Source organism: Marmota monax, unplaced genomic scaffold (assembly GCF_021218885.2).
Source record: "Marmota monax isolate L192 unplaced genomic scaffold, Marmota_monax_Labrador192_F-V1.1 WCK01_AAM20220418_F8-fsc00314, whole genome shotgun sequence".
Lineage (NCBI taxonomy): Eukaryota > Metazoa > Chordata > Mammalia > Rodentia > Sciuridae > Marmota > Marmota monax.
The window spans coordinates 46,160-190,338 of NW_026692675.1; the positions used below are offsets into that span (position 1 = coordinate 46,160).

At 34.6% G+C, this 144,179-nt stretch overlaps 6 protein-coding genes across 12 annotated transcripts; 3 read left to right on the forward strand and 3 right to left on the reverse strand.

The window, feature by feature from the left end:
• Positions 1–16,032: 16,032 nt before the first annotated feature.
• Positions 16,033–22,156, forward strand: Clec1b (C-type lectin domain family 1 member B). The gene is made up of 6 exons (XM_046446456.2): positions 16,033–16,291; positions 16,891–16,989; positions 17,987–18,112; positions 18,272–18,423; positions 19,949–20,055; positions 21,945–22,156. The coding sequence occupies exons 1-6, from the start codon at positions 16,228–16,230 to the stop codon at positions 22,087–22,089; spliced, it is 693 nt and encodes a 230-aa protein (XP_046302412.1). The 5' UTR covers positions 16,033–16,227; the 3' UTR covers positions 22,090–22,156.
• Positions 22,157–26,505: 4,349 nt separating this feature from the next.
• Positions 26,506–41,905, forward strand: Clec9a (C-type lectin domain containing 9A). Of its 2 annotated transcripts, none has more exons than XM_046446453.2 (7): positions 26,506–26,604; positions 26,715–27,275; positions 28,679–28,759; positions 37,773–37,919; positions 38,891–39,042; positions 40,290–40,425; positions 41,078–41,905. In XM_046446453.2, exons 2-7 carry the CDS (start codon positions 27,017–27,019, stop codon positions 41,194–41,196), a joined length of 894 nt encoding a protein of 297 aa, XP_046302409.1. In that variant the 5' UTR covers positions 26,506–26,604; positions 26,715–27,016; the 3' UTR covers positions 41,197–41,905. The 2 variants fall into 2 exon arrangements, with proteins under 2 accessions (XP_046302409.1, XP_046302408.1); XM_046446452.2 differs by having other exon boundaries at positions 40,304–40,425.
• A 4,098-nt stretch (positions 41,906–46,003) lies between these two features.
• Positions 46,004–67,850, reverse strand: Clec1a (C-type lectin domain family 1 member A). The gene is made up of 6 exons (XM_046446455.2): positions 67,606–67,850; positions 58,202–58,300; positions 54,450–54,626; positions 50,381–50,532; positions 48,067–48,185; positions 46,004–47,029 (listed from the first exon to the last, which is right to left on the reverse strand). Exons 1-6 carry the CDS (start codon positions 67,718–67,720, stop codon positions 46,879–46,881), a joined length of 813 nt encoding a protein of 270 aa, XP_046302411.1. The 5' UTR covers positions 67,721–67,850; the 3' UTR covers positions 46,004–46,878.
• Positions 67,851–78,451: 10,601 nt separating this feature from the next.
• On the reverse strand, positions 78,452–90,172 carry Clec7a (C-type lectin domain containing 7A). 5 transcript variants are annotated; one of them, XM_046446480.2, is made up of 6 exons: positions 89,974–90,163; positions 88,410–88,508; positions 87,221–87,358; positions 85,998–86,149; positions 80,131–80,249; positions 78,452–79,853 (listed from the first exon to the last, which is right to left on the reverse strand). In XM_046446480.2, the coding sequence occupies exons 1-6, from the start codon at positions 90,065–90,067 to the stop codon at positions 79,721–79,723; spliced, it is 735 nt and encodes a 244-aa protein (XP_046302436.1). In that variant the 5' UTR covers positions 90,068–90,163; the 3' UTR covers positions 78,452–79,720. The 5 variants fall into 5 exon arrangements, with proteins under 5 accessions (XP_046302436.1, XP_046302439.1, XP_046302437.1 ...); XM_046446483.2 differs by lacking the exon at positions 80,131–80,249 and having other exon boundaries at positions 89,974–90,168; XM_046446481.2 differs by lacking the exon at positions 87,221–87,358.
• Positions 90,173–102,019: 11,847 nt separating this feature from the next.
• Positions 102,020–117,378, reverse strand: Olr1 (oxidized low density lipoprotein receptor 1). Of its 2 annotated transcripts, none has more exons than XM_046446467.2 (6): positions 117,216–117,377; positions 112,372–112,473; positions 110,524–110,769; positions 104,746–104,885; positions 104,482–104,597; positions 102,020–104,183 (listed from the first exon to the last, which is right to left on the reverse strand). In XM_046446467.2, exons 1-6 carry the CDS (start codon positions 117,301–117,303, stop codon positions 104,039–104,041), a joined length of 837 nt encoding a protein of 278 aa, XP_046302423.1. In that variant the 5' UTR covers positions 117,304–117,377; the 3' UTR covers positions 102,020–104,038. The 2 variants fall into 2 exon arrangements, with proteins under 2 accessions (XP_046302423.1, XP_046302424.1); XM_046446468.2 differs by having other exon boundaries at positions 104,044–104,183; positions 104,482–104,565; positions 117,216–117,378.
• Positions 117,379–123,634: 6,256 nt separating this feature from the next.
• On the forward strand, positions 123,635–131,122 carry Tmem52b (transmembrane protein 52B). The gene is made up of 5 exons (XM_046446486.2): positions 123,635–124,203; positions 125,996–126,039; positions 127,672–127,710; positions 128,381–128,547; positions 129,508–131,122. The coding sequence occupies exons 1-5, from the start codon at positions 124,120–124,122 to the stop codon at positions 129,750–129,752; spliced, it is 579 nt and encodes a 192-aa protein (XP_046302442.1). The 5' UTR covers positions 123,635–124,119; the 3' UTR covers positions 129,753–131,122.
• Positions 131,123–144,179: the final 13,057 nt, after the last annotated feature.

Here is a 144,179-nt window from a genome sequence, read left to right on the forward strand (position 1 = left end):
GACTATACCTGTCTAGCAGTTAGGTATTTCCTCCTCTGGGTACCTGTAGCTGATTTAATGGTAACTATGCAATATATTGCATCACAATGTCCAAATGTCAAAAACAAGATTTAACTACTACTGAATATTCAAAAAAATATTTCCTAATGAATGAATACTCTCTATAGTTTATATCTGTTTGTACTAATTAGATTACTTTTCTAATTACTAGAATGAATACTAGTAATTAGAAAAGTAATCAATCAGGCCTTGTAAACCTAGAATAAAATGAGATAATAACATACACAATATAGTAAATTAAAATATAGAATATGTACAGTATACATGCTATGTTTGTGTTTAATTTTTTTAGTTATAGATGAACACAATACTTTTATTTTTATTTATTTTTATGTGGTGCTGAAGAGTGAACTCAGTGTCTTTCATGTGCCAGACATGCACTTTATCACTGAGCTACAATCTCAACCCTAGCTATGTTTATTTTTGTATGATTTATTTTAAAAACTTTTCAGACAGCCACTAAAAAATTTGAAAACAACTATATTCTTTATTTCAGGATATTTAGAAAAAGTTGATTGTGGGGTCATATATTTCAAATGAACTGGAACTATTTAAACTATAAAACAAAATTAATAATAAATAATAAGAATAATGAATAATATGAAAATAATAAAGTTTATAACCCCCAACCACAAGGAAGATTATAGTTTAAATAACTTCTAAGTATACTGTAGCTACATAAAGTGGAGACAGCAGAGTAATTCTTTTCTTCTCAAATTAGAGACTGTTCTCTTTCCACCAAGAGCTAGAGAATCTTATATAAGCCCTCCCACAACAGCAGGCATTTAGATTCATAAGTTCCTTGGTATTTACGAGCAGCTGTAGTTAGCAGAACTGAAGGAGAGTTCTACCTCCTGGAGTTCTAGAATTTGCACAGATCTGTGCATAACAAATAGGAACAGAAATAACTGGAGCTATGAAATGCACTTGATGAAGAAAGTTCTTAAAATTGGTACTTGAATCATTTTCATAATACATGAAATAGGTAATTCGTAGAAGGATGATGAAGACACTGTCTGACACATAGTAAATCCTATGTCATATATTATCATTATTTGAATTGTGAAAATTACCAAAATATGAATACTGGTATGATAAATTTATATAGGCAAAAATAAATAAGAGTCAGAAAATTATATGTGGCATGTTACTGTTTTATATAATATCCAAAAAAATAATGCTAAGCTAGATATGGTTCAGTCAATAATCTGATTCAACTACAAAAATTAAAGTAAGTGAAAAAAGAACATAATCAATTTTGGATTGTGCTTATGTGTGGAGAGATGGGGGACAGAATACCACAAAAGGAGAAGAAACAATGTGTCCAAGATTGCCAATATTTTAGTCTTTGGAGGAGAGGACTAAACTGTTGGCAGTAATTGTGATTCATTCTATTCTGTTTATCTGAGTTCCATGGAAGCTACAAAAGAAATATGATTAAATCACTACGAGGGAAAAGAATATGAAAGCAATTGGAAGGGGAATAAACATTTTTTAAAAAAATATGTTTCACAAAGGGATGAATTTAATATTATATCCAAGTTATAGTTACTAATAAAGTCTCTTCAAAAGTCCAAAGTAAGCTGGGCGTAGTGGCACATGCCTGTAATCTCAGCGTCCTGAGAGAATTGAGACAAGAGGATTGTGAGTTCAAAGCCAGTCTCAGCAAAAGTGAGGTGCTAGGCAACTCAGTGACACCCTGTCTCTAAATAAAATACAAAATATGGCTCAGTGCCCCTGAGTTCCATCCCCAGTAGCAAAAAAAAAAAAAAAGAAAGAAAGAAAAATCACAGTAAGACTTTTGCAGCTGATCACAAATAAGTAAGAAAAATATGACAAATTATCAGCACATTCAGAATCTGACCTAGTCCAAATTAATGATACTTTTGGAATTTAAAAACCTAAGTCTAAAAAGGTTAAAAGAAACACAATGCTTGACTGAAGATATTTTGTCATGAAGTAATTCTTATCTCAGCAATTGTGATTCACTACTTTAAAACAGTTCTTACCTGACAAATCATAGAAATGACTCAGGTCAAAATGGAATTCCTTCTAAGAACAATATGATTTTGCTGAACTTCTTTATTATAATCTGTGCTATTCTTTCTAAGCTATTTGAATTTAGGACACTACAGCATTGCAAACAGATAATTTGCAGTCCAGTGAATTCTTCATTTATTGTTAAATGGCTTATATTTTAAAAAGTAGATAATTGCAAACATTATTTTTGAACTATTCTATTTTTAGGTGCTTATTTTACAGGGCTTTTCAACCTTGGCACCACTGACATTTTGGACCATAAATTCTTTGTCGAGGAAGGCCAGCTCATGCATTAGAGGATGTTTAGCAATATCCCTGACCCCAATCCATTAAATGATAGCACTCACAGCACATATGACAATCAAAAATGCCTCTAGTGTCTCTACTGGGGCAAAACTGCCTTTATTCCCATTAAGGACCACTACTATAGTTATTAGACTCTCAGCTAAACTTGTTCAACTCTAGAGGGAAAAAAAGAGCTAAATGTCAATGGAGTTTCAAATTGCAGAAAAATAGGAAATATAGGGTTGAAGGAGCAATGTTACAGATTTTTTTGTTCTAAACTTCTGTAATCTAAGCTTCTAACTCTAAGAATGAACTAAAAAATGAAATGTGATGGAGAAAAGAATTGAAATGGTAACCGATTTTAGATAATCTATAAACTTGAAGGCATTAATTTGAAGCAATCAAAACTCACTCTGGGTAGTCTACTAAAAAACATAAAAGAAAAAGGAGGAGAAGATGTAAGAAAAGTCTAACATCAGAACCTTTATTTATCACAAAGATAATATTAAGTGCCTTCAAATAGGCTAGGAACAGAACTATTTGTGGACATATGGAAAAGAACATAAGTAGATTTTTTTTATTTGTTCTTTTCCATATGTCCACAAACAGTTCTGTTCCTGGCCTATTTGAAGATACTTAATCTTATTTCTGCCAGGCACAGTGGTACATGCCTGTAATCTCAGAGGCTTGGGAGGCTGAAACAGGAGGAATGGCAGTTCAAAGCCAGCCTCAGCAAAAGTGAAGCACTAAACAACTCAGTGAGACCCTGTTTCTACATAAAAATACAAAATAGGACTGGGATGTGGCTCAGTGGCCTAGTGCCCCTGAGTTCAATCCCTGGTACCTCCCTCCCCTCCCAAAGTTTCTTTAGAAACTGACAAAATAAGTAGCTAATTAATATAGTATATGAGAAGGTAATAATTACTATGCAGAGATACAAAGCAAAGGATAAGAAGAGCTAGGCTAAGGACACCGTAATTTTAAACAGCATTTTATATAATTACTCACTAAAGAGAAAGTATTACACAAAGACTAGAAGAAAGTGAATGCTGTAGTTTGAAGCAACAGCAAGGGCAGAAGTATAATGTAGGACTATGCCTGGAGAAGCCAGAGAAAAGCAAGGAAGGCAGATTTGCAAGAATGGATCGCATATGGTAAGCACAGTAGATTAGGTTACAGAGGTAGCTCTGGTGTTAGCATTCTTGTTATAAGGATAGTGTTACCATGAATGAGATGGAGAGGAAATGGAAGGTCCTGAGCAAAGGTTGGGGATGATCTGTTTATAATTTATAGGTTCATCCCAACTGCTGCTCTGTTGATAAAATATGAGGTCATAGGATCAAGGTCAGAAACAGGACAACCCCCAAAGAAGTCTCAAAATAATCATGTGAAGCATCAAGAAGGCTTAACTCCGAGTTATTGCAGGAGAGGCAATTTTAAAAATCTCGAATTCTGAATAGTTTGAAAGTCAAACCATTTTATTTTCTGATGGACTAAATAGGGGAGATAAGAGAATGAGTTGACAAGAATGACTTTATTGGCCTTGGTAACTCGCAGGTAGAGTAGACTTTGTGGCAGTGTGGAAGATCACAGGGAGCATATGAGAAGATGAGGTGTCCTGCCATGGATATATGTTATAGTTAAACTTGCAAGTGGAGTTTTCATGGAGTGTTTTCAACAGAAGTCTGGATGTCAGCATATAAACTGCACTTAAAGACATGGTCTAGAAGGTATAATCAGTAGACAGGAGAATGCACAGATGGAGAAAATGCTCAGGTGTCGAGCATTAGGAAACTCTACTATTAAACAGAGAATAGCAAGAAGAAGAGCCATAGCATACCATAACAGAAATCAATTGCAGGAAGTGTTTCCGTGACAATAGAATAAAACATGGTTTCAAATGTTGGTGATAGTTCAAATAAAATAAGGAATGGGATTTAGCATTCTGAAGTCTTTGTTGAGTACAACATCAGCAGATTCTGTTTCAATACTAGTGAATGCCTGATCAAAGTAGGCTTATTGTAAGAGAAAAAGAGGAGATCATTTCTGTATAAAGATTGTAGGCAATTAATTTCAGTGTTTCATTGTAAAGGGAAACAGAAAGGGAGTAGATGCTGAAGGGCAAACAGACTGATGGGACAGATTATTCAAGACAAAAGATAAAAGATGGAAACTGATGGAAATTACCTAGTAGACAGAAAGATAGATTATGCAGGATTTAGAGTTCTGGAATAATTAACATAAATAAGTAGGTAGAAGAAATATGATCTGGCTCATAATTGGAGGGGTTTGAGTGGTCTCTTGAGCAAGAACCACACATTCTTAGAGAATAAAGGGAACTGAACAGAAGGGTTAAAGAGTGGATTTAATTCAGTAGATATGATGAGGATGAGTGGGGATATTCTCTTCTGATTTTTTCTCTTTTCTTGCTGAAAAAAAATGAAGCAAGATTACTAATATAGAAGGAGAACAGGAGAGGTGTTGGTAGCCTGAGGAGAGAGTAAGTCTGAATTAATCATCTAGAAAGGCAGAAATGACTGAGTAGAGAAATGTATGTGCCAGGCAGTGATAAGTCTTATGGATGCTGCAGATGCAGTTCTCTGTTCTTCTCTAGCCACATTCAGTTTCATGGAAACACATTTGGAGTAAGTGACAATTTGCATTCCATCGAGCTTTGTTTTAAGCTCTCTTAAGAGTTTTTTTGACCCAGCAGGGGTGAGGGGGCAGAGGAGTAAGGAAATGTGCAAGGGACACTTATGATAAATTTTCAAATGAGGGAAGAAGTGAGAATATGAGGCTTTCCCATGTCTGTAACATTATATTCAGGGAACATCTCAATTTTATTTTCTACTGTCTGTATTTAATTGACTATGATTAGATTTTCTTTGTTATGTATGTATTTTTCTTGAACACTGAACAGTGTAGAGGCTCTGGATTCTATAAACTTTCTTGGAGCATATTTTTATCTTATTTAAGTGACATTTCATTTATTGACTGATTATTTTAAATTTGTGTAAGCATAGCTTTAGAGTTTCTTAGTGTGAATCTATGCAAAGCCCAAGACATCATGAAAGGTAGTCAGGATAATTTTGTTCCCCCATAAAAATCTTGGTGAAGCCTCATTTTAAGCTTACACAGGGTGGATCTAGTGTAGGTTACATGCTAGAAAATTCTTACCTCTATAGAAAGGATTTTCTCTTGTCCTAGTTTTCAGGGGTACTACAGAGGTACTAATATTATTTCTCCAAACTGGTAGGACCAAAATTTAAGTGGCCAGAGACTGCTTTTCCCTCTAGTGATCAAAAGTAAATTCTTGTCATATAGGTAAAATATTTGTATTTCAATGTGGTTTTAGTTAACAATTTCTTAGTTACTGGTACAACTTAATCAATTTTGGGGGGGATATTTTTACTTATTAAAATTGATTTCTAGGCCAGAAATATTTTAAATTCCATGATGGGTGCCCAGTTTTCCTTATCTGCTCATATTAAAATACATGAATAAAATTTTGTGAGAATTAATTTTAATTAATAAATAAGAGAAATGCTTTCATAAAAATAATTCAGGGCAGCCAACAGTCATCTGCTTACAGTTTTATTTTATATACACATACTTTTCCTAGTAAGATGTTGATGAATAATTTATAGCTTAACAATCTGTCTTTGAACTGTACTTACTTCCAGGAAATGTATTATTAATTCAGGAGAAAATTTTAATAATGAATATAGAAGGCATTCACAGATCTTAAGGTTTTATTTAAATGCTATAAAAGTTTACAAATCCAATTCACATTTTACAGTTTTAACCTATGGAAAAATATGAATGGACTTTGTTCATCAAGTGCAAATTTTGAGAATGTGACCTTGACTGAAAATCTGTTTTTTATGTTAATTTCTCTGTCAAATAAAAAATGAGGTAGAATATTGTCCTAAAGTAATCATAATCATAAATCTGAATGGTTTGCTCAGGTTTTACCTTCTCCAGACAATTTTATAATTATTAAATAAAATATGAACATATCTTATAAACAGGGTGTGAAATTATCCCAAAATGAATGTTGTAAAATATAATTTTATTCTAGGTGTTTATATGGATATTATTAATAATAACCACAGTTTTCTGAAATTAGTAACCAATAACTAATTTCCCTTCTGAACAATCATAAAAAAATGAAAATATAATCTCTAGACTTAGAAAAACAATTTTTTTCTAGATTATTTTTTTCTGATTATACCATATCCATCCAATAAATAAGAGAAATGCTTTCATAAAAGGTATCACAAAGCAACATCTCTCTTGAGAGAATTCTGAGCCATTGAATCTTGGACATGAGAAGACTTGGGTTTCCATATCAACTGTACTCTGTTAGAATTGTTTTTAACAATCTTTGCTTTTCTGACTAGTTAAAACAATATTAAGCAAGTCAGTCACCATATGGTATTTGTTTTCTTCTTTCTCCTCTCCTTCCTTTTCTTTCTCTTTCTCTGATCTTATTCCTGTTTTTCCCCTCTTTTCTTTCTTCTTTCTCTTTTTCATTGTACTCCATCTCCTTCAAAGAAGCTTACTTTTACTTTGCAGGGAAAACAAAGCTCTCCTGTATTCATCTGAGTTCTTATTAAACAAACAAACAAATCTAGATTTTCTAAGACTCTTGACTTATCAGAAGAATTAGATCTAGAGCCATTTGTCTAGCTAATTGCTCTGATAAGTTATAACAGAACTTGTCTCTTCCCAACAAGGTAAATGGTTACAGCCTGGACTGTAACAGGTTCATTGGTAAAACCCACAATGTGTCCAGAGAACTAGAAGAGCTTATGGCTTGGGGTTTACCTTTCAAAGAGGATGAGTCACCTGTATCCTAAAAAACCAGACTCTTCTGGCTATAGGGCTATAGGACTCCTGAAAAAATTTCATTTCATATAAAAGTGCTAATCAAGGAAGAGATTCTTTCAGGGAAAGGAAGGGGAAGACCTTCTCCTTTATGTTTATAAACAGGAAAAAAAGATGGAGTATTTTTTCATTAATGCTCATCTGCAGGAAATCCATCTACTTAGTTAGACAAGACAATTAACTTGGCTTTCATCGTACTGGTTATTGGTAAAGTCCAAGGGAAATGGAAATCAAGATATCTATTTACTCTAAAGTATTTAATTAGAAATATTATTCAGAACATCTCATGTGCACATCAAGATAAAAGTACTTAAAACTGAACACATAAATACAAACAGAAAGTTCTTGATGAACTAAATCTTTATTTCCTTTTATCTCACTTTTAACAGATCCAATTAGGAGGTTGTTTTTGGAAAGAGCTCTGAATCTAGAGTCACATGATAAAATCTAGGTCTGGTTCTAATGTTCTAGTGAGTTGACTTTGGCTAAACATTCAGCAAATCTTTACTGTTCACTACTTACTAAACAGCATGATAAATTCTGAGCTTATAATAAAAATGGCATTGTTATCAACCTTAAGAGTTCTGTGATCATTTAGGTGGGACAGAAACTAAATAGACATCATGCAAAATGATAAAGGTTATGATAATGACCTTGTGGAGAAACAAGATGTTTCATTACAGAGTTATTATGGATTAGTGAGGAACATTGACTTTAACAGAGGGTATTTAAAATATCTTCATCAAATGTGGGTCTTTTAATCCTCATCTGGCTCCAAGGAAACTTCTTTCTGGATTCTGTAGTTCAACATATTTCCCCATTTTGTTGTATTGAGAGTCAGAGTAGCAATCATAAATATTTTCACTGAAATAAGATATATATTGGAAAGTTACAAAGATTTTAGATTCATTATTAACTGCAGACAGAGCAGTCTCTGCTCCATCATGTCCCAAGATGTCCCAGGTCTATATCTGTGTGATGTGGTCCACACAGGGTTCCTATCTGCGTGAAGATGATCTCAAAAGATCTCCAGAATGAGGAGCAACCACTACCAATGTGGGAAAGAGATACAGGAACATTCTTCAAGTACATTTGCACATGCTCTCCAATGGTATTGATGTACTTACATATCTTGCTCATGTTCATTTTTTTTAACCGATGGAGTGTTGAATCAAAAGGTGTTTGGAGGCTCTATGTTATACGTTAACTGAACTTTGCTGTCAAAATATATGGAAATGAATAATAAATCTATCCTCTTATTTACCATTCTAGGTAAATTAAATAATGACAGAGAAAATTAACATGAGAAACAGTTAAACCAAGTAGGTGATTATAAAAATAAGAAATGAAAGTTGTTCATCTGTCTCTGCTCTGCGCCTCCATTTTCACCAAATTTTGCAAACTATTTTATTCTCATTTTATCTGATTTTTCATGTACCTTAAATTTCCCTGAGAATGTATGCAACCTCTTTCTATGGTACAGAAAATGATGCTTGGATGAAAGAGTGATATATAATCACACCTGACTCCTAATTATTTCTAAAAGGAAAAAAAATTAGTCATACCTCTACATACTTTCTACTATTGTGGTACTAAAAGGATAAATAATCTATTATTATTTTATGATTTTATTATTTTGGAAATCACTGTATGTTTTTAAAGCATCTCTATAGCTCATTTCATCAGTTATATTCTCAAAAAAAAAAAAACACCTCGATACAATCATCTATCAAATGCTCAGACAATCTTCCTTATCCCCTTATTTTTTTTCCAACCATCTTAAATCTCCTGCTCACCTCTATTGCTCTCATTATCTTAGTAATTTTAATATCCATGTAGATGATAATTCAATACCATGGGTTCTTAGTTCTTGTACTTACCTCCAATAACCTCATCCATACCCACAAATCAACCACCCACAGTTGATTACACTTTAGAGCTACACTGTCCAATAGGCACAGATGACTATTTAAATTTAAATTTATCAAAATTTTTAAAACTTAAAATTATTTTTCCTAGTCACATTAGTCATATCTTGAGTGCTCAGTAGCTACAGATGCTATTTATTATGAAATTATACAGCACAGATATATAATGTCTCCATCATTAAGAAGGTCCTATGGGATAGGGCTGCACTGACTCTAGAAAATTTCATTTCCCACAAGAACCCCTTCTTCATTATCTCAGTTTTAGGTATTCAACTCTCTGACCCCCAACTCCTGTCTTTCCAACCCACTCCTTCTAGACAGTCCATACTCCTTTAATACCCTCTGGGATGTCAAATCCACTGATGTACATATATACATCATTGTTGTACATATATAACCTTTTCAGTGTCATCAATCCCTCATAACTTATTGACTATTTAACCTGACTTAGACCACATAAGGATCAATTATAATAATCATTTCCTTACATACAGCTACCACTTGTTGCTTATCTCTTCATTCATCACAAGCATCTAGAAATTGCAGCCTGGTTTAGTCTACGCCTATGTGCACCACACTTTTTTGAAAGTGGTGATTGTGACCACAGTAACTGGTCTAATCTCCAGGAAGATTATTCACAAATTCTCTTCCTTTCTCAACTTTCTTTTCTCTTTCCTCAAATTCAACTGATGACCTGTTGTAATATTATCTTGGGGGAAAAATAATTAGAAGAGTTTCCTCTACTCTGCCAACCAAATACACAAAAACTGTCTTATGTCTGTGTGTAAGGCATTATCCTTTTCAACAATGGTTAAGTTGAACCATCTCTTATTTACCATCTGTCTTCAGCTGTATTTTAAAATTCATCCTATCTGCCTATTTAAAATTTTTGAATTTATAATTCTCTTTCTTTCTCTCTCTGGAATCATTGATTTTTCCATTTCTACTGGTTCACTTATTTTAATGTACATATATAATAAAATATCTCCCATTTTAAAAACAAAAAGCCAACAAATTAAAAAAAAACCCTCATGTATATCCTCCCTCAACACACACTACCACCCCATTTTTCTAATGCTTTTAACAACAAAAGGGTTCTAGCCCTGCTTTCTCTTCCTACTTTACTGCTTTCTCTTCCTATTTTTCCTGAACCATTTCTTTTTTTTTTTAATCCCTTAAAATATTTTTTTGTTTTAATTAGTTACACATGACAGTACAATGATCTTGACATATCATACATTTGAATCAGATGGGATATAATTTCTCATTTTTCTGAGTGTACAGGTTGCAAAATTACATTGGTCATGCAGTTACATATATACCCACAGCAATAATAATGTCTATTTTATTCTGCTGTCCTGAACCCTTTCTAATCAGGATTTCCCCCTCACTATTTCTGTAAAACTGTCCTGTTAAAGTCAGGATTAACCTCCCTGTTAATATCCAATGGGTATTTCTTGGCAGTTATCTTACCCACCCTGTAAGCAGTATTTGACATAACAATTTTATTAAATTTTCTTAAAACACTGTCTTCTCTAAACCATTTTATACCCCAGGACACCATTTTCTTATCTTCCTCTTTAGATTCACTGACTCCTCCTTAACTGATTTCAAAATATTTTGTCCCAACACTTGGTTACACTCACCTAAATGAGCCCATCTAGGGGCATGGCTTGATGAAAGAGCCATATCTTGATGATATCTAAATGTTTATCCCCAAGTCTGTGCTTGATCTTTAGGACCCCATATCTCCCTGTATTTTTTGCATATCTGCTTAGATATTTTTATAGAATTTTAAGTTTAGCACATCAAAAAGTGAATGATCCCTCTCAATATATTTAGTCTCAGTAAATGAGAACTTCATGCTTGTGGTCCCTCACCCAAAAGCTTGGAATCACCTTTGACTTTTTTGATTGTCTCATTTGAATTAAATCCATCAGAATACTGTTCACTGAAGAACAGAACACAGATATGAAATATAGAAGTATTGATGATTCAGAATACATTAAAAATACTGAGTTTATACCATGGGAAGTTGTATCCTCACTCTGTTCTGTAACAGTCTCCCATTCCCACGTGTTATGCCTGTTTCAGAGAAAACTTTTAAAAAGAATGGCCTACATTGATCAGTACCCAGAGAATAGCTAGAATTGGAATTAATTCATAAGTATTGAAAAAAAGGATTGGGAGAAATGAAAGGCAGAGATGTTAAAACCCAAAGAAAACAAAAGATAAATTAAAAGCAGAAAGAAAAAAAGTGGCCACAAGGAGGAGACAGAGGATGAACACAAGATGGAATTTTTTTGGAAATGTGTCTTTACCAAATAGGAAAAGATGTCCTGATTCAAATAAAGGTCTATAAAAATGCACTGATTGATTCAAATCATAATCAACACTTGCTCTGTGACTAAAGGAAAATTACTAATCCTCTGTGTTTATTTTTCTTATTAGTGAAATTTATATAAATACCTGCAAAGGTAATTGTTTAATATGCATACTTTGCTTCTAGAAGTATCTATCTAATTATTATAGCAGAAGCAAATCTGGTTTATTCTGTAAGACTTTTAAAATGGAAGAAACCTGTGTAATTTCCCAAATGAACCCTCCAAGTAAGCCCAACCAGGGTCTTCCTGCAGCCTTACCAGTCAAGCTCTATTAGATCAATTGTTTTTCCTTCAAAGCATAGCACTTAGCATGATGTCACATTATCTTGCTCTTTGCTTTCTTTACTTTTTTACTGTCTGTACTCATTACCCTCTAAGAAGAGCACAAATCATGTATCAGTGACCACTTGATCCGCTGAAAACAGCAGTGCCTGAGACATTCACAGTGATGAAAAAATTTATGTTCAAATAATTGACCAATTATCCCTGCCACTTAAGTTTTATGGCAATTTTGATAGAAAAGTGCAATGTTTTATATCTCAATATACTGGGATATGAACCCTCAGTTCAGATATGCTTTTCATCAATTACACCATGTTTACTCAAATTTCCCAGCTTTTTTACTCAGCTATTTTCCTTGCTTGATAAACATTCCCCTCTCCTTTTTATTTGTATTCAAATCTTTACCTTTCCTTATATACACTTTATTCCATTTGATTGTCATTTAACTTTTTACTTATGTGTGTTTTCTATGCATATGCATCACAATTTTAGTGATATGGATGCAGTCTAATACATTTTTTCTTCATTTTCTCAACTATGTCTAACAAAACACTCTGCCATAGTTGTCTATTAGTTACTATTCAATTCAATAATTTTTAATGAAGCTCATTCTATTTTTTTAGGAGGATCACAAGTTCAAGGCTACTTGAGCAATTTAGCCAAATTCTTTCTCAGAATAAACAGGACTGGGGATGTAGCTCAGTGATAGAGCACCCTTAGGTTCAATTCCCAGTACCCACACACACAAAGAAAAACAAATGTAATGCAGAGGGCTGAGAGAGGAAATAGGATATCACTGATAAAAGGACCCCAAACTCAGCTTAAAAGGGGTATACACGAAAAAGTCTATATAGAGAGAGAACCAATTGTAAAATGTTCCTTTTATTTTTCAGTTTAGAGACAATAAACAATTCTTATAGTAATCAACATCATTTTCTTGACTGTCTCTTTTCCACATCCACTAGCCTTCCTTGAATATTGATTAGTCCTATCCACAATGCTATCCATTCAAATATTTCACTTTGTTATTACACCAATATTTCCTTGTTCTGATCCCAGTGTCTTAATAAGTATTTATTGGGTGGTAATTGAATGTCAGTTACTAGTTTAGAGCCATAGAGTATATATCATTCCAGGGATTTAAAAAAAAAAATTTAAATATGTGAGTGGGGATGTAAGTCAGTGGTAGAGTACTTTCCTAGCATGCACATACCATGAATTCAATCCAGAGCACTGCAAAAAAAGAAAAAGAATTAAATATTTAAAATTACTGTGTGTGTGTGACAGTGTTATAAAAAAGAGGTAAAAGAATATGAGCTTGTGTGTATTGGGCTGGAGGAAGATGTTCTAAATGTTAAAAAATGAAGATTACATATTTAAATTTCAAGACTGTGCTCCATGATCAATATCATGGCTTTTTTCCATGACTATTTAGCACCTGTTTCAGTGTCAGGAACCTAATCAATATTCGTTAAATATTTGATTTAAATATAAAGGATAATTCATGCTAAAGTTCCTCAATCTCTAAACTACGTAAAATAGATTAAAATACTTTCTTCCAAATTTAAGACTCATCAGGAAATTTGGAATGAAGAACACTTTTTTTAAGGTACTGTCTTCTAAACAAAGAAAATAGAAAAAAGATAAATATTCAACCCGAAATAAAATATACTAAGAAAAGACTTTGTAGGATGGTTAAGAGATATCTACCAAAGCCTCTGGACTTGTAAAAGGAAGAAGAAAAATTTATCATACCTATATCTTTTTCCTGCATGTCTCTGCTTAATTTTTGCTGAGTAACTCAGCTTCTATTAATAGGATATGTGACAGGGTAGAGAAAAATTAAGACTAAATGTTATCAGAGGCTTTTTTGACCCTGTAATTATGCTCTGTGTTTCTAACACCCAGAGTCATGATGGTGAGGGGGCAGGGATTGCAAATAAAGGCATATTTATTTTATAGAAAATTAGATCTAGATAGAAGATTTTCAGACCACAGCTGGAATTATCAAAGGCCAAAAAAAAAATGACAAATTCAATGAAAAAGAAAGAAAAAAAGGGAACAATAGGAAAATCCGGAGCAAAAAAGAAAGAAAGAAACTTTATTATAATCTGTTAACATATTTCAGATATACCTTCTTCTGATGCTAAATATATAGTTCCATACACTAATGGATCAAGAAGAAAGAAGTAAGACTGATACAGTCCTGGTGGTTTCCAAGAATAAACGAGTCACTTTCACCTTAAACCAATTGCCTAGGACTCAGCAAATAAGAAATCTCAACAAAGCAAACAATTGTTATGTTTAATTCTTTCTTAAAGTTTATATTAATGAAGAAGAAAATGTGTATGACAATCTAAAATGTTTCATAAATATCCTCTGATGCCACAGTTATACATTCAATTAAATTAAAATGATTAAATTTTCAGAAGTTACCTATTTGGTTACTAAGAGAACATGTAAAACTTTACTGAAAATGTATCCTTTGAATTATTACCTCCATCCCCATTCTATTCTCTAAGTTAGATTATTTATTCAAATGTTTTTTAATATTTCTATACATGGTTAAGAAAAAGCACTAAAGTAAGGCAATAAACGAAAGAACATAAAAGGAGGTTTATATTTTTAAAAAAGTGAAACAAAATAAAAGCAGCTTTGAGCGTTGGTGCATTAGTATATGTGGGCAGAAGAAACCAGAAGGGTCCAGCTCTTCTTAGGCTTTTCTGGGAGTCCAGCTCACCAGGCACTGTCAGGAAGAGGAGGAGCCACTTTAGGTGAAACAAAAGTCACACAAACAGAAATAGCTGTAGGTATTTGCTGAGATGACAGTCTGAATTTATCCTTCTTATGGTTGGAAATCATTGAATATTTTAACTAAGAACTCATTAACAAACACCATATTGGGGATATAAGAAATTCAATTTATAGTACTTTTATCAAATTTCACATTTAATTAAAGCAAATGAGGGTTTTTTTTTAATGAAGGATTGGTTTATGGTAAAAATATTGGATTATACCAAATTTGGTTTTCCAAAATCAGGAATGCCTTTCATATTTGTTTTGTATAGTCTTCACATCATTCTTAAAATAATTTGAGATGTATAGGGAGATAAATGAATTTAAGTGAATTGGTGAAGATTTCAAAGTGAAGTGGATACTAAGATATATTAAAGGTAACATTAGCAATGAAAATTTGACCTGCCACAAGATCCCATGTCATTGTTGCACTAAAAAATAAAGTCTAAGAGTTTATTAACTAAGGAGAAAAATAAAAATAAGATCATTTATAAGATAAATGCTACTCGTCAACTCTAAAGGAACACTTTACTAGCAGTGGAGTTAACAAAAGCATCAGTTTTTAAATTATGTAAGAGCTACCCTAATGGCAAAACAGACAACATTCTCAAGAATATTCCTGCAATATATCAGCCAATTTTGTATATTTGTTCTTATAACTACTTTCAACATAAGCTAAATAATCATTTAAAAGTCTATCTATGAAGTTAAATGTGAGGAATGAATATTATATTATGATGTAAAGGGCATTAGGAAACCATACTTTCCCAAATGTGTTTATCTAAGCACTACCATGATAGAAATGAAATGATGTCATTGAATTCAGATTATTTTTATTCCAGGAAATTCACTTTAAAGTATAAACATTAGTAAAGGGAATTATATCAAGTCACTAACTTTGTGTTATTTCACTTTGTTATTTTCCTTCAATGTCTAAATCTAAGTAATATGAGGCCTACAGAGTCCTCAAATTTTTGAAAAACCTATTTATAAAATATGCAAGAATTTAGATGAATTCTAGTCATAATTAGTCAGGCTTCCTTCCAACATAAGACTATGAACATCTAATTTAGCTCCATATAATTTCAAATAATATTAGACTTGCTTCTCACAGTGGGATAGACTATATATCTGGGGATATTTTTACCTATGAATTTTCATCAAAAATTGGTTCATTTAAGCAATATGATTTAAGGTTTCATAGGGTTAAGATGAAACATAAACTTTTGTTCTTTGAAAGGATACACATGAGGGAATCTCTCTTCATTCAGGATTGAAGATAAGGAAACAGGAAACAAATACTACATCTACTCCTTTACCACAGTTGTTATTATTTTTTGTGTTTTTATGTTCAAGGTCCATGTATCTCAGAACAGCCATGAAAGGGCTTCCTGGAAAACAAACCAAACCAAAACAAAAACCATGTGTCCCAACTCACATGGTTCTACCCGACCAAGGAGAGGAGGATCACAGCCTGCAGACTCTGGGATTGTAAAAAAAGGGAACGCTGCATTTCACAAAGTCATTGAAACTCTGAGCTCACTTGCAGTCCAGGGGCAACAATGCAGGATGAAGACGGCTACATCACTTTGAATATTAAATCTAGAAAGCCACCTCTCTCCTCAGGTAAGAATGTAGGCAGCCCTCCACAAGGAAATTAATTAGTGAAACAGGTCAATCCTATTTTCTCTTTGCTACCTGTGATAGTATGTATAGTTGTACTTCATCTTTTCCTGAATGATGTTCTTTCTCTGAGGTGTTTGAATAATGTCTACAAAGGCTTATATGGACATATTTAGAATATAAACAGCAAAGATACAAGCAGGGAACATTATTTTAAGGCTCTAGAATTTGGTACTGGAAGGCACAGAAACCAAGGAGATAAAGAAACGTAATGTTTGAAAATTCCATTTTCTGAATGTCAGTATGGTTGTTGCTTATTAAAGTAACTATTTATGTGGGTGGCACACAACAACAACAACAACAACAAAAAGACAAACTACATGAGATCTTAACAGCCAGATATGTTTTGGCTTAGAAAGAGAGAATCCATTGGGAATGCAGATGGATGTGTGGTGTGGAGTGGGTTGTGCTTATTATCCATGATCACGAAAGGAACAAAGGCAAGTTCTGTCTTGGCCCTTTGTGAGACTGGAAAATCCTGAGAAGGCATGTGGGGGTGGAAGGACCATCTGCTCCCTGATGTCTTTGTTGTTTGCCTACAGCTGACCCCACTTCCTCTCCTTGGTGGCGTGTGATGGCTTTGGTTCTGATGATCTTGTCCGTGGGGATGGTTGTTGGGCTGGTGGCTTTGGGGATCATGTGTAAGTATTGAATTTTGCCAAAGATCTGATCTGAGAAAGGCAATACCTAAGGGTTCTGGTTTATGCTGCTCAACTTCTTGTCACTATTGTCTATTTGTTACACTCCTATCTGCCTATACGTAGCTGCCACTATATTCCAAATGAAGGAGAACTTTGACTTTTACTTCTGATTAAAATTACTTTTTAAAATTCTTCTATTAATCATAATTACTTTCAGAATTCAAAACTGGTCCTTAAGATCTTCCTTAGTGTGGATCCAAACTATATTTTGAAACTTTCAGCTTTCCTATCATACATATCCTAAGACCCAGCCAACCCAGAATTTTCTTAATTTCATAAATAAATCTGAATTCTCCCTGTTTGAAAGTTTGTTCTATCTATTCCCCCTTCCTGAAATGTCTTCCTTGCTATTTCACTTACTGAAATAATTGGCTTTCTCTTCCTGTAAATCTAATGGCCCTACAATGTCACATTGTAGGTTGTGTAGTTATTACTTATTTGTGTATTTATTTTTATAAGTGGTTTTAAAAGTTTTCATTTATCATGTTTTATCTATGTTAATACCCACAGTTATTTTAAGCATAATAATAAATAAATATACATCCTTAAATAAGTTAATATTTTGGTATTACATGAAGAACAGAAAATAAATGGGGTCACTCACCTCTATGATGTCTGCTCTGAAATTTGTATTCAAGGAAATGTCAGACAACTGCTTTGGCTTATTATCTGATCATGGGATTTTCTTCTTTGTGACTATCTCCTTCAAATAATTAACTTATTCTTCTGGATAGCACTGACATATCTTTTGCATATTTCTTACTTTGTTCTTTATATTCTCCTTTACTCTTATCCTTTTTCATATATTCATATGTATCAAATAATCTCTTCATATACTGGTCATTCTATAGAAGTGGAAATTAATGGAAAGATCCTTGCATCACCTTTATGATCCTGACTACAAATTATAATTTTATGTAATTTTTTTTAAATCTAGCTGTCACACAGCAAAATTACCTACAAGCTGAAAAAGAAAATCTCTCTGGAACTCTACAACAATTAGCAAAGAACTTCTGTCAAAATTTAATAAAACAATTGGAACAAAAGCAAAAGGGCAGTTTCTGTAAGTATGATTTGAAAACCTCTTCCTCTCCCCAACTCCTAGAACATATCTGTGATGGTAACCAAAGGGAGTCATGAGATAGACAGTAAACAATGAACATGGGGAATATGTAAGTGACATGTAGAATGATGAGGTCCCTATACTTGGTTTCTCCTTCAGACCATAAATGCAGCCCTTGTGACACAAAATGGAGGTATTACGGAAATAGCTGCTATGGATTCTTCAGGCAAAACTTGACGTGGGAAGAGAGTAAACAGTACTGCATGGATATGAATGCAACTCTTGTGAAGATTGCCAGCCAGAACATTCTGGTAAGAAAATTCTGATGTTAAGTATGTTGGAAGCATAAAGGGGAAAAAACTGTAATATATGACCTGTTTCTTTCTTTTTAACATTTTCTCATGTTTGTAATAATCAAAGAAACTTGTCAATCTCAGTAAAAGTTACAGAGTTCAAATATTCAATTTAGTCATGTTCCTCAGAATCACTATAGTTGGTCAGTGAAATTGACTTGTACCTTCCTGAGGACTAAAGTGCACAGTGGATCTAACTAGAAGTCAGCCAGGGATGTTCCCCACCACTAGTGTTCCCTGTTACTCTAACTTGTTGCACCATCTACTTACTGTTCAGACTCACAGAGAATATAATCAACTAAATAAACTTTTACTTCCATTCAGGCAAAATAGGAGAATGCCCCCGAATCTCAACTTCTAAAGAGATTAATTGGAGATATATGTGTACTGAATCTTACTACTCTAGGGTGATGTGAGGGTGAATATTTATACCTAAAAGAAGTAATATAACTTATGAGAAAAAAGAAATACTGAATTTGAGGTAGAATTACCCATCAGGTCCTATAGTGAAGCAGCTACTGTGGATATATTTTAAAGAAAAAAAAAACAGGTATCAGCAGAAAGTTTATGGATGGCTCATACTTTCAGAAATAAACAATAAGAAGGGAAATTTACACAATATCTCCATGGAATGTCAAAATGAGTCACATATCTTTCAAGAAACTCAAATTACTTTCTTTTTTCCAAAAATGAATTCCCACCTGATATTCTGGGAGGCATGAGAGTATTCACCTTTTAATTTGGTTCAATTGATTGACTGCCCATTCATCCATTGGTTCAACAAATATATACTGGAACTGTTCCAGGACCTTGACCCATGAATTTTTTAAAAAGAGACAAAAATATCCCTAATCTCCAGGAGTATGTATTCTAGTTGGAACAATAGAAAGTGAATAAAACAAATATATTCAGTATATAGAATGATAGTAAAAATTATTGAGTAGAGAAAAGTAAATCAGGAAAGGTTTGATGCATGCAATTTATAAATCCCTTTTAGAAAGATGTCATAAACATTTGATTCTCCCAGCCAACTAAAACAAATTAAAATTCTTTATGTATGATAAGTGGTAAAACCAAAGCAGGTAGAGTTGAATTCTAGGTACTAAAAATCTCATCAACAATGCATTTATTTTTGTGTTCTTCCTCTAGCTGTTTGCCATTCTTCACATTTGAATCATATGTTCTAGTCCATTTGGAACTCCAATCTTCAATTGATGGAAAATATAACCATAGATTATAAAGACATAGGAAGACTAGAACATCACTATTCAGTGACTAGTTTTCCTATGTCCTAGAAGTTTTTTCATATTATGAAACAACTCAATTTGGTACAATTCTAAATGCTAAATAGAATCCATTCATACTAACACAGACATATAATCTAACATTTTGTGCAAGGTCTTATTATTAAGCTTTGTCTCTGTTATTATGAAGAGTTGTGGACATATTCTGAACATTTTATATTTATTTGTGTTTACAATAGGAGTACATCAAAACTAGGACCGTTTTAATTCGTTGGGTTGGATTATCCAATCAGAATTCTAACAAGGTGTGGATGTGGGAAGATGGTTCCATATTCTCCAAAAATATGTAAGTCACTAGACACTTGAACAGAAGGCACTACTAGAAACATTCATTCTGGGAAACCATTTCCTCTTGAATACAAGTTATTGAAAATTGAGATATGTCTCTATACCCTACTATGAGTTTTCTCATTCTTAGTACCTAGAATTCAGCTGAGTCATTGATAACCTACTTACTCTTAACCAAAGAACACTGATAATAAGACAATTCTATTTTTCCTTCCCTCTCATTCTATTTTTATCTAAGTCATAGTTCACCTGTATTCTCAGTATTTTCCTCATTTATTTCTGTCTGACTTTACCTTTGGAACAGTGTGTGTGTGTGTCTGTGTGTGTGTGTGTGTGTTAAGCTTGATCTGATTCTCTTCACATATTTTTAGACCCAAATAATCACCCTCATTATTTTATAGTTGACAGTTATTAACTTGATGATTCTGTTGATTTTCAGTGTCATTTCGCTTAGTCTGTATCCTAGGAGCCTCCAAGAATCAGGTACACTGTGGGTCACAAGCAATTCTCATGTTCATGTAATGAGGTGCCATCCTTCCACAGAAAATCCAGGCAAATGGCCTAATTACATTGAAAGATGAGTGAACATCTTGGTTCTCCAATGTCTAATTTCAGCACATTTTGTTCATCCTGTGTATACATATTGAAGTCTCTCTCCAATTCAAATTTAAACTGATAACAAAAGCTTTTGCAATCTGATCATTATTTAAATTATTAATCAAGTTTTTAACATATATTTATTAAGTCTTTACTTTGGGAAGGAGACCAGAACATCATAACTACAACAAGCCTCTTCAAGACCTTGGGTTTTATCTCCTGTTACTGGCTGCCTCAGTCACAATTTCATGGGCAAAGTAGCATTCTCTCTATTCTTCCAACAAGTCAAACTTGGTTTTGTTTTAGGTTTTTTTTGTTTTGTTAGTTTGATTTCTTTGAGGAAATGACTGAAGGCCATTGTATCTGCTGGTTTTTCTTCTAGAATGCTCTTCCTCCACAAGTTCAGGTTTGGGTACCCCTTTTGAGTCGACAATCAGCATAACTTGTTTGGTGAAATCAATTCTAATTACCTGAACTAATTTAGTCTCCCTCCAACCCATGTCCACACAGTCCATCATACCTTCATTGTTGTGTATCTTCATAATTCTTGTCACTGTCCAATTTTCTTGTCTACCTGTTTGTAGGCTTTTTACCAATGTTCCATTGTGTCATATAAGAGCCCAAGAGAAGAGAGGGTCTTTGTTTTTATTTACCACTCTATCCTCAGTATCTTGAACAACTTTGACACCTGACATATCCATAGATATTTGGCAAATAAACTAGTAAATATATATTCCTCATCTCCTCATAATAAGCAGTCTAGCAAGGGGTATAGACAAGTTAAAGGGCAAATACAATGCAGTGTGCTCTTGTAGATCTATTACTCAATAACTAAGTCCTCAGTTCAAAAATATTCAATCAACTTTCTTTTCCCTGAGCCTATTCCCATCTTGTGCAGCTTGTACTCTAGGATCTCCCATGTCCTCCCTGCTTATCTGAATCCTAGCCTTCCTTCAGTACTGATCTGATAGGTAAAGCCTTTGCTCATCATATCAGAACCATACCCATCGTTTCTCTGCACTGCCATTATAGTTAGTGTTCACTTCTTCTTTATCTTATGCATTATAAAATTTCTACTGGGCTTTTCAAATGTACATACCTTGTATTCTCAAGCAGAGGTGAAGTTTCTCAATGGTGATAATGTTGGGGGCTTTGTTGCTGCTGCTGCTTTTGTTTTTACATTTTTCCTGTCGTCTCCAGTTTGTGCAACAGTGTTTTGCACCCAGGGTTTGACTCTTGATTATTTATTCATTTTTCAAAGGCATGCACTCTACCCTTTTTTATTCACAGGCTTGATCTTTCTGGAGATGAAACAGAAAACATGAATTGTGCTTATTTTCACAATGGGAAAATCCGCCCTGCCTTCTGTAAGGACAGACATTATTTAATGTGTGAGAAGAAGGCTGGCTTGGCAAAGGTGGAACAACTGCTTTAATGTAAAATGATGGACAGATATCAGAGAAGTGGTGGTTGTATAATAAAAGATTTGGATGAAGAATCTATAGCCACAAAATTGCTCATTTCTCCTTTTCTTCCCCTTGGAGTCATTTTTATATTATTTTTACTTCCAACACCACTTGCCTAGTCCCTTCTTTGCATGTCCAGAAGCCAACATGTGAGTTGATCATCTGCATATCAGTTGCTCTATTTTCCACTAATTTTCTCTTCCTGTATTGCATTCTTAATTATCTGAACATACCATGACTCACTGCATCTTCAGATACACACATATTAATTGAAATTTGGACAAGAAAAATTAGCTCTTAGTTGACTTAAGCTGTACAAAATATCTAGGTTAGAAATACAGCATAAGGTATTAGAAATACTAAATGTGGAATAAGGAGAAAATTTAGATAATGTGGTCCCTTAACTAAAGTATAGCCATGAACTAGTCATGCAACCTCCTTAATTTCCATTTTTTCATATTTAAAATGGGATATTACCCAGCTAATATACCTCACCATTCTACAACCTAAGATGAGCTTAATAGTGTTAACTATATCAGAAACTCTATGAAGCAGAGACCATGACTTCCCTGTTCACTGTTCTATAATTAGTACCAAATACAGTGAACAGGGAAGTCTGGATCTCACTTAATAGAGTTCACAAGAAACTGTATGCTTTGCATTATGTGACATAGATATTCAGAAAACTCTTTAATCAGTACAACAAGTGTACAAATATCGTTACTATTTTAAGTCCACTCCTGATCAGACTCAATGCAAAAAAACAAAGTTGACACAAAATCCCCTGGTGTTCATAAATGAGGAAATGCTTCTTAACAAGGCCCAGAGATTAGAAGGCAGAAGAAACACGTGAAAGTGTTTTATCTATCCCTCCCCCCTCCATAAGAGGCCTATGTTTGGTTTTTGCTGAATAACTCAGGAAGTATTTATGGAGTATGTGGTCAGGTACCATTTAACAGGATAACAAGAAAAAATTGCCCTTCTTTCCCACAGTTTCCTTTCTCTAACTAGTGGGCATACAATTTATGAACATAATTCTCCACCTTCCAAATGAGTTTGTTAAAACATGGAGATATTACATCACAAATACTGATGGTTCTTGGTTTGAAGGCTGAGGAGACAGCCCTGTTTTAAACAAACACCTCTACATGATTCTGATATGGATAGTCTTTAATACATTCCAAAAAAACATTGCTTTAAAGCTTATGTGGCTTTGGGTAAGTAATTTAGTCTCTTTACAACTCGGTTTTCTATGAAATGGGTTCAATGTTATTTTCTTATCCAGAAGGTAATTGTGTGGATTAGTTAGTATAATGATATAAAGTAATGGTCAGAGTTTTAAGCATGCAATACTTACTTAATAAATATGGGTTATATTTATAGCTTCATGCATTAACTCCCAAGCATTCTCAAATCTTTATCTTACTGTCAATAAACAAGAATGTGTTAGGAAACTGAAGAAAAATATCACAAATTCTCCAGATTCTGTTTGTCATTCCAAATGTCTAGAGATATTGGATTTGGTAGAGTGGGGTATTATTTTCTTTCCTTTCTTCCTTATTTTACTTTAACCTGGTTTTTTTTTTCTTTGTGTGTGCATGTGTGTGTGTGTGTTTTATTATTGTTGCTTGTTTGTCTGGTTTGGTTTTTGAGTGGAGTTTGTTGAACACCTCATGTGTCTTGTTTTTAATTTTTTTCTGTTTTCTCTTTTTTTTAATTTATTCTAATTTGTTGTATATGACAGCAGAGTGCATATCAATTCATATTACACATATTTAGCAGAATTTTTTATATCTCTGGTTGTACACAATGTAGAGTCACACCATTCGTGTCTTCATATATGTAATTAGGGTAATGATATCCATCTCATTCTACTGCCTTTCCTACCCCATTCCCCCTCCCTACCTCTCCCTCCCCTTTGCCCTATCTAGAGTTCATCTATTCCTCTCATGCCCCCCCACCCCCGCCATCCCCATCATGGATCAACATCTTCATATCAGAGAAAACATTCAGCATTTGGTTTTTTGGGATTGGCTAACTTCACTTAGCATTATATTTTCCAACTCCATTATTTACCTGCAAATGCCATAATTTTATTCTCTTTTATTGCTGAGTAATAGTCCATTGTGTATATATGCCAAATTTTCTTCATCCATTCATCTACTGAAGGGCATCTAAGTTGGTTCCACAGTTTAGCTATTGTGAATTGTGCTGCTATAAACATTGATGTGGATGTGTCCCTCAGTATGCTGTTTTTAAGTCCTTTGGGTATAGACTAAGGAGAGGGATAGCTGGGTCAAATGGTGGTTCCAGTCCCAGTTTTCCAAGGAATCTCCATACTGCTTTCCATATTGGCTGCACCAATTTTCAGTCCCACCAGCAAAGTATGAGTGTGCCTTTTTCCCCACATCCTTGCCAACACTTATTGTTGTTCATATTCTTAATAGCTGCCCTTCTGACTGGAGTGAGATGACATCTTAGAGTAATTTTGATTTGTATTTCTCTAATTGCTAGAGAAGTTGAACATTTTTTATATATTTATTGATTGTATACCATCTTCTGGGAAGTGTCCATTCAGTTCCTTGGCCCATTTATTTATTTGGGTTATTTGGGGGTTTTGGTATTAATATTTTTTAGTTCTTTATATATCCTTGAGATTAGTTCTCTATCTGATGAAGATGTGGTAAATTATTTTTAATTGTTTATTTAGATAAAACAAATTGGAAATAATAATTCAGAAAATTTCTCCCAAATTAGCCATATCTCTGAACTTTACTGTTTCTTATTTCCAATATGGAAAAGCATATATTTATACACAGTTATAGCACATTCAAATTTAGAAGAATGATATCTTAGTTTATACCTAAAACACAAATAAAATATGTAAACTAATTGAATTATGCCTACAAAGATTCTATTTTTTTCTGGTACTCACAGCTAAATCATCTTATACAGCTTAACACAGACATTAATAAAACTTATGCTATGATCAGGCCACTAAATGTGAAACTTACTAAGTGAATTTCAGAAAATTTGACTTCACTGTGCTTTAATTTACAATTCAGCTACACTTTACTAATAGTAGTACCTATTTCATGGATCTATTGTAAGAATCAAAATAATTCATGTGAAAGATATTTAAAATAGTACAATACACAATGAACAGCAAATAATGGGAAATATGATTAAAATAATCAAATATAATATGAGAAGCATATTAATTTTTTACTGGAGAAAACCAATGACCCTCCCAAAGAAATTTATCAAAAAATACAGTGTATTTGATAAAATCAGGTCTTTCTGAACTCAATGCTTAGTGCTAATAAAATCTGAAGAGAAACTGGAAATGAATAATAGCTAATAGGACCTTCGTTCATGTCATTCATGTCAGTTCACATTTGGTATGATTATGGCTTCTTCCTCTTTTTCTCCTCTAAACAGAACTTGGGACATTTTAAAGGTTACATAGATTTTAGTAACCTGGTTTATTCAGATTAGCATCTCAGGTCACAAAAACATTGCATGAAATGTTTAGAGAATGTGCTGGATTTTTTTCATTTGTCCGTGGAGACCCTCTCAGCCCCATCATGTGTCTTGGGAAGCTGAACTCAAAAAATGAGCATATTACCTAGACAAGCTTGGCCTCTGGCTTCCAGTTACCCCAGCCAATGGGAGGCACTGGCAATGATCAAAAGTTGAATATTGATTCCACTGACTCTCTCCCTTCAGGGCCTTGGTTTAGCAAAGTCTGTTTGTTCTATATGAAGTGTAATTGGTAAAGAAGGAAACCACAAAGTTCCAATAAACACCCTCCATAAGCCTAGGACTGATAACAGCTTCCCAGTGTGTAACTCACCATCCTGCTTTTCTTCTCTTAACCTTTGCAAAAACTTTAGTCTTTAGTGAATTCCCTTACCTGATCCCTTACATGTGCTGTTTGTTTGCTTCTAGGAGCCTATTATGAGAGCAACAACCGATCTAGTGAGACACTGAAACAACAGTGACACAGTGAAACACTGAAGTTACTAAGGCATGACCTTTGGCCATAAGAACAAGTGGCTAAAAAATGAGTAATGATTAAAGGAATGAATTTCTCAATACTGATGCCCTAGTCACAGGATTAACACAAATGGCCATCTGTGCTCTAAATAATTTGTGCCTCCCTTCTAAAGTGAAATTACTATTGAAAGCTTGCTGTCTAGGCAAAAAAAAAAAAAAAAAAAAAAAATATATATATATATATATATATATATATATATACTTGTCAAACCTAACCTTTATATCCATATATGGATATGCCCTTGGTAGATGTGGCTGTGATACATTTTAATTCTAGGTTTTGGCTTTCAAGAAGTGTGAATCTACCACTTTCTCTTTTTCCTTTCCAGTGGATAGAAGTAGAGGATCAATGTCTCACAATGTGCCAGAAATCCAGGTCCCGTTGGGAGAAAAGCTGTCCACCATTCAAGATTACTGGAGCTAAGGTGTTTTGTGAGAAAAAAAAAAATTTATAGTGTTAACCGATATTTGAGGTTTACTTATCACAGCTGTTAGTATTACCCAAATTAACATACAGCATGTAAATTTATTTTAGGAATGAAATCCCTTCCTAACTTTCTTAAGGACACATAGTGATGATCTACATCCTGGTTTGCCCATTGTGATCTTCCTTGTATCTCCATTGTCTAAGCCATCTCTCTGCTTCATATCTTGTGCCAAATAGAAGGACATTGTTTGCACATATATCCTTTCTAAACTAACCCAGGGCCATCACCTTCTGTATTTGTGACACTTTGGAAACCAGAGCAGAACCATGTTCTACCATTGGCCATATCAAGTTCAATACGATCTCATTTCCTTCTTTACCAATTACACTTCAAAAACTTCCACTTTCAAATGAAAATGCATCAGTTCTATTCCTTAAACTCAAACATATTTTCCCACTACTGCGAAAAAAGTAGCCAGTTTCACTTCATTCACCAACTTGCTCCTAACCACAAATGGAGCTGTTTGTATCAGCCTCCTGCATGGACTGGCTGCTTTACCTATCAAAGCCTCTCAGCCATGCACGAAGAAGAAATATACACCTCTCTTCAGTGGGATAATCCAACATCAGAAACTTCTCAGAAATGTCTGACTTCCACCAAACTTTCAGGTAATGAGTTCTAATTTTTTAGGGTAAGACTTGAGTTTCTGCTTTGTTTCTTGTTCTATGATGAGTCTAAGATTTATTTTTTTCTAATCTGAGATAATCTACTTAGAATATTTTCATATGCCTGACATACTAAATGAAATGAAGTGGAGTAAATAAAGGTGAAAAAAGAAAAGAATGAGAGACTTAACAAATATGTCTCCTTTTCTCTTAAGAAAGAAAGAAAGAAAGATGCATTTCAAGATTTAGAAAATAAGTAAAATAAATTATATCATTTTAATTCTTGTATCAAACACTCTCTAAATTATTTGATAAATACTAAGAAATAAAAAATGGGAAAAGTGAAAAAATATCATCCTGGAGCTGCCTGCTATAGTAGTCAGTTATGTCTTCTTATTTAATATTTGCATTAGTGTGTTTCTGTTGATGCAACAAGTCATCATAAATTTAGCAACATAAATTTATCATTTTAAAATTTTAGAGATCAAAATTTGAAATGGATTTTACTGTGCCAAAACCAAGATGTTGGTAGGGTTATACAGGAGAATCTATCCCCTTGTCATTTCTAGTTTCTAGACTTGCATTTATTGCTTTCTTTGGCTCTAAGCTCTCTTCTTTCATCTGCAAATCCAATAGCATAACACCTTAACGTTTCTTTGCTTCTATCATTTCATCACATTTTGTGTCTCTAATCATCTGATTCTTGCTTATAAGAATCCAAATAAGCCAGTGTAAACCTCCCATTCCAAATCCTTAATTTAGTAACATCTTCAAAGTGTCTATTGCCACATAAAATACTATTTACAGGTACCAAGGATAAGGAACCCTACCACACTATCTAAAGATAAATTTTATTTATTTTTCTTTGAGTAGTGTTAATATAATAAATCACACATTCTTAAATTTTCCTTCCTAAGAATTATAAAATTATCTGGAAAAATTTATTCTTCATCCAAAATTATATAACTTATAAAGAAATATATTTTAATCAGTCATATTTAAGTGATACTTAAAAGAGGTATGGGAGATACAACTGCATTCTTGCTCTCAAAAATTCAAGGCAGCTACCTGGCTTGTGACAATTCCTAAAGACTGTTGAAAAATAAAACATGTAATTAATTAGTAAGGTTGTGATACTATGCATAAAGACCGAGAGGTGTACTATTAAATCTATTTGACATTTTCCAAATCAGATGCATTCCAAATTATCACTTTCATTTCAAAAAGTTTTTAAAAAGGCTTTCTTTTTCCTATTACACATAATTACAAATTCCAGGCCTCCATAATTTTCCAGTGAGAACGCACCAGTATAAATTCCTTCTTTTGCTCAGCCTCATCTTATCTCTGACCCATCCCTTGCTGGTACTTTCTCTAATTCAATTTCGTTGTCCCAATTTCATGTTTAGGAACATACTGTGTTGTGATGGCGATTTCATGGATTTTCTGCATAGGCTTGTTAACAACATCCATTTTCTTGGGCATCAAATGTAAGTACAAAAGAATATTTTTAAAAAATCTATTAACATATATAAGTTATAAATTACACGTTCATATAATTATATGTATGTCATTACATAAAAACTTCATGATTTCCAAGTGAATGAAAAACCAGTTAAAAACTATTTGAATGTGTCTAAATGATATAAATAAAGGTTTTCTGATTTAAATTATAGGATAATTATTTATTATGTATCTATGTGCACTTGGATATTACTGATAACATCAATGATGGCTTACATATTATTTAACTCAAATCTAATCTTATATATTTCCTTGAGAAAAAAACAATGAGAATAGTTTCTTACTCTTTGTTTCTTTCTTTTTTTCTTTCATCTTTCTTTCTTTTATTTATTTCATGGTGCAAGGGATCAAGCCCAGGGTCTTGTACATACACTAGGCACACTCTACTACTGAGCTACAATCTCCCTCTCATTACTATTATTCTGGTTCTATTTGTGAGTCACATTAGCATGCCAAAGGATTGAAAGATTTCGGATATACTCTTCTAATATACAGTTATTCCAAATGACTTTTTCAGATTATTTTAATGTGTTTCACTGCACATTAAGCAAGGTACAATTTCAAATGTTTAAAGCAAAGCTAAGAGCTATATTTGAGCCATACTTAAGCACACTGGTTTATTCCTTTTATTCATATTAGAGAAATGTTTCCATGTCTAGCACATGAAATTTTTATAAAATAGAACAATTATGGAGTTTCCAAATCCATAAAAAAAAAAACTAAGAACCTCTAATATGGCTTCTGCTAGCACTGAAAAAATACGCTTAGAAAGATAGTGATGGAGGTTATATTTGGATAATTTTTGTGATGACCTTGGCAAATCATTTCTCTATCTCAGAGGCATCTGCTGAACAGGAAGTACAATGAGCTCTGAGAAGGCTAAAGGAAAGTGTTAGATTTTCTTTGACAAGCTTGAACTTGCTCACATAGTGCTAGAAGATGAATTTTCTAATGATTCTTAGAGAACTATTTTAAAACTCAAATCATTCTTGTTACCCTGTGTATCTCCTCAGATGAAATAACACAGCCCAACACAAATGTTAGAAATTCCAGAAAGCTTCCCTTCTCCATCTACCCTCCTTCTGTTTTGTTTTCAATATTTTAAGTAAATTCTAGTCCATCTATTAAGATGCTCATATGTTAAATATCTGTTTATCAAACACACTAGAAAAATTCATTTAAATAGAACTAATGGTAAGTCAGTAAACATCTTGATATTCTTCAGTGAAAACTGAGAACCTTTTTTATTATTTTTTATTAGTTTATTATAGTTATACTTAATATTGTAGTACATTTTGACATAACCATACAAGCATAGAATATAATTTGGTCCCCTTCAAAACTTGGGATGTTTAATGAAATAGTTCCAACCTCTTTTCTAACTTTACAACACAAAAATCCATATTGAACTCATTGCAGATGTAGTTTAAATATTAATTCTATAAAATAAATTTCAATGTTTCCTTTATAAATATTAAGGGAATAAAAGAAACTTAAAAATTTAAAAAGCTGTATCTGATTAAGAACAAAATTAACTGAATAGATAACATCTTATAGCAATATTGTCAAGTGAATGGAATATAAAATTTGGTTATATATAAAAATAAAATCTAGAGTGTCCAACTACAACAATCAGATGATAAAAAAATCATATAATATGTGTCTATAAAAGTACATTGGACGTTTTAAATGTCTTTAATAATACTTGATGTCAGTATATATATATAATTTTGTCTTATTCTCTGTCTAGTGCATGAGATGTGTTTAGATAAACTATGACAATCATATTTCTAAGAATTGTTAGTTATTGTAAATGATACTAATTAATTTTGTCCTAGTAATACCACATTATAAATTTCTCTTATAGATAAACTTGTACACACAGCAGTAGGAAGTTTTTTTATAAAAACTGGAAAAATCCAAATGGTATATCAATAAGAGACCATTTAAATAACTAATATTTCATCTATACAATAGAGTACCATGAAGGGGAGGGAGAGAGAAAGAGAAGCAATCTTTTTATGCACTGCTATAGAAATATCTCCATGATACACTATTAGGTTAAAAAAAAGGGCAACATTCAAAATACTGTATATTATGCTATAATTTGATTTAAAAAGAATATTTTCTTGAATTTACACAAAATAACAATAGAGTATATAAGTATGATAGATGATGATAATGATGATGATAACAAGCTATGTCAGTTATACTTGCTTGTGTTTTTTAAAAATATTTTAATCCTATGAATGTAGGATATGCCAATTTTCCTTTATATCTTTAGACAAAAATTGTTTGAAAAAAATAAAGTTACTTTGATAAAAATAATGAGACACTAGCTAGACTCTAATATGTTTAAGACTAGCAGTAATTTCTGGAAAATTCTTACAAGTAAAAGATTTTTTGTTTTATCTTATAGCTGTAAATAAGTATTACACAGATGTAATACTTTTTCCTTTGAATTTTGTCCCAATGTAGTAGCTTTCATTTATTTTTTGTTGTTATCAACCTTATGATTTTCCTGGGTCTTCTCATATATTCTTAGCTAGATTTAATGTACATTGTACAGCACATATTTTTATTTGGGGTGTTTTAGAAGTATTTTGTTATGCTTCCCCAGGTAATTACAATGTTAACCTTACTTGTTGGAAATGAATTCCAACCTCAAATAAAAGTGAAGTATTTTGCTTCCCATTTAGGATAAAAAAGAGAAGTCTCATTTCCCTTTCTCCAGTTTTAATAGTTTTGTATAGTACAAGCTAATCAGAGAGTAATAAACAGAGCAACAATCGCTTCTAAAATACAGCTAATCTAAAAAAAAAGCATCTTATATTTCAAGTTCCTAAAAATTAAATTATTGCATTTTACTAAGTTTGCCAAATAGCTAACAAGATAAAATAAAGAACACCATTGTCCTATTCCCCCACTCTGGTTAGGCCCAAACTTTGATAAGAGAAAAAACAATCCAATCAGCTGAGCCAGAGTTTCTTGATCCACAGAGAAGCAGGGCATGAACTCCTGCTTTCTCTAGTTCCTGGTTATTGATTTCCAATATTTTCTTTTTAGCAGCAATGTTGGTGAGTAAAACAAATCAGAATGTGAAATATGTGATTTAATGTCCTATTGTGTGTCCTGCCTTGGCCAGTAAGGGGGAGATGGGCAAAGTAATGATGATGCAAATTGCTTTATTTTACAAATTATAATCTTCCCCTTCATTATAATATTCACTATTAGGAGCACAGCCAAATTGTGTCCTGTTTCCCCAAAAGGCAGAGTTAACTAGATCTTAAGTGGGCCAATCTTAATTAATATTTACTATGTTTTCATTTTTCTAATAATTCATGAACCTAAATGGCAGCTAGGAAGAGTAGAGTTTGGCCACTTCATTGATTACAAGTAAGATCATCCTATCTTTATCAGATAGTCCTTTTTTGATCTTGTTTACCTCCTTTTTCTTGTTAAAAAATAGAAATCATTTTACAGTTCTATTCATTTTCTTCCTTTTCCCCTATTTTTCTCTAGAAGATCTGAGTTTTACTCCTTTAGATTTGGCTGACATGTATCGTTTATTATTTTTAATTTACTAATGATTGCCAATTAATTAGTAATTTACCAATTAATTAACTAATTAATTTACTAAGAGATTGCCATTCTCTCTCCTATTTAACAACATAGGCACTTAATGACTGCCAGTTAATAATTATTAATATGTCATGAGCTTATTTGAAGCTAATTCTGTAGCTCTCTATTAAACTATCTCTACAGAGTAAATGGCGCTGGCACAGCTCTTCTACTCAGAACTAACAAGTTCATTTAGCAAAGTCAGAATACAAAGTAAATACACAAAAATCAATTTTATATTTATACTTTAGTAATGAACATGAACATCAAAATTAAAAATGTAGTACTAATTGTATTTACTCTAAACAATGAAATGCTTAACAAAACATGTTCAGAATGTATATGCTGAAAACTACTAGATGAAAGAAATAAAAAAACTAAGTGGAAATACAGGGCATGTTCATGAATTGTAAGACTCAACACAGGAAAAATGTCAGTTTTGCTCAAATTCATATGCAGATTACTGCTCCCCCTGGGGGAAATAACAATCACACACACAAACCAAAAAAAAAAAAAAAAAAAAAAAAAAACTTTTCAATAAATACTGATGTATAAATTGTATATCTTTAATATTCAAGTGTGACATTTTCCTGCATATTCAATAATTCTTATTTGAATGTTCACCATTACAAATTCTTTTTTATGGTTTTCTGGAGCCTCCTTCTTTTTGGGGGGGGCAGAGGGGTTGTTGTTACTGTTTTGATTTATTTGAAGTACTAGAGAGTGAATCCAGGGTGCTTAATCACTGAGCCTCATCCCCAGTCATTATTTTTTATTTTGAGACAGAATGTCACTAAGTTTGTCAGGGCTTCACTAAATTGCTGAGGCTGGCCTGAAATTTGCAACCCTCCTGCCTCAGCCTCCTGAGTTGCAGGTTTAATGCAATTCTTTTCAAGATATGAGCAAGATTTCTTGTGGATGTAGATAATGTGATTCTAAAGTTCATATGCAGCATCAAAAGAACTAGAGTAGTTAAAGCAAGAATAATGAGGGAGGAAACAATCTTCCTGATTTTAAAACATCATATAGCAGTATTAATGAGGGCTATGTGTATTACTGAACAATACAGCAACAAAATACAAGAGAACCTGGTAATAGTGTCACACAAATATGCTCGGCTGATTTTTTATATAGATACAAAATTAACTCTATGAAGCAGAATAACATTTTCAACAAATACTGATGTATAAATTGCATATCCATTGGCAAAAAAAGTCTTAAGTCTCACATCTTATAAAAATATCAAAAATCAACTCAAAATGTGTCACAGTGTCAACTATAAAGCAAACACTATAAAACTCTTAGAAAATATGGAGAATTTTTTTTCAGTATCTAAGGGTAGGCAGAGATATTGGAATTGACATCAAAAGAATAAGTAATAAAAAGAAAACACTGTTAAGCTGCATGTTCCTCAACATTAAAAATGTTTTCCTTACAAAAGACACTATTAAAAACCATTTACAGATGAACTAAATACTTGCAAACTTCACATCCAATAATGGACTAGAATATAAAAAGTATATAAAAACTTTCAAACTCAACAATGAAAGATCAAACTACTCAACTAGAAAATAAAAAAACAAATAAAAATACATCTCTTCAAAGAAGATATACAGACTTAAGCATATATACTTAAGTAAGCATAAGAAAAGATGATCAATGTGATTAACATTCACGAAAAGCAATTAAAGCCACAGTGAGATATCACTATACACCTCTCAGAGAGCTAAAAATAAAAAGTAATCACAACATCAAGTGCTCATGAGAGTAAAGAGAGCTGGCTTACTCACTTCAGTAAAATGGAACAATCACTCTGGAAAATCTCACAGTGATTTCTTTTAAAAATCTAAACTTATTACCCCAACAGAACATAGCAATTGCACTCCTGAGCATTTCCCTCAGAGAAATGAGAGCTTATATTTACTAAAAGCTGTACAGGCAGGTGTACAGCAGCTTTATTGGAAATGAGCAAAGCCAGAAAACTACACAGATCTTCTTTAATATAAAGGCAAATGGTTAAACAGATGTGGTAATCCATATCAACAATAAAAAATGAATTATCTATCTACTTATGACAACAATCCGGTGAATCACCAAGAAATTATTGTGAATGGAAAAGGCCAATTACAAAGTGTTACATACTATAAGATCCCACTTATGACATCACTGAAATGACAAAACTATAGAACTAGAACATAGATTAGTGTTGGGAGCGATGGGGCAAGAGGGTAATGGGTATGCTTACTTATAAAAGGAAATATGATGGCCATACATGGTGATGGAGAAGCTGTGCATCTTGAATATATCGATTTCAATATCCTGGTATTGTCATTGACCTATAATTTTGCAAGATGTTACTCTTTGGTTGAAAGTGGGCCAGGGGTACCTGAAATCTTTATTATTTTTTTGTAGCTGCATATGAATTCACATTGCCTCAAAATAAAATTTGAGTTATAAAGATGAAACTTTTATGTGATAGTTAAGTTCATTATTTCCATTGTAAAGATAGTCTGTTGCAGGAATATATGCATGAAAATGTATCAAATGTTCAATCATATCTTAATAATACATTAACAATTTCAACAGCAATGATCTGCTCTACCATTGGTCCCTTCCCCTGCAAAAAAAGTTTAATATATCCCCTGAGCTGAAGGGCAAATTAATAGATTAGAAAATAAAGCAGAAATAATATAGAGAATAAAAAAGGAGTTGTAAAAAAAGAGCAAAATATACAAAAGTGAGAGAGAGACACAAAACTCAAAAAACACTAGAATATGTGTTATAGTAGAGCCAAAAGTGGAAAAGGAAGTGTTGGACAAAAGTACTATTATAAGGCTTTTGAATAAAAAATTTCCAAAATTGATTAAAAACATTAAACTGCAAGTTCAAGAAATTATATTACAACCAAATAAGATAAATACTCAATGCATGTTAAGAGAAGTGTTTACTGTAATAGGAACAGGCAGCTACTTTATAAAGTGATTTTTTTAAAAGAAATGGGCTTAGTAAGCTAGTCAGAATAGTAAGGGAAAAAAACTAATACAGTATTAAAGTATCAGATACTAAAACAAATTACAAAGTTAAAGTAATTAAGGCCCTGACATGCTGAAATATGAATAAATAAATAGATGAGCTGAATATAATTAAAACAAAACTAAATCTGAGTAGTTTATTAGATATTTACAGTGATTTAAATGCAGCAACTGAAGAGTTATGGGGGTGGAAGATATTCAACAAATGACTAAGACAACTCTGTAGATACCTGGGGGAAACATTGAAGTTATACCTTACAATTTACAATCAAATAAATTCCACATACATCAAAATATAAATTAAAATATAGAAGTATAATCTCACATATAAAACTCTTTTACTAAAAATTAATCAAAAATACTGAATCTATGTGGCATAAACTACCACAAACCCAACATACAAACTAGAAACACATAATTGTAGCTCATATCATACAAAATCTGCCTCCACATCATGTTTGTGCACACAGTATCAGATAACAGGGTCGGTTGCTAAAAGAGACTCGCCTGACTCAGAATGAGAGCATTCATAAATCTAGTTTATTATAAGGTAAGGACACAACTTAACAACATCATAAAAGTAAACATATATATTAGCCAAAGTCTGTCTCATCAGAAGGATCCTGGAGAGGTAGCACCTTTTCCTGACTCTGAAAGTGTCCTGTGAGGACACAGCTTCTCTCCTGGATCTGAAATCAATGACATGTATATAGGGTATGTTGGTCCTAAGAGCTCAAAATGGAGCCTCACTTGGGGATTATTATATTTTGCTGATCACAAAGGCAAAACTTTGCTGAGGCTAAGTAACCTGGCTCAGCACCACAATTCTTTCATGGTCTCATTATAACCAAGGACAAATCACATATTATACTGTCATCAATAAACAATGCTGACAAGATAGTATAATCTGGTCCCCTAATTCCTGGACTCTTGGTTATAAAAGTACACTATTAATCAGTATGTCTCATGCCTTTTCTGAAGTTCAGTGCCATTGTGAACTTATAAAATACTGCTCAGGCTGATTTGGGGCTTGCTGGAACTATTTCTCAGAGCACAATAAAAAAATAAAAGACTAGAAACTCAACAGGGAGAAAATCACAAAGGATATAATCATACATTTCATACAAAGGAAAATACATCTGACTTTATTCATGTAAAAAGAACTTTAACTTCAAACATAAAAAGATAATTGCACATCTACATATTTCTATACTATACATCTGTAAATTCATAATATGGATGGTAGTTTGGAAATATCTAATACAATTTAAATGTCCACAAATTTTGACCTTATCTTAAAAATACACTAGCACATGTAAAGTGATGTAAGACTAAGATTCTTTATGCAATAATGCTTTTTGCCATACAAGAAAAATTACAAATCACCTAAAAGGCAATAGAAAAATATAGGACATTCACATGATGGAATCTTACAGGTATGATGAAAGAGTAACAGAAAGTTTTTGATGTGTCATTATAGAACTAGAACCAAAGTATATAAGTTCTTACCTTAGGTACATATATGAGTGCACATATAGTGCGATGCTGCTACATCGTGTACAAAGAAATGAAAAGTTGTGCTGCAATTGTGTACAATGAATCAAAATGCATTCGGTTTTCATATGTATACGTACCTAATTAAAATAAATAAATTTTAAAAATATATATTTAAAGTAATAAAAGGTACAATATCATGTAAATAGATTTTCACCCTTTGTATAAAGGGGAGAAGAGTATTTTATATTCATTGGTTTGTCAAATTAAAAATATCTTCGGAAAAATAAAGAAGAAATTGATAAACTCATCTGCTCTTAGTGAAACTGGGTAGTTTGAAAAAAAAAAAAAAAAACATGGATACCAATATGGCTTTTTGCTCTGCATCCCTTGAAACATTTGATTCTTTTTATAGTAATTACTTAATCATAGTAAGTGTAGTAATTAATGGGTTTCACTGTGGCATTTCCATGAGTACACGTATTATGCTTTGATTATATTCACCCTCCCTACTATTCTTTCTTTTCCTTCCTTCTGTTCCATTTTACCCTATTCCTCCACTTCTTCAATAATCTATCTTCTATTTTCTTGTCATTTTTTTTCATTTCTACATATGAGAGAAAACATGGTATACTTAATCTTTGTGTGTCAAGCTAATTTTAACATTTGATGCTTGAAAAATGTAAATTTTAAATTTTTCAAAAATCTAAAATAATGCATATTCAAGTCTCAAAACTTATCAGTAATTTAGAGCTTTCTTTAGTCTGTGTTGAAGGATTACTTGGTTATAAGATGTCAGTATTTTGGTAGGAATGAGTATTCTTGTCTGTAGTTTTCCAGGTATCTACCATCTCAATGCAGCAGCAAGAAAAACTCATCCACCAGGAAAGAGCATTGTTGAACTTTACGCAATGGAAGAGAAACCATGACATTCAGATGAAATATTGTCAAACCTTGATGCAAAACTCTTTCAGTTTGGGTAATTGATATAAGATCAGTTGTTTTCAGTAGAAATCCAAATGCATGCACTAACTCCTCAGAAAAAAACAATGATATATTTTATTCTCTTCAAAATTGTTCTTCAGAATTTTATAGTAGGGGGACATGATTTTGATGCTTTTTACTCTTATCTACTCCAATAGTATAGGGAAAACACTAAGTTTTTAAAAAGAAAATGCAGCTAAACAACAGTTCTGGAAGTTTAAGTATCTTTTCTCCTGTAAAACTGTGCCAGATCTCTTGGTCAAATTTTTGCTCTTTGTTCTACTTTATGCAGTTGATCTTCTTTTTGTGAATACATTCTTTCTTAAAACAAATTCCTTCAAACATTGAATACTAATGCTTACCTTTTAGTTATGTCGAAGTCCTAAAATAAGCATACTGTTCATTTACATCCTTCTTCCATTTTCTTCCCCTACATGTTTTCAAATCATTCCTGAAGTTGTACTGTTTGTTCTGTCTGCTAGACATGAAATATTTCTTGCTTAACTCTCAGAATCTGAACATGAACTCAAGGCTTACTATTCAATTCATCTAGTTATTCAGTACACTTCAGGTTAAATTTGAGCAGTAAGATTAACAGGCCTGAGATAATAAGTGAACAAGAAAAGATTGTAAATATTGTAAATTCAAAGAAAGGAAAAGATTGATAAAACTGAGAAAATCATATAAATTTTTATAGAAGAGGAAATATTTGGGTAAAAATGTCTCCGAATTACTTTTAAATAAACCAACTCTTAGAGACCTATTGTAGGTCAAAAGTATTATATAAATCTTACGGTTCTCAGTATCAGAAAAACTGGAATTGCTAAGTGCTACATATGGGAATGACTAAGTGCTGCACATGGTTATAGTGTTTAGTTTTCCTGGAGGTGACAGAGGGTTAGTCTGGGGAGATATTCTACTAATTTTTACAGTGGTGACAATAATGTGAAATGTTTCTATTCAAAGCCTGTAACTGCAGTCCTTGTTCGGACAACTGGATTCAGAATGGAAAGAGTTGTTACTATGTCTCTGATATTTGGAAAAGTTGGCTAGCCAGCAAAGAGGCTTGTTTGAAAGAGGGCTCCAGTCTTCTACAAATAGACAGCAAAGAAGAAATGGTAAATTCAGCTTTATGGTTACATGTCACTCTGAAAATACTATGTTACTTATTAAAAGAAAGAAGATTCTCCTAAGATAGAATTCTTTAATGTTTTTAATAGTTTATAAAGTTCATAAAAATAAATACTTATAAAAATAAATTTATAAAAATAATTACTTAAAAGATATAAAGTAGGAATTACTATGCTTTATTTTCCTTTTAATGGGAGAAGCAAAAATAAGGTTGCTTTTACAGAAGTCAAGGAGAGTATATTAGTTCTATGTCCTTGGTTAATGAAAAAGAAAAGGAAAAGACTAGACCACAAGAAAAACAGTCTTCCATGACATGTAGCCCACTTCAACATACACATACATGTTTATTGCATATATTTTCCAATGTATTTCTCCATGCTATAGAGAAATAGAATAATCTGGAAAACCAGAAGTATAAAAAAACTGAGGTGATGTCATGAAATGAATAGGTCTAATAAAACCAAGTATTTGGTAAATGAAATGTTAAGTTGATATTAAACATAGTTCAGTAATATTTTAACAAGTGAACAAGATATTTCTCTAAAATCATTCTACACATAAATATATATGAAACAGAATGCATAATTACAACATATCTTTTACTACATTAAAAACGTATTCTGACTATATTTAGTAATTAGTTGAAGCTCATTTCTACAAGAATAGTGAGAAAACAATGTGTTAAGGATATATGGTAAGCTAGGAAGGCTTGAACTATTATAATTATGGGTATACAAAATTATTTTCTGTGTAAATTTGATGATGAAAGTTATAAATGTTTTTTAACAAAATATATTTGCAGTTACATTGCTTCTGGAATCTCCTAAACTATTGGTAATATTGAAGTATACTAGGAAAGAGTGATCCTCGTGTCATATGATATAAAAAATCTTTTTACCTCTGCTTATGAGGGGTCAGTATAACCTACCCCCTTCCTTTTTTTTTTTTTTTTGTTGACATCTATTGTCAGACTCTGAATCCATTCATTAAAATTACTTTAATATCAAATGCCTTTTTCCCATTGTCTTTAATACTACATTGGTCATACAGAAACAGAAGAAAAATCTATAAGATGTATCCCCACTTTTTTGTTTCATTTTGTTTTTTTTAAATAACCCCCTCTCTTTTTCTTCAGCACTAAAGTTACCATTTATTTCCAGCTAGGCAAAATGTCAGAATTCATACTTCATGATAGTTTTATTCATGGTTTATTTTTTTCTTGGTTCATGTTCAGATCTTCTCTCATAGGTTTTTATCACCAAAAACTTGCAGAAGCTCAAAGCAGGCTATGCGTACTGGGTGGAAATATCTCAGGACGGACTTCAGGCACCTTTGCTTTGGCAAGATGGCTCCTCTCCTTCTCCCGACCTGTAAGTCTCAGAGGAAAATGTTGTGAGAATAACTAGAAAGATGAGGCAATTCAAAGGTTAATTTTATTGTGCACACTGGATTCCCTTCAGGAGACATATCAGCATTTCAATATCACAGGCTCCTGATTGAAATTAAAGCTAATGTTATGAAGAGGTAGTTTCACAGCTTCTAAATCTTCTTCTCAGCCCTCCAAACATTATCCTACAGAAAATAAACCAAAATATGAGTGTCTAAATGAGCAATATAACATAATTATCAAGTGCATTTTCTCTGTATCACTTAATGTTTAGAGCACTAAGGGAAACAGATTGTAATAATTATTAAGCAATTATCATATTGAACTTTTAAGATAGAACTAGAGAGACTGGTGAGCAGAATCAAGTACCCTACTACCTTGAGAATTAAGAGTCAGGAGACATATACTATCTACCACCTATCTTTGTGTATACATGGCTTCCTTTTCTTCGTACACTGTTAAAATTACATTAACATATTTTTATGGAGACAAAACTGCTGCTGCTGAAGGAGGAGGATAAAACCACCACAGGAGGGTGCCATATTAAAACAAAAAGGCCTCTCTCATGTGTTAACCTCAAAAGCATCCTTGTCACACTCCCATCTAACCTCAGATATGCTGACTTGCCTTTCCAGGTTACCAACAAAGGGACCCCAGTCAACCAACCAGCTCTGCAGATTCCTCAAAGACAATGTCCTTTTGTCAGATAACTGTAACAACTGGAAATATTTTATCTGTGAGAAGTGCTCATTAAGATGCTCTATCTGAAAGAATTTGCTCAAAAAGATCTATAACGCTGGTATTTGAAACAGGCCATTGAAAAACCTGCCACAAAAAGACTAAGAGCAAATACAGAAGTACACCAGTGTATGGGCTTTGAAACCAGCTTCCTAGAAATCAACGCTTACTTTCATATTTTCACTTGGAAATGTCTTCAACAATTTGAAGATTTCAGTTGACATTGTTCAAATTGCCAATAACTTGATTGGAATTACAGAGGACCAGACAATGATGCTCTATGAACAAACAAGAACATAATTTCCTTCCCTCCCTCCCTCTTTCTCTTTTCTTCCTTTCCCTTCCATTCCCTTCTCCTCTCTTTTCCTCTCCTCTCCTCTCCTCTCCTCTCAAGGCCATTGAGAAAATAAAATTTGTCTGTAAATTGTCAGTGACTACTTGGAGAGAATATGTTTGAAAGTCAATTAATCCTCTTCAAATAAAATTATCCTCTATATTCAATCTCCTCTCCTCTCCTCTCCTCTCCTCTCCTCTTCTCTCTCTCTTTCTCTCTCTCTCTTTCAGATAGAACTAGGAGACTCCCCCCCCCTCTCTCTCTCTTCTTTTGTCCAGAGAAAGTATAAATATCACGCAGAAATCAATATGTGATTGGAGGAGGTGGTCCAGTTATAACTGATTGATTTTTTTAAATAAATAAATAAATGTAAAGCTTGCAGCCTGCCAAATCTTCCTATGCATTTTCTAAGCTTTCAGGCATTATGTTGGATTGACAGAGTAAAAGGAAAGAGATATGGATTTCCAAATTGGAATTGAGGGGAAAAGGCTTTTCTCTGCAGTGTCACTGTTCTCTGTGTCAGGACTGCAGAGTTCCATGGAGAAGTGAACCCCTAGAACTTGCCAGCATCGGTTACCCAGTGAAGGAAAGCTGTGAGCTTCCTGACTCCCTCTGAGTACATTCTCACCACTCACAAATCGAAGGGCTCATGTCTGAACCCCCCAGATTAACATACCAGTACTTTTAACTGTATTTCTCAATGCCCCAAATTCTCCATCAAAAAATAATAATTGGATTTACTTTTAAAATTGTTGGAAGACTAAATCAAAAATATATGTAAATTGTTGCGAATGATGTCCTATAGAGTTGGATACTGTATCAGTGCTTGCTACTGTTATCTGGAGTAAGCCACCAGCCACTTCTAGATATCAACCTCTATGTGCATGCTGGGCAAAACAGTCTATTTTCCTGCTAATGTTGCAGGGCCATTGAGAAAATAAAATTTGTCTGTAAATTGTCAGTAACTACTTGGAAAGAATATCTGTTTTAAAGTCAATTAATCCTCTTCAAATAAAATTCTCCTCTATATTCAATCTGAACCCCTGTGCTAGGCACGTGGGCTCCCTGAAACAGCCGTCTTATTTTCAAGAGACTGTTGATATGTAAATACCTCATCATCTTCAGGAAGGAAATATTAATTATTTGTATATTATCTTTCTCCCACTCACCATCCCTAGAATAGCACCTTGGCACATAGGAGGTTTTCACTAAATATTTGCTAAATTCAATATAATTTCTAATCCTTCATTTTTTCATAAGAAGTAGCCAAGATACATTTAATTTTCATATTTTCTCCTTAAAATAAAGGCATTATTTAAATAAAGTAAAAATAAACCCTAATTCACTGAGGCAGTCGAAATCATTTAAATAAAAATAAAATTTCTGATACTTAAAGGTCTTTTTACAATGGGGAAAGCCTTGGAAGAATGGGAAGAACATGTCCTCATTTTTTGGTTTTGTTTTTTGTTTGTTTTATTTACCTTTGACCTGGAGCTTAATGGTAGAAGTATCAACAAAAGGAATTTTCTCTAGTTTTCTGCTGATGCCCCAAAACCATATAAGTTTTCTCCTGTGTTTGGTTATCACAACTGGCAGCTGGCCGCTAAATATAATAACCTGGAATAAAGGAGAAACAATAGCGATTTTCAGTGGTAAAGACTGTTTGTCTTAAAGAATCTTCAAAGTATTGTCACAGAGCTACGTTTAGAGAAAGGATAGGAAGCATTTACAATTCTCCTTAGAAAAAGCACAGTGAAACAAAAGGCAAACATCCTCCAGCTGATGTTATCCAGCTAGTATATGATGCTGTATTTACAAGTTAGAATTTTATCTACACTGCAGTTGACGTACACTCCTAAAAGTCTCCTCAGTAGCAACTCTGCTTCCACACAGATGGCGATGTGGAAAAGTTTTCCCTGCAGGTTGCTTTTTGCCCAGGATACCAAGGCTTTTTAAAGATGTTAGCATGGAGATAACCAGTTTTATATCCTAGTTCACCAGTGATGAATTGGGTCACTGATTCATCTCATGGAGTTTTTTTTTTTTTTTTAAAGGAAAAGAAAAAATATCTGTCCTACAAATGTGAACAGGCTTTGTCACGAGGTATTAATAAAGTGTACTAAATATATTTTTAAAAACACATTGAAATAATTAGTAGAATAATAAATAGGTGCGCCTAGAGTCTGAAAAAATCTCTTAATAAAACGAGCCTTGTACAAAAGTCATATACCATTTAAGTAAGATTTTTCTGCTTTTTGCACCTTTTGGAAACCACAAGAATCTCTCTACAGAGAAAGTAACTCCTGAATTTTAAGACTGCTCCTGAGACAACCTGCTAAACCCTTGTGCTTGGTTCACAGTCTTCTTGGATCCCCCAAATAAAATCTGCCCATCATCCTTCTTGAACTTCCTGCTATTCCAGGGCTCCTGACCTGTTTCCTGTTGATAAGTTCTAAGTACTGGTTCAATATCCTCAGGAAAAGGAATAGCTCATTGTGTACCCTGGGGAACTCAGCTCTACCAGGAAAGGCTGTGTTCTTGTTTGACTTTTCCTGCAATTTCTTCAGAATTACATACTCACAACCTAGAAGGAAAAACATCTTATGCTGAAAAACCAATTAAGATGAGGTCCCAATCTGACTATCAACTGAAAGTTGTTCTCTGCAAATCATATTTTCAAATTCATCTTGTGATTATGTGCTACTCTTAAAAAAAAATTTAAGTGTGTGGAGAAAACATTGTGCCAAAATGTTTTTGTTCTGAAATATTCATTCATAATGCAATCAATATTGTGTTTTTTGTTAGACCAGGGGATTGAGGGCAAAGATGAAGAAGAATAGTTCAGGGAAAGAAAGTATGTCTAAAGAATTCTCTTTTTCCTCCTCACTATCTACAAAGACCTCTCCTTTAGGTCCAATATTGGTAGTGAAGACACTGGTCACCTTTCACTCTTCAGGCAGCTAGACTCTTCAAAAGAATGGCAGTTAAAGAGACATTATCATTCCTCCCTGAGCACAGAATGCCAGGAGTCAATACTTAAATGAGTATTATATCCCTACTTTATAATTTAGTCCATAAATTTATTTGACTTTTTCATTTTAACTGGATTTTCTTTGCAGCTGTAAGGTTTAAATAATGGTTGCTTAACAACACACCTAATTCTCATTTCTTTTTTTAATTTTTTTTGGTAGTTGTAGATGGACACAATACCTGTATTTTATTTCTATATCTTTATGTGGTGCTGAGGATTGAACTCAGGGCCTCACACATGCTAGGGAAATGCTCTACCACTGAGCTACAACCTTAGCCCCTCATTTCTTCTTATATACATATTATATTAGCCACTTTCATTGAACATTGCACTTATCATATAAAATATTTGATAATATCCTCAAAGTAGTTATCTCTACTTTTTGTTTATGAATTTAGTTCACCAAATAAAGTTGTTTATGCATGTTTGTGCTCTCTTATGCTTAAAATGAATCACTAAATCTTTTTAAATATTTTATAAATTTTCTTTCCATTTTATATTACAATTTAGGTTGTGAAATTAATTTCGCAGTTACCTTATTTTGACAAACAGTAGCATCATGAGGAACTTATAAATATTTCTGCTTTAAACTTAATGAAATCAGCTCCATGAAGTAAAATGATTGGCCCATAAGATAATTCAGAATAATAAGTCTAAAACTCTCATTTTCTAACCACAAATGCAGTTCTCTCTGTATGACACAGGATATCAACACAAAATTTGTGCAGCACTGAAGACATTTCCTAGCTAGCTAACCAGAAGAAAATTAAAAGAAGAGTCCTCAAGGAAGAATCTGCAAGTAGTACAGATAAAGTAACAATCTTACCAAATACAGTCTTACAAAAAGGAACACTGCAAGAGTTTTTTTCATCACATGATTGCTAACTGAATGTAATTTCCCCATGAAATACATGTTTACTGAAGATAAAAGCAAAGCACCCTGGTTTTCACTGTTGAAAAATGAAGATTTATAATCTTTCGTGGATGATCCTTTCTAATATTAAACCCCTAAAACTGATGAATCTATAACCAATAAAGTCAGTAGTCATGACAGTTTTATTCACAGAGATCCCTGTTATGGTTGTGCATAACAGCCACCTTGAGAAAGACCTTATCCAGTCTAAAATTCAGCTCTGTAGTTTGTCAGTCTCTTTCACTTTCCATGACCTGACTGGAAATCATGTGGTCTATTGCAAAGCAGTTTACTCACCAGTCGTGTTGATGTCATAATTTTGCTTCAATATCTCATTTTAGGAAAATATTAAAACCTTCTCCTTGAAGATAATATGTATTTCAAAGGCTTGGATTTTTCCATAAATAATCACATAAGCAATTCGCAGAGTCCTCATAAACTCTCAGTAAGGCACAATCAAAACAATGATTATTATCATACTCTGAAAAGAATTTTCATGCTTAATTTTTCCCCAAATCACAAATCCATTCTAAAATCACACACACTTTACATTATTTATATTTATTATTATTAACTCTTCAGTACCTGAATGGTATAAAAATGGATCAAATGGGAGAAAATAAGAACTGATACCAAATTATTTCTGGTGCACATAAGAGAGGTTGTTTTCTTTTTCTTTTTCTTTTTCTTTTTCTTACTGATCTTCAATCTCTCTGAAGCGGGTATCAAGGGCAGTGATTCTATGTAAAGGGGATTTGAGAAATTCTTAGGAAAAAGAAACAACTATTGGAGTATTAATGGGTATGCAGAGGTATGTTTATAAGAAGTTAAGATTCTCATAAAAGGAGTTGTTTCAGCTGTTTCAGATGCAGTCTTGATTGACAGACTGGGAAAGGAAAAGTGTAAACTGAAGAGGAACAAAAAGAATTAGTCATGCACTTAGAAGCACAGAATGGGAAGGTCTGTTAATTTCCCCTGGACCACCTGCCTCTGGAGCAAAGGATGTGACTTCCATTTAATTCCTCTCTTTTAGTGAGTGTGTCCCTTCTCTACATATGAGGAAGACATAGAAATAGGGAGATGATGTTGGATGTTGAGAAGGAAGAAAACCAGAAGGTTATTTCTAAGTCAAGAAAGTGGATAAAAACTGTAAGGGTTTCTGGGACTGGTTGGTGGTCTACAGATGAAGACTTCTTGTGACTGGTAAATATGTGCATGACCCCCAAATTCAGAAATGCTAGTGATCCCAAACAAGAAAAATGGGAATCCTGATAGTACCAGTTGAAGATTTTGCCTTTCCTGATTATTTTCCATTTCCCAGTGTCTCAAATATGCCTTGCATTGGCCTCCCTTGGCTCAGTTCTTTTGTTGGTAGCTGAAGCAGAACGGTCAGTCCCCTTCATCTGCTGGTTCAAGTGGGCTAGTGAAGATTTTCGGGCTCCACTCTTGCTGCCATCCTCTGACATGCACATCGTCTCAGCTCTCTACAGTCCTTTGAGAAAGCCTTTCCATTGAGGATGGTCACACAGTCCCTACTTCTTAGGCTGCTAACATCTATTATGATCTCAAACCTTAAAAAAAGAAAGAAAGAGTTAATCAGTTTATTTTTCAAGTAAGATATTAAGTATCCATAAAGTCCCTAAAAGTCTTCCTCTGGTGATAAAATTATAGAATATACACCCAGAATGAGTTCACTGAGAAGATGGGGTCACCTATTTCTTTATTTTCAGACCATCAATTTGATTATTGTTCTTCAATGCAGCAGGAAACCCAGAACAACAAAAACTGTTTCTAATTTGAATTTATCATATGATTCTATTGCTACTTAAAAACTTATTTACTGTCTCTTTAATACATTTGCTTAACTGTAAAATACAAATGATCATATTAATCAATTCTGTCTCCTGAGAGAATAAATGCTTTAGAGAAGCTTTAGGGAAGAAAAGCAGATATAGCTTTAAGTGTAATATATTTTGGTATAAGGGTTGCATTTTCCTATTCAAATACTTTCATGCATTCTTCTTTCTAAATGTTTCTCATTATAAATAAAGCTGGTGTTTATAATGGTCTGTTTATATTGTCAGCAAGTCTACTCTAAGTGAGCATATTTTTTTAAAGATGTGCTCCCTATTTCACTATACTAAGACGAGAGAGAGAGAGAGAGAGAGAGAGAGAGAGAGAGAGAGAGAGAGAGAGGAAAAAGAAAAGAAATCTTAGGTTTTGTCCTTTTTTCTAGGTATGACAAGTTGTGGCCTTACACACCCACTTTTACAACCTGGACTCCTGGACTTCAGCATACACACACATAAAAGATTTTCTATTTCTTTCTCTCACATTCTAATTATCTAATTCACAGTTACTCCTAGATACCCAGTGTTGAAAACAGCCCAGGAACTGTCCCCTGATATTTTACTAGCACTATAGATGTGTCTCCCTGTTTTATAAGCCATTCAAAAGCAAGCAATTATATTCTACACATCTTTGGACATCTTGTGAACACAGCATCCAGTAGAAAACAAATGTTTGATTGATGTTTGTTGAACCAAACTGCTAACTCCATCACTCTTTCTGTTAGATGCCTTCCCTGTAATATGTTCTGAAATCTTACAGTTCAAAGGAGTAAGGTGCTCCATCCATCCACAGCCAGGCTTTGCCACTGCTGTTGCGGGAGAGCCCTATCCAATAAGAGTAGAAAAACTCAGAGTAGCTTTGAGGCATGGCAAACTCCTGTGAAAGACATACAAGAAAATCTTTAGCTTTAAAGAAGTTGTAATTTATTTTCAAATAAGTGTGGGGGCAGCCAACACTGTTCATGGGAGATCAACAAAGAATTCCTACCTCACATAGATGAGGGTGTGATTAGGAGATAAAAGTATCTGTCATGAGATCCATTAGAAATTCATCCAGGTTAAAGAACTTGTTTTGCTTTAGTTGAAGTTTGCAATTTTATATATTGATATTTTGAAACCAAACATTTTATCAGTCAAAATTTATACATAATCCATTGTTTTTAAGACACAAAATGAAACATCAAGAGTGATATAACATAGTGGGAAGAAGATTTACAAAGAGATATGGAATGACTATGGGAAATGGAAAATTTTAAAAGGAAAAGTTCAGGAATGGAAAAGAAACCTTTATAAACATCTGGGAAAAAAATAACTGGGTATGAGAAAATAAATGTGAATATACTTCAATGCACAAAGAAGTGAAAAATGGACTTGGAAGGATGACCTATGTTTCAAACTATAGGGGACAAAGAAATTTTAAATTTTACATACACACACACAGTCATGTGTATGTCCATATTTCTAATATGTATATTGAAATTTCAAAAAGTTATTTACTTTCTTTCATCTACTCTCACTCTATATTCATATATATTTAACATGGGAATTATATATAATTATTATTATTATATATAGTATAATTATTATGATCATCCATTTATGTCTTTCCTTTCCAACATATTATAAACTCTTTAGGGATAAATACTTAGTTTTAGCAATTGTTCTACTCTCAATGCCTCAGATAATTAGTGGTACATGCTGGTTCAACAAGAGATCATAGGAAATATCAGGGAAACTATTGCAAAGTGATGGTCACACAGTAGTCAGGTGAAAAGAACTGTATTTGAACATATTTTCTCCAAATTAAATGGTATCACTTTAAATTAAAACTTCTGAAAATAAATCATGTGTAAGCGATTTAAACATATACAAATTTATAAAGTGCATAAAAGAAAATAACTTTGTAACTTTCATAGCAAAATTTCCTAACATTCCATATAGTACAGTTTAATTATATAACTGAGTCTTCAGTATGGGCTGGAGGTAAAGCAAACAAATTTAATAAGAAAATGTTTTTGCCAGGACATATTATGTTAGTAAAAGAAATTGGGCCGGATGCAGAGGCACACACCTATAATCCCAGCGAGTGGTTCAGGAGGCTGAGGCAGGAGGATCACAAGTTCAAAGTCTCAGCAATTTAGTGAGGCCCTAGGCAACTTAGGGATACCCTGTCTCAAAAAAATAAAAAGGGCTGGGGGTGTGGCTTAGGGGTTAAGTGCCTCTGGGTACATTCAATTCCTAGTTACCACCCACCCCCCCAAAAAAAAAACACAGAAAGAAAGAAATTGCCTTCCTCTATGCATAAATGGAGCCATAGAGGGTAAAAGATATTAAATAAAGGTATTACAAAGGTTCATTCATACAGATTTCAGGAAGTGGACAGAAATTAATATGTGACTGGAAGGATGTTAAAACTTTGTATATAAAGCTGGACATTTAATTAAAAAGCCATATGTTGACAATCTGCTCTGCATCAAGACCACTGCTCAATTATAGAGAAAGATAAACAAGTTATCACATGATCACATTGATGAACGAGTTCAATCCAAAAGCAATAATGAATGTGGAAAGAAGTGGGGGAGGGGAATAATTACATCATTTTAAAAGTGCACTTATTCAAAATGTGTCAATTTGTAGGGTGATTTTCATATTTGTGTTGACCAATGTTCTGGAAAGCAAGATATACATTTGTGGATCATAGTAATGATTTAATTAAATATTTGCCACTCATAAATCAAGTACAGTCAGTGGTATTTTCATCTTTCTGATATTGTGTAAACACTCTTCTCTTCTTACCCAAACTAAAAGAGGTTAAAAAAAATTAAGGCATTCTCCATCTATTCCCTGGCTGAGGGGTGGTTTCTGTGGAGTAAGCATTTATGAAGAATGGAGCTCCTTTTTATGTAGTTGAGGGAATCATGCAAAGCAATAGGAATAAGACAGAGTCCTTGATCAGAATAAGTGGGAACATTTGTGAGTCAATATCATTCACTCCTCTGAATTTTCTTGGCCAGCTCTTTCAAGGCCTCTTCTTAAGAATTCTTCAAACATTGAAAAGATCCAGGGCCTTACCAGCACTTCTTGTGTGTTTATCTTCAGCATGGTGGCATTCTCACCAGTGCAGAAATATTCACAGCCCTGCCAACTTTTACTCTCTTTATAGAATTGGTAGCATTGGTCCCCATGCCACTTCCATTTTTCTGGGCATGGGTTGCACTTGTGTCCTTGAGAGAAGAAAAATATTTGTAAGTTTTCTACTCATGTTTGCTATATTTCTTCTCATGAAATTATAGAGTGTTTATGTCCCAAATAAGAATTGATTTCCCTTCTCTCATATATTTAAATTTCCCAGGCAATGATAAATACAAATCTGTATTGAGTGGCCACAATATGCCAGGAATTATAATTGGTGCTGATTATACAGTGGAAATTAAAATAGGCACTCTTAATGGAGTGTAGAATCTAGTAATGAAAACTTCCTTGTCTAGATGGAAACTTCCTTGTGTCTTGGCTATGCAAAGTAGCACATGGAGAGTAAAATCAATTCATGAAGCTGCTCATATGTTCAGAAATGCACAATGCATTATATTCAATAAACAAAGGATCATAATTTTCTTTCTCAAAATCATATTCTTATGACAAAGGGGTTTTTAAAAAATACAATGTATACCAATGTGAGATGGGCTCTTACTGTAAACACAAATAAAATTTTAGGGGAAAAAATGCTGAGACAAGCCTTGAAGTTAGAAAGGTAAATTTCCATGTATCAAAAATTAAGATTGGCATCCATGCCAAAGAAGTACGTACACAAGTTGAATGTTCTTAGATGGAACAGTAGGTACTGACGGTACATTTAAGAGTTAGGCCCTGAGAGTCACAGGCCCTAAAAGGAATGTGGTAAAGTGTAAATAGGAAAATATAGTTTCCTTAGCACAGTAGCTTATACATGCAACAGGCTGAATGGATGTTAGCTTCAAGTCTAATCATGACTGTCACTGTGACAATTTAGATTGGTAATGCCTGCTTGGAGCACTCTGTAGGAAAAGATTAGGAAGCTGCATCTGAGCTCCACACGAAGGAGAATATTGGCTCATTGTAATGTCTGCTCTAGCTTCAGTAGATATAAACTGTAACTGATACAGTTGATATACAGTTGATACAGTATATTAATATCTTACTCCCCTTTCCAGTTATAAGATTTCTTGCATACCTTTAATCTTCACATATGGTGAGTGATTTTCTCTGTACAAGTAAAGTTCCATATTTCTATGAGAATTGATAGAAAGTGTAATTTCAATGAGTGTATAGGAAAAAAGCAAGATACAATTAGATGGAAAGGAGAAAGACTCAAATATAGTGCCTTATGTGAATAAAAATACTAGGCAGCTGAAGTGATAGCAATAGATACCTCTTTACCAATATAACTTTACCTACTTTAATATTTTATTTAATATTACATTAAAAAATTAGAAAAATAGAACGAGTCAGAAGTAATTAATTTTCCCTGGACTTGCACATACATAACGCGCATGTATACATACAAACACACACATGCACGCCATGTATATGGTGTGTATATGTATATATACACACACACTAGATAGGTAGATAGATAGATAGAAAGAAAGAAAATATATTTAAGGAGAAATGCACATTTTGAGAGAGAAATTAATGTCTGTACTGAACATGGATTGTTTTCAACTATTTTATTCATGGCTGTATGACTAGGGAAATTACAAACACCATTGGATTCCTAAGATGAACATGTGTGATTTCTGTGAACTCTCCTCATCTATAAATTATGTGTGTGTGTGTGAAATAAAGTGATAAAAATTTAACATTGTTCATGATCAGTGAAGCAAGAATGTAAATATTACCAAGGCTAATATTCTTAGGAAGGACATTCAGTTTTATAAAAACCTAAAAATATATCATCAAACATAGTCTTATCAATTTTTTTCCTTATAGTCCTTTTTATTTCTGTTTCTCCTTTATTTTTCCTAGGACTTTCACCCAGGAATGCAAGTTTATATAGGTGGTTCAGACCCAAACTTTATTTTTCATATATTCAACTCTCAAGACAGCATTTTTCCTAGTTCCTAACTTTGGGATGTCAATTTTATATTTAAACTAAATGTGGTTTATTTGCCTAGCTTTTCTTTTTATTTTTTTTAATATAGCTAGATAAAAATTATAGAGAAACCTGGATTCTCTTTTTGCTGAGATAGGGCACCGAACAAAGAGAAGTATGCCCACTGGGCTGTTAGAAAAATAAGAAAGAATAACATGACCAGTGAAATCAGTATTCATGTGAATAAAAATCATTTAGAGAAGTGGAAGTATGCCTATTCATAGTATTTGTTTATGCCTATTCATATTATTGGGTGATTATATAATCAAGATGTCTGCTTAGGGTGTGAAGTAGTGTATGTCTGGAAGTCTGAGATTTTGTCCTGTTTTAGAGTTCCCAAAAGATAAATAAAAACTGAAGAATTGATAATACATATTTCTTCTTAGGTATATATGTTAAAGAGAGCAGAAGATATAGACCGAGGAGTGGGTAGCTGAGTCAAATGGTAATTCCATTCCCAGTTTTCCAAGGAATCTCCATACTGCTTTCTATATTGGCTGCACCAGTTTGCAGTTCCACCAGCAGTGTATGAGTGTGCCTTTTCCCCCACATCCTAGGTTATTTGTTCTTTTGGTGTTTCGATTTTTGAGTTCTTTATGTACCCTAGAGATTAGTGCTCTATCTGATGTACTTGTGGTAAAAATTTGCTTCCATTCTGTAGGCTCTATCTTTACCTCACTGATTGTTTCTTTTGCTGAGAAGAAGCTTTTTTAGTTTGAATCCATCCCATTTATTGATTCTTGATTTTAATTCTTGCACTATAGGAGTCTTATTAAGGAAGTCAGGGCATACTACAGGGACACAGCCACATCAATGTTTACAGCAACACAATTCACAATAGCTAAATTGTGGAACCAACCTAGATGCCCTGAAGTAGATAAATGGATTAAAAAATGTGTTATATATACACAATGGAATATTACTCATCAATAAAAGAGAATAAAATCATGGGACTTGCAGATAAATGGATGGAGTTAAAGAATATAATGTCAATTGAAGTTAGCCAATTCCAAAAAACCAATTGCTGAATGTTTTCTCTGATATAAGGAAGGTGATTCATAGTGGGTTTGGGAGGGGGAATATGGGAGGATTAGACAAACTCTAGCTAGGGCAAAGGGGTGGGACAGGAAGGAAGGGGGCATGGGGATAGAAAAGATGGTGGAATGAAATGGACATCATTACCCTAAGTACCTGTATGAAGACACAAATGGTGTGAATATACTTTGTATAAAACCAGAGATATGAAAAATTGTGCTCTACATGTATAATACAAATTGTAATGCATTCTGCTGTCATATATAACAAATTAGAATAAAAATTAAATTTAAAAATTCAAACAAAAAGAGAGCCAGAAGAGAGGACTGACTTGAATAAAATGGATAATGAAATACAAATAGGACAGGAAATAGTCTCCCTCTCTCACTCTCTCTCCCTCTCCCCCCCATCTCTCTCTCTCTCTCTCACACACACACACACCCTCACTGACTTCTCCAACACTATTTTTATTTATACAACTGTGGTACACCTATCATTGACATTGATGTCTCCTAGGGTACTTCTTAAAATGTACATTTTTTTCGGTATCAGTCAAATCATATGGAATTAAAATAACAGATTTGATTTAGGTTATCTGCCTTCTTTATCTGATCCTTCTATGATTCTTAAATTATGAGTTTATTGACTTATAATAGGGATGATTTTTCAATTATGGGACAAGGTAAATTGAAACATTTCCATTTTATTTACTTGTAATGTTACGTTAGCTATTCCAAACTAATTGCTTTGTTATTGTTTTAAGTGTTGCATTTAAAGAATTCTTTCATACACAGTAACACAAACATGTATGGACTGCATGACCCCCTAAACTTATCATGGTCTTGCAATCCAAACTCCTTATCAAGTTTTCCAGAAAACTAATTAAATAATACTGGTTCCCAGTTATGTTAATAAGAAATTCAACTTAGATTGACAGATAATATCCTGGGGGCAGAGTGATAAAGACCTGCTTACCTCCACTTTTGTTATAAAGCTCACGACAGAGTTTTTCAGCCACATGCTGCAGGGTTTCTGCAAGCTTCCTCTTCTGGGCTTGGACAGACTGCAGATGTTGAGAGAGATTCGCCAACCTTTCTTCCTTTTCAGAAATGCTGTCTTGCTGAGTACTGGATAGCTGATAGAACTGAAAAACTAACCCAAGTGGCTAGGTCAGACTGGACTGTTCATTTCTTCATTTTACTTCTAATTTCCACTTAAGATGAAGGCAACATGTATATAAGTTAAGATCTTAGGTTCTGAGATCTCACATTGCATATATCCAAGTAGAGACTCTAGTACATACATAACAAATTGTATCATACTGCACAAATTAATTTCTCTAAGTCTTTCTGAAAATGTGGAGTCATGATAACAGTTTCTAGCTTCAGAAGTAAATTCTCAAACTATTTTACTACTGAATAGATATGTTTCTGTTCATGCAAATGATTACTCAATCTAAAACCACGATTCATTTACCTATAGATCATTACATTAAATAGTGGCAATATTCCATATATTTTTGTTTGTCTGATTATTAAAATGGTCAATTATCATTTCCATATTTTTATTGATTTATGATTATTATCAATGGGATCAACAAACTTCCCTAATAAAATTTAACTATAAAATTTTAATGCAGGTTTGAACTTTGGTTTTCTAAATCTAAATAGAGAAATCCCTTATGAATCATGAGAGTTGCTTTATATTCCTAAGAGTGATGGTGATTGCAAACTAAAAGTTATATCATACAAATTTTGGATTTAGGGAGAAACAAGAATTTTTTTTTTTTACTTTTAAATTTAAGATCACATATGTGCGGATTGATTGTACATCATCTTCTGAGAAGTGTCTCTTCAGAACCCTGGCCCATTTATTGATTGGGTTATTTGTCTTTTTGGTGTTTAGCTTTTTGAGTTCTTTATATACCCTAGAGATTAGTGCTCTATCAGATGTGTGAGAGGTAAATATTTGCTCCTGAGATGTAGGCTCTGTATTCACCTCAAAGATTGTTTCTTTTGCTGATAAGAAACTTTTTAGTTTGAGTCCATCCCATTTATCGATTCTTGATTTTAATTCTTGCACCACAGGAGTCTTATTAGGGAAGCTGGGGCCTAATCCCACATGATGGAGATTAGGGCCTACTTTCTCTTCTATAGAAACAGGGTCTCTGTTGTATTCCAAGTCCTTGATCCATTTTGAGTTGAGTTTTGTGCATGGTGAGAGATAGGGGTTTAATTTTATTTTGTTGCATGTGGATTTCCAGTTTTCCCAGCATCATTTGTTGAATAGGCTATCTTTCTCCAATGCATGTTCTTCACACCTTTGTCTAATATAAGATACCAGTAGTTTTGTGGGTTAGTCTCTGTGTCCTCTGTTCTGTACCATTGGTCTACCAGTCTGCTGTGGTGCCAATACCATGCTGTTTTTGTTACCATTGCTCTGTAGTATAGTTTAAGATCTGGTATAGTGATGCCACCTGCTTCATTCTTCCTGCTAAGGATTGCTTTAGCTATTCTGGGTCTCTTATTTTTCCAGATGAATTTCATGATTGCTTTTCCTATTTCTATAAGGAATGCCATTGGTATTTTGATTGGAATTGCATTAAATCTGTATAGTGCTTTTGGTAGTATGGTCATTTTGATAATATTAATTCTGCCTATCCAAGAGCAAGGTAGATCTTTCCATCTTCTAAGGTCTTCTTTGATTTCTTTCTTTAGGGTTCTGTAATTTTCATTATAAAGATCTTTCATCTCTTTCATTAAGTTGACTCCCAAGTGTTTTTTTTTTTTGAGACTATTGAAAATGGGGTAGTTTTCCTCATTTCCCTTCTGAGGATTTGTCATTGATATACAAAAATGCCTTTGATTTATAGGTGTTGATTTTATACCTGCTACTTTGCTGAGTTCATTTACTAGTTCTAGAAATTTTCTGGTGGAACTTTTAGGCCCCAGCTTCCTTAGTAAGACTCCTGTGGTGCAAGAATTAAAATCAAGAATCAATAAATGGGATGGACTCAAACTAAAAAGTTTCTTACCAGCAAAAGAAACAGTCTGTGAGGTGAATACAGAGCCTGCATCTTGGGAGCAAATCTTTACCCCTCACACATCAGATAGAGTGCTATCTCTAGGGTATATAAAGAACTCAAAAAGCTAAACACCAAAAAAACACAAATAACCCAATCAATATGGGCCAAGGTTCTGAAAAGACAGTTCTCAGAAGATGATGTACAATCAATCAACAAATACATGAAAAAATGTTCATCATCACTAGCAATTAGAGAAATGCAAATTAAAACCATTCCAGGATTTCATCTCACTCTAGTCAGAATGGCAGCTATTATGCATACAAACAACAATAAGTGTTGGCGAGGATGTGGGGAAAAAGGTACACTTATTGCTGGTGGGACTGTAAATTGGTGCAGCCAATATGGAAAGCAGTATGGAGATTTCTTGGAAAATTGGGAATAGAACCACCATTTGACCCAGCTATTCCTCTTCTCGGTCTCTACCCAAAGGACTTAAAAACAGCATACTACAGGGACACAGCCACATCAATGTTTAAAGCAGCACAATTCACAATAGCTAAACTATGGAACCAACCTAGATACTCTTCAATAGTTGAATGGATGAAAAAAATGTGGCATATATACACAATGGAATATTATTGAGCAATAAAAGAGAATAAAATCATGGCATTTTAGGTAAATAGATGTAGTTAGAGAATATAATGCTAAGTGAAGTTAGCCAATCCCAAAAAACCAAATGATGAATGTTTTCTTTGATATAAGGAGGCTGATTCATAGTGGGATAGGGAGCGGGGGAGCATGGGAGGAATAGACAAACTCTAGATAGGGCAGAGGGGCTGGAGGGGAAGGAGGGGTCATAGGGTTATTAATGATGGTGGAAAGTGATGATCATTATTATCCCAAGTACAGGTATGAAGACATGAATTGGTGTGAATATACTGTTTATACAGCCAGAGATATGAAAAGTTGTGTTGTATATGTGTAATAAGAATTGTAATGCATTCGCTGTCATATATAAATAAAAAACATTTAAGATCATAAACAAATTTTTTAAATTTTACTATAAAAATCAACTTTTTGACACATCTGCTTGTTTTCATGACCTTTTGCTTTGAATCACCTTCAGCTGTTCAGGGAACATGACTGCAGGATCTTAACTTGATGAGGCAAATTTATCCACTTTATTTTTTAAGGAACTTGTCCTTGTTCATTTAAATGTAAAGATTTTCACACATGCATTCTTCTGTGTTTGATTTTTCACAAGTTTTTGCAAAATGTCTTCTTAATAGAAAATATAGTGATTAAGGGCCTTAACTATTTTCCTTGTATTGAGAATATAAATATAAATAAAATCTCTTTCCTTTGCTCTAGCCCACTGAGACATACACACTGAAAGCAAAAGCCACTGCCAACCCACTCTTGTGGAACAGGAGAGAGATGAAGTTATTGTTTTAAATATTGACATATAAGCATACAAAATCCTGAACTGAAACAGAATGTTTAATTCTAGTTAGCAAATGATAGTTCTATTTTAATACTTCTTCCCCCACTGATCTTTAAATGGTTGCTATTAGAAAAGGAGCATTGAATTGCCCCCTAAGATCCAGAATTAAAAGTTTAAAAATTCATAACAAGTGTTCCGTGTTTCACCTAGAGAGATCATGGAACCAGGATCCTCCCCCAAGGCAGAGCCCAGACTTACACACAAAGCCCAGGGCTGCCAGGCCTAGGAGCAGCACCAAGCACAAAGTCAGTAGTGTGAGGGCCACTGGGCGCCAAGCTGAAGTGGTAGTCCTTTGCTCTGTAGGGAACAAAAGAGAAAGAAAGGTTTAGCTTCTCCTCTTCTTCCATCTAAGTCAGCAACCAGCAAGTAGGAGGAGGTGGTTCTGGACAGGAAAAACCATGCAGGACCTGGTCATCAGGTCTAGACAACTTACCCTTTGTCCTCAGAAACATGGTCACAAGGCTCAGTTAAACCTCACTTTTCACAGCTAGAGTTGTTCACAAGTACCACCCTTTCCTATCCTCCCCCAAGTCCTACTGTGCTCCAAATCACAGTATATACAACTGTTATCTTTATGTGGTTGTTTTTATAACCTCCTGCTTGTCAAAATTTTAATGATGAAAAATTCTCCTAAAAAATGCCTGAAACAGAGTTTGAGACACCTGAAGCTACTAAAGAACAATTTTTAACATCATCAAGGTGCATATGAAACTAATTTAATTTTACTTCGGCAATATGTGACTCCCCCAACATGTCACATGTATCTTTCTTCTGAAAAGCAAAAATTACATATCAGTAATGAGAAATGACCATTTTACACTTTTTCTTTGGGGTTTCTTGGTCCTTCTTTTGCAAGGATGTTTTTTATTCATTCATTTCATTTATATTTCCTCTAAAATAGAGTATACAGAAACACAATTATCAAATTTCTCAAAGACAGATCTGAACTATCTCAAGTTTTACAGGAGGTAAGTAATAATGGAGGAGGAGGAGGAGGAGGGAGAGGAAGAAGAGGAGGAAGAGGAGAGAAAGGAAGAGGGGGAGGGGGAGAAGAGAAAATTCCCTGCTTCCATTTCTAGAAGTTTGACTTGTAATTACAGAAGTGCCAATGTAAGTCCTGAGTAGACCTATCACCTAGTGAAGTCATCTATGTGGGTCTGAATGATCACAGCTCTAACAGGGAGGACTTCAACTCAGAGGGAGTTGGCATCTGGAATTCTGAGTCAAATTAAACAAAAGGAGAAGAAAACCCTCAAACTCTGACCTTTTTGTGATCTCTGAGTTCTACTTCATTGAGAATTCAACTCAGGTTCTAAAACAGAAAGACTAAAGAAACACAAATTCATTTCCATCTAACAAGATCCTCTATATAAAACATTCTAGGCACAAAGATTTGCACTAAATATTATTTCCAAAGTGAGAAAGATAAGTGGTAAAGACTGTTTAGAAATAGGATATACAATTACTAATCTCTTAAAATCTACGAAGGAAAATATTTACATCACAGAAAAGACATGCTGTATTTTATTTTTTTTATTTTTTTTAATTTTTATTGTTGGTTGTTCAAAACATTACATAGTTCTTGATATATCATATTTCACACTTTGATTCAAGTGGGTTATGAACTCCCATTTTTACCCCGTATACAGATTGCAGAATTACATCAGTTACACATCCATTGATTTACATATTGCCATACTAGTGTCTGTTGTATTCTGCTGCCTTTCCTATCCTCTACTATCCCCCCTCCCCTCCCCTCCGCTCTTCTCTCTCTACCCCCTGTACAGTCATTCATTTCTACCCTTGTATTATTTTTTCCCTTTCCCCTCACTTCCTCTTGTATGTAATTTTGTATAACCCTGAGGGTCTCCTTCCATTTCCATGCAATTTCCCTTCTCTCTCCCTTTCCCTCCCACCTCTCATCCCTGTTTAATGTTAATCTTCTTCTCATGCTCTTCGTCCCTACTCTGTTCTTAGTTACTCTCCTTATATCAAAGAAGACATTTGGCATTTGTTTTTTAGGGATTGGCTAGCTTCACTTAGCATAATCTGCTCTAATGCCATCCATTTCCCTGAAAATTCTATGATTTTGTCATTTTTTAATGCAGAGTAATATTCCATTGTGTATAAATGCCATTTTTTTTTTTTATCCATTCGTCTATTGAAGGGCATCTAGGTTGGTTCCACAGTCTTGCTATTGTGAATTGTGCTGCTATGAACATTGATGTAGCAGTGTCCCTGTAGCATGCTCTTTTTAGGTCTTTAGGGAATAGACCGAGAAGGGGAATAGCTGGGTCAAATGGTGGTTCCATTCCCAGCTTTCCAAGAAATCTCCATACTGCTTTCCAAATTGGCTGCACCAATTTGCAGTCCCACCAGCAATGTACAAGTGTACCCTTTTCCCCACATCCTCGCCAGCACTTGTTGTTGTTTGACTTCATAATGGCTGCCAATCTTACTGGAATGAGATGGTATCTTAGGGTGGTTTTGATTTGCATTTCTCTGACTGCTAACATGCTGTATTTTAAAGCGTGAATCTTATTCTCTCTTCATATTTGTATTCTTCATAAATAGCTTGAATTATATTTTGAAAATGCAAATCACTTTTTACAGTTTGCTCTTTAAAAAAAAAATGGCAATTTTATTACAATATTTCCTGACTTAAAAACTTCTAATAGTTTTATTGCACTTGGAACAAAAATCCTACAATACAGTCTTTTCATCTAGACCCTACCTAGTTCTTTTATTCTTTTCTAAACCATTCTCCCCTTTCTCAAATGCTCTATTCCTGGTAGCCTTCTCTTCTATTCTTGGTCTGAATGAGCTTGCCCCTGTCTTTGTACCTCCTGCTACACTAGCCTCTGCCACTGCATTAGTTCTTCCTCAGATTGATTCTTGGCAGCCTATTGCTTGTTTCTCTGCTTTCAGTGTAAATGGCACATCCCTAGAAAAGGGGCTGACTCCATCTCTAGTACAGTACTCACCTTGTTGTGTGTGTGTGTGTGTGTGTGTGTGTTTAATAAAATATTAGGTAACATTTTCATGTCAGGTTGGTTTTTGTCTGTCTCCCTTTCCTCCAAATATGCATTCCATTAAAAAAAACCATCTCATCTGTCTTGTTCACTAATTATTTCCAATATTGAAACTAGAATATATCCCATAAAGGTAGTAAATATTTGGTGTTTAGATTAAAAAAAAGAATGAAATAATGAAAAAATAGCCCCTAAACTATGTAAGTATACAGAAGAAGAGAGTATTATCTAAAGTTAAATTTGACAGGTTGATTTTCAAAAAGCTATTTTTTAGCAATATTTCTGTCAGCAGAGGGCAGAGTCAGCAAAATATAAGTCCCAATCCTATAGGTTTCTATACAATGACTTGCATGAGATTCTATGTCCTGAACAAATATAAAAGATGCACTTCCTCTGGGTGCCCTTCAACCAGCTGACCTATATGGTTTATTCTACATTTTCCTAGAAAAGTATGCTTTCTTCAGGGCATTGACTTTAAGAGAATTTCAGCTCAAAGAATGGGAAAAAAAAAAAAAAAAAAAAAAACAAGATCAGAAGCAGAACATAGCTTAGGCCAAATGTCTCTAAAACCCTAAACATTTTTAAATTAAATATAGTCCAAGAAATTTTATTTTATCTCAAGTGTTCCTAATCATGCTGAAGCCTCTCTCTGGGGACCACTCCCACCCTAAAATAAATGTATGTTCCTAGCTTCCAGATGTACCAAGTGCCTCATGTTTTTTTTTCCTTCATATTTCTTATTACCTTTAAAGATATATGACTCATTTATTTCTTTTGTTTTGTATCTATCTTACCCCACTAGAAAGTAAATTCTTGGGCTAGGGTTATGGCTCTGTGGTAGAGCGCTTGCCTCACCTGCATGGGGCACTGGGTTTGATCCTCAGCACCATATAAATAAATAAAATAAAGGTAAACATTTTTTTTAAAGTAAACTCTTTCTTGGAAAAGATTAAAATTTAAATAGCCACTATTGCAGTCTGGCAACTAGACCAATAATTGAAATAGCTCAAATAATTTCAGTGAATTAATGAATGTCTATTCTGTATCTCTATAATATGCCTGGATACCCCTACTAAACCTTATTATGAATATATATCTCAAAGTCATAAAAATTAAAAATTATATCCCTTTTTATGAATAATATTTCCCAGGACAAAACTAGAAATTTAAAAAAAAAGGAAAGGAGAAGAACTATAAAAATCAACCAAATTATTTATGCTTTCCCTTGGATAATATTATGGACAAGGGAAGTGTTGATTTTCTGCCTAATGAACCAAAAAGAGTAAACTTAAATCTTTACAATAATGTCAGAGCCTTGACTTTAGATATTAGAGCATTATTTAATAATATATCCATGAAAAGAACAAATACATGATCCTTCCTGAAATTGCCTCTAGGATAGAAAAATAAAGTATAACATGTCTTCTGCTAAGAACCAGTTTTTTAAAAATCCCTTCCAAGGAATCATCTTTACCTGATCAAGTTTTGCATTTGAAATCTTTCTTTCCTCCTCAATATTCATAATACATCCCTGTTTTATCTAAAGACCCAGAGAAATCTTACCTTGGGGTATTTCTACACCAGTCATGGTCATGTCCTAGGAAACCAAGCTTCCATGATGGAAAGACCATGAACTTGAACGTTTCATTTTTCCTTCAAAGCTGTTTTCCCCTCTAATGTTTTTCTTCTAACTGTTAGTCCAATGTTCCTGAGTTTTATCTCAAGTGTTCCTAATCATGCTGAAGCCTCTCTCTAGGGACCACTCCCACCCTAAAATAAAGAGAGAGATTTTCACAAAAATAAGCCAGGAGGTGCATGAGTTTGGTTTGGCTTTAATGTGGTTTTATTTTTTGGACGAGAATCCCTACACTGTCTCCTGAGGCATGTTTAGAAAGAGGTGTGGACAGGCCAAGGAATGATATAAACATCCCTAGGAATAATAAGATATATATAGAAAAAAAACACTCCTTTCCTGTATCCTCTTACTATAACCATACTATAAAAGGCTACAGTTGTCAGGGTCAAGTTTTGAGTACAAACTCCTTTGTCATTATATGAAATTTTATGGATAAAGGGAGTTGTCATATTTGACCAGTTACCCTTTATCAGGTGACAGAGAGAGAAACCTTTACACTTCTCCAAGCCCAGGGCCTGCAAGAAATTAAGCAGACAATACACAAAATGTTCTCTTTCTCTGAACTATAAAGGGTCTTAACAGCTGGAAAACAAAGAGAATTTCAATAATTTGCAAAAAGCCACATTACAAGATTTTGTGATTCCCCCAAATTATCCTTATCTAAAATTTAATACAGAATTGGCACCTCATCGTTTCCTCTGAACTCTTGCCTCTTAATTTTATTCCTTAAAGGTTGTATCTCTGGCATGTACACCAGGCTAGTGCCTGCCTCTCTGCTGGTGGATCTTTGCACTGTGGTCCTTGCTAGGGAAAAGTGACCAAGTGCCACATTTTGCTTTGTTTAGAAAACTTGGACTGAGCCTTCCAGATTCAGAGCACCTGTCTACTTATCTAAGAAGATGCAAAACTAGACACAGTCAGTAACACATTCATTCCTATGTGGCTTCTATGCCTCTGGTATGCATTCAGTAGCTCTAAATGACATTGTATTAGAATGATTGATTCCAATTATTCCTCCCACTTTTCTAAGTGCCTCAAAACCAAGGCCTTTCCAGAGCCTACCATAATGTTTAGTATTCAGTGGATGTGCTTCAAAGATTTGTTGAATCAATGGGGTGTGATTCGTGCCACACCGCTGCATGAGGGGTTTATACTGTAGTTAAGGAAACAAAAGTAAAAAGCTGGAGGAAAATGCAATAATATTGTAATTAATATGAGTAGGAAAAAAGTCGGAATTGAATTTAATATTAAGTGTTATTTTAATTTTTTTTCCTGTTTTTGCTAGGATAACGTTTAGTTTTTAGCTAGAATCTTTGTCCATCTGTCACTTCACTCTCTCGTCAACATGTTAATGTGAAGTTAGTCTCCTATGCTTCTTTTCAATCTATGATTAAGTTAGAATCTCTCGCACCTTAAAAAGTAATTTTAAAAAGCCTTCCCTCATTCCTATAATAATTCATCAATTACTACTCAGTGTCCTTGGCTTTCCCATTACTTTTGAATTTACTATTTCCTGCCTTCCTCGATGCCTCTCTCTCCCCCGGCTCCATACTCCATCCCTCTCTACTTCTTAGTCCTAGAAGCTCCTATTGGATCCTCTTGTTCTTCCTGTCCTTCAGTTGTAGCTATTCCCCAAGCTCCTCTCCTTGTCACTATTCTTCTGTTCTGCTGTCTTTTCATTTTACATTCCCTCCCTCCCTGTGTGATCTCACTCACTCCCATAAATTTAAGTACTATTTATTTTACTTCATTGCTTAAGCACTTGTTTGTTTATTTACTATGCCGGTAATTTCTACATATACGTGTAGCTCAGAATTCTTACCACAAGCCCACATCCTTCACATACCAATGTCTTTGGACAACCACAAATGGCATATCTTGCCTCCAACCAGACTACCTTAAAGTCAGACTGAATTTGTTACTTTTTCTGTTCCTCCTAAAGTTTCTGGCCCTCTCCATAGAATATCTGACAGACTTTAGCCAACCTACGGTTGATGCAATTATAGGTCGACTTCTTACATGCAACTGAACACCAATCTTTAAGCTCTTTCTCCTCAACATCTCTCATATCCGATTCCTCTTCCTCCTTCTTACCCTACTACCTCAATTCAGGATTCTAATCTACCCAGACCAGTGAAAACACTGGGTGTCAGCTTATCCAGTTCTATATTCCTTCAGTTCGTCCTCTTCATTTTAGCCTAGAGGAACTTCTAAGAGCACATTTTATGTTTATCTCTGTTTAAATCCTTCATTGATCTCATTTTAACAATTGATGGAATTTAAACACCTTAGTAGGACCTAAAAGTCCTAACTTACCAGACTTTCCTTTCACCAGTCTCCCCCTCCAACTTTACATGTATCTTTTCCTGTAGGGTCCCCAACCCTGAACCCCCCCTCCTGATTCCTCATCACGTGGAACATCCTAATGTCAACTTGATGCAATGCTCACTCCCTCTCTCAAGTCATTCCTGATCTCCTTTATCCCTATCAGAGAGAAATCAGACAGTCATTTGTACCCAGTACATGCTTCCACCACAGCATGCCATTATAATTGTAGCTTAGCTGAGAATGGTATTAGACTAAGCTGGGATTATATCACATTTGACATTGTATCCTCAGTACTTTGCAATTGCCTGATATAACAGTACCCTAAACATATGTTTATGGAAAATGTGTGAGGGGTTTCATTTTTACTTTCTATTTTGTTGGTATTTTTAGCATAAACATGATTGAGATTTATGATTTTTAATGAGAAAATAAAAATCTGTACAATAAATATATGTGCCAATTCACAATTTTGCCACAGCATTATATTGACTTTGAATATTCTATGTTGCCAAAAAATTTTTTTCAAGAGTTATCATTGCCATTGTTTTTAACACAAAGTTATATCAGATATATTTTCTTAAGAGACTTTCATAGTGACTTTCTTCCAAATATTTGCATTATCACAAGAACATGAAAACAAGATATCATTTATGTAGGCTAAGGTAACTATTTCCAGATGTTTGCCTCCAAGATATTTCTTTGTAATCTCCGCTCCTAACTGTTCTGATTTCCATTTCTTACAAAGAGACTGCCAAATGCTGCATTTGTGTTTTATCTTGCTACACCCCTCTCTCCATCCTCCAACCTTAACAGAACTTATTTGTACACACTGTTCCTGCTTATGCTGATCACTAATCCTTGTAAGAGTTTCTGGCTCCAATCAGAGGTGAAAAATGTTGTTAAACACAAGCTGCTCAAAATCAAAGCCCTAAGAACTGATTCTTCATAACGTTTGTAGAAGAAAAGCATTTAGTATCCTATTACACACATCCTGTGGCTACAGAAACCACATCTCTCCTGTTGCCACTTAGCTTTAGGTCAAGGAGACTGGAAATCCCCCAATGTTCCCTGACAGCTTACTGAATAGTTTAGTTGAAAAACAAAAAGCCGTTATCAGTGGGACTCAGGTGGAGGGTCATTTATGCATAGAAAGTGAATGTAACGGTTTAATGTAGGGAAGGGGGGAAAAAACTAAAGAGAAAAGTAAAAAAAAAAAAAACAGTGAAAAAGGCTCTGACCTGATTTACAGATGTGAGAAAAACCTGCATATGGTCAGAAGGGAAATGACATGTTAAGATACAAGCATCAAATAAGGATCTCTCTGATGCAGACTGACACTAAAATGTTAAACAGAACACTTTAGGGATTCTCAAAGTATTAAATATCAAAAGGAAGTTCACATTTTTGAAGTGTCTGTGATATATCAAGTACTTTACATCATTTACCTCTAAGTATTCATGGCCACTTTATGGAAGGTTTTGCCACTTCTGTTTAATGTTAGTTAAATTTAACATGAACTTATATGCATAAAATACTTAAAACAATACCAGACACAGCATAAGCACTGAATACCCATCTACTATCATTGATGTTTTTTAAATAAACTTGAAGCTCAGAACACTTAAGTACTGTGTTCATGATCACAAAAATGGTAATGGCATAGCTCACAGTAGAACCAAGAACCTAGTCCTATGTACAGTACCATGTGAGCTCTTCTCTAGAATAAAGTCAGTTCTGCTTTAGATGGCTTAGTAGTCAAGGGAATAATGTACGTGAACTATGAAAATCAATGGAACTGAAAATTTTGTATTACTGTATCATAGGATGAAAGGTTATAAATAAAATGATAAGATAGAAGTCATATGCAACTAAAATGAAATATTTTCTTACTCTGATAAACCTTCTAAATAATATTCTAAGATCAATAGAGTTGAGTGAAAATAGGGATTGGAGTAATTGAAATCGGAGGCCACTATTTAAATTATCAAATCATGGAATTTAGAGCTAAGGGGATGCCTCAGAAAGCATTTGTTTTAATCATCCCTCATTTCACAGAGAGTAAAACCAAACACCTGATGTTGTCATGACTCTTCCCAAGATCTTGCAGCTTCAAAATGCAAAATTATTATTACAAAATACCAGGGTTAATTGGTTCATTTGGAAATCTTCCTTTTAAAGCCATGAGTTCAACACTAGTTTTCATTTATCTAAATTTCCAAATCAGATCACAGATGGTAAAAAATAAAAAAAGAAAAAGCAACACTTGATTTGGTCTTCATTGGAAGAAAAAGGGGAGGGGATGTTGCTTTAATATGCATACAGTTTGACCTTTGTATGCTATTCCTTCTCAGAAAATTTGACAACCCCTCAACTGCAAACCACTGTGCTAATAGGATTTCAGAAAACAAAACACCTGTGTGGAGACTAAGTTTTTTTTTCAGTTGTTTATATGTGGCACGTTCAGTTCCGGAAAGTGCAGAGTTACTTAGCACTACAAATCTTGAAAATATTTCCTCTTCCCTCCACTTTGTATATTCCTAAGAGAGGTACCTCATCAAATACGTTTTTCAAACTCTGTCTGCTTGAACTCCAGGAGACGAGAATACCTGCTTGCCTGGGCTCTAGCTGCCGGGTGATAGTTGAGGCTTGAGAATACAGGCTCATGGTGGTATCCCCATCCTCATCCAGCATGTCTCTCGAGCTGCTGTATTTGGCCTGCATCCAGATTCCTGCAGGGCTGAAGGTGAAGATGCAGTCAGATTGCCCCAAGCTGCCTGGCTACTGTGAGATAGCTCAGGAAGCCAGGCACTGAAAGGCATTCCGAATGTCCTCTCCCAGCAAGCAGCAGGGGAAGCCTCTGACTCCAGTTCCTGCCGGGAGAGGCCCAGCCCCTCCCCTATGAGCTTGTACTCTGAATGCCAAGTTGGTCAGGCTGAGGGGAAATAGCATGTGTTTTCTGTTTGGACAGTCTCAGAACAGTTATTGAAACGGTTGCCCTTCTCAAACCTCCTTTGTTTATCTGTTTGCACTTCTTATGAAACTGCAGTGTAAAGATGGTGAGACCTTACAACAATAGTACTGTGTTTTCTTCAGACCCTAAAGTCAGGAGGACACATGTTTCCCAGTTTTTCTCTCCATCATACATTCATGGAGTCATTTAAATGTTTAACTCTCTGTGCCTTTGTGGGAAGAGATGAGACTCTGGACCTAGCTTCTTCCTGTCTCCAAGGGCACAGTGTAAGGCATCATATACATGGAGTTTCAGCACAGAAGAGTCCTCTTGAGAGCATCTGATTCATTCTATTCTTTCATTTTACAGAAAAGGAAATTGAAGCCCATCTAAGTGAAGTGATTTGTTCAAAGTCACATAGCTGGTTAGTGGCAGAATTACCTTTAAAAGTGCTCTCCTGTTGTCAACTCAATGATCTTTCTTTGTATGGTATATAGACTTGATCCAACATTTTATAGCACACTTGCCACATTATCATCATGAAGAATTGCCCATTTGATGGGGAGTCAGGACTTATAGAACTATTACTAATCACAATATGATTATGGGAAGCCAATTGACAGTTTGTGTCTATATTTCTTAAACAGAGCTAGGAAATGTAAAAATTGTTTTCAATGATGTCCAATAATTCTTTCTGAACCAGCACAGTAAAATCATATTACTACTCAACCTGTTTGTGCTGCAACAACAGAATACCTGAGACTGAGTAATTTATAAGCAATAAAATTATTTCTCAGAGCTCTGAGGCTGGGAGTTCCAAGATCAAGACACTGGCAGCCTCAATTGTCAGGTGAGGGTGGCATTCGCTGGAGGGGAGGAGCACGTGGCAGAGGTGGAAGGTCATGCCATCCAAACTTACATGTTATGTGTGTGTCATATACACATGTAATATCATATAAACAATATATTCCATTATATGAAATTACTTTGTCAAGGCTTTTCTTGATGTTAGGTGACAAGTGGGCCAAGTCAAGCATGCTAACTATATAATCAAGTGTGGGAATTGCTTGAGATGGGATAGTGAGTATCTACAAGAGATCTATCAGGAAGTGTATGTTGTGAATTAACGTGTTTCAAGCTGCATGCTGTTCATCAGATTACTTAAATTTTTTTAAAAACTTAGGAGACATGTTATAGATTAGCAGCTTCTAAAAAGTAGAAAATCAAAAATTATTTATCTAGTTGTCTTAAGCTGAATGTCTGAGGTGGTATTAATAGAGAAAGCAGAAAGAATTGTGGAGGTCAAGGTAAATGAAGGATGCATGAGAACAAAATAGGAATAAATTTAGAATACTAAATATTGTAAAAGTTCAGACCAGAAAAATGCATGTAGGAGATGCCTCTAATCAGTGTTCTAACGAACAGCCATTAGAACTATTTTGTGAGCTTCAGTTGTCAAGTAGATTCTTGATAATTTTGACAAACAAACCACAACATTTATACTACCTTCCCTTAAATTCTTTTATATTTTCAACAATGACAAAAATACTTTTTGAACATCGACTGTATGACAGGTCCTATTCTCAGGTTCTTGGATACATACATAGTGTAAAGCAAAGTTCTCTGTTATTTTAGAGCCTACGTCCTATGAAGAAACACAGATGATGTAAAAAAAAATGATAAGTAAGAGTATATTAGACTATGATAAACCGTTAATATAGAGAGAGGGTAAAGGAGATTAAGACTATAGAGGAAGGAAGGTTGGTGATTTTTTTAAAAAGTAAGCACATTAAGCCTCCTTAAGAAGGTGATTCTTGTACAGAGACTTAAAGAGAGAGAAAGAAAACCCTGCTGCCATCTCAGTAAGAATCATTCAGTAAAGGAGTAGAATCACAAAGCCTCGAGGTGGAAGCATGTCTGATGTGGTTATGAAACCATAGAGAAGCCAGAGTCCTGTGTGCAATAAGTGAAGACTGGAGAAGTAGGAGACAGCACAAAGAAGTGAAGGGGGCTAGAGTGTGTGCTACTATAGGCAATTTAAAAGGCATTTTGTCCTTTTGTTTTACTTTGCTTTCCTCTGAGATATGACAAGTCCATGAGACTTTGAAGTAGAAAACACATAATCTGACTTAAATTCAATAGAGTCACTCTGCTATGACTGAAAATGAACTATAGAAGGACGAGGATAAATAGGAGACTGCTGGAGCATTGCCCATGACTGCAACCACAGTGGCTCAGGAGGCTGATGCAGGAGGATCACAAGTTCAAAGCCAACCTCAGCAACTCAGCAAGGCCCTGAGCAAATTAGTGAGACACTGCCTCAAAATAAGAAATAAAAAAGGACTGAGGGTGTGGCTCAGTGGTGGAGTAGTCCCCCTGGGGAAAAAAGAATAAGAGACTATTCAAAAATTATTTCTTTATGGGACTGGGATATAGGTCAGTGCTTGCCAAGCACGTGTGAGGCCCTGGGTTTAATCCTCAGCACTACATAAAAGAAAAAAAAAAGTATTTTTTTTTAATTATTGCTATAACCAGGCAAGAAAGATAGTGTTCATTGGTCATTGTTTTTTTTTTTTTTTTGTATATTTTATTGGTGCATTATAGTCACACACAACAGTGAGATTTGTTGTTATATATTCATACATGCACACAATACAACTCATATATTGACCAATATTATTCCCCAGTATATTCACTTTCTCTCCCCTCCTTTTTACCCCCTGGTTCTTTTCCTCTACTCTCCCTTCAATTCATGAGATCTCCCACATCTTTTTTCTTTTTCCTCTCTACCTTCCACATAGGAGATAAAACATATAACTCTTAAATTTAAAATAAGCAACTTATAAGTTGGCTTATTTTACTTAACATAATGCTCTCAAGTTCCATTCATTTTCCTGTAAATGTTATAACTTCATCTTTCTTTATGGCTGAATAAAATTCCATTGTGTATATTTACCACATTTTCTTTATCCATTTTTCTGTTGTCAGACACCTGGGCTGGTTCCATAGCTTGCCTGTTGTGAATTGTACTGTCATATACAAGGGTATGCATGTATTACTATAGTATGATGACTTTAAATCTTTAGGATAAATAACTAAAAATGGTAAAGCTGGATGATATGGTGGTTCCATTCCTAGTCTTTTGAGGAATCTTGATACTGATTTCCATAGCAGCTTTATTAACTTACAATCTGGGCAAAAGTGTAAAAGTGTTCCTTTTTATCCATATCCTCTCTAGCACTTATTATTATTTGTATTCTTGATGACTGCCTTTCTGATAGAAATGAGATGAAACCTCAGTGTAATTTTGATTTTCATTTCCCTAATTGGTAAAGATATTAAGAATCTTTCCATATAATTGTTGATCATTTGTATTTCTTCTTTTGAGAAGTATCTGTTTAATTCTTTCTCCATTAATTAACTGGGTTATTTGCTTTTTTGATATTAAATTTTTTGAGTTCTTTATATATGCTGAATATTCTCTGCCAGAAGAGTCACTAACAAAGATTTTCTCCCATTTCATAGGTTCTTTCTTCACATTCCTAATTGTTTCCTTTACTATACAGAAGCTTGTAAATTTGACTCCATCACATTTATTAACTCTTAGCATTATTTCATAAACTTTAGGGGTTCTATTGAGAAATTCATTTGCCCATGACTGTATGCTGTAGTATTGACTTTACATTTTCTTCAAGGAGTTACATAGTTTCTGGTCTAATTCCTAGGGCTTAGATCCATTTTGAGTTGATTTTTGTACATCATGATAGATAAGGATCTAGAGTCATTCTTCTATGTATTCATAAGCAGTTTTCCCACCACCATTGTTTAAAAGGTTGTCTTTTCTCCAATGCATGTTTTTGACACCTCTATCAAGGATCAGATGACTGTATCTGTGTGGGTTGGTCTCTCTGTCTTCTATTCTGTACCATTGTTCTATGTGACTGTTTTTATGCTAGCACCATGCAGATTTTGTATTATTAGGTATTATGATCCCTTCAACATTTAGTTATTCTGGGTCTTTTATTCTTCTAAATGAATTTTAGGACTGTTTTCTTGTAGTTCTGGGAAAAATGCTATTGTTATTGTGTTGGGGTTTGCATTGAATCTGTATTTTGCTTTTGGTAGTATGGCCATTTTAATAATATTAATTCTGTCTAACCATGGACATGGGAGGTCTTTCCATCTTTTTGTGTCTTCTTGAATTTATTTCTTCGATGTTCTCTGTTTTTCATTGTAAAATTTCACCTCTTGATTAGATTTATTGCTAAGTACTTTTTTAACGACTATTGTAAATGGGATTGTTTGTCCTGACTTCTTTTTCACAAATTCATTATTGCTATGCATGAAAAACAGATTTTTTTTGTATGTTGATTTTTTAACCTGCTACTTTGCTGTTGTTTTTTTAGTGTGTTTTTGTTTGTTTGTTTGTTTGTTTCTAGCTGTATTCTTGTGGATCTTTTTGGATCTTCTGGGTATAGGATCATATCATGAGCAAACAGTGATAATTTGACTTCTTCCTTTCCTATTTTATCCTTTATTCCTCTTCTCTTACCTAATTGTTTTGGCTAGAATTTCTAGTATTATTAAATAGAAGTAATAAGATTAGACATTCTTTTGTTCCAGATTTTAAAGTAAATGCTTTCAGATTTTCCCATTCATTTGGCAGGCTTTGGGTTTTTTTTCTGTTATATCCTTTATGATGTTGAAGTTGGTTTCTTATATCCCTATTTTCTTCAGTGTTTTTATGATGAATGGATGATGAATTTTATTAAAGTCTTTCTCTACATCTGTTGAGATGATCTTTGTGATTTTTGTCCTTCATTCTATTTATGTGATGAATTACATTTAATTATTTACATGTGTTAAACCATCTTTGCAACACTGCGATAAAACCAACTTGATCATGATATACTATCTCATTGCTAGTTTTTGGTCTGTTTGAGTTTTCTCTGCCCTTTTGATTCAATTTTGGAAGATCAGAGTTGACTAGAACTGTATCCATTTCCTTCTTGGTTTGCAAGTTTATTGGTATATAAGTTTTCAAAAGAATCCTTACTGGATTTCTGTGATATCTATGGTGATTTCTCTCTTTTCTATCTCTTATTAATTTAAGTCTTCTCTTTTTCCTTTGGTTAGTTTGGCTAAGGGATTACCAATACTGTTTATCTTTTCAAATAACCCACTCTTCATTTTATTGACCCTTTGTATTTTTAAGAAATTCTCAATCTCATTGATTTCAGCTCTGATCTTTATAATTTCCTTCCTTATACTGGTTTTAAAATTGGTTTGTTCCTCTTTTTCAAGACCCTTGAGATGTATCATTTGGTTGTTTATTTGGTATCTTTCTAATTGCCTCATGTAGGCACTTACAACTTTCCTCTTTAAACTACGTTCATAGCATCCTAGGAGCTCCAGTATGTTCATCACTATTTTTATCTGATTCTATGACTGCTTTAATTTTTCCCTGATTTCTTCTATCTCCCATTCTTCATTCACTATTGTTCAATCTCCATGTATTTTTATAGTTTTTATATGTTTTTTCAGTGTTGATTTATAAAATGTCATTCCATTATTATCTAAGATGCAACAAATTGTATTAATTTATTTGTATCTGCTAAGAATTGCTTTGAGGACTATAATATTGTCTATTTTGGAGAAAGTTTTGTCAGTCTCTGAGAAGACAATGTATTTAGGTGTTGTATGAAACATTCTGTAGATGTCTGTGAAGCCCAATTCATATTTATAATATTTTTCAGGTCTAAAGAGTCTTTACTGAGTTTATGTATGACATTTCTATTGGTAAGAAAGATGTGTTGAAATCACCCAGTGTTATTGTACTGGAGTCTATTTGAGGCTTTAATTTGAGAATTGTCCCCTTTATGTAATTAGGTGCACTAATATTTGAGGCATAAATATTTACTATAGTTATATATTCTTGTTGGATTGTTTCCTTTATCAGTATGAAGTGACCTTCTTTGTCTCTTCTGATTAATTTTCATATGAAATCTGCTTTGTCAAATATGGGAATACCTACTACTTCTAGTTTTGGGGCTCCAGTTGCATGATACCTTTGCAACTTCCACCTTTGCGCTTTCAGTCTGTGGCTGTCTTTGCCTGTAAGATGAGTCTCTTGCAAACAACATATAGTTGGATTTTGTTTTTTAATATTTTCTGACAGTCTATGTCTTTTAATTGGAGACTTGAGACCATTTACATTCAATGTTACCATAAAGAAATATTTATTAATTTCTGCCATTTTTATTTGTTGATAATGTTTAATGTGTTTACAGTTTTCTCATTTGCTTACTACTCTTCAAGTGGGATTTGTTCATTTGTGTGTTCTGGGGTTTACTTTTGATTTCTTCTGTGTGGAATTTTTTTTAAGTAAGTTCTGTAATTTCAACTTTGTAGTCATGAATTCTTTTTGTTTTACTTATATTGGAAGGTTTTATTTTCTTAGTTGATTTTGAAGAATAGTTCTGCTGGATATAGCAATCTTGGTTGACAGTTATTTTTTTCAGGATTTGGAATATCCTTCCAAGCCCTCCTGGCTTTTAGAGTTTGTGCTGAGAAATCACAAGTAGTTCTGGTTGGCTTGCCTCTAAATCTTACCTTATGTTTTTCTCATTGGGCTTTTAAAATTCCCTCCTTGTTCTATCAGGCATTTTAATCATAATGTGCTGTAGAGAGATTTTTTTTTTATCTTATATATTTTGGGTCTGAATGAGTTGTATATCTGAATGTCCATCTCATTCTCAAGGTTTAGAAGTTTTTCTGTGTTGTTGTTATTGTTGTTATTTCTCTGAAGAGGTTTTTCATTCGATTAGTCTGACTCTCACAGCCCTCTTCAATTCCAATGATTCCTAAATTTAGTCTCTCAATGTTGTCCCAGAGTTCTTGTATATTCAAATCATGGTTACTTATTTTTTTTAATACTCCCTGAATGTTCTAGGTTGGCCTAGTTGTCTTCCAACTCAGATTCTACCATCAGCATGGTCTACTCTATTAGAGAGACTTTTAAATGAACATTTTGTTTGATTTATTTTGTCTTTCATTTCCAAGATTTTTGTTTGGTTCTTTTACAATATCTCTATTTCCTTATTGAATTTTTCATTCATATCCTTAACTGACTTTCTTAATCTATTCAGTTGTTTTTCTGTATTCTCTTAGAATTTTATGGATCATTTTTATAATCATTCGTTTGAATTATTTGTGTGATATTTCACCCACTTAAATATCATCTAGTTTATTATGAATTATGATCTTTAGGAGGTGCCATGTTACCTTTTTTTCATATTTCTTCTATAACTGTGTTTGGTTTTAAGGCATATGTTGGGATGGATTTCTCTTCCATACTTATGGGTGAGCCTTTTTAGGGTACAATCCTATCTTCCCAAACTGTCCTTCAGTCATCTAGATTTAAACCTCCTCATAGGCATGGTATCCATAGTCTTTGCATTAATTTTGTCTCTTTTTGCTGTAGGAACAAATGTCCATGAGTGGAACCTATTTGGGGCCTGGTCATTAGTTTGGGGTTTTGTCTCTTTTATTCTTTGTATTAGAGTATACCCAAAAAGTTTAGTGTCATTAACTTGTGTGTGGAGCAAGGTACACTGTCTTTTGACTGAGATTAGTTTAGTAGCAGTGTCTACCCTGTGAACTTTATAGTGTTCCTGTAGATTCCCACCACCTTGCAGAAAAGGAGGAAGCAAACAATATCAACAACCAAAGCAAATAATGTATAATGTTAAAAAAAAGAAAAGAAAACAATGCCCACTATGACTTCTTCAACACTAATTACCATAAAAACAGAAATGGTGAGGTCAATAATTGTCAACAACAAAAACAATCCATAACTGTAAACTAGATCTGACTTATAGTGAACAGCAGGTGTCAACTATGTCATCCATAGCAGTAATAGTTGAAATAATATGAATGGTAAGGGCAGGAGTTATAGAAACCAAATTGTTTTAAAAGATGGTAAAAATATAGTTCATTGAAAAAAGCAAACATGACAGGAAGATAGAAATGAATTTTGAGTGGTCAAAATGTAAACAGACAATGCAGAAGACACATTGCAAGTGCTAGTTATAAAGAAGGAGGAGAAAAAATAGGGAAAACAACATAAAGAAAGAGAAAGAGAATAAGAGAATTTGGGTTTTAGTTGGAGAAGATATAAGAGAAAGAGAAACAAAAAAACAAAAACAAAAGCAGAAACACCTCTAACCCTCAAAAGACAAGGCAAGAAAAAGCAACTATATTTTTTAAAATGCTAAAATGAGTGAAAAAGAGAAATAAATATGTATGTATTGTTTATAGATAGATATATAGATGTAAATATATATCTCCACAAATCAAGACACACACGGGGAACAAAAAGATTCTTAATGAGAAATAAAAAATTCTCCTCCAGAGAGGTGGCCAAAACAGTCGACAATAATGGACAGTCATTGCCTATGCCCATCAGTCCTTCTTTCCATTTTTTCTTGGGCTATGTACAGAGAGACAGAGAGAAAGATCTGAGGGTTGTTAATCTTTTCCTCTTTTTGTATTGCTCACTGAGATGCCAGTGGAGTGGTTTAAGACTGAAGCTGGTTAAAAGGAATCTTAGCTTCCCTTCTCACCCGTTTAAGGTAGAATGTAATGGGAAGTCCTATAGATTGGTGTTTTTTCCAGACAGACCAGGTCAGTGCACTCCCAGGGTGGGGCTGCTACAGTTCTATGAGAGTTCCAGCAGTAGGGCTTAATCTAAACTGGCTCAGGGGCTTTGTTGAGTGATGTCTGCTCTGGAGAGATTAGATCAAAATACCCCTAGGACTCAGATTCCCATCTCAGCTGAGAGCCTGGATCTCAGGAGCCTTGCAAGAATTCTCCTCATGTGACAGGGGAGACAATCCTCTACACACTCTGCTACCCATGAACACAACTTTCCCAGGCTTAGTACCTGAGTATATTCACACCCGCTTGTTCAGATTTCCAAACCACTTAAGCTGGTGACATGAGCGGTCTGACTCAAATGGAAAGCAAGTTGCACTCCCCTTCATTTTTCTGAATTGAATCCCCCTGGGTACAATCTTATTTGTACCTGTTTGACTCTTGTTCCACTAGGTACCCCTAGGCCATGTTGGGTGCTTGCTGAGACAGGATGGCAACGTTTGCTATGATCTCACAGGCTCACACAGCAGCAAGCTACAGCACAGCCTCTTCAAGACATCTCCTACCTCAGCCCTCCATTTGCCAGTTGAGGGAAAAAGAAAAGAACCCTTTTCAAATACCAGTTTGCTACGCAGCTGCTGGATTACCTAAATTCAGGCTCATTTTCTAATCTACAGGTTTTTCTGTTGTATTTCTCTCTGACCCTCCCCTCTGCGGTGAACCAGTGCTGCACTGCTGCCACTAACGCTGTCACAACTGCTTAGCTCCAACGTTCTTTCTTGTTCTTTGATCAATGTACCTGAATTTTTGAGTCTCTAAGATACTCTGGCTGTCCAGTATTCAATTTTAGTGAAATACCTCTTTCACCTACCTTGTTGAGAAGTAGTAATCTCCATCCATGAATCCTGAATCACAGAGCAACTGGAAATGCAGCCTTCCTCTACTGCGCCACCTTGAATCTCAGATGGTGGCCTTTCAAAGGGTGTTTCCTCTAGAATAACCAATCACTGCTCAGCTTGAATTTACCCTGCAGACTTAGGTCTAGGTAGCAGTTATTTCCCCTTCTGTGTCTCATGAAAAGTGTAAATGCTTCCTGTTCATTTGGATGTGTTTTTCTAGGTAAATTGCACTATAAAATGTGTATCAACAAGTCAGGAATAGTGCACCTTGGACAACCTACAATAATCTTATTTTATGCCATCACTTTTGTCATATTTGAAGTCATGGTAATTGCCTAGCCTATCTGTTCTAGTAAGTACAGCTTGATTTTCAGCATCTGGAATTATTTCCCTTGCTTATAATGATTCCTTAAACTCATCCATCCCATCCTGGGGACCCAGGAAGATTCACTCAAACCAAAACTGAAATTAAGATATGTGACCTCTCTTCAAATCTCTTCTGTGCTTTAATTAACTGTTTAAATCAGTTAATGATGTTTCTTATACTTTCAGGCTAAATTATCTCTAGATAGCTCTATTTTTTTCCAGATAGTGATAATACAAATTTGCATAGTAAAATACAATAGTCACCTTCACAATAATCTGTCTTCTTTTAGATTTTTTAATTCTTTTTTTAATGTTTTTTTAAGTTGTTGATATTTATTTATTTATTTATTTATATGTGGTGCTGAGAATCAAACCCAGAGCCTTACGCATGGCAGGCAAGTGGGCTACCACTAAGCCACAGCCCCAGGCCCAGATTTTTAATTCTTTAAGAATCTAAACTTAGGCTTTAATACAAAAGTTTCTATTATACTAATACAAGTACCCTTTGCCTAGTATCAAATTTATCATCACTTTTAAGGAGAAGGCAATTTGTGAGAGTGATTATTACACAGAGGCATACAATTTAGAAGCCAAAGCATTTTATTTTAGTTGAGGTGAAATCTACATTACATAAAATTAACCACTGTATAATAAACAATTCAGTAAATTCGGCACAGTTTCTTTTCCCACATTAATCAACATGAGAAAGCTACAAATAATTTTGTATATCCCCAATAATACAGAAATCCCCATTGAAAATATAAATAACATCAATGAGACAATTTAAAAGAAAATAAATAAATCATCACATGATGAAATATAATTACATTCCAATAATATTTTACAGTGATCAGGAATTGGTACAAATTGCAAAACAGTATATTATAAAAATAATATAATGTACCTTTTCTCCAACGTATTAATATTTCTGCCAATAAGATTGGTTACTTTTGTATTTGTTATCAGATATTATTTATTTTTTGATTTATAATATTTGAAAAGGAGAAAGTTTTCATAAAGACCATCTTCCCTCCAATTTCACATTATACAGCTATTAGTAAAGCTACGGATGGCATACTCTCTGGGTTATTTAGTTGCAGTTGCTGGTTTTTAGTGATGATGTTCATAATTATGATCATATTAAGAAAAATAACAAGATACCTCTGATTATAGTGACGATTTTTTTCCATTTCTTTATTTAGGTAATTCAGAACTACATTTTACCTTCTACCCAAGCATGATATACTGGTAGAAGTTGAGGAACAAATTAAGGAAACACACAATGACACTCCATTGGCACTTTAAAAAGTATATATATGTGTGTGTGTGTGTGTGTGTGTGTGTGTGTATATATATATACATATATATATTTAGTTGTATTTGGACACAATACCTTTATTTAATTTATGTATTTTTATATAGTGCTGAAGATCGAACCCAGCATCTCACATATGCTAGTTGAGTGCTCTACCACTGAGCCACAACCCCAGCCCTCATTGGAACTTTTTGAGGATAAAAAAATAATAATAATAAAATTCTGGTAGAGCCAAAAATGAAGATTCCTTTGAAATCACCAAGGACTTGTGGCTTAGCAATGGTAGAACAAAAATTCAAGCTTAGCTGCCCTGACTCCATGAGTAGGACTGTGTTCACTAGCATAAGATTGGCCTCCCTATGGAGCTGACAAGTACAGAAATCACAGCCTCTATATCCTATTTCTCAGCTGAGATTTAAGTTTGCCATGCACTTTTAACATTTTCAGCATCTATTTATACCTCAAATATCACTCTTCTGTTTTTGCCATCCATACAGTCTCATATACTTATCTCCTTTGATTACTTCTCCTCCCCCTTACTTCGACAGCTTCTTCTCACAGATACTGAATGAGGTCACATAACAGTATTGGTCATAAACAGTGGACACATGAATCCATCCACAGTTGTGAAGCAAATTTTCCTGGGTAGCTGTGCTTCTGATTTGAAACCTGGTAAAGTACAATACAATGACATAATTAAAACAAATGTAAGGAATACCCTCTACCTATAGGAGCCAAGGAAACACCTGAGTTGGTAGCACTAGAAACTATTTTTTTGATTCTGCAGTCCTCTTTTCTTCCTGTCTTTTCTTGCTCACTTTTTCACTCCCCCCACCATTGTGATCCTTTCTCTTTATAAAACATGGCCGGTAAATCAGGTTAACTGCATGACTTACTTTCATCTTTGTGAGAAAGTGGATGATACCTTTTCTTTTCAGACACTTACAAATTAGAAGAGAAGGTGGATCCATCCTCCCAGTGCCATGGTTCTTCACTCTGATGGCGAGAGAGCCCTATCCAAAATGAATGATCAGGTTGGGAAGACACTTGGCTTTCTATAAAATCCTGGAATGAAACAGAAATGCAAATATACAGAAAGAGAAAATATAGATTTTTGGGAAAAAAAAGAACTGATTGAATCCCTTTGGTGAAGAATGCATGCATAAGATGGCAAGGACCTAGAGAGAAATTCCAATATTTTTATTTCATTGAATGTCTCAAAGTGTTTATTTTATTTAGAGTCACTTCCATTTAATTTCTCATAAAAATACTTTCATCATTCATGATTTCAATAAATAATAGATTCAAAATGTCAATGAAAACTGCATCCATTCAATATACCAGGCAAAGCTTATCCAAGAATGATAAGTTTAGTAGGCAATTTTCATGGTAGATATGACCCTATTATTTTCATAAATTGATACTAATCTTGTCAAGAAATGCTTCTCAGAATACCCAGATAAATAAAATAAAATTTGAGATTTCAAAGGAGACTTTACTTCTGATACTACAGAAATTCAAAGAATCATTAGAGATTATTTTGAAAAGCTACATGCTAACAAATTTGAAAGTCTAGAATAAATTTATGGACATTGATGACCTACCAAAATTGAATCCAAAACATAGAAAATCTGAATAGACCATCGACAACATAATAAGCATAATAAGAAGTCTATCTACAAAGAAAAGCCCAGGACTGGATGTCTTTACTGCTAAATTCGACCAAACTTACTTACTGAATATATTTATTTAGCAGTAATGAGGACTCAATCCAGGGGCACTCTACCACTAAACTACATCACCTGTCTTTTTTTTTTTTTTTTTTTTTGAGGCAGGATCTTACTAAGTAACCCAAGTTGGCTTCAAACTTGCAATCCTCCTGCCTCAGTTTCCTGAGTCACTGGAATTACAGGCATGTTCTGCCTTGCCCAGTGTAACCAAACTTTTAAAGAATAACACTAATGCTTTTAAAACTATTCCATAGAATTAAAAGGAAGAGAACACTTCCAAACTCACCCTAAAGAGGCTAAAATCTAACAATGTCACACACACACACACAAAAAAAAAAAGAAATCTAGACCAATATCTCTGATGAACACACATGCAAAAATTCTCAACAAAATACTACCGGATTCAATTCAACTGCATATCAAAAAGATCATAGGAAAGGTAGTAGAATACAACAGTTACTAATATGGCATTATGTAAAAATGTGGATGTGTAACTGATGTGATTCCGCAATCTGTATTTGGATTACAAATGGGAGTTCATAACCCACTTGAATCTAATGTATGAAATATGATATGTCAAGAGTTTTGTAATGTTTTGAACAACCAATAAAAAAAAAGAAAAAAAAAATTAAAACACACACACACACACACACAAAAAAAAGATCATTCACCATGATCAAGTTAGTTTCATTCCAGGGATGCAAGCATGGTTCACCACATATATGTAATGTAATATATCACATAAAAATAATTCAAAATAAAAACCATGATTACTACGGTGGATTCTGAAAAAGCATTTGATAAAATTCAATATTTCTTAAGGATAAAAGACCTGAACACATGAGATACTGGAAGATCATACCTCCGTGGTATAAAGTCTATACATAACAAACACATAGCCAATACAATATTGAATGAGGAGAACCTCGAAGCATTTCCTCTAAGATCAGGAACAGGAGGGGGTTGTCCACCTTGATCACTCTTACTCAATATAGTACTAGAAATTGTAGCCAGAACGATGAGAAAAAAAGAAAAAGAGAAAATACATACAAAGGAAAGGAGAAGGTCAAATTATCCCTGTTTTCAGATGATATGATTTCTATACACAGAAAAACCTAGACTCCCCCAAAAGACTCAGATAAATGAATTCAATAAGGTAGCAGGATACAAAATCAACTTACAAAAATCAATAGCTTTTCTATATGCCAATAATGAATTTGCTAAGAAAATTGTCATGAAATTCCATTCATGGTTCTCATACAAGAACTAAATACCTAGAAATAAATTTAACTAAGGAAGTGAAAGATGACTATGATGAAAATTAAAAAATACTGAAGAATGAAATCAAAGAAAACACTAAAAAATGCAAAGACACTTCATATTCATAGGTTGGAGGAATTATTATTGTCAAAATGGTCATACACTGAAAGCAATCTACAGATTCAATGCACTATCCGTCAAACTATCAATGACATTCTTTACAGAACTAGAGAAAAAAAATTCCAAAATTTATATTGAAGCAAAAAAAAAAAATCTCCCAAATATCCAAAGCAATCTTGAGTATAAGGAGAGAAGCTAGAGGCATCATAACATCTTATTGGAGGACAGACTACAGAGTCAGTAAAAATAGCAGCATGCTATGGCACCAGAAATTAATCCACATACCTACAGCCAAATGTTACAGTTTGGATGTGAAGTGTCCCCCAGAGTTCGTGTGTTAGACAACACGAGAAGGTTGGGAGAAAATTGATTGGATTATAGCATTGGTCTAATCGGTGGACCAATCCCTGATGGGATAAACTGAGTGGTAACTGAAGGCAGGTAGGGTATGGCTGGAGGAGATGGGTCACTGGGGGCATGGCATATATTTTGAGTATATATTTTGTAACTGGAGAGTAGAGTCTCTCTATCTGCTTATGATGGTAAGCTGCTTTCCTCTGCCATACTCTTCTGCCATGAGTCTCAAGGAATGAAGCTGGCCCTCCATGGACTAAGACCTCTAAAACCATGAGCACCTAAATAAACTTTTCCTCCTTTAAAATTGTTCAGGTTAGGTTCTATAGTCAAAACAGCAGAAAGCTGACTAAAACACTAACTAATTCTCATCAAATGTGCCAGAAACACGATGGAGAAAGTACAGCCTCTTTAGTACACAATACTGGGAAAACTGGATATCCACATGTGGAAGATTGAAACTAAACCTCTATCTCTACCCTGTACAAAAATCAACTCAGAATGGATCGAAGACCTTACTGTAAGACCTGAAACTTCCAGAAGAAAACATTGAGGAACTACTTCAAGATATCAATAACAGTAGTGATATTCTACATAGGACTCCAAAAGCTCAGAAAACAAAAGCAAAAAAAAAAAAATGATAAATAAAATGACATTCAACTAAAAAGTCTTCTTCACAGCAAATTAAAAAAACAAACAAAACAACAACATCAACAACAAAAAAAACTATCCATAGTTAAGAGACAGACTACACAATGGGAGAAAATATTTGTCATGGATTCATGTGACAGAGGGTTATCTAGAATACACAAAGAAATAAAAAACTAAACAAAAATCAAGTGATCTATCTTAAAATTGGACAAATGATCTGAACAAAAACTTCTCAAAAGAAACACAAATTACTTCAAACTATATGAAAAAAAGGCTTAATATCATTAGCCATCCAGGATATGCAAATCAAAGGCTATAAAGGACACCATCTCACCCCAGTAAGAATGGTTATTATCAAAAAATAAAAATAACAAGTAATTATGAAGTGATAGGAAAAAAAGGAACCCTTATACACTGTTGATAGGAATGCAGATTACTACAGCTTCTATGAAAAACAGTATGAAGAGTCCTCAAAAAGCTAAAAATAAAATTTCTGTATTAAACAGCTATTCCACTCCTGGGTGTATAGCTGAAGGAAATGAAATCAGCTTACAAAGGAAATACCTACATGTCCATGTTTATTGCAGCATTATTCACAAGATATATGATTATAAGATATAATTTAATTAATTATATAAGATCTAGAATTAGCCTAGGTCCCATCAACAGATGAATGGATAAAAAAAATATGGTATAGATATACAATATCAGTCAACTATAAAGAAGAATGAAATCCTGTCATTTGCAACGTGTGGAAGGAAATAAAAGACATCATACTAAGCAGGATAAATCAAATAGAAAAAAAATATTGTGCATTCCCTCTCATGCACAGAAACACCAACAGAAAAGAAGGACTGTGAGCACAAGAGGGATTACTGAGAATGGTGTTGGCTGTGGCAAGGGTAAGAGGATGATGGATGAAACAGATCAATGCACAACATACATATCCATAATTAGAAGTATCACAGTGAATACATTAATTTGGATAATTAATATGTGTTAACAATTAGAATCATAAACATTAACTTAAAAGGGAAAAAAGAAATGCTTCTCGGAATTGGATAATGCCTTGAAATTAATTTAGTGCCATTTCAGATTTTATGAATAAATAATCTGTGGTTCACTGAAAATATATGAATTGCTGACAAATACAAGATGATTTATTATCAATTACAGATTGATCTAATAGCCACACAGATTTCTAATACAATGCTCTCACTTTACCATGTACCTACTTTCATTAGCAACTATTGGGATTGGCATTACAGAAACAAAAAAAAAATGGAAAGTAATGAAAATCGGTGTAAAGGTTATGGATAACTTTAGATTTATAAAGTAGAACGTTTCCTATTAATTCCTTTTCATAACTCATCTGAGTTCTACCTTTCATTCATGACAGATTGTCTCCCTTTTACTTTAAAATCTCTTATGTGTTCAAAGATATCTCTAAACTCCTATATTATTTATTATCTATATCAGATATTGATTTCTTAAAACTGTTGGTTTTTTCTTAATGAATTAAATAAGCTCAGTAATACACATTTATTACTTTTTAAACATTTTTTGCCTTTTCTGGTATATTGCAAAGAGCAGATAATTTATAAATATATATTATCATTGTTGCTATTTTCCTTGAAAATCATGATGATGGGGAAATTTTTCTGTTTTCTCCACTAAATTTAGAAATTGAAATACAAACCCACAAAAATTAATAGAGGACTGATTGTTGTAGTCATTAAAACATGGAATGTATTTGAAAAAATTTATTTTAAAGTGAAAGATGGGTCAAATGGTGGCTCCATTCCCAGCTTTCCAAGAAATCTCCATACTGCTTTCCAAATTGGCTGCACCAATTTGCAGTCCCACCAGCAATGTACAAGTGTACCCTTTTCCCCACATCCTCGCCAGCACTTGTTGTTGTTTGACTTCATGATGGCTGCCAATCTTACTGGAGTGAGATGGTATCTTAGGGTGGTTTTGATTTGCATTTCTCTGACTGCTAGAGATGGTGAGCATGCCAAATGTCTCCTTTGATATAAGGAGAGTAACTAAGAACAGAGTAGGGACGAAGAGCATGAGAAGAAGATTAACATTAAACAGAGATGAGAGGTGGGAGGGAAAGGGAGAGAAAAGGGAAATTGCATGGAAATGGAAGGAGACCCTCAGGGTTATACAAAAGAACATACAAGAGGGAATGAGGGGAAAGGGAAAAATAATACAAGGGGGAGAAATGAAGGTCAATAGGGGGGGTAGAGAGAGAAGAAGGGTGGGGAGGGGAGGGGAGGGGGGATAGTAGAGGATAGGAAAGGCAGCAGAACACAACAGACACTAGTATGGCAATATGTAAATCAATGGATGTGTAATTGATGTGATTCTGTAATCTGTATATGGGCTAAAAATGGGAGTTCATAACTCACTTGAAGCAAAGTGTGAAAGATGATATATCAAGAACTATGTAATTTTTGAACAACCAACAATAAAAAACAAATAAATAAAGTGAAAGATGATTGTTTTATATTAATTAATTTTTAAAAAGCATATAATATGTAATTTACATGCTGAATGAATGCTAATATTACAACTATGAAGAATTCTGAAAGTAAGTTTCACATAAGAAAAAGAATTATTACCTGGATTCTCTCTCTGTTTTCGTGTTTCATCAAGACTACTGATAATTACAGCTGAAGTCTACACTTACCAATTCACTTGAGCTGTCTATCTTCAGGAGATGAGAGCCCAGCTGAGAGCATCGGCTCTTACTTCTTTGCCAGGAATCTAGTGACATGCTAAATAGATAACAGCTCTTCTCATGTATGATCCACTTAGGGGGACACGGGCTAGAAAAGGGTCCTGGAAATAAGAGATAGTAAGTACCATGAAGCTCATAGTATACCAACTCCTTTTTCTAATGCAAACACAATTTATCTCATGAATACTTAATCAATGAATTGCCATTAATATCTTTCATTTTCAATTCAAACCTATAAGGATATGATTTTATAGAATACGTTCAAATCCTCTCATTCACTTAAATTATCTGAAAAACTATATACAATGTTTCAGAGAGTTAACCATCCTTTCCTTTTTGTCTTCCTTTAAATTCAAATTTAGCCCAGAACTCCCTTTCTCTATTTCAACCCCCTATAATAAATGCACTCAAAGTCAATCATTAGGATTCATAGTAATTTCATGTGATTTAAGTTATTTTATGATGAGAAACCCACTTTAAATTGTCGCTTTCCAAAGTGGAAAAGCTTAAGGGCAATTATTTACATTTCAGAGTGTCTACATTGAGTATTATCAGCTGTTTGATAAGAAAGTCAGGAAGTATGAGTCCAGAGATTGAAACTTGAACTGAAAATATAGTCATTGTCGATTATGATGCAATTAAAAGTAAAGGTCGTCCATGTATAAAATTGTAATGAAGTCATATGGTTAAAGGCAAACACATTTAATCAGTTTTCAGGAATATATTATTAGTGCTAATACTTTTGTATTTTTTAACGTAGCACCTTATTTCTTGCCAACATTTTTGCTCTTTTACTTTTCCTTGCCATTCTTCTGTCCTGATATCCTATTTCCTCTTTTAATAGTATCACTTTAAATATATCATTTTCCTAAGGAGGAACGAACATATTTTTTCTTTCACATCAATTATACAATCTTCTGAAGGTCTAAACATATAGCCAGTGATAAATCAGTTACTGATTTCAAAAAAAAAAAAAGTTCAACATAGAAGTGTTCATACAAATGGGTATTAATGAAATAACTTTATTGCTTTATTATAGATCTGGCAGTGATGCATTATACTGAGATAGTACTGATCAGTACTATCTCATCTTCCACCTACCCCAGGCTTAGCACCAAAAAATTAATCATCTTGAATCAAGGATTTCATTAAAGTTTTAACTCTGCCCTTGCCTGTGATTTTGAGAGTCTTGGTAGGAGCCACATTCTCTTCTAAAGATGATTTTGTGGGTTGACTGTGATTCTCTTTATTTCTTAATGTAAAGTTCTCTTTTTCCAATGGGTCACTGCCTGAATTGGATCTCCTAAATGCTTTATATTCCAAGAACAATAAGAGTAACAGAAAAAAAAAGTTATTCTGCTATGTTTGAAAATTAAAATTCTGAAACTCAAATTTTATTGTAATATAAAGGGATAGATCTTTGATGACAAATAGATGCTTTATTGTTAGTGGAATGGTAAAGTGATATATTTGATTGATAGATGAAATAGGAAAAAAAACAAATAACTTCTATAAAGAAATAGTGAGAAAGAAAAATGAAGCAGATGCAGAGGAAAGAGATGACAGATCAGCTAGAGGCAAACGAAAAAGAGTCAACTAAAACCATGAGAGATTTGAAACAGTAATAAGTCTTCTGGTTTTTTTTTTTTTTCTATTACAGATAAATGAGAGCTCCTGGAGAACTTGCTCAGCACCTATAACATAAAATGTACTCAGTAAAATTGACTAATTAAGAAACATCATGAAGACTCTCTGAAGGAATAATAATACTTTATTGGTAACAGAATTCATGAGATATAAAATCTAAAAAAATCTATTCATCCATCACTAAGTATCTACTTAGAATGCATTAAGTGCCTCAGGCAATTCCTGGTATATTCAAAGGAGTTTATATTAATGATCAGATATAAAACAAGTCCCATCAATCATGAGACTCATTAAAATAGCATATAATCCCTTCAGTGAATTTTTTTCATTAGAAAGATAACATCATATTGTATTTCTTTCTCCAGCTCCACAGATTTCCTTCCATTAAATTTATCCTTCAAATTTCACAGTTTTCAAACCAGCTATTCCAGGGTGATAGTAAAGCAATGTAGTTAAGACTATGCATTTTTTTTAGACAGAACTTCTAAATTTCTAATCAACACCCCACTAACTAACTAACTTATGATCCTGTAAAAGTAAAATAATCTCCCATTCTCTTACTTCCTTATAAGTGAAATGGGAATTAATAGCAACAACTCAATATGGTCGATGTACAGACTAAATTAGATCATATATGCCAAGTCATTAAAAGAATGCCTAGCACACATTAAATACTGCCTGTGACTATTGCAAACCTCACCGCCTAGTACTCACCTAGGACACCCAGAACTACAGCTATCACCAGTGTTATCAAGCAGATAACACTGATTGTCACAGCAATCAGCCGCCAAGGAGGAGAAGCCTTCTGATCACCTAAGGAGCCAGAGGGAGCAGAAATTGAATGAAGACTATGATGGAGGACAGAATGCTTTAATCCCACAGTTCATTAAACTCCTGGCCAATTCGTAAGAGAATCATTTATTACTGATGCCTACATAATCTAGACATTTAGAGTGAGTTTCCATTTTTCCCCATCTTTAGGATACTTCCTCAGTTGTTGGAACTGAAACTGTCCATAGGTCTTGACACTGCTCAGGTCCCTGAAATCCCACTCATTCTTAGAGGAAACAGCTTAATATAGGGAACCTAGCCCTGATTACCAAGGATAACTTTCTTTCTCATTTATTTAATGAATGACTTAGGCATATTATTTGCCCTTTTATTTTTCATTTCTCTTTGAAATTGGGATAATAATACCTCACAGGATTCTTGTGGGAAATAAATGACCTAAAATATGTAGAAGCACTTCCTTTAGCAAGCACATACAGGTCTCTTTTTATTTGTCCACACACACACATAAACATATTGCCTAACTATCTCTTCCCTCATCCAAATTTTCTGCTTTTTGTCACAAGTTGCATAAAAAAGAACTTCATAAGTGGCGATGAGAGGAAAATAGCTGACCAGTGTGAATACCAGAAAGCAGAAGAAAACAAAATCTGATGTCAAAACCCATGAATTGTCTTTCTTGAAGATAACAGGGAACTGATTTTGTATCAACATCAACACACCAAAAACATCTCTCTGCTTCTCACTGGTAATGTGCTAAGAGCAATTCATAGAATTGTCAAACAGGAGACTCATAAGGGACACTAAAGCCACTCATTTTGTGAAAAGACAGATCCTTTAATGTCCTTCTCAATATTTCCTTTCATTTGCATTTTTGTTTAGATTCATGTCCATAGGAGCTTTTTATCTAATATATGTTTTCCTTCCCTGATATTCCAAGAACTCCCTTCGATCTCTTATCACAAAAAAAAAAAAAAAAAAAATCAGTTTTGAAATTTCAAACCCTACAACTTCCAACTTCCCTCTGGTCTTCACCATAAAATTGTAAGAGTTTTAGTTTTGTCATGTGTCTCTCATCTTTCCATTCTTCTCTTTCTAGTCTCCTATTTTCTGATGTTATTCATAAGCATTTCTATAGGATTCCTGGACCTCCCTCCTACAATTGATTCTTTTCTATCAAACCAGGAACAAGTAAATCTATTGAAATCCTTCAGCTTTGTGTAGCTTCACACTTAACTTTCAACTCCCCAGTGATGAAATGTCTTTTGTTTAGAACAAATTTCATTTTCTTCCATCAAACAAATTAATTTAGATATAAGAATTAATCCCTGAATACCTACCATGAAAGAGCCTTAATGAATTTTCAAGTTATTTGCAGTGACTTCTAAAAACCTTTAAAAACATATCAATGAGTCTCAAATTTTCCCTACTTTTAGTATTTTAGTCAATGAGAATGAGAGTACTAAAGTCAAAAGGAAAAAAAAAATACCTTTCACAGGTCTTCTGGTGATGCCTCTAGAGGTGAAGTCTAATTGAGTATACCCATCTTCGTCCAAATTTTCTAAATCAGAGCGGAATTCCATTGTTTTATATGTTCTCTAAAAAGACACTGCATTAGATAGTTATTTCCTTTTGCCTCTCCAAATGACTGTCCATGGGCAAAAGAGGACCTATAAGTCAAATCATGTGGTGTAAGCATTATTGAGGTTTAACAAGTTGAGATTTACTTCTCCACATACCCAAAAGCAGGAAATGAAAATTCTGCTGTAGTAATTTCCCGTTTTTACCTTTAAGTTTTATTTCTGGGTCTAAAAACTTCAATGAAATTAAAAAGCCACATAATAGCTATGTCCTTGTTTCAGATCAAGTATAAGACAAATGCATGAAGGCTTATGCCACCTTCATGATTCTCAAAACTGAATTTGACGCCCTTAATTGACTTGGCCTATGTAAACTATTAAATAATTTGATACCTTGGGGTTACTATCATTTTGTTATAAATGTACGTGCATGCACATACTCATGTATTTTTTTTCACCCAGCAAACACTTATTAAATGTTCAAAGTTCCATTCAGCAGGAACTGGAGATCAAAGGAAAAATGGTGAAGAAGTTCATTTTTCTCGTGGAGAAAACGTATAGATAAGGATAAGAATGATGCCATGGGGAGGTGCATTATTGTAACAAGAGAGGAAACAGTTCTCTTTGGGATTCATCAGAGATGAAAAATACAAAGCAGTAAGTATTCATTGAGCACTGACTATGTTCTAAGTACTGAATATCACATATGCTTTCCTATTCAATCTTAGCATTCCAAAAACTCTATGTAGTATTATAATTCCTATTTTCAAAGGAAGAAAATGAGACATTAAAAATGTAGTCCTTTGCTGGGGCTTAAGAAGCTAATTTTTAAAATTTGAGCAAAGACTTGAACCAGATCCTTTTGCTGCAAAACTCATGATCTTGTTGGCTATCCTACACTACCTTCTTTCCTCATTCAGTACATTAATATTGCCAAGTAATTGCTTATGGAGCATTCTGGGATTGAAATATTATCATAATTTTCTAATTTTTTCCCTTTCCAAATTTCCATTGTAGTACTCAAAATCAATCAAATGAACACATTCATCATTGCTGCCAACTTAAGCACCCAACCCACACACCAGACTGAAATAAGCAAAATGTAGGGGACAGACAGTTGACTACAGATCAACAAAGCCAGACTTTAAAGTAATGAGGACAGATTTCAGTAATACGGAACTGAACTGAACTTCCCCAAAATAAGTCTGAAGACTTTTGAATGACTTGAGTGTACTAAGGAAAAGGCACTGGGGTGAAACTCAGTGTGACTAGGGTTTGTTAATTAACACTTATTCAGAGGAGAAAAAAATCTCTTCTGTCTTTATGATATGAGGTAGTGGTGCAAGTTGAAGCAATGTGCCCACCATCTAAATTGGCTCTTATTCTCCCAGAGTGACTGGGAGAACGAGTAAGAATTATCTTCCTGAATACTGAATACATTTCAAAGAAACGGATGCTTGAAAATACTGTTCTGTGTGGTAGATTTACATCAGAAAGGGCAGAAAATAAATTTAGTATTGCAAGTCTTCTAAAATAACTATCATAAGAATAGATTCAGGGGCTGTCTATCACCAAATTTTAAATAGAAGGAAAAGTAAATTCTCCTTAGCATAAAGAGAGCTTCCTCAAGAAAGCTGAAAGGAGTCATCTTGTGAACAAGGCTGGAAGTCATGCTAAAGCTGTTCACATCTCTTGATGCAGAGGTTTGGGGGAAGATGATATACCCAGGACTCTGCAGTTCTCACTGTCAAACTCTAATCAAAATCTGAGAGAGCTCATTGGAGAATAAATAAATTTCTCCTCCTTGCCCAGTCTACCACAGAAGTCTTGCCAACTTCTTGCAGACCTGTTGCAAAGTAGTAGTGTGTAAGTCAATATTCACCAATTGTCCAAGTCAGTAACATAGTCTTTGGCAAACAGAGTGATTCAGGACATCCTTCTCCAAAATGTGGCTTGTTGGCATTTGAGAAAACAGCAGAAGCAGGACAATCACTCTCAACTTGGTTTTGATCTTCTCCTTGATACGGATCATAAAATTTGACAGGTACTCTTCCAAAATCCAGAGGAAAGGAACATACTTATTTCTGAAGACAGAAACACCAAGAGATTCTAAACAAACAGTCCTTGCTAAGTACCCCCTCCCAGTTTTTTATCATTAGATCAAATTCTGTTTGTCCGATGTAGGGGAGAAAAAAATATTACCTTTTCTTCACTCATCAAAAAATTCATTTCACAACATTTTACAACAAAATCAATGAAAGAAAAGCATACTAGTTTTAAACTACACAAGAGCCTTCCAAAATGAAGACCCACAGACATAGGGCAAACTGTGATAGTGATGCAGAAGTTTGATTGAAAGGCAAGAGGGTAGCAGCTAATGGTAATAGACTGAGGAGGGATCAGAAATTCCTGTTTGTTCAGATTTTTTTCTGTCTTTTTATGACATTCTCTACTTCTAGGTATAGGGCAGGACACTGTCAACTGTGGGTCTTCAGGGGAGAAGGGGAAGGAGAAGTTCAGAAAGTGATAGTCTAGAATTTATGGGCTGCATCAGGTAGGAAAAAAGGGGAGAATTTCACTTTCTATGTAGCCCAGGAGAGGGGAGGCAGGCAAGACCTGTCTGCTTCTGTAGTTTTCTTGATTTCCCTCTAGCTTAAAATATTCAGTATGCCAGGGTACCATATTTTAGGTATGACCTTGATACCAATTGTATTTACCAATGACTCTCTACTCTTTAACAAATATAAACATAAAAATACAAGGATTTCCTTGCTTCTTTGGATCTTCTTTTCCTTATGAAGTCTCTTTTGACACACAAAACTTATATTAAATGGAAGTATGTGATTTTCCTTTATTGTTGTTACAGGTGCCTCAGCCATAAATTTAGTCATGGGAGAGGGGGAAAAAAGACCTTTCCTCTCCTACAATGAGTACTAGGAATAAGACAATGGATAAATTGACTCAAGGAAGAAGGACCAGCTTACTAAATACAACCAGAGAACAGTAATGACAGACCACCTTTCAGGCAGTAATAAGAAGCTTTTTCTTACTATCAATTCAGAGCCCCCAAAAGAAAGACTTTCTCTGCACAGTGACTCTTATTTTCTATGAACATAAACTTTCACCTTTTTTCCCTCATTTTTTTCTTTTTCTTCTTTTTATTTTATTTTATTTATTTTTTTGGTCTTTTGTCTAAGATAAAACAATCCAAGAGTAATCACAAAAATGGTTTGCAAACTGAAAAAAAAAAAAAAAACCCTTGGCAATTCAAGATAATGTATGGGAGAGAACATATATTCAGAGAAAAATACCCTTCATTAAATACTCATGTAAGAGGGACTGGGGATGTGGCTCAGTGGAAGAGCTCTTGCTAGGCATGCATGAGATATGTGAGGCTCTGGGTTGGATCCTAGATTGGGGGAAAAAAAAAACTAACGGCAGCAACAGATGAAAAACAAACCAACCTAATTAAGAACAACAACAACAAAATTCCAAACAATAATTATCTAATTTATATAATCAGTATAACATGAAGAATAATGATACCAGAGAGTTAAAAGACTTGCTGTGTTGTTCATTGATGTATGCTAATAGTCTAGGATTGTTTCTGATTCATCATAGGTTATCAATAATATGTTAAGTCAATGTATAAATTACTGCATTTTTACATTTATATGCATTTTTTTAGATATTAAAGAGATACTTTTTAAAAATAAATTATCATTCTTCATATTGATAATTATCTGATTAAAAGTTAGTCATCTGTATTTTATATAAAAAATTTAAAATAGTATATAAGCAATATGTCTCCATATATTATAACCTGAAATATATTGTTCATTACAACCAATTCTAGTTTATAAACTTCAAAATAATAAGCACATAGCTGGGCCTGGTGATATAGGTCTATAATTCCTAATCCCAGGCACTCAGGAGACTGAGGCAGGAGAATTGCAAATTTGAGGCCACCTGGACAATTTAGTGAGATCCTGTCTCAAAAAAATAAAAATGGCTAGGATGTAGCTCAGTGGTAGAACTCTTGCCCATCATGCATGAGTCCCTGGGTTTCATCTGCAGGACTTGGGACAAGGGGTGGGGGGCTAGGGGTGGCTAAGCATTCTGACTTTACAGGTATTCTGAATACAATATCTAGTACAATGTCTTAATCATCTCCTGACTAATGGAGGAAATAGATAACAAAACAAGCAATTTTACTTCTTATGAGAGTCATCCCACTACCCTTCAATAGATTATGGATTAAAAAAAAATGTGGCATATATACACAATGGAATTTTACTCAGCAATGAAAGAGAATAAAATCATGGCATTTGCAGGCAAATGGATGGAGTTAAAGAAGATAATGCTAAGTGAAGTTAGCCAATCCCAAAAAACAAATGCCAAATGTTTTCTTTGATATAAGGAGGTTGATTCATAGTGGGATAGGAAGAGGGAGCATGGGGAAATAGATGAACTCTAGATAGGGCAGAGGGGTTAAAGGGGAAGGGAGGGAGCATGGGGTTATTAATGATGGTGTAATGTGATGATCATTATTATCCAAAGTACATGTATGAAGACACATATTGGTGTGAATATACTTTGTATACAACCAGAGATATTAAAACTTGTTCTCTATCTGTGTAATAAGAATTGTAATGCATTCTGCTATCATATATAAGTAAAAAATAAAGAAAGAAAAAGCTAATTTGCACAGGAAAGGGGGTATGTAGCACCCAGCACCCAGTACTCTGCTCACCAATGATGTGTAGGATTAAAGGTGCTGATAACAGAGGAACCACTATTTGACTAAGCTCTTCTATTACACAGCCTCGAGAGATGTTCAGAGGCTCCTTAGCTACCACTTTCAGCCAGAAAAAGAGGCCGTAGCTCTGCACCCTATGGACTTGGCATTTAGACAATATTCCCAGACTCAGTGAAGAAGGTCAGCCCCCTGTAGTCCCTGATCCAGGCAGGGAAAGAAGAGCTCAGGATGGTCAAGGGTCCTCACTTGTCTCTCCTGGGCCCTTCCCATCCCCAAAGCACAAAGTCCATGGCTATGTGAAAGCAATCTGTCTACGACATTCTTTTCATGAATAATTTCTGAAAGTCTTCACTATATACCAGTGACATTAACTCCCTTATCTCAGGGAAGAGTAATGGATGATTTGAAAAAAAAAAGTCTTCCCACTTAACAACCAGTAATTTCAATTTCTAGTCCCACATTACCACTGAGTTGTCTTTAAATTTAAAAAATGGTAAATATTTTTTAATGAGTAGTAATTAATTATTTTAAAATCTATATTATTTTCAATTGACAAATAATAATTGCATCACACTCATGGAATGCATATTTTAATACATGTATAGAATGTGGAATGGGTTTTATATGTATATTTGTATGTATATTTTTTGTGTGCCTTGGGTGATCTCCATGTCGTTCCTTGTTCTTCTCTTCAGAGTGGCTCTTTTTTTTCCTATGCATTCGTTTTGTTACTTTAATATGTTGACTCTGTTTTTTTTTCCTGTATTATATTTATTAGAAAAATGTAGCAGAATGTGAAAGTGGAAAACCCAAATAAGAGAGTCTCATTGGCTCTTCCAGTACTGATTCAACAAAAGCGTCCCTGTAGTGGCTTATTTTGCATTTTAGAGTTCAATATACAATTTTCCTTAAAGAAAAATAATTGGGCTAAGAAAAAAAAATGAATTCTCTCACAAGGCATATCGAATTTATTTTTAGAGAGAAAACAGTCCAAGATAAGTGAATTGAATTGCAATTTAAGTCACCAGCGCACTGTCTAAATTCATAGTTCATGTTCTACCTGATAAACACAGCATGCGGTGTTGTCATTGCTCCTGTCACTGAGTGACTGAGTGACTTTAGAGGTGTCCTTTTAGTTACTGTGTTTGCTTCCTCACCAGTTCAATGATGATGGGCCTTAAATATCTATTGGTACCCTTATATGTGAATAAGAGAGGTGCAGGAAAATTGATAAATGGAAATGCATCCCCTCTGGAGTGCTATTTGAGCTAAGTTAATAGGAATTAATCAAAATGGTTTAACAGACTAAGGCAGGAGTAAATGAGGGGCTGGCGCCATCTGCTGTTCTGTTTGGGTAATTTCAAGGCAGATTAGAAGAAGTTAATGCATTTTCTTCATTTGGCAATAAAGTTAAAGAATTTAAGCGGGCAGGTGTGAGATGAAATCTTAGAGTAGTTTTTATTTGCATTTCTTTAATTACTAGAAGTGTTGAACGTTTTTAAAATATATTTGTTGATCGAAAGTGTATCTTCTGAGAAGTGTCTGTTCAGCTTCTTAGCTCATTTATTGATCAGGTTGTTTGTTTTTTGTTGTTGTTGTTGTTGTTAAGTTCTTTAAATTCTTTATATATCCTGTAGAGTAGTGCTCTATCTGACGTGCGTGTGGAAAAAAATTTGCTCCCAAAATGTAGGCTCTCTCTGTACCTTATTGATTGTTTTTTTTGTTTGTTTGTTTGTTTGTTTTTTTGCTGAGAAGAAGCTTTTTAGTTTGAGTCTATCCCATTTATTGATTCTTGATTTTATTTCTTGCACTATAGGACTCTTTTTTTTAAGAGAGAGAGATAATTTTTTAACATTTATTTATTTATTTATTTATTAGTTTTTGGTGGACACAACATCTTTATTTTATTTTTATGTGGTGCTGAGGATGAACCCAGCGCCCCACGCATGCCAGGTGAGCGCGCTACCGCTTGAGCCACATCCCCAGCCCCTCGCTATAGGACTCTTGTTAAGAAAGTCGGGGGGCCTAATACAACATGATGAAGATTTGGGCCTACTTTTTCCTCTATAGGCACAGGGTCTCTGGTCTAATTTCTAGGTCCTTGACCCACATTGACCTGAGCTTTGTACATGGTGAGAGATACGGGTTTATTTTCATTTTGCTGCATATAGATTTCCAGTTATCAAGAATACATAGTGTTGGCAAGGATGTTGGGGAAAAGGCACACTCATATATTGCTGGTGGGACTGCAAATTGATGCAAACACTCTGGAAATCTGTACAAAAATTCCTTAGAAAACTTGGAATGGAACCACCATTTGACCCAGCTCTCCCACTCCTCTCTCTATACCCAAAGGACTTAAAATCAGCATACTATAGTGACACAGCCACACCAATGTTTATAGCAGCTGAATTCACAATAGCTAAACTGTGGAAGCAACCTAGATGCCCTTCAATAGATAAACGGATAAAGAAACTGTGGTATATATACATAGTGGAATATTACTCAGCATTAAAAAAGAATAAAATTATGGCATTTGCAGGTAAATGGATGGAGTTGGAGAATATCATGCTAAGTGAAATAAGCCAATCCCCAAAAAACCAAAGGCAGAATGTTCTCTCTTATAAGTGAATGTTGATCCATAATGTGGGGGAGGGGTACTTTAATTTGGCAAAAGGGAGGGAAGGGGGCATGGGGGCAGGAAAGATGGTGGAATGAGATGGACATCATTACCCTAGGTACATGTATGACTGCACATATGGTGCAAATCTACATCATGTATAACCAGAGAAATGAAAAGTTGTGCTGCAATTGTGTGTACAATGAATCAAAATGCATTCTACTGTCATATATATCTAATAAAAATGAATTAATTAGTTAGAAAAGAAGAATTTAAGCAGGAAAGATTTGAATATGATAAAAATGTTACTTTCATTCTGCTTAAAGTTATCTATGTTTCTTTTTCCCTAAGGAATTATGATTGTTAAGTAAGCTTTTGTTCTAAGCTCCTGCTGAATTCAATAATTATCATATGTGCTTATTCTATTTTTAATTTTAATTTCTGTTACCAAATTACAAGTTATAAAAGGTAAAGGAACTTTCCCTATTTAGTATTAACCTTGTGACTACAGTAGTTCTTACACTGTATTAAATAAATATATTCAGCTTTTTATTTTGTTTTATTTTTCAGCTGGGAATGCAACCCAGAACGTTGTACATGCTGGGCAAGTACTCTACCGCTAAGCTCTGGTACAGCCCCAGCTCTTTTTATTCATACATTTATTTTATTTTTGAGATAAGTTTTCCCTAAAGTGCTGAGGCTGACCCAAAACTTGCAATTCTCCTGCCTAACCTTCCCAAGTAGCTGGAATTACAGGTGTGCACCACCACAGCCAGCTATATATATAGCTCTTTTAATTTACTTCTTTATTTTCTTCCTCCATACTAGACTGTAAACACCATGAGAATAGTGTCTATGTATGTGCATTGCTGTCTGCACTGTTAGCAGTAAAGAAAGAAAGAGCCTTCCTGTGAACTAATCCTCACTAGAGAATTGTCAAATGAATGAATAAATGAACTTAAAAAAGAAGAAACTTCATATTCTTTTGTCAAAATAAATTAGAACAATTTTTAGAAAGCAAAAACATCTGGGACTTTAATATTTGTATATAATTTACCAAAAAAATATAGTCAGGTTTTTAAAAATTACATATTAGACAGTCTACGTCATTTCAAAAATATAACATACATGCTTAATAAAACAGGCATGACATTTACAAATCATGATCTTTTGTCAGTGTTTGGGATTTGCTGTGCTACATAAGCTATCTTAGAAAAGAGCTTAGTAAAGATATGATTTTACATTTATGGATATATTGAAGTGGATTCTTGCTGTCAGTTTCATGGTTTTACTCAACTTAAATTATTTACATTATTATTGATTTGTTTATTCTCTAAAAGTCAAATTATAAATTATCAGTCAGGTATGCTCCTGATGGATTAGGCAACTCAGGAAGAGCTGAGATATGTGGCAGTTGGCTAGAATATACATGAATAATTAAGTTTAGATATGTTATAACCAAGGGAAAATTTAATAATTGTGAAAATCCTCAGGTTGCCTTGAAGTCCAAGAGCAAGTGATGAATAATACTTCTAGTTAGAATTCCGAGTTTCCCAACTGTGCCATGCTTAGAATTCCTCACTGTTCTCTCATTCTTTAAAATTTTCTCCCAGGAAACCAGTGGTCTGTCAATTCTCTGGTTCATAGTCTCTTCCACAGGATAATGTTTTGCCTACTGTGGAGGGGTAGGGTTTCAGAGGATATAGGAAATAAATGCAGGCATAAAGGAGGTACATTACTAAGGTAGAAAGACTGAATATTTCAAATTTGTTCATTTTTCTTGCTATGTTTTAAAATATTTAGCAGACTTAGGAAAATGTACATATTCGGCTCATGCTGCCAAAGCAGAACAGGCTAAAGTTGCTATAAAAAATAGATTGAATTAATCCAATCTTTAAAATTATATTCATTTGTACATCTATTCATGTGCTAACATGAATGTTCTATGGAGCCCAAACAAACCTCAGAAAAATCTCTACAGTGAAAAAAAATAAAGAAATGATTAAAACTACTCCTTAACGTTTCTTTTTCTACTACTGCCTATTAATTGTACAGAATAATGGGGTTTGTAGCATAGTCATAGATTCATATATCATACTTTGATCACATCTACTCCCTTCCTCTGACTCCCTTCTTCTCTCATTGTCTCTTCCCACCCTACCCAGATTCCGCATGAGAGAAAATGTGAGACTGCCCTAAGTCTGGCATATTTCACTTAGCATTATGTTCTCCAGGACCACTACTTTTTATGGTTAGAGAAACAAGTACCAGTACAGACTACATTCCACAGCACACTTTTCAAGAAACAACAAAAAGAATTCTAAGCAATCTTTACATATACATCAAGTCTGAGTTAATAAGTCTTTAGGTTATCTTTGACCAAATCTAAACACTTATTAACTCAGGCTTAACTGTAGGTTAAGAATACATTAACAAAAACCAAAACATGTTTAGGGTATTTTAAAAATAATAATAAATAGTATAAATAGCTAAGATTTCTTCAACAGTTATGAAATTCTAGGCTCTATATGATATGCTCTATAAACATTATCCCTTTAAATCCTTAGATATGTAAGAGATAGCTACAAGCATTCATCTCATTTTCATTTTAGGAAATCAAAGCATCAAGAGGGAAACTTGCTCAGATAAGAAAGAAATTTAGGGGGCTGTGGCTGTGGCTCAGTGGTAGAGCGTTTGCCTTGCACTGGTGAGGCACTGGGTTCGATCCTCAGCACCACAAAAAAATAAATAAAGATATTTTTAAAAAGAAAGAAATTTAGTAACTGACCAGAGTTTGAATTCAGAGAGGTCAAATTCAGAACCCTTGTTCATTTCTAATTAAGGAAATGCATGCATAATCCATAATTTATTTACATCAGCAATCAGGAAAGTTTTACGAAAAGAATGAGAGAACAGATATTTCGAAATTTTCAAGTTGCTTAACAATCATTGAGGTTATAGTTTTAAAAACTCTTTAGGAATGTAAAAGTCAGTCAGCTCACAGGGCATTCATAAACAGTCTGCAGGGCAAGTGTGATAGCTGGAAAATCATGGCATTTGCAGGTAAATAGATGGTGTTGGCGAAGATAATGCTAAGTGAAGTTAGCCAATCCCCCAAAAAACGAACGTTGAATGTTTTCTCTGATATAAGGAGGCTGACTCATAGTGACAGTTAGGGAGGGGGAGAATGGGAGGAATAGATGAATTCTAGATAGCAAAGAGGGATGGGATGGTAAGGAAGGGGGCAGGGGGTTACTAATGATGGTGGAATGTGATGGACATCATTATCCTAAGTACATGTATGAAGACACGAATTGGGTGTCAACATACTTTATATACATAGATATGAAAAATTGTGGTATATATGTGTAATGAGAATTGTAATGCAAAAATAAGTACATGTATAAAGACATGAATTGGCCTGAACACACTTTATACACAAAAATATGAAAAATTGTGCTCTATATGTGTAATAAGAATTGTAATGCTTCCCACTGTTGTGTATTTAAAAAAATAAAATCAATTAAATAAAAAAAAGAGTGATAGCTGGAGACTTGATTTAAATTGTGTCAAGAATGGGAACATTTAAATAACTGGCCACTATACAAAGCAGTATACAGAAAGAGATGTCCCCAGAATAGATGGGATCAGGGAACTTGCGCCTGAAGAGCTAATGCTTAGGAATCAATGCGCTGGTGCCTGCCTAGATTGGAGAACCAAGGAGTAATAAGCATGAATGCAAAGGATTCACAGGCACTGTTAGCGTGGCTCAAGAAGATAGCTGTGTCAACTTTGAAATAGAAACTACCAGACACAAAACAGTCGAGAAATTCACCTGCCAGTTTTAGACTAGACTCTTTTTAGAGAGATGCTTTGTCTCCACAAATTCTTGTTCAGTGATAAAGTAGCTCCCAATGGGAAGCTAAAAGTACCTAATAACAAAAGAATTATCTTGGATTTTACTTAAAGCCAGGATGGAGTGACAAGGGCTGGTTTTATCTTTAAGCTAAACACAAACAAAACCAGAAGTGTATTATTTACAAATGATATGATTCCCTATATAGAAAATACAACAGAACAAAAAAAAGTACATGTATAAAGACATGAATTGGCATGAACACACTTTATACACAAAAATATGAAAAATTGTGCTCTATATGTGTAATATTATTTGGAGAATGAACTGAATTTTTCAGTATTTTGGGATAGAGTTAGTACCAAAAAAAAATCCCTTGTGTTTCTATATACTAGCAACTCATATTTGTATAGAAAAATTACAAATGATAATGTCATCTACTTTAACTTCAAAATTATAAAATACATAATGATAATCTAACAAAATAGGTAAAATATCTTTACAGAGAAAACTTTAAAATTTTACTTAGATTAAAGAATGCCTAAATAATGTACTTTGCTTAGAAATCAGATGAATCATTATTTTCAAGATGTTGTTCTCCTGAAGTTTATCTGTAGATTCAATGCAATCAAAATCAAAATTCCAAAAGATTTTTATAAAAATAGATGAGTCAATTCAAAAATGAATATGGAAATACAATGACATAAATCAGCCAAAATTAGAAGAGGGGAGGGGAGGGGAGGGGAGGGGGGACAGTAGAGAACAGGAAAGGCAGCAGAATACAACAGACACTAGTATGGCAATATGTAAATCAATGGATGTGTAACTGATGTGATTCTGCAATTTGTATACGGGGTAAAAATGGGAGTTCATAACCCACTTGAATCAAAGTGTGAAATATGATATATCAAGAACTATGTAATGTTTTGAACAACCAACAATAAAAAATTTAAAAAAAAAGAAAAAAAATAAATCAGCCAAAACAACTTCTTTGAAAAGAACAAAATAGAAGGATTGTCACTATGTGATTTCAAGATTTACTATAACAGTTCAGTATTCAAAATAGTGTGGTGGAAGTGGTATAAAAATAAATACATCCATAAAAGAGTAAAGAGTTTTTAAATAAATTCACATATGCATGAACAGTAGTGCTGACAAACATGCAAAAGCAGTGCAGAGAAGAATTGCCTCTCAACAAATGTTACTAAAACAATTGGATATCCACAAGCAAAGAAGTGAACTTCAATACATAACTCACAAATTACTCTAAAATAAGTCATAGACTTCAGTGTAAATCCTAAAACCATGAATTCAGAAAAACAAAATAGGAGAAAAATGTTGTGGCCTTGAGTTAAGCAATGAGTTCTTAAACAACAGAAACGTGGAAGTGCACTTCATCAAGACTGAAAACTTCTCCTTTTGTGAGTGCACAGTTTTGAGAAGGAAAAGAAGGCAGAGACAGACAACCAAAATTCTCAAGTCACATATCAGATAAAGGGCTTTTGTCCCAAATATACACAGATCTCAAAACTAAAAAATTAGTACATAGATAACCCCATTTAAAAACCCTCAAAATACTTGTGTAGTTTCTTTATTTAAAAAACATACAGATGTCATTATACATATTGTGTATAATGATGCTGGATATATATTATAACATATTTACATATTTGATGATAGATTATATATAGCAAATGGAAAGGTTCTTTTAAAGAAAATAGCCTGTGTAGGGGGTGGAAAGCTCTGAAAATAGGAGAGATATTTCTAATTTCATCTGTTTCTATTCAGCAATATTTACATATCTGGCTCAGTTTGTTCTACAATTGAGTGTCTTGATTTTTTAGTCTTTATGTTTCTCATAGTATCTCATAAGAGAGTTGTAGAGAAGAATGTAATTTAGGGGGGTAAAATTCTATTATTTTTGCCTCTGGGTCATATATCCTGAGATTCTAACAAATGCTATTTTGAGGGGTTAAAGCTATTAGACTGTCCTTTGGAGGAAGAAAAGATGAAGAAATAATAACTGATTCAGAAACTGATAATGGGTTGTGAATTAGTACATGGAAAAGACCATGCAATTACTAATTATTTCCTGGGGCACCACAGTTGTCCCAAAATGTGTGTGTGTGGTGGTAAAGGTTGAGGGGAATATGAACATGTATAAATGGTGGAGTCTAGAAATAGGTCAAAATTAAAAAGACAATGGCTTTTAAGTTGAGAATGTGAGCTTCTTGATTTTGGTGCGGTCTTTCTCTAGTTCTCCTTCATGGGCACTGTTTACCAGGTCCATTTCCCCTTTTTTTGCCTTCTGTCTATAGTTGGGTAAGTTCTCTATGTTCTGTCTTCTATGCAGTATTAGAAGGGTGGGGGAAGACAGAGAACATTGAGCAGATGGTTCCCAAGGTTGGAGAGGAGCCAAATTTTAAAATAGAAAATGGAAGATGGTTTGAAAATTAGCAAGGAGGCTTGGGACACACTAGCTGAAAAATGTCAGACAATGATGATGATAGATAGATAGATAGATAGATAGATAGATGATAAATAAAGTGAATCTACAACTCTGGATCTAAAGGCAGTAGGCAGCTGGATTCCTAGTCTTAGTTTCTGAAAAAACCCAGTCAGTTTCTGTAGCCAGCTCATCACCTCAGTTCTCAGGGCTCTCATGGTTTGTACATAAGTGAAGATGAAGAATAGCTTAACTTCCAGAATAAAAGACCTTTTTATCCAGGTCCTTCAAATTCACAGTGCTTTCAGTAGAACTGCCTTCTTCTGACATATACTGTATGCAACTAAAATGCAGTTTTCAGCAAAAACAGCTCCCCGTTGTATATATGCACAGGTGCCTGAAGCATACATCTGGGAAACGGCACCTTGGAGTCTAAACCTGCAGGTGAAGAAGATAAAAAAAAAAAAATTAAATTTACTGCCACCTTGTTTCAGAAACGTAGCTTTGTCTTAAAACTTCAAATCAATAAATATGGGAAGAAAAGCTCAAGAGAGATCTGAAAGGGTAAATGGGCAAAGCCCTTTGTGAGAAAGGTGAAGAAAGAGACTTTGGCAAATTCCCCAAGGTTCAGTGTGGCAAATGAGGTCAATAGTAGAATGTGGCAATAATTTTAAAAGTAGATAACAATAAGAAACAGAAAACTTAAAAGGGGTATCAAAAGGAATAAGAAACTTACAAGTGGGGCACCAAAGGAGAACCATCCTCCCAGAGCCACGCGTAGTTGGGTTTCCTCAGTGACAATCCCATCCAGAATGGGAAACTAGAATGGGAGATTGCTTGCTGGATGAAATTCTGTGGAGAGTAATGTTTCTGATTTGATTGAATTGATGTTACAAAACAGCTATTTTGGCTCTCCAACAAGTGGTTCTCCCCCCAGGTCCTAAACTAGATTTGTGTTGCTATCAATGCTCCAGTCCCATAATTATTCATAAACACTCACCAGATCATCAGTGTTATTAATTTTCAGCAATTGGGCATCCAAAGACAAGCAGTTCTCTTGACTCTGTTCCCAATTAAATAGTCCAGAGGGAAATAGGTAACAGCTTTCTTCATGCCAGATCCAATCTTGGGGACAAGGACCTGGGAAGTGTTGTATACTTAATCAGTGAGTTATGTTTGAATACAAATATTTCTGCAATTATGTGACTAATTATAGCCTTAGTCCCCTCACAAGCATACCATTTCTTCTTCATTAAAATATATCTGTACTCTACAAATACCTAAATAACCTTAGGGTCTTTATTTCTCCATTTGTTTTAATAACTAAATTTATTTCTCATTTAGCATTTTCACTTCCTCTGTTAAAAAATAGGATAAGCTGCAATGTGATTTTAGAACCCAATCTACTTTTTAAAGTTATGTATGGAATAATGGAAGTGAGAGTTGGAAAATGGATATTTAATAGCCACTCTGTTATTAAGAACTTAGGCTTATGAATTTTAAAACTACACATCTTTGAATAATGGATTAGGCCTAAATACTGTGCCTTCTACTTTTAGACATGTGCTGACTGAGACAATGACAATATGTGGCTAGTCTGCATTAAGATGTGCTATAAAGATAAAATGCATACCCAATTTTGAAAACTTTGTATGAAACAATGGACAATATCCTATTAGTAATTTTTATACTAATATTGAATAAATATTTCAGATATTTTGGATAAACCTAAATATGCTACTAGAACTAATCTGCTTCTTTTTATACATATGATTGCTAGAAAGTTTAGTGTTACATAGTGTCACACACTATACTTCTTTTGGACAAAGTTGTTTTAGGGAGAATAATATATTGATGCAAAATGAAGACCTCAACCTCAGTAAAATCTCAAATATTAAGAAGGTTCTCAGCAGCAAAATTCCCAGAGAGACTAGCAAACACAACTCAGGAAGTTAGCAATATGCAAAATGTGCCAAGGTCAGTGAGAATATGAATGTTTTCAACCACCCCCCCGGGCCATCTTATCACTAGTGTCATTCTCATCCTTAGTGTTGTCTTCTGCCTAAGTTTATGACATTTTAAGGAAGACAGAGCCCTTTGATCTAGACTGTTACCAAAGTGTAGAAAAAAAATAAAATCTTTCAAAATAGTTACATTTTAATTCAGTTTTTATTGTGCCATAAACCAAGATAATTTAAGAATAGGTTTTATCAAAGAGGCTAAAACAGGAGGACCCTGAGCAATAAAATAGGATAGTGATTGAGAAGGACATGCAAAGGGTCAAGTTGAAAGCAACAAATGCAACCATCTTAGCCTCTTAACGTGCCTTTCATATTATATAAGTGTCAAAAATATCAGTTTTGTGGTCGAAAGCTTAGGCAAGTTTACAAACTTTGACAAAATAAGGAAAACACTTAAAATATAGAATTGAAACCAACTTTTTTTCTTTGTGTATGCATGAAATATACATATAATATTACTTAACATTATAATACTATATAAAATGTACATAATTACCATATAATATTATGAGATATAAACTTGAAAAAGACACAAATCTTATTTACCATGTGCAAGAAACCACTAGAAGTACTTCACATATATGAACTCATTTAGTCCTCATAACAACTCATTGAGGTAGGCTCCGTTATTATTCTTCATTTCTCAAATAGAGAAAAGAGGAATTTGAACCTAGTCAGTCTAACTCTAGAGTCTATGTTTTTAATCACTGTGACACACTACCTCTCAAATTTCTAAGTTTGAACTCTTTCAGGACACATTTCTCAGTGATACTCACAAGACTTTCTGATGCAGAATCTTGGAGTCAATGTGGAATCTGCCATTTTTAACAAGCACTTTGCTTACTAAGGTCTGAGAACCACTGCTATTGCTGGTGCTAAGTGTAAAATCCATTACTGTGAAGCCCCTGCATCTCACTAGCTTAATGACTTCAAGCAAACACATAAATAATCACTCTCCCTCTTCATATATGCATTAAGACAACACCCTTGTTTATAGGACAGACAAAACTTGCATATTTTTCCATATGGTATTTTAATATTTATTTATTTATGATCTTCTCAAAGCTAATTGATGAAAGAAAAACTTTATTTAGTATATCTACTAAGTGGCCTTTATCTGACACTGTCAAGAAGTGTAACACATTACCTGGTGTATCTGCCCACACCAAACATACCATTTACTGAGTTTAATTAGTTGTCCATGCTTGACATCCCTGGAAGGTGGTTCTGAATGGTCCTGACATATATTTAATCCCATACAATTTTCAACTGATAAAAACAGAAATGTTTCACAGTCTTGCCTATGAAATAAACTGTTGGTTGGTATATAGCTATGTCTGATTATGTAAATATTCCTGCCCTTGATATAAAAGCCTCCTCCAAGCTTTCTTTGAGCTCTGTGTTCATTTATTTCTTTGAAAGCTCCCTCCCTAAAAAAGATTAAATATATGTATGACACTTGCTAAATATCGTCCTATCTAGAAATCTCTGCTTATTTTGGAAATTTAAATTACTCTGTAAACAGGGAAGGGATTTATAAACTGCAAAACTTTACACAAAACCACTTATCATTTTTATCATTTAACTTTATCTTGGTCTCATTTTGTATAAAATGAAGGAATAGATATCTGTGAACAATTATTATGTCATATTTATTCTAAGAAGTTACATATTTGAACTTATATGAGCTATACAAGAAAAAAATGAGAGAAATCTGTGTATTAGTGGACTTAGCTACTAATCCTAAGACCAAGGCACTCAAGCGCTTCACAGAAAGCAATGTATGTCTGAAAGTGACTCCATGTCACACTTTCAAACATTCCCTAAGACTAAAATCATACACTTGTTTGGATTACACACCACAGAAAGACTAAATAACGCAGATAGCTTTTGTAATAATATCAAAGTTAAAAATAATCTTGTAAATGCTACTATTTCTCTCTTCTAGATTGTGAGTCCTGGAAAGCTGAAATCAATTCAATTCTTTTTATATAAAGGGACTTTTTAGACCCCTCATATTTTTGTCTAATGTGAAGTATCTACCTAACACTTGCATGCAAGTCTACCTCCATTGATTCTATTTAGATTGATGAAGTGAACATTCACATAGTGTCACAGAATAAAGTCTAATGCAGAAGTACGGGCAAAGAATTTTAAGGACAAGAAGACTCTTTAGAAAAAGAAATCTGGTAGTTTGTAGCTTTCAAGAAATTTCATCTGTATTGCTAATTTTATTGGTATAAAATTTCAAAATGTTTCATTGTCTTTTTTTTTTTTTTTTTTGTGGTGCTGGGGATTGACTCCAGGGCCTTGTGAATGCTAGGCAGCCCCCCTCATTGTCTTTTAATATTTGTAGTATCTGTAATTATGTCTCCTGTTCTTTTTTTTTAATTTTTTTATTGTTGGTTGTTCAAAACATTACATAGTTCTTGATATATCATATTTCACACTTTGATTCAAGTGGGTTATGAACTCCCATTTTTACCCCATATACAGATTGCAGAATCACATCAGTTACACATCCATTGATTTACATATTGCCATACTAGTGTCTGTTGTGTTCTGCTGCCTTTCCTATCCTCTACTATCCCCCCACCCCTCCCCTCCCCTCCCCTCTTCTCTCTCTACCCCCTCTACTGTCATTCATTTCTCCCCCTTGTATTATTTTTCCTTTTCTCATCACTTCCTCTTGTATGTACTTTTGTATAACCCTGAGGGTCTTCTTCCATTTCCATGCAATTTCCCTTCTCTCTCCCTTTCCCTCCCACCTCTCATCCCTATTTAATGTTAATCTTCTTCTCCTGCTCTTCGTCCCTACTCTGTTCTTAGTTACTCTCCTTATATCAAAGAAGACATTTGGCAGCTACAAACTACCAAAGCTCATTCAAGATGAACTAGATAACAGAGTACATGCCTATAATTTTTTTAATAATATATTGTTTTTGAATTAAAATGATCAGATCTGTGATTTAGTGTTCTGGGCAGGTACACCTAGATGGTTCTCAGTAAACATTTGCTAGCCATCTCAGATCCTTTCTAAATATCGCGGTAAACAATGCTGACTAGGGCTTCCCTCATTACTCAATCCTCACTCATGTTTCACTCAGTGTGAATGTATAGTAAAGCAATGCATAGTAAACCATGCACTTAATTCAGAACTATAATAAACTGTTTAATAAACTTTTCCAGTACATGAAAATTTTCCTCAGAAAAATGGACAATATCTCAAGACTAGATGTTTTTTCTTTCTCTCTCTCTCTCCCTCTCTCTCTCTCTCTCTCTCTCTCATCTGTTTACTTTTTTATTTACTTTTGGTGCTAGGGATTCAACCCAGGGCCTCATGCATGCTAGGCAAGCACTCTACCACTGAGCTAACCCCCAGTCTTATCTTGGCTTATTATGTAGCATTCACAGATCAAGCCCACATCACAGGAAACCATGGAATGATTGGTTACCAGCTCAAAGGAGCCTTAAGATCATTGGCTCAGCCCTTGCTCCATACAACACTCACTTTGAGAAGAAGCAGCCTTTGGAAGCTGATTCTTTAATAACACAACAGTGCAACTAGAATGAGAGAAGGTATTGGGGCATAGATTGATTCTTTGATGACTTCTAAAGTCATTAAGTAAAAGTAACTTTTAATTTTTATCCTGCTGAATCTGTAAGGAGATCACTCAAGTTTTTTCTAAAAGAGAAAAATAATCTGATTAATTGAAAATCCCAGTCATGCCCTAAACAATTCAAATTGTACTGAATACTAAAAGTTACAAAGAAGAATGCTAAATGAAGGAACTGATTTTATATACATTTTTGAAAGAGTTCTCATAAGTATACAACCTAAAGCTGTGTTCATTTGCTGCTGTGTGTACTCTCCAGATGTACATTCCTATTTTATCATTTACAGTGAGACTCCAAATTGTTACCCCTGCAGTGTTTCAGGGTTTTCTCTCATCAATGAAAACCTAGTTAATCATTTCTAAGATTAACATAATCATTAGAGAGTGCCAGGGTGTTTGTTTTACTTGAGTAATTGAATAAACATTAAGATCTACTCAGTTAAGTATTTGTATTTTGAAGTTCATCTGTTTATATTTAAAATTTTATTGATAATTTTTAACATGCAGCTAAAACATTTGCCAATTAATAATAATTTCACTAACTTACTAAATAAAAGTTAATTGAATTATATAATGATATATATATATCATCCACCGGTAACATTCCAAATGAAAAGGAAAGGTTGTCAACTTTCTTCTTTGTTTTTGCAAGTAAAAACTTAAAAGCAATTACTCACTCTCTTTGGCTATAATTTTTCATATGAAAAATCATTTTGCACCTTAGGAAGTAGGAAATACAATAAAAAAAAAAGAAAAAGAAATCTGATGATTAAGATACAGTAGAATGCAAAGAAGTAAGTACCTATGGCAAGCAGTGAGGATGAGAGGGGGTTCTTCCAGAGAAATAAAAAAAAAAAAAAAACAAGAGTTTTTAAAGAAATAAGAAGCTCTTTTTTTAAGGAAGAAAATCTTAAATCCACCAAATAGTGGGCTTCATTAAATCAGATGTCTCTAGGATTTGACATGGGGTAGGGTGGAGATGACAAAAATAGAGAACTTCCAGATGCAGACCATTATGAATGAATAATGAATGAATCATGAATGAAAATGTCAGTATGACAATTCTGTGCCTAGAAATACTTATAAAAAATAAAGATTGAACACAAAACCTGCTACTCCCCCTCTTTCCTCCCACAATACCTGAAAAGTTTTCCACTCTCTTCAGAGCTTCTTGGAGATCCAAATTTTGCTGGTGAAGCTCCATCTGCTTTCTGGATTTTTCATCCAGCTTCAAGGCAAGGGTTTCTATCATTTCCTTGAGTTCCTCCTGTGACTTCTGAGAAGCATTTTTTGCCTGCTGCTGAGCTAAAATCTGTCCCTCCAGTATCATTTCCTGGTGTGTAAGGTTGGCTTGGTGTTGTTTGAGGAGATCAGACACCTGAGATACTACAGTAGAACTGAATCAGGGTTCTATTTCCAATCCCCAATATAGTTCCACTGAATTTTCACAAAATCAAATAATCAATTTTGACAACAGGTAAGTATCCACAATAACATTTCATGAACTTGAATAACTGAGAAGCAAATAGCACTTCAAAGTCTACTGGAAGATGATCCAGATTTCATCAGAAATTATGCAGTGTCTTTTTAATATGGGGAACTTTTCTGATACTTAGGATAAAAAAATTACCAGTATTTTTTTATTAGAGTTGTGCACAAATTAAAATTAATAAGTAACACCACAGTGAAAAAAATAAAATGCAGACAATCTAAGACACTCGCCATACTCAGTGACTATTAATAGGAATTGTCATTAGTGGTTTATTCTACTTGTGTCTTAATTCTTGCGTTAAATCTCCTCTGTCCCCTCCCATTTTGTCTAACTTTCCAGGCTTCCTAATTTTATTTAAGAACCAGAACACTTGCCCTATTTTGAAATAGCCACCCCCAAAATTATTTTAAGTTACTGTGTCACTAGAGTCTCAAAACATTTTTTGTTTTTATTTTTGCCATAGTGCATTTTAGGAAGGGTGGAGTTGAAACTAAGGTTGTGAAATCAAGCAGCAATGAATGTTATGGGTAAAAGATCTCAGTTCTAGAAGCTTGATGCTGCAATCTCAAGGGGATCCCTTGACTTGAAACCAGACTTGAATCTGTTGGAAAGCAATAAAGCTTCAAAGAAGATTTCTGCCAATCAGTGCTGCCTAGTCTAGGACACTTCTCCCAACCATTAGGAAAAGGCCTTTAGTGTTGATAGATTGAAAATAAAGCCGGACACAGTGATGCAGGCCAGTAATCCCAGCTTCTGAGGAAGCTGAGGCAGAGGATTGCAAGTTTGAGGCCAGCCTCAGCTACTTAGCAACACCCTGTCTCAAAAATTAAAAAGGTCTGGGGATATAGTTCAGTGATATAGCACCCCTGGGTTCAAAAAGAAAAAAAGAATATCTTATGAATTTGAACAACTCAGAAGCAAATAGCACTTCAAAAACCTTAATACATTGGATCCCAGCCACTTGAAATAGTTCAGATCTACAATCTAAATATGCAAATTAGATGGATGGGTATAATTTTCTTAGATATTCTTGTCCTTATTTTCACTTCTGCTTTTCCTATTAGTACACTCTCTTCCTAAATGACCATGTTATAAATTTAAAGTACATTTAGTTTAAAATGCTTTACTTAGACTATTTCTGATTTTTAAGGACATTTAATCATCTTCATCAAATCTCAACAAGAGTTAATGAAATTCATCTTGCGTTTGTTCAAGTGAGTTTGTGGATTAGTTACGTCAAGTAATTTTACTCTCCATCATTCTTGGATTTATATAGACTTTCTCGATGAAGTTATGAAAATGAAAAAAATATTTTACCATGTGTATTCTTTATTTCATGTCTTTATCCATTTAAGGGATTAACACAATATACCCATTCATCTTCCCACTCACTTTAAAAACATTTTTTCTAAAACAAATCTAAATCAAAGCTGTTTTGTAATTGTTAGGAAATAAATTCATAAATGTAGACTCATACCACCTATTTCAGTACTTACACTGCATCCCCAGCATTATGATGGTCACCAATAATCCCATGCAAAGGATCCCCAGAGTTACAGCAGCAGGGCACCACCACCGAGAAGAAAGAAAGTGAAGACCTAGAGGTGGAAAGAGAGAATCAGAAATTCAGAAACAATAGAAGCAAGTCGTCAAACCATTCTTTGGATCTTGCCTGTACTTGATTTCTTCTCTCTCATACTCCCAATGGCTCTGCAAATAATTGATCACACACTTATGATGAAAAATATGGACAACTAAAGAATTTAAGTAATTTACTCATGGTCACAAAACTGGTAATTTTAAGAGCTGGGATTCAACCAGATATCTGACTCTGATTATCTGATTTTGAAGCTGATACTTCATCTAATCTCTTCAAAATGACTCTGTTTTTTTTTTAATTGGATAAAAGTACATATATATGTATATCGATATAAATATATTCTTTTTTATCTGTTCTTTTTAGATATACATAATAGTGAATTTTGACATTATAAATACATGAAGTGTAACTTATTCCATTTAGAATCTTTTTTATTGGTTGAAAAAATGACAGCAGAATGCATTACAATTCTTATTACACATATATACCACAATTTTTCATATCTCTGTTTGTATATAAAGTATATTGACACCGAATTCGTGTCTTCATACATGTGCTTAGGCTAATGATGTCTATCACATTCCACCATCCTTGCTAATCCCCTGCCTCCTCTCTTTCCCTCCCACCCCTCTGCCCTATCTGGAATTCATCTATTCCTCCCATGCTCCCCCTCCCCACTATGAGTCAGCCTCCTTATATCAGAGAAAACATTCGGCATTGTTTTTTTGGGATTGGCTAACTTCACTTAGTTTGTTGTTTGTTTGTTTTAGTGTTATTATCTTCTCCAATGCCATCCATTTACCTGCACATTCATGATTTTATTCTCATTTATTGCTGAGTAAAATTCCATTGTGTATATATGGCAATTTTTTTTTTATCCATTCATCCACTGAAGGGCATCCAGGTTTTTGGCTCCACAGTTTAGCTATTGTGAATTGTGCTGCTATAAACACTGATGTGGCTGTGTCCCTGTAGTATGCTGTTTTTAAGTCCTTTGGGTATAGACCCAGGAGAGAGATAGCTGGGTCAAATGGCGGTTCCATTCCCAATTTTCTAAGAAATCTCCATACTGCTTTCCATATTGGCTGCACCAATTTGCAGTCCCACCAGCAGTGTATGAGTGTACCTTTTTCCCCATATCCTCACCAACACTTATTGTTTTGTGTATGCATAATAGCTGCCATTCTGACTAGAGTGAGATGAAATCCTGGAATGGTTTTAATTTGCATTTCTCTAATTGCTAGTGATGATGAACATTTTTTCATGCATTTGTTGATTGATTGTACATCATCTTCTGAGAAGTGTCTCTTCAGAACCTTGGCCCATTTATTGATTAGGTTATTTGTATTTTTGGTGTTTAGATTTTTGACTTCTTTATATACCCTAGAGATAGCACTCTGATGTGTGAGGGGTAAATATTTGCTCCCAAGATGCAGGCTCTCTATTCACCTCCCAGACTGTTTCTTTTGCTGATAAGAAACTTTTTAGTTTGAGTCCATCCCATTTATTGATTCTTGATTTTAATTCTTGTACCACAGGAGTCTTATTAAGGAAGCTAGGTCCCTAAAAGTTCCACCAGAAAACTTCTAGAACTAGTAAATGAATTCAGCAAAGTAGTAGGATATAAAATCAACATCCATAAATCAAAGGCATTTTTGTATATCAATGACAAATCCTCAGAAGGGAAATGAGGAAAACTACCCCATTTTCAATAGCCTCAAAAAAAAAAAAAACACTTGGGAATCAACTTAATGAAAGAGATGAAAGATCTATATAATGAAAATTACAGAACCCTAAAGAAAGAAATCAAATAAGACCTTAGAAGATGGAAAGATCTACCTTGCTCTTGGATAGGCAGAATTAATATTATCAAAATGACCATACTACCAAAAGCACTATACAGATTTAATGCAATTCCTATTAAAATTCCAGTGATGTTCTTTATATAAATATAAAAAGCAGTCATAAAGTTAATTTGGAAAAATAAGAGGCCCAAAATAACCAAAGCAATCCTTTGCAAGAAAAGTGATGCAGTAGGTATCACAATATCAAACCTTAAATTACCAGAGCTATACTAACAAAAATGGCATGATTTTTGTTAGTATATGGTATATTTTGTTAGTATATAGTATTTTTGTTAGTATATGAATTGGCACCAAAATAGACATGAAAACCAATGGAACAGCACAGATGTGGGGGTGGGGATATACCCACATAAACACAGTTATCTCATCCTAGACAAAGGTACCATAAATATACATTGGAGAAAATATAGCCTCTTCAACACATGGTGCTGGGAAAACTGGAAATCTATATGTAGTAGAAATTGAACCCCTATGTGTCACCCTGTACAAAACTCTAAGTGGATAATGGTCCTAGGCATTAGACCAGAGACCCTGCATCTATTCAAAGAAAAATTAGGTCCAACTCTTCATCATGTTGTCTTAGGAACTGACTTTCTCAATACAATGACTCTTTACGGAACTCTCAATCCATCTTGGTTGGATCAATTTCATCCACAGCACAGAAAGCCTGAAGTTGTATTATAGATCATATATGAGTACACATGTACATACACACACACACACACACACACACACACACACAGTGTCTTACAAGTAACACAATATAAATAAATATCAGATATCAAGCAAATGAACTTTAGTCAATGAGTCAACTGGGATTTCCTCAAGGAATCCCATGCATAATTTTATGCTGTTCAATTTTTATTCCACTAAAATTATATCTGGAATCTGGAGTTATTGAACAAAGAAAAATAGGAATGAAATCTTGATATGCACTTAGCTTATATTAATAGTATGTCCTATAATTATAATTACAACTATGTTATGCAACTATATTTATATCTATCATGTCACAGCAACTATAGGCCTGTTACTATAAGAGAAAAATTTCTTATTTTTATGAAAATAAGTCATGAATTTCACAGTCATATAAAGGTCCATTTATGAGTTCCACCACTCAAAAAACAGAGGTTACCAGTTCAGCAAAAAAAAAAAAAATCCCATACAAGGAATTTGATTTCCTCTTCTTGTGAAATAAAAAAAATAAAGCACCAGTATTGTTCACCTCTCTAAGTAAAGAGGAAAACAGAAAAGTTTAATAACTACCTTAAGAATATACGGATGATAAAACCCAAACATAGGACTTTAATCCAGTTGTCAATAGCCAGACTGCTTGGAATATTACATTCCAAAATTTCCAGTGTAAATGTGTAACAATACAAGTCAATTGATGATCAAATATTCACAAAATTCTCATGTATCAAAAGAAAAATCAAAATTTTGACAGGGTAGAAGATAGCTCATTCAGTGATTCAGTATTCAGATTCTCTTTGCGTGTGTGTGACAAACTGGCAATGAAGAAGTAGAAAGTAGTTTCATTTCTTGCAAGTTATTGCCTATTCCTAGCATGTATCTCTGTAAGTCCCAACTGACCTTTCTCTCTGGTCATTTCAATTTACAATTAATTTCAAATTACAGGACATCAGATATGCCTACCACTCTTGAATGATGAAACTTCTGAATTTTTAGAAGGAAAAAAATTACAGAACACCAGATAATAGAAATAATAGATAATAGAAAGGCACATCTTCTATTATCTAGAGGACTGCTTTGTTCTTCAGAGACCATTAATTCATTCCCCATTCCTGCTAGTGACTTTCTCATCAGAAAGTAATCAGATGTTTCTCAGTAGATAACTTATCTAATCAGGATTTTGAAAGCAGAATGAATTTTATAATTATATCAAGAGACAGGTACTCAACATTTACTACATGAATACTGAATGAATGATTGAGTGAAGGAATGAATAAACAAATGTCAATTGTTAACTTGTAAGTCTACCAATAAATGTTTCACTGTTTTCATACCAAGTTAGTTCATCAACTCAAGGGTTACATCATTCCATGCTCATTTTACCCATTGAAAGACATTTCTATCTTGTTTATAGAAACATGATTTGAAATTTCTTTATCCGAATTTCTGACAATACTTCTCTGTCTTCCTCTCCTTTTTTTCTTTTTCTTTAGAATGAATATAAAATAAAAGGCAATTTATCCAGGTTGCCTGTGGAGATGGACTTATGAATTAATGTATACCTAAGCAGTTTAATTTAATCTGTGTGTGTCAAACAGAAAGTATAAATTTTCAAACAATTATATACAATAGAACATAATTTATGCTAATCCATACTGTGTATCATTTAACTTGTTTTGCATAATTCATAAAACATTTCAGAGTGCATTTGCAGTGCCTCAAGTATAAACAAAAATTATGACTGTACACAGTGGATGAATTTGTTTTCTGAACCATCTCATGGATTGGATTCTAATAAATGAGAGTTTGTGATATAATTCTAGTTTACTACTTACTAGCTCCATAAATGTGGGTGATTTTGTTAATCCTCCTGATCCCAGTTGGCCCTCAATAAAAGGGAGATAATTATGGATCTCAAAGTATTATTTGAACATTCTAAAAAATAAACATTTAAAATGAATAGCATAGAGAATAGTTTGTAGAAAATATGCAGTATAAGTTATCATCACCACCATTATATACTATTTGTTTTCCTTAAATGGTAATAATTTTCATTAAATGGATTAATTCTCTTTTCCTACACTTGGATGTTTTAGTATTTTAACTCCTTTCTTCAATAAATTTACATTTCTGAACTAACCCCGGTATTCTTTCCCTGTACACTTTTACCCACCCCTAGTACCTTTAGCTCTCTCTCCATTTAACTTCTGGTCAGGCTGATCCTTCCTAGGCTTCATTTTGAGGTCATCAAAAGTCATTTCCAAATTCATGCCAAGAATCAGAGAGTGTAGCAGTCAAGGACTTCAACAAACTACAAGCGTATGAGCTTCTGCTGGAGTGTTTAAATAGCTTCTGTTATCTAATAGAAAAATGACTCAATCATCCCTGGGAGGAAGGGAGTCTTTGCTTCATATTGGGAAGTTGACTGACGCAAATTCTTGGGTTACATCTATTGCAGGTGGGGAAAGTGGTGATTCTAATATTTCAGTAAGCAATTTATGAAAGGAAAAACGTATTTTCCATGAGTCTTAGAGGGAAAAAGTTGTATGTACTCATTAGATAAGGATGCCAAAATTCACAGAAAGTAAGTCATATTAAATTTATGGAAGAGGGTGCATTTAGCCCAATATTCACATTTGCTTGTTAATTTTTGCTGTGGCAAACTGTATATAATATCTTATAATTAACACTTTTTAATAATTCTCATTGTTTTAATTGATAATCACATATGACTCCCATTTCCAAGAGGGTGCTCTGGGTAATTTTAGAACTGAATTTGGGGTACATACAGTGGCCATATAATAGCAGTAGAGAGAACTATTAGACTAGATAAGCTAGTTTCAAATATCTCCCTTGGTCTTTCCTCTTGGGGAATTACTTAACACTGATCAATGTCTCTGTCTATAAGTGGAGATAATGTCTACTTGGTAATGTTGCTATAGGGATTCAAATGAGACAATGAGTGAAAGTGAAAAGCTGTTTTCAATTTGGTATTTGAAATATAACAAGAACTCAATAAATATTTGTTATAACTATTATTAGTTCTAGTATTTAGCACAGATAAATTGCCCAGCAAATAATACATTTTGGTCTAACCAGTGATTGACTCAAGTCACAAACATTCTTCTGTGCACTCCCCTTAAGTATGTCTAACTACCTGGATTCATGGATAGACTCCTCATCTATTTTTCCTTCACGATCACCTCATCAGAAAAGAAATATCTCTTTGAAAGTATGTGCACTTCTAAAAAATATCCATATCTTCTAAAAATGTTTTCTGAAGTATTTACGTAAAACGTAACATGATTCTAAAATTTGCTTTAAACCACTTTGGGGGGAAAAAAGAAAAGGAAAGGAAAAGAAGGAAGAGATAGCTAACAGAAGAATGGAGAAATAAATAAAGTCTCTAGGAAACTAATTAGTAAAAATAACCAATATTGACAGTCTTATTAGGATTCCATTTTCTTCTGTCTCCCTAAGTTTTTCCTGCATTCTCTTTTTCTGTGCAGTGTATCTAATACCAAATTGAAAACAGCTTCTTTGCCATTTAATGTTTTGCTCTGTGACATAGTTCACACACACAATTATCAACATGTAGCAAATACATCCTTATCAAATCAGCTGGTAGCCAGAAAATGTTACTTACCTTTATCACCAAGCCCCTTGCCAGTTCCCTGAAATGTGAGTGCCAGGAAGCAAGGTCCTGATGGGACACATTTCTGCAACAACCCTGGTGACTCACACTTGAATAAAATCTTAGGAAATTCCATTAATAATGAATTAATAGATCCTGAAATAAAAAGGACACTTTATTATTCCCATAGTTACTTAACATGCCACTAACATTTCATAGCATAAAAAGGTTGCCATTTTAACCATTTCAGACACACTGTTCACTGTGGAATTAATTAAATTTGTATTGTTATACAGTCAGCACCACAATCCACCTCCAGAACTTTTAAAATTTTTTCCATCTGAAACTCTGTACCCAATAAATAACTCCTGTGGTGGTGAATTTTACAGTTAGTTTTGTTTGGGCCATCAGGTGCCAAGATAGGGTGTTTGGGGATGGGATGAACATATTAATTAGTAAAATATAGCACATTTCAACACATAATGTGGGTGGATCTCTTCCAAAAACTGAAGGACTGAAGAACAAAAAGACTAACCTCCCCACAAATAAGAAAAAATTCTCCCGCATATGGACTTTGGGTAAAAACTACCTCTCCTAGCCCTTCTGGGTCTTCTTCACCTGCTGGCCTTTGGACAGAAATTGTACCATCAGTTCTCCTGGACCCTCGGGCTACTGACCCTCACTTCTGATTTGGACTTTTCAGCCTCTATAAACATTTAAGTCAATTCCTTATAATAAATTTCTTTCTATGTATGTACACATCCTATTGATTCTACTTTTCTAGAGAACTCTGATATATACAACTCCCTATTCCTTCTTCCTCTTCTAGAAACCACCATTCTGTTTCCAGATTTTGCTAGAACTAGATGCCTTGTGCTAACTTCTCATCAGTGTGACAAAATACCTGAGATAATTAACTTATAAGAAAAAAGGTTTATTTTGGCTCTCATGATTTTAGACATTTCAATTCATGGTCTTTGACTGTGTTTAGAGTCTTTGGAAAAGCAGAACACCATGACAGGGAGCATGTGGTGAAGCAAAGCTGTTCACATCATGGCAGACAGGAAGTGGAGAGAGAGAGAGAGAGAGAGAGAGAGAGAGAGAGAGAGAGGAAGGAAGGATCCAGTATCCAAATATCCCTCTCAAGGTCATGCCCCCAGTGACCTAATTCCTATACTAGGCCTCACCTCCTCAAGGTTCCACCATCTCCCAATACCACTACAGGCTGGGGATCAAGCCTCTGACACACAGATCTTTGGGGGACATTCAAAATATACACCATAGCATGCTTCATGTAAGTAGAAACTTAAAATATTTGTCAATTTGTGTTTGAGTTACATTATACTTTGTATGATATCTTCAAGTTTCATCCATGCTTTAGCGTGTATTAGAACTTCCTTGTTTTCCAAGGCTGCATAATATTCCCTTATGTACATATAGAACATATTTTTTTTTATTTGTCCATCTGTCAATAGACATTTGGTTTCTCCTATTCTTAAATGTCCATGAACACAGTCTATAATCCTTGTGTGGCAGATACCTGGGCAGACTTGGCATACCTATGAAGTCTCCAATTGACCCCTCCTCCTGGTGTTCATGGTCCAGGATAATCTCTTCCCTTTGAACATGAGTAAGAACTTTGACTTGAAGAGCAGCAAAAGTGATAGAATGTATGTGATCATGCATATGTGATTACATAAGATGTAGTGACTACTATGTTAAACCCTCTCCCTCTGCTATCTCTATTTCTCCATCTAGATTTAGAGAAGCAAGTTTACACTGACACAAACGTCACAAAGAAATGCATTCTGCCTGAGGGATCTTGTGGGTGAATTCTTCCCCCATTTGACCCTTCAGATGAGAATGCAGGCCAGAAGTCACCTTGATTTCAGCTTTGTGAGACCCTAAGCAGAAGACCCAACTAAACTGTGCCCAAGCTTCTGATTCATAGATGCAAGATAACAAGTATGTGTTGCTCTATATTATTACTCACAGGTTATGGTAATAAGTTTTATAGAATATAAACCTAATTCATTCTTTGATAAACTCAATCCTTCTTGCCTTACTCAGCTTCCTTAAATCTAATCCCCTTACTGATTTTCAGTGCCTGTGAGGTTTCCACTTAAAACCTATGCTTCGATGTTGGCTCATAAGACAGATGCTTTCAGAGGTTTTAAGAAGGGACTGACTTCTGCCATCTCATCTACTCTTGACCTCATGGTTTTGGCCCAGTCCACTGATCAGCCCTTTATAGCTTGATATTGATGCCTCAGAGTAATCACAGTCCTGGATTCTATTTCACTGAAGCACAGAGAGGGTGGGTGACCTGGGTTAGCCAAGGTCAAAAAGAGACTAATCAAAGGAAACAGAAGCAAGCACTTCTTTAGCTAAACTTGTCACAGGGGTTGTACAACAATTCCCTGAAGCATAAGCAAGACGGTCCATGTACATGCACCTCTCATTGGTTCCAATCCAAGTCCTTAACAGCACAGTGTAAGCTAATGATTCAGAGGCTTAATGGAACTACACAAGGTTGTGTAGGATTGTAATGAGGTCATTCCCCACTACTCCAGCTACTTGCCTTTCTGTCCCTATCCCATGTATGCCTTCTTCAGTCTTCTCTTTCCTTTGTCATCACTCCCCTTGTGGAGGCATTGAGAAAAATTGACCTCGGAGTTAAAACTGTCACAAGACATAATCACACTCATTAGGATTAAAAAAAAAAAAAGTTGTTTTATTTCCCCAATAAACACTTTGGGGAGAAAAAAGAAATGGCAATAGTAATTCCATGAAAGAAAAATATTGAGGCAGTCATTAACAGAAGGCTATTTTGTTCTAACCTGTTAGAAGGCTGGAGGGCAAAAAGATGATGGCAGTCACATGGCAGGAAAGTCAATGAGAGGAAAAGCCATGTTCATTGGCAAACCTGTTCACACAGGTGGAGGCTGGCCTGGTTGTGGGAAGAAATGGACAGGCTAACATGGGAAAATATTCAAGAGCCAGAATATTAGAAGAGCTAAAATGTAGCTTAGAGAGGGACTGGTATATAAATATACACAAGAGGCATAAAAGACATTAATTATCCAGCACATTAAAAGTGAGGGTTATTTGTAAAATAAGAGTTAAAATCATCTTAGCTAACACATAAAATACTTATCAGGACTATTCTATATATATATATTTTATACATATTAGCTTATTTAATGTCTATAAGCCTATAAATAATAAGTAATAAGTAATAAATGTTATTACTCCTCTTTTATGTTAAAAAATTACATATAAGAGGTTGTGAGGGGAATGGGAAAATAAACAAGGAGAGATATGAATTACAGTGGATGGGGTAGAGAGAGAAGATGGGAGGGGAGGGAGGGGGGATGGTAGAGGATAGGAAAGGTAGCAGAATACAACAGTTACTAATAGGGCATTATGTAAAAATGTGGATGTGTAACCGATGTGATTCTGCAATCTGTATTTGGGGTAAAATTGGGAGTTCATAACCAACTTGAATCTAATGTATGAAATATGATATGTCAAGAGCTTTATAATGTTTTGAACAACCAATAAAAAAAAAAACTAAGTCAGTGAAGATATGTGATAACTTGCCCAAAGTCACAGAGATAACAAGTGATTTCTTTTTCTTTTCTTTAGAAAGAAAAATAAAAGGGAAAGTTTCATGATGGTTTTTAATAGAAATAGTCTATTCAAAATACACTTCTTGTCTTTGATTTTATTTCCTCTCTGAAATAATATCTAAAGCAGGTCGAGTGGATATTCCACTCCTTTATGAATGAGATGGGGGAAACTACATAATTATTGAGCTTTTAAAGGACCACAATTAAAGTTCTACTCTTCTCATCCTGTAGAATGCCTTCCACCTTGCTAAGTTTTCTATTGAAACTTGGAATGGACACTTTGTCCCAATCCCAACAGCCTTACATTTTTAAAAAAGAATGTCAGCGTTCATAGATTTGAAACTGATAAATTTTAAACAACCAGCATCATACCAGGATGTTCTCTCACTATCTTACTTCACTAAGAAAAAAAAATAAAGTTCACCGTCTCCATCTTCTCATCACATTTTCATAGTTGTGAGGGCCCTTTAGTGTATGTTTGATCCCACCTGGCAATATCCCCTCAACAACCACTTCATATAATTTAGACTTCCAGAGTCAGAAAGGATCTGAAATGTGGTTTTATTTAATTCTTATGAGATAGATATATCACTGTAAACTAACATTTAATTGTCTTATCAAGTACTTTGGATTAAATAAAAGATTACCTATGTGGGCATAACTCATCTATACAGTATTTATTCATTCTTATAGATACGCTTCTTTGTAAGTATTTTACATCTTTTCCATATGTGCTTAATTTTTTCAGATCTTAGTTTATTTTCTTGAGTGGCAATTTTTTTTATTTGTTTTTCATTTTATTTATTTATTTTGAGGTGGGATCATCTTATGCTGTCCAGGCTGGTCTCTAATTCCTGGGATGAACTGATTCTTTTGTTTGGGCCTCTAGAGTAGCTGGCACTATTAGGTGCATGCCACTGTGCCCAGCTTCTGAGGGGCAAGAACTATTCCTTGATCACAATACTACTTTACCTAGAGAGGGAAGTGTAGGGGGGAAAAGAAGGAAAAAGACAAAAACAACAATGAAGAAAACAAAGAAAGAAACCTTGGAATGTAGTTTTCAAAAACATGCCTGTGCATAATCTGTTTCAATGGGAACTGGAGTTAGTGTGGAGGAGGAGACCATTAATAGCATTTGGAAATTCTAATTTCCAAGCCTCCCTACTTGAAAGATGGGACAGCTTTCCAGTTCATCTGGCAATCTCTCAGCCCTACCCCAATGTTTAGAAATAAATGACCCAGAACCAGGAGAGTTGATTATCAACATAGAAGGGGAGGGCTCCAGAGAAGAAGAAGGGGGGTTTTGAATCACATGGAGGGAGGTGAAAGGAGATTGGCAGGGTGACTTTCAACATTCAATAGTCACCCTGGAGTGCTGTGGTGAATGACCAAGAGAATTACTAGTTTTGGGGAGAAGAGAACATATTTAGTCACCAGCAATCTTTCGATCTTCTTCAAAGCTAAAGTTCTCATCACCAATTAGAACAATATCCAATTTAGAGGACAAATGTGTCCTCCTTGAATGTTTTTCTCCTGTGGGTAGTGGGGAAAGAAAGTTAAAAACACAGAAAGGAGTGATAGCAGAAAGAAAGGAAAGAAGGCAAAGAGAGCAAATGTGGAGACTATAAAAGAGAAATAGAGAAGAAAACCAAGAGGAAAGAAAGACCCTAGACAACAAAAATCAGAGGGAGTAGGAGGAAGCAGAGAGAGACAGAAAAAAACTGAATTAATACTGAGAAAAGCTTCTCTCCTTGACAATTCTAGATCAAGACGTCAGTCATGGCTCAGAGCATGGAGAGGAGACAGCAGATACGCAGAGCATGATCCTGGAGGAGCAGGTGTTCAGCCTGATGGGAGTCCCAGTCCCGGTTGTGATGGCCTCTGCCCTGGCATATTTCATCCAGGTGAGTTCAGTTGCAAATGGCAGGAAAAAGCCATTTTTCCCGCTCAAGTAAATAAACTCTCAGAAGAACTTGGGAGGAAGTGGAGTGAAAAGACAAATATAGAACTTAGCCAGCAGTGTGGTATTATAGGGTTATATGGATACATGTATGACTGGTAATACCTGTGAAAGAGGGGACAGAAATTAGGGTGATTGCTGATAAAGATAGGCTATGGTACTTTAGAAGTGCCACTTACATGTGCTTCTTTTCATATCTTATCACTCATTCCTTGAAATTCCAAGTAAATTATACTAGATACATAATTCCACTAAATGGAATTTCCCATGACAGCACTAATATTATTCCAGCAGTTTAGATACCTCCATTGCAGAAATAAAAGGAAGAGTACTCTAAAAATTCTTTAGGCCTTTTGTTTCTCTCCCATTAATCAGAAGACTGTGAGTAATCCATTATCTGAGAAAGGTACCATGAACTAAGGAATCCTAAACAATTATCAAGGAGAAGTTTGTGTAGCTATGAAATCTAGAAATGCAGAAACTGGGTTGTATCATATCCCTGTACAGGGAGTGGCTGTCTGTGTTGCTTCCTATTTACCAGTTAACCAATATTTGGAAATTCAATTTTTCTTTCTTTTTCTGGTATTTTCTCTTTACTTCATCTCTCCATTTTCCTCCTCTCTCTTTTAGTTCTCTTTTCTCCTCATTTTGCAATAAGCCCCCAAAAGTGGCATTTTCTCCTCCAAGTACCTGGGGTTTCTCTTTCCGTTAGTGAAGAAAGTGAAACAGAAGTACTAAAGATGGGTTGAAGAAACATAAAGAGCCATTATTTGTGATGTGGCCATCTATTTTAGATGAAAATAAAATGATAGCAGGAATCTCTGAAATGTTGTCTGCAGAGGATAGTTGTTAGTCCTTCTAGAAATCCTTTTCCCTTGATATATCTTGAATATGCATGTCCCCTACCCCCTTACTCCTCAACATAAATGCCTAGTAGATTCAAATGAAATATCAAAAAGAAATGGTTTCTAGAACTAGAGTTTACCTAAAAGGGTCTTTGAAGGAGGAAGTCACCAGCGATATAAGAAAGGAGTAGAAGCTTTCTTTATTCTGTATTGTTTTCAAGGAGTGGAAGGAATTGATAGCAATATCAAAGGATTATTAGAACAAACTTGTCATTGGCTGTATCAACTCATTCAACACATGTTCAGGATAAAGTCAGATTTGAATTCTGGCTTCATCAAAGGATATACATAAATATCAACCAACAGGATTATTGTAATGAAATGTTATGAAATATTAAAAATTATTAGCAGGCTTACGGGCAAATGGTAGCTATTCAGTAGTTAAGTTTTCTTTGCTTCCTTTCCCCTTCCTCTCTTGTATGGTGAATTATTGATGTATTGTGGGCATAAAACAGGGCAGTGAGATGGAATTCAATTTGCAACTAGGCAGGAATAAAGAGGACAATCATGATATCCTGAAGGACAGATCAGGAAATTTCTAAGAAAGACAAATTGGTATAAATAATTGCCTCTCATTCACCACAATGGTGATGCTCACCCACTAACAAAAGAAGAGATATTTGTCCTTCCACGTTCTCCCATCTCAAGTACAATAGTCAGCACACATGGAAGAGATAAAAGTAACTGTCCTAAATATGGATTGACCTTCTGACCATGTCCTCATCTTTACCAATTGATCTAACAGAGCATAGCGCTCAGAGGTGATTGATAGGCTGCTGAGCACAACAGATGAGACAATTTCCCTGTCTGAGACTATTTCCCTTTCTACAGCTTCCTGGGGCAAGAGGTGAGGAGAACTGTGCCAATCCTGAACAGTGAGTATCTGAGAGTTCAAGCTGGAAGGAAGGAAGGTCAGACAAAAGCATCAATACCCAAATGCGGGTCAAAATGTCATTATATGTCTATGACTTCCCTTTATTTCTACTTAAATGGACAATCATCTACAATCATAGACATGTATGTGTCATCCTAAGACTGAAAATAACACTGCTGACAGTACTTTTTCCCAAGCTAATCTTCCCATCAAAGCAGAACAATTAGTCTCAATAGTCACAGAGACTTGCAAAAGACTTTCTTAGCCATGTTTCTCAGTGACTCATCAGAACAGACTGGATTCAGTATCTAATCATTGGTGTTATCTATTTAGGTGATTTCCAAAGAAGTATATTCTAGTTTTTAGAATATGTTAATATTTATTGCAGACTTAATTTAGCTACCACTTTGATGGAGTTATCCCTTAATCTAAACCTGCCACTATTAGGTCTTATGCAGACACAGAGAACATAAAGATAAAAATGCAAGAGATTCATTCTACTTTGGGAACCATATAAAAAAAAAAAGATAAAGTAGAGAGTGAATAAAAGACCTGTTTAGACTGAAGGAAAACACAGTTATCCATGAGAAAGGTTTCTCAAGAGCTAAGAAGTCTGTGAACCTGGGAGAACTAGTGATAGTCTTGGTTATTTGTTACATGTACATTGGACCTTGGCTACTTGACACACTCTATCTATATACCCTAGGAAGAGTCCTTTTCTATAGAACCTGAGTCTGATGAAGAACCAGAAGAGTTCTGAACAAACGGTGAATGTGAAAAAAACAAGAGGAGACATTGTACAGTAAAATAACAAACTGTATTTTTATGAATATATAACTAAAGAAGGGATAAAGAAATGAGCTTCACTAGATCTCAATAGGTCAACGTATTAGAAAATATTATTAAATGAAAAAAAAATTGTATCTCAGAGATGCACACATACTTTTTTCTCCTCCTCCAATTCCTGATTTTCTCTCATTCTTTCTCCCATGCAATCCCTATATTTCCATTCCTCCAGAGAAAATTTTAAATTGCCAAAGTTAATTCAGAATATTTAGTTAGTTTTCATAATATCAAAGTTAGACTCTGCTTTTTACCTTCTTCCTTTTCAGTCTTAGTGGATATCTGTTATCAGTTTTGACCCTGGATGTGACACTTTAGGCCCCTTTTCATGGTAAGGATGTTGCAAGAGTTTATGAAACATGAATTACAAACTTGATAGCTTTCATGCTCTTAACTGAAACTTTCTTTATAGTTACATTTTATTAAGCTCAAATTTATGCAAACCTTAATGTTCACATCTGTTTTCAAGGTTACTCTTTAGGAATTTCATTCCAAGTTCATTCCTGGCAATTTTCACCATAACTATTTACAGTAGCCATGGATATATTTTCTATTAACACTTTTCATGATCAGTACTTTGATCTGTTTTATAGTGATTTATAAAATGATTTACCCAAAGCCCCTCATCTAGTATAAAACATCATTTGAGACACACCATTTAACAATAGAATTGGCTAGTTACATTGAATTTTAAATAATATAACCCATGTTGTGTTTATTATAACATGGTATCACTCTGTAACTCATATTTCTGGTTTTTAATTTAACAAACTTTATTCTTTCTCCATAGTTGCCTGACCACAGACTGGGTACATCTCTGGTATATATGGTAAGTTTCAGTTATAACACCTACAAAGACACTTCATTTATTTTTATTTATTTATTTTTATTTTTTTAAAGAGAGAGAGAGAACGTTTTAATATTTATTTTTTAGTTTTTTTAGTGGACACAATATCTTTATTTTATTTTTATGTGATGCTGAGGATCTAACCCAGCGCCCCGCGCATGCCAGGCGAGTGCGCTACCGCTTGAGCCACATCCCCAGCCCAGACACTTCATTTTTAAGAGCATTCATTTTTTTTTTTAAGTTTTAATACACATTGTGACCAGGAAGCAAAGGTGCCTACTTAACATTTCAAACAGTTAAGTTTCTTTACCTCAACACTAACCTAATTGACAATATGCCAGGATTTTCTATTTTATTATAATCTCTTCAGCCAACATCAAAAGATTATTGTGTCCTCCCCTTGAGAAATCTCTCTACATGGGGATTTACTTAAGTCAAAAGCAGCCCTTTCCGCCTATCATAAATATCTTATTATTTGCTCTAACGAACTGACTTGGTCTTGCTGACAAAATAAGAATGTCTATAGACTTGAAATTAAATTCTAATAATTATTCCATAAAATATCCATGAGAATCAAAAGGCAGACATTAAAGGCTGATTACACCGAGCTGGGAAACAAGCCAGCTTGGACCCGCTCCGCGGGCTCTTGCAGGTTACTGGTGGTGATTGGCGCGCTGCTGCTCCTGTGTGGCCTGACCTCAGTGTGCTTCCGCTGCTGCCTGGGTCGTCAGCAACAAGGCGAAGACGGGGGCCAGCCGCCCTACGAAGTGACAGTCATAGCTTTTGATCATGACAGCACCCTCCAGAGCACTTTTACTTGTGAGTACATGGCCTTATGACATGAGGGAGGGATCCAGGTTGTAAAGATTGACTCCAGGGGTACAGAAGCATGGAACCACTGATCAAAGACTATTAAATATTCTAGGACTGGGGTAGTTTTAATTTCCAGAAGTCCAGAGGTGCAGAGATCTGGCTTCTCACTAATGCTGTATTCTCAATTATTTGTCAGGCTGATAGAGTGAAGAAAGAATGAAATATTGGAGATAATGTTGAAGGTGTTTTATAGGAAGACTCACGCAGTTTATAGATCCTTATTTTGCTAAAGCTATTTTACCTTCTGCACATACCCTTTTCCCCAAATGTCTCAGATTTGGTGAAAGTCTACATTTTCTATTATTTCTTCTATTTTGTATCTTTAAAGAAACTAGTGGTGCCCACTTTCAATTCTGTACTCTTCAAGTCTTTGTACTCTAGATTTTAGCTCCAATGTCCTTTTGATGATTATATGGTTATTTTTCTCCTTATGTTCTTTATTCTTCCTGAAATTAGGGAGTAAATACAAGGCAGAAAACCAGATAGCAAAACACCCTGATATTTATTTTAGAAAGAACACTGTGATGTGTTTTTCACCCTCCTCCCCCCTTTACTCTTGGCCATCCTTAGAGCAGTGACAAATAGGGCAGAAATAAATATCCCCAAGGAATCCTTACTACCATGGGTTGGTGTAAAGGGATCTAAGTCTCAAAAGGAAAGAGCCAGGCTTGTGAGCTATGGGAGCACAATTTAGATTACTCAGAGACATCAGAGAAGACAGGATCTTAAAGCAGATTTTAAAGGTGGTTTTTAAATGAGCTTTACAGGATTTTCATAAATTTTGTGGCAGGGAGTGACAATGAGTTTGGACACATGTTAAAAATGAAAGGATATTAAGGGCAATGTAAGCCTCTAGTGCCTGGGGCTCTCCCATTTATGCTAGCTTTATCCCTCCTTTCCTTGCAGCCCTGCAGTCAGTGTTTGGCCCTGCAGCTCGGAGAATCCTGGCTGTGACTCGCTCCCACAGCTCCCTGGGCCAGCTGCCCTCCTCACTGGACACCCTCCCAGGGTATGAGGAAGCTCTTCACATGAGTCGCTTCACAGTAGCAAGGTGTGGGCAGAAAGCACCTGATCTACCCTCAGTGCCAGAAGAAAAGCAGATACCTCCTGTGGAGAAGGAATCTCCTCAAATACAACAGCCTTTCCACTGATGGGAACTTGGATTTTATACCTGGGGACTGAGTAAAAAATACCTGGGTCCCTGAGGATCCCCAGACAAATAGAACATTTTATTTTCTAACTCCTAGAAGGATTAGTATAGCATCTAATTATTAGTATATGCAAAAAGAAGTGTTCTAATTCTTCATTCCCACATTTTCTGATATGGCATTCTCTAATCAGGAACTCATTGTTTCCCCCCAGTGGCCAAAATTTGTACCTCTTACTGTGTTGTGTCAAAACAAGGAAAGTATCAAGTTGTCTTGAATTCCTTTATCTATTAAGTGCATATAAAATTCCAATACCCCTATGATACTGCAAGTTGCTTTTCTTTCTGATGGATAAGAGACTGGTAAACTTCAAGAGAAACAGTGTACATATAGCAATCAACATGAATGCACTGAACACATGCACTTTTTCTCCCAAGAGAACAACCAATTTCATGCTGCCTGACAATAATCATCATATAATACTCGATCATCTAGAATTCAGGGGTGGGATTGGAAGTATAGACTAAGAGAACATATTACATAGTATGTGCTTCCCATTCATAGTTTCTTTCACTGTTGTCCCACCCACCATAAGCATGAAAAACTTTGCTGAATACAATAGCAGCACCACTAATTCTAACACTCTAAAGAATAGCATTGCCTTGCTTCTTTCCTCCCTTTTGCTTGAGCCACTTATAGCCAAATGTCTGCATTGACTCACACTAGTCTCTAGTGGTGGCCCTTACTGCCACCTGGTGGAGCCATGGTGGAAAACACATTCTCTCCCTTGAGCCCATCTTCTGAGTTCTCTGATTGCTAAGTGAACTAAACCTGGATGTGATCCCTCCCACAGTGCCATCCTGTTGAGTAGTGCTAAGCTGCCCTCAAGATATACTCCCTCCCCAAAGTACTGTTATTGAAAAAAAAAATCGAGGAAGTGAACTGTAGTTGGAAAAAAACTACTTGCCTTAAAATGTTACTAAAATTGTTAAAGCATAGTTTTCTCTTCTATAAAATACTGAACAAAAACACCTCACAGGATTATCATGAGGATCCAAGAAGCTAAACATATGTGACATTACTTGTAAAGTACCATGCACATGTTCCTGTTAGTATTCTTACTATTGTCATCTAATCTTCACCTGCCTGCTAGGATTCCACTGAGAATTATGTTCTGGTTTATTTTTTTGCCAGCCAGCTTTGCTATTGTAAAGTAGCTTTATGTTATCAATAAAAGTTTGTTGTATAAAACCAGAGATATGAAAAATTGTGCTCTATATGTGTAATAAGAATTGTAATGCATTCCGCTGTCATATATAAATTTAAAAAATCCGTTGACTGAGTAATGAATAAAGATATGTTATTCTTCTTAATATGCTTTCAGTAGAGGTAAGAAATATTTCAGAAGGGTAGTTGTTTTTTAGGCAATTAGCTCCACTGTTCAGAGGAGGCACCACACACCCAGGGATTGGTTGATTAGTGGCAGAGCCTCACTAAACACATTCCTGAAATGCTCACTCAGCCCAGAGGGGAAAATGTTCTAAGTGAGTATAATCTACTAGTGATCCGAATTTTCCCTGCATCACTTAGCAAATTGCCTCAGGAAATTATTGTAATGCATGAATTGTTCATTGCACCCAAGGTGGCCTTATTGTTCTACCACCAAATGAAGCATCTAGTCATCGCTCATTCCATAAATATATTTTTTGGCTCTTTCATTCTTCAAGACATTGCAGACTTGAAGAAATTAAAATGTTGATAGGTATTAAAGGGCCTTGGAAGAAATGCCTCTAGTAAGGACTCATTCTAAAGAGAGCTCTCCACTCCCACTGCCTTATTTGACTTATAGAATCACTTCCACCCACTTTATCCTACATCTCCCTCCTTCATTGTGCTTTTTCATAATTTGCTTCATGTGTCCAATCTTATGACCATTCCTCAGCTATGTGGAGTCTTTCACTCCTGTGACCTCCCACTTTGTCACAAGCTGTGAGAACCCTTTTGGCATCATTTCTTCCTCTACTCAATCTAGAACATCTGTGAATTACCTCCATCACTTTCACTTTAGTTCTTGAATTTTTAACACCTTTTAATGTACTTCACACCTATTTTTCACACTTTGAACACTGGTTCAAAGATGCTAACTATTGTTTCTCCAAGGCCTATACTGCTGAGCAGTGCTGGGGAGTCTCTCAACTGGACTCATTGTCCTCAACAACAGGGTCTCCAAAACTACTTAGCCACTTAGTATTCCTTCCAATCTTCTCTGGTAGTTTCTGCATCCCTTTTAGTAAGTATTCAAATTTAAATGGCTGTCTTCATATCCCACACCCTACCATCAACTGCTTACTTCTAGGAAGGGGACTAGTTCTTCTAGTTCAGAGTGAGAACCAAAGTCTTCACTTCTTGCCCCCAAACTCCAAACTTATATAGATCCATACCTATCCTTTTCTCCTTCATCTCAGTCCCATTAGAACAGATGTAGTTTTTCCTCCCCAATATCAGTACTTCAATAGTGCTTTCCATTACATTGATTCAGCAGGATTTTGTTTTCAGCAAGCATTATTTAACAAATAATGCACCAAGACTAGGGAAGAGGCAGCTGGGGGAAAAAAAATGTGCAAGATATAGTATTTGACTTTCATTCCTCACAGAGCTTAAACTGAAAGTAGGTAAAATAATATTAAGAAAAAGCAAAAATAAAATGATAACAGACTTTAAGAGTATAAAGAACTAAATGAGATCCGCCCACACCAGCCTACACAGGACCCAGGTTCAGAGTTTGCCTGGGTCAACACCAGCAGGCACCCACGGGAGCCCAACCTCTAACACAGGACTGACTGCCCCTTCCAACCAACAGACTATTGCAGGAGGTCAGGCCCAGCCCAGATCTGCCCACACCTACTTGCTCAGGACCCAGGTCCAGGGTAGGTCCAAGTTCGCCCCCCACATCCACCTGGGAGCCTAAGGCTAACCCACATCCATCTTGGGACACTTCATCATCACCATAGCCTTCCCCATGCAGTAGCTTCTATCTTTTTGAGAAAAGACAGGACTTAGAAGCAGCTGCCTCTCAGAGCAGGCATCCCAAAGAGAGTGTGAGGCCCACACTTTCAGCCCCATCTCTGTAAGGCATTGCATCATGGGGCACCTCAACTATTATCTCAAGTTACCTTGGCTATTGCTGCCACCACCCTTAGTAGCAGTAGCATACATTGAGGGACATCAGCAGGGTCCGGAAGCCCAACATCAAAGTGAGGTACAGATAATCTGCACAGGTACTATAAGAATATAAGGTAGTAACTATAATATCTCAGATCCACACTGCAAGAAAGGAAGATACATAGAAAACATTAAAAAATAAGGGAGGAAAGTGACCCAAACAAACCAGGATACTATAATAACAGAACCCATGGATGGCAAAGTTGATGAAATGCAGAGAAGGAGTTCAGAAGGTTCATAATTAAAATAATCTGTGAATTAAAGAATGATCTAAATGAGCAAATACAGGCAAAAATTGATCACTCCAATAAAGAGATAAGAGAGCAAATACAGGTAGCAAAAGATTGCTTCAAGAGAGAGATGGAGACTCAAAAAACAAAACAAACAAAGAAAAAAAAAAACACAGAAATCCTTAAAATTCAGGATACAATAAGCCAAATAAAAAAACTCAATAGAAAGCATGACCAACAGACTAGATCACTTGGAAAAAAGAATGTCAGATAATGAAGACAAAAGTATACAATCTGGAAAATAAATTTGATCACACAGTGAAGATAGTAAGAAACCATGAACAGGACATCCAAGAATTATGGAACAGCACCAAAAGACCAAAACTAAGCATTATTGGGATAGAGGAAGTCACAGAGTTTCAAACCAAAGAAATGCACACACAATCTCTTCAATGAGATAATATCAGAAAATTTCCCAAGCATGAAGAATGAATTGGAAAACCAAATACAATAGGATTACAGGACACCAAATATACAAAATTACAACAGATCTACACCAATGCACATTATAATGAAAATGCCTAGCATACAGAATAATGATAGAATCTTAAAAGCCACAAGAGAGAGGAATCAGATTACATGTAGGGGGAGACAAATTCATATCTCAGTAGATTCTCAAAGCCAGGAGACCGTGGAACAATATATACCAAGCTCTGAAAGAAAATGGATGCCAAAAAAGAATCTTCTATCCAGCAAAATTAAGTTTAGATTTGATGATGAAATAAAAACGTTCCATGATAAAAAAAAAAAGGTAAACGAATTTACAACTAGAAAGCCTGCACTAAAGATCATCCTCAGCAAAATATTCCAAGAAGAGGAAATAAAAAACAATGATGAAAATCAGAAGAGGGAGGTATTACACTAAAGGAAAATCTAATCAGAGGAGAAACCAAGTCACATTAAATACCAAACATAAACAAAAATGGCTGGGAATACAAATAATATTTCAATAATAACCCTGAATGTTAATGGCCTAAACTCACCAATCAAAAGACATAGACTAGCAGATTGGATAAAAATTTAAAAAAAAAAAGACCCAACAATATGCTGCCTCCAAGAGACTCACCTCATTGGAAAAGACATCCAGAGACTGAAGTTGAAGGGTTGGGAAAAATCATATCACTCACATGGACTGCAGAAGCAAGCAGGGGTTACCATCCTCATATCAAATAAAGTAGAATTCAAGCTAAAGTCAATCAAAAGGATAAAGAAGGACACTACATACCGCTCAAGGGAACCATACACCAATAAGACTTAACAATTATAAATACATATGCCCCAAATAATGGAGCGTCTACGTTCATCAAACAAACTCTTCTCAAGCTCAAGAGTCAAATAGACCACAACGCAATAATTTTGGGTGACTTTAACACACCTCTTTCATCACTAGATAGATCTTCAAAACAAAAGCTGAACAAAAAAACTATAGAACTTAATAACACAATCAATAACTTAGACTTAACTGACACATATAGAATATTTTATCCTTTAACAAGAGAATACACTTTCTTCTCAGCAGCACATGAATCCTTCTCTAAAATAGACCATATACTATGCCACGAAGCAACTCTTAGCAAATATAAAAAGATAGCATTCTATCACATCATAATGGAATGAAATTAGAAATCAATGATAAAATAATAAATAAAATCCATTCCAACACCTGGAGACTAAATAATATGCTACTGAATGAACCATGGGTTGCAGAAGACATCAAGGAGGAGATTAAAAAATTTTTTAGAGGTAAATGAGAATGCAGATACAACATACTGAATTCTCTGGGACTCTATGAAAGCAGTTTTATCCTTGCGTGGAGTTGATTCCTTAAAAGAATAAAAAGTCAACAAATAAGTGACTTAACATCTCAAAGCCTTAGAAAAAGAAGAATAAATCTACATCAAAAGCAGTAGAAGACAGAAAATAATTAAAATCAGAGCTGAAATCAATGAAATTGAAACAAAAGAAACAATTGAAAAAATTGACAAAACAAAAAGTTGGTTCTTTGAAAAAGAAATAAATAAAATCAACATACTAGTCATGCTAACTAGCCATGCTAACGAGGAGAAAGAGAGAGAGAGAGAACTCAAACTACTAACATATTTTGATGAAAAAGAAAATATCACAATAGACACTATAGAAATATGGAAGATAATTAGAAGTTATTTTGAAAACTTGTTCTGCAATAAAATAGAATATATCAAAAGCATTTACAAATCTGTAGTCATATAATTTGCCCAAATTGAATCAGAATGATATACACAATTTAAACAGATGAATTTTAAGTGACGAAATAGAAGATGCCATCACAAGTCTACCAACCAAGAAAAGTCTGGGACCAGATGGATATACAACCGAGTTCTACAAGACCTTTAAAGAAGAACTTTAATACCAATACTCTTCACAAAATTGCAATTATATTAGACGAAGGCGCCAAAAACATGCATTGAAGAAAAGATAGCCTCTTCGACAAATGTTGCTGGGAAAACTGGAAATCCATATGCAACAAAATGAAATTAAACCCTATTTCTCACCATGCACAAAACTCAACTCAAAATGGATCAAGGACCTAAGAATACAACCAGAGACCCTGGGCATAATAGAAGAAAAAGTAGGCCCTAATCTCCATCATGTGGGATTAGGCCCTAACTTCCTTAATAAGACAACTTTGGCATAGAACTAAAATCAACAATCAATGAATTGGATGAACTTAAAAAAAGTTTCTTCTCAGCAAAAGAAATAATCTGTGAGGTGAATAGAGAGCCTACATCTTGGGAGCAAATCTTTACCCCTCACACATCAGATAGAGCACTAATCTCTAGGGTATATAAAGAACTCAAAAAGCTAAGCACCAAAAAAAAAAAAAAAAAAAACACAACAATAACAACAACAAAAACAAATGACCCAATCAATAAATGGGCCAAGGACCTGAACAAATACTTTTCAGAAGATGATACACAATCAATCAACAAATATATAGAAAATGTTTATCATCATTAGCAATTAGAGAAATGCAAATCAAAACTAAGATTTCATCTCACTCCAGTCAGAATGGCAGCCATTATGAAGACAACCAATAATAAGTTGGTTGTTGGCGAGGATGTGGGGAAAAAGGTACACTCATACACTGCTGGTGGGTGCAGCCAATACGGAAAGCAGTATGGAGACTTCTTGGAAAATTGGGAATGGAACCACCATTTTAGCCAGCTATCTCTCTCCTGGGTCTATACCCAAAGGATTTAAAAACAGCATACTACAGGGACATAGCTACATCAATGTTTATAGCAGCACAATTCACAATAGCTAAACTGTGGAACCAACCTAGATGCCCTTCAATAGATGAATGGATAAAAAAAAATGTGGCATATATACATAATGAAATATTACTAATCAATAGAAGTGAATAAAATCATGGCATTTGCAGGTAAATGGATGGAGTTAGAGAAGATAATGCTAAGTGAAGTTAGACAATCCCCCAAAAACAAATGCTGAATGTTTTCTCTGATCTAAGGAGGCTGATTCATAGTAGGTTAGGGAAGGGGAACATGGGAGGAATAGATGAACTCTAAATAGGGCAGAGGGATTGAAGGGGAAGGGAGGGGATGTGGGGTTAGAAATGATGTTGGTATGTGATCGACATTATTATCCAAAGTACATGTATGAAGACACAAATTGGTGTGAATATACTTTGTATATAACCAGAGATATGAAAAAATGTGCTCTATGTGTGTAATATGAATTGTAATCATTCCTCTATCATATATAAATAAAAATAATTAATTTTTGAAAAAGAACTAAATGAAGGTGAGATAGGGAACAACAGATAGGAGAGGGTGGAAGACACTTGGGAAAAGAAGAGTGAGAAAAGCATGAGAAAATATTTGGTAAAACAGAGTAACTGAAAGAAGACTAGAGGAGCTAGTTGTAGGGAGACAAGGAGAGAGCTACAGAAACTGGAGTGCAAGAGAAAGACATGAACTTGAGAGCTAGGAATCTAAACTATATTTTATGTGCACTGAGGATACACAGATGGATTTTAAATAGTAAGTCACTTAATGAAATTTGAATGTTACAACAAATTATTGTTGTTGTTGTTATTATTATTATTTGGTACTGGGGATGGAACCTGAGGGGGCTTAACCACTGAGCCATATCCCCAGGCCTTTTTATTTTTTATTTTGAAACAGGGTCTTGCTATATTGCTTAGAGCCTTGCTGAGTTGCTGAGACTGGCTTCAAACTTGAGAACCTCCTGCCTCAGCCTCCCAAACCCCTGGGATTACAGGCATGTACCATGGTGCCCAGCATTTGAAATGATATGATGCTGTAGAAGAATGGACCGGAGAAGGACAGGTACTATAGCAGGAAGACCACTGGGAGGCTATTGAAGAGGAACAGATAAAAGATGATTGCCAGGGAAGACAAGTGGGCGTACTGAAGGAAAGTGAAACATCCCACTTCCAATATATTTTCTTGGCATATTTCCAATTGATTATTTAGAAAAACTGCACAGGAATGGCTTGAAAAAGCTGCCATTTTGTAAAAATAAATTTACATCTCCATTAATAAAGTAAATAGTGAACATACAAAGGCTTTTCTTATCTTCTCCTTTTATTCTTAGGAAAGAATTTTTTGGGAGGGCGGGTATTAGAGATTGGAGTGTCAGACACCTGGCTCAGGCGGAGATCACCAGAAGTGATTGTTACTGGGAGACCTCATATATATAAAGACAATCCTTGCTTGCTAAGCAGATCCTCCCCACAACCTTCCATAGCCTGCACCACCTCCCTTCTGCCCAGATGCCCAAGTCCCTGTCTCTTTAAACTCTATATAATGTTTAACCGTCTTGCCCCTTTTTGAGTCTCACACTCCCATGCCTTAAGCATGTAATAAAATGTGTATGTTCTTTTTTTCTGTTATTTTATAAGCTAAAGTTACTATAACTATAAATTTAAGACCTCCCCCTATGAAAATAGAGGCAGAAGTAGAGATGAATATAGAGATTTGAGAGATACATTGGAGGAGGATCATGAGGACATGCTGATGAACTGGACAGGGAAATGCACTGAAGGAAGAGAGCTGCTGCTGATGCAAACAGCTGTGGTATAGCTATTTATTAGGATGGGAAAGACTGAAGGAAGACCAGAGTTAGAGGGATATTCAAGACAGCGATGGGCTGGGGATGTGGCTCAAGTGGTATCGCGCTCACCTGGCATGCACGGGGCGCTGCGTTCGATCCTCAGCACCACATAAAAATAAAAAAATAAAGATGTTGTGTCCACCGAAACTGAAAAGTAAATATTAAAAATTCTCTCTCTCTCTCTTAAAAAAATAAATATAATAAAATAAAAACAGGGGAAAGGCTTTTGATGGTGAAATAAGAAAAGCTATGGCAAGGCCTGCTGCACCAAGCCACAAGGAAGGATTTGATGTACCGAGGTAATGAGTCAAAAGTTTTCCTTGGGATTGAATGAGGAAAGCTTCAATTTGACGACAGCATGGTACTTAGGTATTATTCTCTGGGACTCTGTGGCACTAACAGGGGGATAATACAGAGAGCCATCTAACAAGATGTATGCTCACACATGGGTCTAAATAAGAGGCCTCCTCACTCTCTTCCTTCCTCTCATTCATTCTTCAGTTGTTCCCCTTCTACTAGTTTCTTCTCTTCAGTATACATGGTTCATTAGGGGATTTATACTGTAAAAGGGAGGGGCAGTATGGAGTTGAAGATGAAAAGTAACACACTGTGAAGCCTGGTGCTGAGCAATCTGGACACTGTACTTGAAGATAATGAGGAGACAGTTAATGTGTCATGTTGTGGGGCAGGTCGTTCAGACAACATACCAAGTCCCAGTTTTGTCCAAATTGAAGAGTTTTTATTTAGCTGGCCAGCTGGCGACTGCTCCCTGCAGGACCCATAACTGTCTTTGCAAGGAACAGCCCTGAGTCTGAGCATTTTAGGATTTTTAAAGGCAAAAACCATATCCCAGTTGATGTAGCTACAAGCAAGTAGGTACAGAAGCTGAATTGGACAGTTAGCGAGACAATGCAATGGGTACACTGGTATTTCCCACAGGACTTTCCAGTTTGGCATAGCAGCAAGCAAGAAAGCAGAAGGGAAGTAAGTCAAAATGATCCTAGTTGAATACAAGTTAAAGAATGCTTACTAAAGCTAGACAATCAATGCCTGACAAGGTACATTGCCCAAGAAAAATGGAAACCAAAGTGAACAATTTTACATTGTATAAGAATTGCTATTTTATGTTGCCAAGTATACTATGCTAGACAATTATTAATGGACACAGAGGTGGGATTTTCCCTTGAGAGAAGCATTTCTTACATGATATGGAGTCTTAAGGTAAAATAGAGTCTGTTTGGTCACTGCCTATATAGCCTGGCCCCTAACAGTCATTAGCAGGAGAGTTCCATGATATGAGCTGTGTTTCAAAAAGACATGCTGACAGGGTTTTGAGGTCTCTTGACTGAAGTACAAAGAAGACACATTTTAATTCCATAAAGGAGCATAAAATTCCTAGTTAAAAATGTTGAGAGAATGGAAAGGAACATGGGTGGGAGGTATAGAAGGACAGTAATCACTATTTAACAGCATTGTAAGTTGTACTTAAATTGGAGAAAAAAGAAAAAAAAAGTAGCCAAGCAGTTAAGATATGTGATATTTACATGATTGTTCTCTAGGCCCTTCCTCTAATTTAAGGCAGTGGAGATTCACTAGCATTTCTTTCTTAACTCACAGGACTCCTGTGCAAATCTACTCTCTATCCTCTACAGCTTACTCTGGACTTTTCCAGGGCTGGATTATACTAGACAACAACAAACAAACAACAACAACAACAACAACAAAAAAAAAACCCTGTGTTCTCCATCACTTTTTACTTGTCAAGGCTGAAAGTGCTGCAAACAGGAAGGACTGTATCTAATGAGAAGCTCATATCTGAAGGGAGGTGTCAATATCTACATGGCAGGAGGAAGTGACCCTGGAAGCACAAAGCTCCTGATTTGTGTGGGCATGTATTCATTTACACAAGGACAATACAGACTCCCCTCTGGGGGAAGCTGGGTCTGAACTAAATGATGGAACTGTGGTGAGTAGTTCTTTCTGTGCATTGAGGCTATTGGGTCAGGGAGCTTTGCAATGACCTGTGTCCAATCCAGGTCAGGAACTAAAGCATAAAATTCTTATTGAGTTAGTTTTACAGGTGCAGCTACAGATCCTTAGTAAAGGAGCTAGTTAGTTAATATAAGAGTTTATTTGTTTATGGGACTATGGAAATAAAGTTAAAAAGGAATTGATTAACAAAGAGGCAGGGAATTAAAATGGCAAAGCCTGGGAACATTGAGATTTGTTTTCTTTTCCTTGGGTGAAACAGATTGGTTGGAAGATAATAAAGAGACCAGGGTGGGAAGTCTGCCCTTGAGCAAGCAGTCCGGGAAAACAATTTCAATGATTTATGGATTGTCCCAGTTACTTGAATGTTCAGCTATGGAAAATATTCGACATGTTTCTCTGAGTAATGTTGGTACTTCCATCTTGATCCTCCCAGAATTGCACCATTTCCCATCTCAGAGTTCTTCACAATTTTAAAGTTTAGATAAGGTGAAAGTGGTAGTGTCTGAATATAAACCCAAAGTTTGATAAAATTTTTGAACATCAAATGCATCGCAAGTTTGAGGGCAGCCTTGGCAACTTAGAGAGACCATGTCTTAAACTTTTTTAAAGGTGGGAAGGTGGGGATATAGCTTTGTAGACCACTGGCTTCAATCCCCAATACCAGTAAATAAATAAATAAATAAATAGCACAACAGAAGGGCATTTTCTGTCTACAAAAATGAAAAACAATGAGAATGTGAATTATGAAGAATGGTAAAAATTCCAAGTGTGATATAATGGAAATGAATCTGGAAAGACAAGTTGGCTTCTTTTTATGGAAGGCATTAAATGTGAGCGTAAGCAGTTTAGACTTTGTCCTGCATTCAGTGAAAGCCTGTGTAAGTTTTTGAATAGGGAAAAGGGATATGTAACTTTTAAGATGCATTGCTTGTCACAAGAAGATGAAAATGATATGAAGATGATATAGTGACCTTGAAGGCTATCTAATCCTCCTCCAAAAAGACAATACTGCTTTAGTTTCTATGATAAGGCTTAGTTATAGTCAAAATTATAAAACAAACTAAATTAATGCCTCTTTTCTAAATCTTCTATCTCTCAGTTTCCAGGATTCAAATTGTTTGTGTTGCCATTTGGTTCTCCCTGTCCCTATTTGATAAATTATATCCAAGTACCTGGACTTTCAATAAGTTCCAATTTATATATCAAACATACCTTTCAGGATCTCTCTTGCACTCTGTTCTTGCACTGGACTAAAGACCTGCTCTCCACTACAATATTAATACCAATACTAATTAATACTAATACTATTATAAGTGGTGAAGTTGAGTACTATCCTGTCTCTCTCTTTATAAATACCAAAGTAGATAAATGCAAACCCAATTTGAAGGGAACACTTTTCATCAGGAGTCAAATAATTGGTCAGTAGTAATCATCAGAATGTCTACTGTGTATATCTATTACCTGATCTCACTTAATCCTCCAGACTATTCACTTGTTCCCTCATTCAGCTTTTTTTCTTTTTTTATACCAGGAATTGAACCCAGGGACACTCAACCACTGAGCCACATCTCTAGCCCTTTTTGCTTTTTATTTTGAGACAGAGTCACACTAAGTTCCTTAGGGCCTCACTAAGTTACTGAGGCTACCTTTGAACTAAACTCATACTTCTGCAAATACTATGCATATACTGCACTTGACATACATATATACTCTTGGTTTTTATTTTTAGTTTTGAATGTAAAATCTATTTACTTTTTATCACAAAGAAAATGACACCCTTTTCTACTATGCTCTTCCTTATCTTTGTTACTGTTACCTATGTGGATTATTTCTCCTGATTTTTCTTCTTCCAAATATGGTTGTATCATAACTTGAGTAGATGAGTATAATGGGGAGAAGATAAGAGATCATGAATATTTTAAAACCTGAAACCAGGGCTGGGGATGTGGCTCAAGTGGTATCGTGCTCACCTGGAATGTGTGCGGCCCGGGTTCGATCCTCAGCACCACATACAAACAAAGATGTTGTGTCTGACGAAAACTAAATAAATATTAAAATTATTAAATTTAAAAAAAAAAACCTGAAACCAGGGCTGGGATTGTGGCTCAATGGTAAAGCACTTGCCTACTATGTGTGAGTTTCAATCCTCAGCACCACATAAAAATAAATAAATAAAATAAAGGTATTCTGTGTCCATCTACAACTAAAACAAACAAACAAACAAACAACAACAACAAAAAGCACGAAACCAATCTGCTTTATAGATTAAAATTCTGGCTTTGTCCTTTTATCCCTGTCCAGTGTTGGCATAGTCACTCAATCATCTTGTGCTTCAATTTCCTCATCTGTAAAATGATAAAATAATTACTAAACCTACATTATATTATCACATGAGGATTGTGGGAGTTTATATATGAACATATCAATAAGTATTAATTACTTTTATTATCTTATAGATTATCTTCATCTGTCTTATCTTAATCCTATTTCCTGTATCCCATGTATTTTCCTTTCTTGGTTTGCTTCCTCATTGTGATATGGCTTATTGAAAACAAATACATGAGAAGCAATTTTTGGAAAGTTTCCATGTCCAAAAAGGTCTAGACCTATCACCGATACTTTAAACAATAGTTTGGCTTATGGATAAAATTCTAAAAAGAAATTAATTTCCTTTATAATTGTGAAAGCACAGCTAGCTTTAAATAAAATCTGACCTCTCTCCCTCATTTTCTCTGTTCTTTCTCTAAGACTCCTTGTATTTGTTGGTCCTCCAATTTACCTCTCCTGCCTCCTTTTTCCATCTCTGTTCTATTCCTTTTTTTCCTGAGAAATTTCCTCCACTTCATTCTAATACTTCTGAATTTTTCCTTCTCATACTTTTTTATTTTATAATTTTTTTTTTCTGAATGTTTGGTGTTTATTTCATGGAAGCGACATTTTCTTTTATTTTTCTGAGGATATCATAATTTTTGATGTATTTCTCTCTGTGAGTATTCTTTTTTATTTTCCTTCAAATTGTTTTTCACTTGTTTCATATATCTTCAAATCCACAGCTATCTTTGACTCTTTATCTTCTTCTCATATTTAAAAATGGAACTCTAAAAAGCTCATGAAATTCTACATGGGTGCAAAACCTTGTTATGCACGGTCTTCTACTGAGAGGGTTGCCAACTGGGCTGTAAGAATTGTGAAAACAGAACAAGGGTAAGAAGGCTAGGAATTCAAGAGTTTTCAGTATACCATATTCTGCTGGGCCTAGTCTTCCAATCCTATACAAAGAATAGATTTCCAATCTACACATGATAGGAGAGAGATAGTCAAATGACTGAAAGAGGCTAGGTAGGTAACCTGGTAGTAGAAATGCCTAAGTCTTTCTAAATTCTCTAGTGAATAACAGACTACTTTAAATCTTTCCTTCTGCTAAGTTTGGATTCTATTTTTTCAATCTATGTTGTCAGTTATTTGCCATTTTTTTCCTCTTAAACTCCAAAATCAATTTGTTTTCTCCTTTTTGATTTTGTGAGTTTTGTACTTCCTTTTTTCTTTTACACTTTATGGTCATTTCCTAGAGCTGCCATAACAGTACCACCCACTGCAAGGTCTGAATAACAGAAGTTTGTGGTCTTACTGCTCCAGAATACAAAAGTCTGGAATCAGTGTCAGCAGTATTAGTCTTTATGAGGACTGTGAGCAAGAATATTTTATGCTTCTCTTCTGGTTTCTGGTACCTTCAGATGTTCTCTGGCATCTAGATGACATTATTTCTGTATCTTCTCATCTTCTTTCTTTT

Excerpts from the sequence above, each read along its gene's own strand:
- Clec1b (XM_046446456.2), top strand. The coding sequence starts at position 16,228 with ATGCAGGATGAAGACGGCTACATCACTTTGAATATTAAATCTAGAAAG. Across the intron at positions 16,292-16,890 it reads AAAGCCACCTCTCTCCTCAG|CTGACCCCACTTCCTCTCCT; the intron begins GTAAGAATGTAG and ends GTTTGCCTACAG. Across the intron at positions 20,056-21,944 it reads TCCATATTCTCCAAAAATAT|GCTTGATCTTTCTGGAGATG; the intron begins GTAAGTCACTAG and ends TTTTATTCACAG.
- Clec9a (XM_046446453.2), top strand. The coding sequence starts at position 27,017 with ATGAAAATGCATCAGTTCTATTCCTTAAACTCAAACATATTTTCCCAC. Across the intron at positions 27,276-28,678 it reads GACTTCCACCAAACTTTCAG|GAACATACTGTGTTGTGATG; the intron begins GTAATGAGTTCT and ends TTTCATGTTTAG. Across the intron at positions 28,760-37,772 it reads CATTTTCTTGGGCATCAAAT|TTTTCCAGGTATCTACCATC; the intron begins GTAAGTACAAAA and ends TCTTGTCTGTAG.
- Clec1a (XM_046446455.2), bottom strand. The coding sequence starts at position 67,720 with ATGCAGGCCAAATACAGCAGCTCGAGAGACATGCTGGATGAGGATGGG. Across the intron at positions 58,301-67,605 it reads GCTAGAGCCCAGGCAAGCAG|AGCAAAGGACTACCACTTCA; the intron begins GTATTCTCGTCT and ends TGTTCCCTACAG. Across the intron at positions 48,186-50,380 it reads TAAACACACAAGAAGTGCTG|GAGTTTGCCATGCCTCAAAG; the intron begins GTAAGGCCCTGG and ends TGTCTTTCACAG.
- Clec7a (XM_046446480.2), bottom strand. The coding sequence starts at position 90,067 with ATGGAATTCCGCTCTGATTTAGAAAATTTGGACGAAGATGGGTATACT. Across the intron at positions 86,150-87,220 it reads CAAGACTCTCAAAATCACAG|GACCCTTTTCTAGCCCGTGT; the intron begins GCAAGGGCAGAG and ends TCTTATTTCCAG. Across the intron at positions 80,250-85,997 it reads TAGACAGCTCAAGTGAATTG|GATTTTATAGAAAGCCAAGT; the intron begins GTAAGTGTAGAC and ends GTTTCATTCCAG.
- Olr1 (XM_046446467.2), bottom strand. The coding sequence starts at position 117,303 with ATGAATTTGGAAATGACTTTTGATGACCTCAAAATGAAGCCTAGGAAG. Across the intron at positions 104,886-110,523 it reads GAGAGTGGAAAACTTTTCAG|GTCCTTGTCCCCAAGATTGG; the intron begins GTATTGTGGGAG and ends AACACTTCCCAG. Across the intron at positions 104,598-104,745 it reads TTAATAACACTGATGATCTG|AATTTCATCCAGCAAGCAAT; the intron begins GTGAGTGTTTAT and ends TACTCTCCACAG.
- Tmem52b (XM_046446486.2), top strand. The coding sequence starts at position 124,120 with ATGATCCTGGAGGAGCAGGTGTTCAGCCTGATGGGAGTCCCAGTCCCG. Across the intron at positions 127,711-128,380 it reads GTACATCTCTGGTATATATG|GTTACTGGTGGTGATTGGCG; the intron begins GTAAGTTTCAGT and ends GGGCTCTTGCAG. Across the intron at positions 128,548-129,507 it reads CCTCCAGAGCACTTTTACTT|CCCTGCAGTCAGTGTTTGGC; the intron begins GTGAGTACATGG and ends CTTTCCTTGCAG.